Here is a 140188-nt window from a genome sequence, read left to right on the forward strand (position 1 = left end):
GCGGAGGAAACAGATCAGAGAGGGGCTAGAGAGCTGACCCTCCAGCCAACCCTCCTGTCCATCCATCTAGACAGCCAACCTTCTGTCCATTCCTCCTTCACCCCAGCCCTCCGTCTCTTCACCATGCCTACCTTTCCACCTGGTTAGACCTGGCAGCCCTGGGCAGAGGGGGAGTGCAGGGGTAGGACGCCTCCTAGAGGAGAATCAAGGCTCTTTCTGGATCCCATCTTCAGGTGGAGCAGAGGGTCACAGGGGTGACTGAGCACGTGTGCTTGGGTGTGACACACGTGCGCCTCTCGGGGAACACATGGAGCCAGAACACGAGTGGAGGAGGACTGGCGAGGCTGTCGCCTGCACGGAGTGAGCAGCCCATGCCGAGAAGACGCAGCCCCTCGGCACAGCTGAAGGTCAGCGTGGAGGCGCGGCGCTGGGTGTGTGCCGGGTCCTGCAGGTCTTTGTGAGCCGGGACCTAGCGGCGCGTGGAGCTCAGCCACCACGGAGCACAGCGCCCTCTGCCGGCCACAAAGCCCGACTGCGCAACTTGTCCATCCAAAGCCCTAGGCCTAGGTGGACCCTCTCCCGCCGGCCGGCGGGCCGGGAACTCCCTCGGACTGGATGCCTCGTCCCGCCCTGAGGGTCTGTGCCCCACAGGCCCACCTGTCAGGGAAAGGAACGCAAGTTGCTGGGCTGGGGAGAGGCCAGCCTCCCAGGCACCTGAGTCTTCGGGAGCCTGAATGGGAAAGGACTCCCTCTCTTCTGCATCCCATCTCGGATGGTGGAGTGGGGGTGGACTGAGAGTAGCTACTTCCTGGTGGCCCTCGGGGACCCAGGCCTGAGAGACTCCCCGTGTCCTCCATCCCCCACGTCTGGAGCCCAGACCCAGAAATCGCGGACGAGAAGCGCAGCAGTTGTGCATTCGGTGGACGAGGTCCCCCTCTGCTGGTCGGAGCTGGCATTTACGGCGGGACAGGGTGGAGGCCGGACCTGGCGAGGGGTGGGGAGGGGGGTGCTGCCCCTTTCCACAGGTTCTCGCACGCATCACTGGTGTTAACTGCACGCTGATGAGGCGGGCAGGGCAGGGCAAGGCGGCTGCAGCTCCCACTCACAGATACGAGGCTCAAGTGTGGAGGAGGACTGGGGACTCTGCCCCCTCGCCCCCAACCCCTGGGACTGACCCTTGCCAGCAGGGTCTGTAGACTCTCCCTCCTCTTCCCCGCCCATCTCCTACCTACTGGCCCCTCGTCTTCTGAGGCAAAGCTGCAGACTGTGGAGCAAGGTTCCCACACCAGAGAACAGCGGGAGCTCAGGGTCAAACCTCCCGGGAGAGCAGAGGCCGGACCTGGGGGCGGCCAGGGTCCCAGATGTGTACATGCTGGTTTCCCTTCACACTTGTTTATCGAGCACTCCCCTTAGTGTCTGGTCCTCTTCGCACAGGGGTTCTATTTCCATCCATCGTCTCATTTTATCCTCACAGCCACCCATGAGTACAAGTAGCCCCACTTTACAGAGGAGGTCATTAAAACTCGGAGGGTTTGTGTTACCCAAAGTTCGGCGTCAATTCTTGGACCCCAAGCAGACGCGTTAACTCTGATGCAGGGCCATGTCCTGAGCTGCTCATCTGCATCCCACCCTTTCCCACAGCGAGCAGCGGTCCTAGGAATCTCATTCCTTCATCTCATCTGATCCCCACAGCAACCTGTGAGGGAAGCAGTTTTAATCCTCATTTTATAGCCTAACAGATGGAGGCGTGGCCGGTTAAGGGGTTCCCTAAGGAGTGTCAGTGGCAAGGGGACAAGAGCCAGTGAGGGCAGAGCAGTGGGCCCCGCGAGGAAGATGGTGGTGATACTGGCTGGCAGGGGCAGGGAAGGGGAGACCAGAAAGGAGCTGGGCCAGTGCAGCGTGTGTGTGTGTGTGCGTGCGTGTGTGTGCGTGCGTGTGTGCATGTGTGTGTGCACACGTGTGTGTGTGTGTGTGTGTGTGTGGTGGGGCAGGGCTGCTGTCTCTGAGCACAGGCTCCCAACATGGCTCCTTTTTAGAACATGGAGGGGCAGAGAGGGGAGTCCAGGCTCTGCCTCCTCCCTGATGACAGACCTGGCTGGTCACCCCCTTGGCATCTCAAGGGGCTGCAGGCTGGCTCATTTCTCTCCCACCCTGCCTGGCACACCCTCCTCCAGGGGCAGGGACTTGACATAGCTGAGGTGGGAGGGGTGTGTAGGCGGGAGGTTGAGTGAAGAGGATGCCTCCTTCTCTGCTCCCACTGCCACCTCCTGACCTCTAGCTCGCTTTCTATATTTGGTCTCTCTCCCTCTCTCGTCCCCCTCTCTTGCTCTCCCCACCCCCATCTCTGACTCTAGGCCCCCCCTCAGCTTCGCTCTCTTTCCACAGAGGCCTGTGGAGCCCATGGGGAGGTGTGGGATGGTGAAGAGGAGCAGTGATGAGCCAGGGTCCCAAGGAGAGGCTTTTGGGGAGAGACGAGGCAGAACATGGGCATCAGCGGTTTATTGGGGAGCCCCCACTCCACACCCCAGCAGCCCTAGCCCATGCACCTAGAAGCAGAAATAAATAAGGCAGCATTTAGTGAGCCAGTCTCTCGCCCTCCGAAGGAGCTCTGGGGAGGGTCAGCCTCTGCCATCCTCGGGGCTGGGACCCTCTGGCTCCTGAGGAGGGGCCCGGAGGGTGGGGAGGGAGAACGCAGGCCACTCCTTACTGCCCTGCCCCTGGGGCGGCCTGTGAGCTCAGTGCTGTGTTCACAATCTCTGAGGTCTGACCTCATGGCAGCAGCCTGCCCCGTCTCAGAGAGACCCTCACCCCATCGGACCGCAGTCCCGGGGCCCCACCCCAGGAGTCCCATCATAGGTTCCTGCTCCCATTTCTAACTGCAGCCTGGGGAGCGAGTCCCTCCTCCCTAGCCCAGAGGACCCGCTGTGGGGGAAGGAAGCTTTGCTGTCATGGGGTTTTTTTTTTGGGGGGGGAGGGTTTCCCCTGCAATTCAGGGGTGAGAGGCTAGCGCCTGTCTGACGCTGGTCAGTGGGCGGTCAGCTCCATGGTCTTCTTCCGCTCCTCCCGCTGCTCTTCCCAGTCCTCCTCAGGCTCATACGTGCCCTTGACGACGGCCACACGCTCACTCAGGCTCAGGGAGTTGGGGAAGAGCAGGTAGAAGTAGAGGATGGCGGCCAGGGCAGCCCCCACGATGGGCCCCACCCAGAATACCTGAGGGAGACAAGACGGCATCAGCGGGCTGAGCCCCAGGCCTCAGAGACCCCCACTCCCCGCCTCCAGAGGACAGACTCATGGACCCTCAGAAGAGACAGACATATGGACTCCCAGACCCCCAGAAAGAAAGACTTTCTCCCGTCTCAGGGAGATGGGATCACAGATACCCACATCCTCAAAGGAGGCAGACCAGATCCCCAGAAGGCCAGGACTCCTGTCTCTAAAGAGACAGATGAGCCTTCAGAGGGAACAGACATATCGATCCTCAGAAAGACGGACAGAACTCCTCTCCCTCCCGCATGGGGACAGGGACAGACTCCGGAGGGAGACCATGAGCTCTCAGAGGAGGTTTCAGATTGTCTAGAGACAGACCCACGGGAAGGAAGACTGTCCCAACCCCTCAACAGGGACAGGTAAGTAAAACATCAGGGAAGACAGACACACAGACTCCCAGAGACACAGACAAAATCCTCAGAGATCAACCTGGAGGAGGGGATCCCCTCACTTACCTAGAGGAACAGACACACATAGTCCCCCCAACCCCTCACCCCCAACAAGGGTCTCCTTGTCCATATAAATCTACCCCTGCGGGTGATCTGGCTGCATCCTATTCCCTACGGTGTCCCCTCCTCTCTCCAGCCACTGCTCCCCAGGCCCACCCCCAAGCTCCGGGCCCACAGCACCCAGCAAGGCCAGAAGCCACAGCTGGTGTCCCAGCCCTCACTGCCAGGGATCAAGGGACGCCCAGACTCACCCAGTGTGCAGAGCTGAACCAATTCATGACCACTGCGGGGCCGAAAGAGCGGGCTGGGTTCATGGAGCAGCCGGTGAAATAGATCTGGACACAGAGAGGGAGGTGGTGAGAAGGACAAAGTGCATGTCTGCTCCCACAGAGCCCCAACTCTCCCAGGGTCACCCAGCAGTCCAGGGGCTCGGCCAGATCTCCAACTCAAGATCTCCAGTTCCTAGGCTGGTGACCTCTCCCTCACAGGTCCCTGTGCACACTCCTCTCCTCTGTCCTGAGCTTGGGCTTGGTTTCCTGCCCCCACTTCAACTCCCACTTATTCCCATCTCCCCTCAGGTCAGAGAAGGTTTGGGGGGCTCCAGTCTGGGACAGGGTACAGCAGCCCCACCCCGGGCCCAACTGCAGGGCTCACTGGTCCAGAGAGGTACTGCTCTAGGGCCCCATTATTTGCCCTGAGGGGCTCCCCACAACCCCATGCACATGGCAGCTCTGCTCACCCCCACAAGGTGGCCCAGGGTGACGGACAGGCCAATGGACAGGGCTGGGGAGCCCACAGGGCTGGTGCGGCGGGAGTCGGTAGAGGAGAAGACGCAGAGCGCCAGCTGGAAGGTCAGAATCAGCTCCACCACCATGGCCTGGCCGGGCGTCGTGTTGCTATTGAGCTGCAAGGGGAGAGTGGGTTAGGATCGCCTTCTGGCTCTATGGCCAGGGGCTTGGGGAAGTGGGTGTAGGGCCTCCAAGGACACCTACAGCCCAGTGCATGTCAAGTCAGGGAGGCCATCTGCCAGCGAGACTACATACTTCCCAGCACGCACAAAGCCTGGGGCGCAGGCCTATGGCCGAAGGGTGGCATGAGGGGAGCTTCTACTGACACAGCCCTGTCAACGGTTCTGCCCAGTCTCCAACCCCCACAAGCTGGCATTTACCCTCCCTCCTGTGGGCAGCTGCCCAGTTTGTCTACTGCACCCCCAGCCCACCTCCCGCCCCGTGCCTGAGCCACTGCCAGGGCCAACCTCAAACCCGTCCCTCCAGTGCGGCTGACTCACGGCTTGACAATGGCCGAGAAAATCCTCCTCTGTGTTTGACTAATGAACCCAGTTTGCATGGGACATGGGGGCTAAATCTGGGCCTTTGGGGAGGGGGAGGCAGCCGGGGGCCAGGCACAGGAACCCATATGCAACAGAGACCCTCACATTAGAGCAGAATTAGGGGTTCACATGCATGGTCTCTAAACGGGGTCCCTTGACACCTGCTGTGGTAGGCGACCGCCGTCCCCTGCAATGGCTGAGAAAAACGGGACCCCGAGCGGCCAGGGTCAGCAGAAGCCAAGATTGCAACCCCTCTCCCTGATGGTTCCTTGAAACCACTCCACCGAGGAACCGACAGGAGCTGGAGGGCGCAGGAGGAGGGCAGAGCTCAGGGGGAGGCAGGAGAAAAGCAGGAGTTTCCGACAAGAAAGGAGGGGCAGTAGGCACCAGGAGAGAGGCCAGCAAGGGGCAGCAAGAGGGGCCGGCAGAGGAGGAAGGTGAAAACCGGGAAGGCTGCGCAGGCACACCCCAGCCTGGGTATTCCTCTTGCTGGCCCGGGTGTGCTCTAGCCCACACGGCCCGGCATCCATTCTGGAGCTGGAGTCCGGGGCCTAGGCCGGCCCCGCTCCACCCCGGACCCGGGCACTCACCGCATTGATGGCCAGACTGCCCCGCGCGTTGAGTGGTGCCAGCCCATAGAGGATGCCCGCCCCCGCGATGGCGCCCACCAGCTGGGCCACCACGTAGAAGACAGCCCGCAGCAGGGAGATCTGGTTGCCCACGAGGAGGGCCAGCGTGATGGCAGGGTTGATGTGGCCGCCGCTCACGGGCCCCAGGGCCTGGGCCAGGGTGCCGATGGCCAGGCCGAAGGCCAGCGAGATCTGGAGGATGGAGGGCAGCGCCGACGGCCACTGAAGGGCCGAGCCGAGGCCGAAGAAGACGAAGATGAGGGTGGCCAGGAACTCGGCGAACACAGCCTTGACGAAGGCCACGGAGCACACCTCCTTCTTCATGGTGGCCGTGGGCGCCGGGCGGCGGCGGGGGGCGGCCGTCGGGGCGGCGGCGGCGCGGGGGGCGAGGGTCTGGCTCCCGGGCGCGGCGCGCTCTCCCGGGCCGTGTGCGCGGCTGGCGGCCTGGCGCGGGCGCCGCGGGGGTGCGCTATATAGAGGGCGGGCGCCCCCGGCCGGGGCGCGCGCGGGGGGGCAGGGGGCGGCTCCCGCGCTCCGCGGCCAGCAGCGCTCGCAGGGAGGGACCTTGGCGGCCGCCCCGGGCTCGCCGCCGTCCCGGGCCCCGCGAGCTCTCCCGCCGGGGCAGCGGGCGACCTGTCGGGGCCAGGTGACCCGGGCGGCGGCGCAGACCGGCCCCGCGGCGGGAGGCCCGCGCATGGCGCGCTCCGGCGGCTCCCGCGCTCAGCTCCGCGCCGTCTGGCCCGGGCCCCGCGGACACTGTGCTCGGCTCTCCCGTCCTACCGACCTCCGGCCGGCGGCCTCCGCCGGGCTGTCCCCCCGCCGCGGGCTTCCCGCTTCTCCTCCGCGGGCCCTGGGTCCAGCTCCTCCTTTGCCTCCTGCGACCCGGGCATCCTCGCCCGGCCTCGCCCCCGCGGGGTTGGAGTGATGCGATTCCCTGAGGACAGCGCCACTCCGCTCCCTGCCGCCCGTGGCGGGGGCGGCCGGCGGGTTGGGCCGTGCAGGGCCGTCCGGCCGGCCGTCGTGGGCCTCTCCCTGGCCTGGGCCGGGCGGGCCTCCGGGCTTGGAGCGGGGGCGTTTGGGGAAGAGCGGGCACCGTGCCAGTCTTCCCCACGCCCGGCCTTCCTGGACCCCAGCAGCCACAGGGCAGCCCTGGAAGGAGCCGGTGGGGCCCGGGGGGTGCCCTCTGCTCCGCAACCGTCCCAGCCCCTCCAGCGGGGCCTTCTTGGGGGGTCACTTTGTACAGGGGACGGGAGGGGATTGGTCGTTAGGATTTCAGTGGGACTTGGGGTGCTGGAGTGGGGTGTGGTGTGGGGTGCAGGGCACCGCTGACCTCCCAGCCCGGTCTTGGCCTCTCCCGCCTTCCTGTCAGAAGCCCCCACTCTAGATCCCAGCTTTTCCTTCTCCTCCACCTTCTGACCTCCCCCCTCCCCCCTCCCCCCCTCGCTGTCTGTTTGGTCTCCTTGTCCTTCACACACTCACTCCCTGCCTCTCCCCGGCTTCCCCTTCAGTCTGTTTCTCCAAACCCCGTCCATCTCTCCTTTTCAGACTTTCTGTATTTCTCTCTAGTCTCTCTCCCTCTCTCTCTCCCTCTCCTCCTTTCCATTTCTGCTCCCCCGATTCCTTTTACAGTCTTAGCCTTAGACTCTTGTTCACCTTTCTTCTGCCTCTTAATTTCCGTGACTTTCTTGGTTTCTGTCTGCCTCTACCTCATTTCTATGTTTGTCTCTCTTACACGTGGTCTTGTTCAATGCCCTCACAGTCAGGTCCTCCCACCCCTGGGCTGGGTGGCCCTTTCTTCCAGTTCCCTCCTGTCTTTGCACCTTCTCTCTGAGCTCCTAGCTGCGACCCACCATTCCTCCCACCTCTCCCTTTGCCTATCTCCGGGTTAGGCATGTGGGGAATGAGGCTGGAGCGCCCTCAGGGCTTGGAGGAGGGGCAGGGAATGACTCTCAGGATCCCAGGAGAGGGGCTGCACTGAAGACCTCCCTCCTCCAAGCCCCCACCCCTGTGTGTCCCTGGGAAGCAGTTAGCACCGAGCCTGGCGCAGAGTGAGGCTAAGTCAAGTTTCCTCACGTTGCAACTATAATTTTAAAAGCCCCCTGAAGGCTCTGTGTGGCGCTAAGGTGGCGGGCGCAGCAGAGGGAAAGAACAGGTGCTCCTCTGTCAGTCTGTCAGGCAGGGGCTACGGGGAGGGGCCGGGCGGAAAGCCAAGGGCCTAGAGGTCCGGGCTCTGGGCTCCGTGGCAGCTAAGAGGCCAAAGAAAACAGGGACCGAAGAAACCCTGCTATTGTTCCTCCTGCGTTCAGTGCTTCCTGTTGGAGCAGCTCCTCCCCCACATCTCTCCTCTTAAGGCCGGAGGGCTGTCTGTCCTTTCTGCCTTGGGTCCTGGGGCCCTGCTCCTGGCAGAGCATGGCAGCTGTGGGTAGGATTTGGGGCTCAGGGCTTGTTGTGGTCCCCGCCCAGACTGGAACAAGGACCCTGATAACCCCACAGGCTTTGAGGGCTGTTGAACTTGCCTCCAGTCTGCACCTTCCACCTTCTTTCTTATCCTCTCTCCCTGGGCACTGTCTGCATGAGCCCACAGGTGTCTTGGAGTGGAAAGGACTCAGCAGTGCTCCCCGGAGACTGGCCACCAGGGGCAGCTACTGCTTGAGGATTTGGCCCAGTCCTTTCCATGTAACCAAGGTCTCTGGCCTCCACGGTGTGATTCGGTTCTGAGCTCCGGTTCTGAGCTCCGTGTGAGGAAACCCAGGCTCAGAGGTCCAGAGTCACACCGTGACCGGAGAGGGGACCCACAGTGTCACCAGGAACGGGCCTGGTGGGGCTGAAGAAGGAGACCTGGCTGTTAAGATTGCTCCGACGGCGCAGCTGGTTATGTTTCCTAGGCCTGTGCTTGAAATCCTTCCCTGTCTCCCAACTCCCTATCAGCGTCACTCGGTCCCCAGGTGGTCACAAAGAACTATAGGAGCGCCTGTGTCCCGGACTTGTCTTTCCTCTGAGCACTTGGGCCCTGCCCTGCCAGCCCCAGAGGAGTGCCTCCCTGGGGCCTTTGTGGGCTGGGAGATGGGTCTCCCCATCCGTGGCAGGGAGAGTTAGAGGATCTCAGGGAGGGCGCCTTCTCTCCTTTCTTCACATGGGGACCGCTGTGCTCTCTGGAGGGCTGGGGGTAGACATGATAGGGTAATCGACAGGAGGTGATGCCCCTGGTGCTACACATATCCCCAGTGTTGGGAAATAGTCATTCATTCACTCCACAAAGAGTTATTGAGCATTTATTGTGTACCAGGCACTGTTCTAGACACTGGGGATATAGCCATGAGCTAGCAGACAACGTCTCTGCCTCTTGGAGCTAGTATTCTAGTGAAAAGAGACAGAGGACAAATAATGGACATAGGCAGATTATAAAATACAATAGCATCTGTTAAGTACAATGGAAAAATAGGGTATGTGCTGCGGTGGGAGTGGAGTTCCTTTGAAATTGTAAAGGGGTGTCAGTATGGGTCTTACGGAGAATGTGACAGCTGAACAAAGACTTGAAAGAGGAGAGGGAGAGAACCATGCATATGTCTGAGGGAAGAGCATTCCCGGCAGAGGGAGCTGCCAGTGTTGCTGGAGCAGAGGGAGCAAGGGGAAGCTTAAGGAGGTGAGGACAGAGGTGGTGGAGGTGGGTAGACCTGTGCACCCCCCAAAGGACTGCTGGCTTCACTTGAGAGATTAAGGAAGTCAATGAGTCAAGGACCGATGTGGTCTGACAAAGTTTGCAACACGACCCCTCTGTTGTGGTGCTGAGAAGAGACTGGAGGGGTAGGAATGGGGAAGCAGGGGGACTGATAGGGACCTGCCCAGGGAGAGATGATGGTGGCCTGGACCTGAGGTGAGGATGACTGGATTTTGGATCCCCTGTGAAGGTAGAACTGACAGGAGTCTCTGATGGAGCTCACGGGGCATGTGAGAGCAAGGAGTCAAGGATAATGAGCTTTTTGGCCTGAGCAGCTGGAAAAATGGAGTTGTTATCTGTTGAGATGAAAAGACTGAGGGAAGAGCAGGTGTTTTTTTAAAAACGTTTTTAAAATTGATTTCAGAGAGGAAGGGAGAGGGAGAGAGAGATAGAAACATCAATGATGAAAGAGAATCATTGATCAGCTGCCTCCTGCACACCCCACACTGGGGATCCAAAGACATTTATTGAGCTTACGATATGCAGGGCACTGTGCCAGACAGCCTGCAACCCGGGCATGTGCCCTGACTGGGAATCAAACCGTGACCTCCTGGTTTATACATCCGGGCATGGGAAGCGCAGGTTTGGAGAGGAGCAGGTGGTCAGTTTTGAACACGTGGAGCATTAGGTTTGTCCCAGACCCTGGAGGTTCCTGCCCTGATTTTCCAACACAGTGCTACAGCCAGAACGAGGGGACCAAAAGGGGCTGCTCTTTACTCTTTCTGCAGGCCATAAAGTCAGGTCCTCCCACCCTTCACACGTTAGGAAAGAACCTACTCATGTCTTGGTGCCCTCTCCATGGTACCACCTGTGTCACAGAGCCTTGATGCTCATCTGGCCAGGTTGCCACCAATTAGTTGAGCATTGAAATCCTTGCTGCACCATTCCTAATAGCAGCTCTGGGGAGCCCAGGACATGCCAGAGACCCCAGTCTGCCTGCTGGCGCTTTGGACTGTACTGACCATTTCTAAGTTGTGGAAGAAAGGGCACTTATTTGCAAATGAGCATTTATTGAGCTTATAATATGCAGGGCACTGTGCCAGACAACACGGATGGATGAAGATAGACAGGAGAATGCCATCTGAGCACTGGAAGGAGCCCTGCCCCTGTAGGGCGTACAGTCTAGCTGGGAGGCATTGCATATATACAGCTTAAAGGTACAAAACATCAAAGCAACACTTGCAGGTGTTTATCTGGCACAAAGTGGGGCTATGGGAATGGATGCTGCTGGGACCCAGTGGTCAGCTACCTCCTCCGCTCAGCTCAGAGCCTTCTCTGTCCCCAGCCTGGGGACCTAGCCACCCGCCTCTATGCTGCCCGCCTCTGTCTGGTCTGAGATGTGACTGACTTCCACCCTCCTCCACGCCGAGTGATCTTCAAGGGCAGAAACCATCCCGTGTTCTTCGTCGTTTTATTCCTGCCCTGCCAGAGCCCTCCCCACGGCCCTGTGTCCACCACAAGTCAGTGGGTTGGGCTGAGCTTTGGTGTCTGCCAGGGGCTTCCAAGAGCGGCCTAGGACTTGCCTCAGACCGGACCTGGTCTCCTCTGACTTCTGACTGGAAAGATCATGGGGTTTGTTTTGAATAAAAGCCTCAGTTCAAGTCTTGTCTCCACGACTTTAGACCTGTTTCTTAGCTTCAGTTCATAAAAGAGGAAGAACAGTACAGGGATGGGCCCCTTTACGAGGGGGATACAGTCTGAGAAATGCATCGTTAGGCAATTTTGTCATGTGTGCACATACAGAGTGAACGTACACAGACCTGGATGGTATAAACCCAGTAACTGTGTGTGCTGTACATTTATGCTGCTGACGGCGCAGTAGGTTAGTTTACACCAGCATTGTCACAAACATGTGATTGTTGTGCTATGATGTTACAACGCTTCGATGGCTATGACTGTCACTAGATGATAGGAATTTTCAGCTCCACTATAATCTTATGAGACCACCGTCGCATATGTGATGAGTTGTTGACCTAAATGTCATATTACGGCGCATGACAGCGTTTGCCCTGCCTGTCTCGCAGGGTTGGGATAAGGGAGTGCTTTGGAAATAAAACGCCGCGTGGTTGGGGGCCACTGTCCTTCCCTAACCTGCCTGCAGTTTTAGGAGGATTAAGTGAGATAATGCATGTCAAGCACCCGGCACAGAGCCTGGGACACAAGAGATGCCCAACAGGTGTCAGTTCCCCTCCACCCCCATCACTTTGAATTCTGCTTTGAACTCTGACCTCAGGAACCCCAATCCGGGCAATCAGGGCTAGATGTGGTGGGGATCTCACATTTAGTTCTGAGGGAGATGAAACCCAGGAAGTGAAACAGATATCGAGAGAAATTCTTGGTAACTTCTAAAGGGACAGGTTGAGGTGAGGGGGGGTGGGGATGAAGTGCCTGAGGCACAGCCAGGCTTGGCCCACCGCTCCGTGCCCTGCTGTCTTTGAACTTTCAGAGGACAGTCAGCTACCCGGCGTACTGCCTTGGAGGTCACTGTGGTCTCTGACTCGACTCGTCCCCCTGTAATGAGGTCAAGTGGCTGGTCCCCGGGGGTGTGGGAGAATCATCTCCAATGACCCAGGGCAGCCTTTTTCTGACCCCAAAGGGAGCTTTGGTCAAGGAAGACAAAGAAGACAGATACAGAGGCGGGCACAGTTACAGAAATGTTCCTGGAACTCAGTCCACCTCTGAAGGGAGGGGAGGGCAGGAAGGGGCTGGAGACTGGCGCGCAGTGGGTGCTTGGCGCAGTGTGGTCCAGATACATATAAACGCCTCGAAAGCATGAAGGCATCAGAGAGCACGCAGAAGGGGCTCAAGGTGTGATTCTTACGGTAGCTATGCAGCAGGTTGGAGAGGAAGGAGAGAATGGATGGTCTGGGTGGTGGGAAGAAAGAAAGGAGACAGCAACCAGCATGCACTCAGGTCAGGAGAGTTTCAGAGGCCGGACCAGGAAGGGGCCAGACCCAAGCCTATCTCCTTCTGCCTGCACCTTGGGGTTCTCGGGGCTCTCCTCTGCTCTGACTACCAACTAAAAGAGGTAAAAAGAGGAGGGGGGTCAGGCCCCTTCTTCATTCTAGCCCCAGGAAGCAGAAATGGTGAAATGATTTCAATAATGAGTGATAATAGTATGAGGAATCACAGTTCACACAGCATCTTTACATGCAGCATCTCACTTAATCCCAGTTCATCTCCTTTGAGAGCCAATGCACAGTCCTGGAAGTTTAGCAGCCCGGGCTCTAGACACAAACCTGCCTCTGCCTGGACAATCATTTCCCTTCCCTCCTCTCCCCACAATGCCTGTCCTGTGGTGGGGCTGGAGGGAGGGAGCACTGGGGATGAGGAGGAGGGACGGAGAGAGGAAGAGCTGCTGCTTGGGGAGGGGGCCTATGGTGGGATGGGTGGTGGAGGGGTGTTGCCTGGTGCCTGTGGTTTCATGCCTAAGTGCCTTCCTTGCTCAGCCAGCCGCAGGGTGTGCTGGGTGAGAGGGCTCACTTGCGAAATGGAGTGTCTCCTTTCAAGAAGTGTCTAGTTGCAAATTTCTCCCTCTCCCAAGACAAAAGCCAGGGGCCCACAAAGAACGTTTGTTTTCTCTGTCACAGTGGGAGGCTAATCTCTAGGTCTAGAGCCCCCTGGAGGTGGGGGCACATGCATACATGTTGGTGCATGCACACACACACACACACACACCTGCTTCCTCCCTTGGAAAGATCCTCCCTCAGGGCAGAAGGGGGTCCTTGGCCACCCAGTTTTCCTTTTTTCCAGGGGTCACTTCTGGGGGAGCCATTCTCTGGTCGATACCTCTCCGCCTCTAGCAATGGGTCCTGACAAGTCTTAGGCCCAGCGTTGAGCTCAGGGAAAGTTTCCAGGAGGGGCAGGTAGGGAATTCAGGTCCTGGCCTCTCACAGTGGCCTCCAGACCCTTCCCTTCTCCAGGAAGCACACTCTTAGAGCGCCTGGGGAGGGTCCCTGGCCCCGGGCAGGGGAAGTGGAGTTACTGCAGGAAGGGAGGAAGGGGCCAAGGGAAAGTGAGAGAGGCCGCACACACAGCCAGTGCACACGGGCACCCCCGCCGCACGCTTGCTCACACTCAGAGCATGCACAACCCTACACTTGGGGACAGGGAGGCATTCGGGGATGAACACACTTGCACACTAGCAAACCCCATTCCCAGACCCCCCAAGATGGGGCCTGCACACCCCCCCCCCCAACCCCACCCACTACTGGAGACAGAATCTTCCTCTGCCCGCTCGCCCGCCCTCCTTTCCCAGCTCGTCCCCAGCTCCCTGCAAGGGGCCAGAGAGAGTCCACTGCTCTCCAGCCTGCAGCCTCCAGACGGGGTCGGCCAGGCTCACCGCCCCCCTGCACCCCTGGGAGTCGTGCAGGCCCTGGAGGCAGCTACTCTGCCCCAGGGGCCAACGTTGGACCCGGGGCGGGCGGGTGGGCAGGCCGGGGCCGGGGCCGGGGCCGGGGCCGGGCGGCGGGCGGCGGGCGGGGCGCCTAGGCCTTGCTGCCGCGCGGGAGGCTCTGCGGCGAGTGCAGCTCCACCGACTGCCGCCGCCGCACCTCGCGCTCCTCCCAGTCGGTGTCGGGCTCCAGCCCCTTCAGCACGGCCAGGCGCTCCGACAGGCTCTTGGAGGACGGGAACAGGACGTAGTTGTAGAGGAGGGAGCCCAGGATGGCGCCGACCAGGGGTCCGATCCAGAAGACCTGCGGGCGGGAGCGGAGGGCGCTGGGCGCGGGGCGCGGGGCCCTGCTCCTCTCGCCGCGGGCGCGGACCGGGCCGCACGCGGGTATAAAGTGCGTGTCCTGTGATTGGAAACGACCAGGGGGCTGCTGGGGGCGACCTGTGAGTTGGGGTCCGGGTGCGGATTCCCCGGGTGACTTGGGCGCCGCAGTCACCCTCTCCGCGCCTCACTTTCCTTTCACGGTAACACCAAGCAGGGTTGCTGAGAAAACTAAAGGAGCTAATGTTTGCACAGCACTTAGCCAAGGCCTGGCGCGCACTAAGCACTCACAAGCGCCCAACAGGAATGTGTGTCAGCGTAACTATGACCGTTCATCAAGCCCTGGGGCACCGAGGGGCCTGTCTGCACCAGTGGCCTCACTTAATCCTCGCAAAGGCAGTGAGGCCCGAGCGCGATGGTCAGCCCTGCAGGGTGGACCCAGGGACCAGGGGGAAGGTGTGGGGTCCCCCTCTCCCGCCTGCTCCCCGCCGGGCTGAGATGGGTTTCTGGGGGAGGGGAGGGAGGGCCGGGAGGGTTCTGCCCTTACCCAGTGGTCGTCAAATTTGCCGGTGACAACAGCGGGAGCCAGGGAGCGGGCAGGATTCATGGAGCAGCCGGTGTAGTGGATCTGCAGTGGGAGGCAGGGGAGGGAGAGAAACGGGGAGGACTGGGCAGGGCGCCCTGTGCCCCTCTCCAGACCTTGAGCTCAACCTGAGGGGAGTCCACCCCGCGGGCAATGAAGTTCATGTTCTGTTTCCTGGGCTCTATTCCTTTGCGGCTGGAGTGATATCTGGCCTTAGGTATCTGGCAGTCAGACCCTCTGGGGTGTGTCTGTCCTTCCCGAGAGTCTGTGTCTGTCCCTCTGGGGTCTTTGTCTGCCATTTTGGGGGGGATTCGGTGTATCTGTCTCTAGCGTGGTCTCTGGGTGTGTTTGTTTCTTTGGGGGAGAGTCTGTGTGAGGCTGAGGCCATGACCTACCCCAAGGAGGTGGCCCAGGGCCACGGAGAAGCCGATGGACAGGGCAGGGGTGCCCAGGTTGTCTCCGCGACGCTCATCCGTAGAGGCGAAGATGCAGAGCACCAGCTGCAGGGTCAGGAAGAGCTCCACCGTGACCGCCTGGCCGCCTGTTGTGTTGTTGCTGAGCTGAGGACAGAGTGGGGGAACAGTGAGCATGCTCCCGCACTGGCTCCATCGTCCTGCCAAGACTCCAGAGCGGCCTCTGGGCTGGCTGGGAGCCAGAACACCTGGGCTCACCAGCCACTTTAGTCCAAACGACTGATGGCTTCCTCCTGGGCCCGTGGCCCAAAGGCAGAGGGGTGGACTCAAAGACGGCCGTGGTTCCCCAGTCAGAGGTAGGAAAAATGCTCCACAGCCCATTAGATTCGGGGGCTGGGATTGTGTGCCTACAATGTGAGCGGAAAAGGATGGGGAATCCAGAATTTCTGTTTCCTTTCTTTCTTTTCTTTTAAAAATGTTTTTATTGATTTAAGAGAGAGAGGGAGAGGGAGAGCGAGATAGAAACATCAATGATGAGAGAGAATCATTGATTGGCTGCCTCCAGCATGCCTCTCACCTGGGACCGAGCCCACAACCCGGGCATGTGCCATGACCGGGAATTGAACCATGACCACCTGGTTTATAGATCGATGCTCAACCACTGAGCCATATTGGTTGAGCTAAAATTTCTGTTTCTTGAAGAGCAAGAAGATAAAAGGTTTTGAATACAGCAGGAAGTTTAGGCCAGGTAACAGGAAGGCCTTCCTCTCTCCCTAGGCCATAAGATACTGATGTAACCAGAGGCCTATGGTCAAAGGGCTCCCGGGGACAGGGACTCGGGTCTGGGGATGGTCCTAGTGTGCCCCATACCCCCCACAAGTCTAGCATATGACCCTTTCCTCTAACCCTTGCCTGTTCCCTTTGACTTTGCCTGTTTCCCACCGCACTCCCGGCCTCAGTTTTGCCCTGTGGATTTGCTCCCTGCACATACCATGGGAGCTGAGGTGAGGGTGCTGGAGCCCTACATTGTGATGCCTCCATGCCCATGTGGGATGCCCGTGACCCCAGCAGACCCTGCCTTGGGCAATGAGGGAACTTGAGGCCAAGCAAAGAGGTAATTTCATAATTGGACCACACCCAGAACTGGATTTCTCTCTGGGTTTTGTCATTCTGTGCCCTACACCCTGCCCTTTGGGGCTGGGCACTGAACCAGGTAGAGCTGTGACAGCTCTCACCTCCCATGCCCCTTCTTCAGCCCTTGAAACCCGACCCCTGGATCCTAGCCATTGGGCTGTCACTGTTGGGTCTTCTAGGGCCTATTCTCAATCCCCTGTGACCCAATGTCAAAGCCTGTAATGGGAGACAGTGAAAAGCACTTTAAAGGCAGACACTTTGGAGGCCTCTGACTTACCATGGGCCCCTATTTACTTCAGCCTCAGTTTGTCCTTCTGTAAAATGGGGATAATAAAATTCAGGAGGACTGTGTGAGGACTGGAATCGACAGTGGCAGAGCCCCAGCCCCATTCCTGCTGGTAAATGGCTGCTTGAAGGGAGACGGTGTGGACGTCTCAGATGGCTCTGGGTCCATTTCCAGATACTGACACTTACTGGTTCTGTGATTGGAATCAGTTGAATGCTGAGCCTCAATTTACCACTCATGGTAGAGCGTCACAGATTTCACCTTACAACATTATACCAAGAATGAGATGATATCTGGCCTGGCACAGAGCAGGTACACATCAATGGTAACTCCCTGGTGGCCAGGCTAGCCTTTCTAGGGACCTCAGAAGACACCTGGGACAACTTTGAAGTCTTCTGGCTCCCTCTAGCCTCAGGGTAAGTCAGCCCCACTGCTGCGTCCCTCCAGCCAGGCGGGGTTCTCCTCAGTTCCCCAAGGTAGTAATAACCTTGGGGGAAACCTCCCAGACCCTTCCATTCTGAGGGCTCCGGTCAACACTGACATGATGGAGGAGCAAGACTGAGAGTCTCCCTGCCCCCTTAGCAGCCCCGTCGTCCTGCTATTAGAGGAGATTCCTCAATCACATCCTGAGACTTTCTTGGCCCTGTTCTCAGGAAGTTGCTCTTTCTGTCTAAGTGAACCTCTCCTCGCTGCCAACTAAACCAATTTTGTCCTCAATGGAAATGGTCACATTCCTCAGTCTGTCCCCTGCCAAGGCCATCCTAGCCTTTTCTCAGCCCTGAGCCCCCAGCCCCATCGCATTGTCCATTCGGAAGAAGTAAGAAGAGAGAAGCTCCCCAATTGGGTCACCTATGCCCCTCGTGTGAGAAAGGGCCACTCATGCCAAGAAGGAGGTGGCCACAGGGACTGTGCAGCACTCTTCAGAGACACCAGAGCTCTAACCTAGTGGCCCAGGGACAGATCAGGCCCCAAAATGCAGGAAACTGAGGCCCCAAAGAGGCACTTGCTGCCTGGGCTTGGGCTGGGGTCTGGGTTGGGGGGAGTCAGGGTTCTGATGAGGGGCACGGACCATTCCTCCCACTCACGCCCTCAGATGCCCAGGCCTTGCCCAGACCCACGAGAGGAGCGGGTGGGGGCATGGAGGGGGCTGCGGCATCACCCTCAGCTCCCAGCGCATCCAGGTGCCCGGCTAGCCACCATTCAGGAAGTCAGCAGTTAGCGCACGGGCTCCAGGGTCCGGAGAGACAGTGCCCCTTTGCTTCCCCTGGGTTCTGGCACGTTCTCTGGGATTGACACACTGTAAAACTTTTGGCTTGTACTTCCCTTCTCTGAGCCTCAGTTTCCTTGTTTGCAAAACAAGACTTAGGTGATGGCTCGGGCCGGAAGACCGTGAGCTTTGCAGCCTGGTCTGAAGCCTGGCTGTGGCACCGGCCCTCTCTGGGCCTCAGTTGCCATATTCTCAAGGAAGGAGGTACCCATCCCTGCTTTGCAGCGCTGCTGCGAGGCGTCAGTGCGAGGCTGTGAGGAGCCCCTCGCCTGAGGCCAGTGCATGCTGAAGGAAAGTTGGGCCCTTCTCCCCTCAGAAGACCCACGGGACTCACTCTGAGGTTCCTCCCAGCTCGGAAAGCACTTCTACTTTGGAGCCCTGTCCTCCAGAGTCCTAGCCCAGGCCTCACTGGAATGCAGGCTCTTCCTCCACGAGGGAGGGCAGAAGGTACCAGCAGCGCCGGGGTATCCTATGGCCTTCAGCTCTGGCCCTGTTGCTCCTTCCACCTGGGTCTCCTGTGGCAGCTGTGTTCCTGGTTCCAGCACCTCTGCCCCCACCCCCGCAGCCTCCGTCTCTCTCCGCACCCAGGCCCTCACCCAGACCTGTTCCCTCCATCCCATCCGCCCCTGGGGAGGAGGTGCAGCTCGGGCTACTCACGGCATTGATGGCCAGGTCCCCTCGGATGGCTTCTGGTGTGATCTCGTGCAGCAGAGCGGCTCCTGCCACGGCCCCCAGCAGCTGGGCAGCCACGTAGAAGGCCGCCCGGAGAAAGGAGACGTGGCAGCCCACCAGGCAGGCCACCGTCACCGCAGGGTTGATGTGGGCCCCGCTCACGTGGCCCAGCGCCTGCACCAGGGTGCCGATAGCCAAGCCGAAGGCCATGGCGATCTGCAGCACAGAGGGCAGGGCCTGCGGCCAGTTGAGGGCCGAGCCCAGGCCAAAGAAGACGAAGAGGAGTGTGGCCAGGAACTCTGCAAACACGGCCCTGGAGAAGGCTATGGACCGGAGTTCCCACATGCTGCCGAGCTTTTCAGAGCTGGCCCCGCTGTCTCAGGGCAGGAGGCTTGGGTCTCTCTCTCTCTCTCTCTCTCTCTCTCTCTCTCTCTCTCTCTGATTCTGGGGAGGCTGGGTCATGGGCATTTACAGGGTCCTTCCATCCAGCATTTGGACACGTGGGGCGGAGGTGGAGTTTAGATTAATACTTCTTCACCCCTATGGCTTCCCCCTGCCCCCACTCCCCACCCCTGCCCACCACATGCCTATCACCCCATCTTGGCCTTCACAGCTGACTAATGTTCCCCATTAATGAGCTCCAGATAAGGGCTGACGTCCCCTGGTTTTCCGTGTTTGTCCCCTTGGTTAACCCCGGGGCTGTTGCCCCAGGGCCTCCCCGGCCCCGTAGGCTCTGTGAATGGCGATTCTGCAGATTTGCCAAAACCCCTCTCTCTGACTCAAACTGTTGGCCAAGGCAGGGGCAATGCTTCACCCACAACTGACCAGGGGAGAGGATGTCAGTGCTACCCCTTCTAGTGACTGGGGAGTTCTTCCTGCGTCTGACCTCCAGTCATTTCTTCTTTAAGGGGATGGAAAACAACTGGTTGACCTGTGACGCGGACCTTCCGAGGCACAGAGGTTTTGTGTCTCTTCTGTGCTTGCTTTCTTGCAGCCAGTCACCCATAAGCCACTAAGTGTCACCCCCTCCCTGGAACCCCAGCCAAATAGCAGCTCCCACGGCCTAGAGCAGGGGGCGGTTCCAGTGGCAGTGGGACCCCGGCCCTGGGTGATGGAGTGAACCTGGGGTTGACAGGCAGCTGCGGGCTTCCATTCCAGCACTCCCTCGCCCCTCTTTGTGAACCCCTTCTCATCCAGCTCTGTAAAAAAGGGACAATAATGACTTTATCGGATTGAGGTTTGGATTAAATAAAATAATGTACATACGGTGCTCAAAGCAGTGCCTGGCCCACAGTAAGCCATCAATTAATACCAGCTATTATTGATAGTATTATTTGTACTCTGAGGAGAATAAGTCTCCCCAAACTCACATGTTAGGGTTCCAGAAGCTGGGACAGAATCTGGGTCCCCCCTGGAGCTCAGAGCCACACAGGGCTCTGGGGAGAACATTTCTGAGAGGCAGTGAGCTGTGCAGGCTGATGGAGGCCACAGTGCCCGATAGGCGGCTCTCCGGCCTGGGGGCCCACGCAGCCCAGCACCGGGCAATGCCACTTCCTGCCACCAGTGTTGCTCCAGCCCAGGGTTTGGACAGGGGTGGGCAAACTTTTTGACTCGAGGGCCACAATGGGTTCTTAAACTGGACCGGAGGGCCGGAACAAAAGCATGGATGGAGTGTTTGTGTGAACTAATATAAATTCAAAGTAAACATCATTACATAAAAGGGTACGGTCTTTTTTTTCAATAGTTTTATTCATTTCAAATGGGCCGGATCTGGCCCGCGGGCCGTAGTTTGCCCACGGCTGGTCTAGGAGGCATTTGGGCTGGGGTCTGACACCCCACTGTTCCCAATCCCTCAGCCCTGCTCCCTTTCCTGGGGATGAAAAGGCAGGGTCAGGCTCAGAGTGTGGTCAGGCCCTGCTCTACCTCCTGACCAGCAGGTTCCCATGCAGTGCCAGTCCCAGGAATGGAAATCTGGGCGGATGGAGACTGTAGAGCAGAGCCCCTTGTATTGTGTCACAGGGGGTCATTGAGGTCCAGGGAGGGTGAGTGGCTCATCGGAGGTGGCCCAGCAAGCTCGTGGCTGAGCTGGGGCTGGAGCCAGCCCGGAGAGCATTCTGCCACACCCCTCGCTGCCAGTCACACTCTGGGCCGCAGTTTCCTTGTTCAGAAAATGGGAGCAATGCTGCCCACCCCACAGTTGTTTTGAGGATGGAGCAAGATAATGAATGGGAAATATTTTGCAATTGAGAATGCACCATCCAAATATATAGAGGGACTAGTGAATCCCGCTAGTGAGGAGGTGGGGAAGAGGAGGAGGAGGGGAAGGAAGAAAGGAGAAAATGACCCCCCCCCCCCCCCGCCCCTCAAATCAGGAATTCTCATGGGGCTTGTCCTCTGGTGTATTTCCAGTGCCTAGAATGGTGCCTGACACACAGGTAGATGCTCAACTGTGTCCTAAATGAAGATAACCCCCCTCCACGCCTGCCTCCTGCTGGGAGAGGCTGAGATGAATCCAGGTGGGCTGAGGACTGGGGTGATCGCGAGCTCCATACTCCCCACCTCCACCTGCCCACTCTGAGTCCAGCACCCAGTAGTTTCCAATATCTCCAGGTAAAGCTCCCCCCTCCCTTGACCTGCTGGCCCCCCTCTCCTTCTCCAGGGCACAGCTCTTACTTGGCACCCTGGTCCTCTGCTCTCAGCCTTCCCTTCCCAACCTCAGGCATTCCTAATGCTCTAGGAAGAGCTTCAGAGGGAGGGACCGATTTTGACTTGGCCTCATCCGTGCCTGGGCCCAAGGCTGGGAGGCGGGGAGGGTGCCAATCATGCCCGGGCCTTTGAGCCAGGGAGGCAGAGGGTGTTCCCATCAAGCCACGGGTCAGAGCCCTGCTTCCTGGCAGGCCGCGGGGCACCCCCAAGGGGAGGGCGACGTTTTGTCTCCAGGGACCGCTATGTGGTGTATTTATGACATCCATGGTGCCATCAGTTGTATGATGCACGGCTAACTCGAAATGAGAAAAATGCTTTTTTGGAGATGGGTGGTGGTAATGCTTGCACAGCAGTGGAGCTGTACTTAATACCATCGAACTGTGCACTTAAAAATGGGGAGGATGGTACTTTGTAGCAATTAAAAATAGTTTTAGGAAGCGAATAAAGGAACATGGCCTGAAAATGCTTTTTTAAAACCAATTTTTATTTTGTGTATTTATTGGAAGAAATCTTTTTTATTTATTGATACCTCAGTTTTTAAGTCAAAAATCTCTCTTGTGCATGCATAAAAAAGGAAATTATAGGCAAAAGAAATTGGCTGAAATTCAATTGAGCCTTGAACAACAGGGTTTGAACTGCACGGGTCCACTTACATATGGATATTTTAAAAAAAAAAAATGCTGTAAATGTATTTTCTCTTCCGTATGATTTTCTTAATAACATTTTCTCTTTTCTCTAATTTGCTTTATTGTAAGACTATAGTATATAATACATATAACGTACACATATGTGTTAACTGACTTTATGTTATTAGTAGGCTATTTGTAGCTAAGTTTCAGGGGAGCAAAAACTTATATGTGGATTTAGACTGCACAGGGGGTTGGCACCCCTAATCCTCGTGTTACTCAATGGTCAACTGTCGTCCTAGATTTTCTTCGCGTTCAGAGCCCACATGCCCTAAGCCCTGCTTGGCCTCGGGTCCCCGAGTGTTTTCCTGCACAGCGTCCTCTGAGCGTCAGGAGTGCAGTCAGGCACCATTTCCACGCGATGGTCCACTGCCGTTTCCGGAATTCCTTCCCAAGCCTCGGATACTCCTTCTGTAAACTTTACCGCATGTGTTTTCCTGCTTCACATGCGACTGGCAGTCATGGTGCCCTTTTCTCAGTAATAAAACATCCCACAGCTTCATCTACTGGTGAGGCTGTTCCTGTCTTAGGTTTCTTCAAACACTTGGCTGTTGTTTTGCAGGAAAATATGGAACTGCTCTTCAGTGGTAACTATTTGCTTCACTAACAGTACATTCTTTCCGCGCTCCTGTCTTCCTGTCTTTGTGTATACACAGTAACTCGGTGTGTAACTGCGAAACCACAGTGTAGCCTCCTTGAAGACATTTAAATAGCAATTAAGTTGAACGGATGTAGGCAGGAGAGGCGGGGAACCTACCTGACCAAGTTTAAGAACGCACAGGTAGTGACAGCCACTCCCAGCAGCTCTGAGACAACATGAAAGAGACGTAAACACGAAAAACAGAGTCCACCTTAGCGTGGATGAAACGCAGCAGTTACGTTAGCATGCACTGCTCTCGGCATTCCGCGTGTATTAACTCTCTTCATCTCCGCAGCAGTCCTATGAGCTAAGCATCCCATTTCTTGGAAAGGAGGAAAATGAGGCAGAGGGGTTCAGTAACGTTCCCGAGGCCACACAGCTGTAAGTGGGGAGGCAGAATTAGAACCCGGGAAGTCTGGCTTCAGGAGGACTTTTCGATTGTGAAAGTGAATCACCATCTTCAGAAATAATCAAGATGGAAAAGAAGTGAGAAAGAGCCCTAGCTGGTTTTGCTCAGTGGTTAGAGAGTCAGCCTGCGGACCGGGGGGTCCCAGGTTTGATTCTGGTCAGGGGACATGTCCAGGGTTGCAGGCTGGATCCCCAGTGGGGGGCATGCGGGAGGTGGCTGGTTGGTGATTCTCTCTCATCATTGATGTTTCTATCTCTCTCTCCCTCTCCCTTCCTCTCTGAAATCAATAAAAATATATTTTACAAAAAAGAAGTGAGAAAGAATGCTAAAGGACTCTTTCTCTTTCCCCCTCCCTCTCTCTCTCTCTCACACACACACACTCACACACACACACGGGTTTGGGTGATGTTTGCTGGTGATTGAAGGAGGGGCTGAGCCCCTGGAAAGTGGGGGCAGAAAGAGGGTGTCTGTGGGGAGCTGTGCCGGTGAGGATGCCGCACGTGGGAGCACAGTGACGGAATTCAGGGCCCAGGCCGTCTGACTGCTGGTATAAGGTGTGTTTCCTGCTCTGAGCTGAGCTGCAAATGCCTTCCATTCTCCCCACAAGGTCAGAAAAAGTGGGTCACCCGTCGCAGCCCGGAGGCTGGACCCCTGGGGAATGAGGGGGAAGGGCCAGGGCCGTCCACAGTCGGGTGAAGTGGGACGTCGTGGAGAGAGCAGGCCCAGGCAGCCGCTGGGGGAGGGGTGGGAGGCCGGGGCCCCGCAGGAAGCCTGAGAATGTTGCGGGGTGTCGGATCCACGCAGTTCCGGGACACAGCACAAGCCCTTGGATGTCTTGCCGGGTGGCCAGATAAAATACAGGGGGCCCAGGTAATTGGAATTTCAGATAAATAATAAAATGTTTAGCATAAGTGATTCCAAGCCCTATTTGGGACATACATATACTGAAAACTTATTTGTTATTTGAAATTGAACTGGGTGCCCTGCATTTTTATTTGCTAAATCTGGCAGCCCTATTCCATGTGGAAGCAAAGGAGGAACCCAGAGGACTGAAGGCCTGGGGACATCTGGGTCTCAAACTAAATCCTCACAAGGACTTTCGGGGATGCGTTGTTTTAGCTCCATTTCACACAGGAGGAAACTGAGGCACAGAGAGGTTATAAAGGTTTCCCAAGACCACAGGGCTGGTTAGGATGAATATAAGCTATGAATACAGGTCTGTCTGCTCCAGAAATTCAGGCTCCCCCCACCCCCACCCCTAGGGACTGGCTGACTTCGTCCTCTAAACACCAGCTCAAGGACAAGCAGTTGTGACCGTGGAGGCCCAGGTGAAGGTCCAGGCTCCTGGGGGGACACAAAGACAGCTTCGTGCGGCCTCCTCCTACCCAGGGGGTGGGGCCCAGGGCTAAAGAGGATGGGAGCTCACCTAGCCTCACGCAGCTCCCGACTGCCCCCAGGTCAGCGCAGCGCTGGCCTCGGGCTTGGCGTGTCTTCCTTCCGCCCCCTTCACCTCTGGGCTCTGATATGTGCTGTTTTCTCAGCCTGGTATATGTGTCACCATCATTTTCTCATGACTAATTCTTCCTCCAACTCCAGGCCAGTGACTATCAAACCTTTTTGATCAAGACCTGCAAGAGGAAATACATCTAATATCCTAATTCACAACATTATCTGGATAGGAAGATGGAGATCAAGATATAACCAAAACTAACATGTCACAAATCGGTATTTCCTAAATGTGATGTTTTAAGTTCCTCTATTCTGTTTCACTAAAAAAGTTATTCAGGTCACAACTGTTAAATCAATTTCATGACTCACGAATGGGTTGCCGCTCACAGTTTGAAAAACACCACTTTCAATCCTGGCTGACAAACGGCCTTTTCCCCTTATTGCTCCTAGAGGACTAAGACACTAAACAATTGTTTAAAGTTGTTTTCTTACTGGAGAGGGCTTCCTGCAGCCTCCACATCGCACCCTCCCAGCAGCTCCGCCAGCGGGTGCCTTGACCTTTTGTTTCTCTCCGAGGCTGGTAATTACCTCCTCCGGGCTGTGAACAGAGGGCAGGGCCATTTCTGGGTTCGCTCACCATCGCACCTCCACCCCCGTGCCTCACATAGGGTCTGGCACATCAAGATGCTCGATAAGTGTTTGTCAAGTGAATAAATGAGCAAAACCACCAGCTCTTGTCCCCCCAAGCCTACCTGCACCCCGCCCTGCACGCTCCAGGTTGCAGCCCCATGGCCTCCTTCCTCAGGGACTGGGTTCGGGAGGAAGTTGTTTTTCGGAGCTTGGGCAGAGAGAGGGAGTGTGTGTGTGTGTGCATTGGTGGGTGAGGAGGGGTCAGGGACAAGTTTGTCTCCATTTGGAAAGGATTGGGTGTGCGTAAGGGGTGGGGGCAGGGACACCTTTCCAGTAACCCTGCCTTGTGAACAGAGCTCCCAGTTGCTTGGAGGAGTCCACGAAAGGCAAGCACCGGGGAAGCTGTGGCAAGAGCCTGTGCACAAGGGGGCGGGTTGGACAGCTGACTAATGGGACAAGCTGACACATAGCTCTGCACGGGGAGAAGCCCCGGCTGCAGGTCAATAAAGCCTCCTCACAGAGGGCAACTGGGAGCCACAGCGGAATCTAGCAGGAGAGGAGACCAGCTGGCAGGAAGAGGTTCCGGAGGGCAAACTGCTCCTCCCTTAACTGGGCGCCTTCCAGTCCCTGGCTTCCTCCCCCGTCACGCCTGGGGGAGGATGACCAGGCTGGAGGCCCCGAAGGGCGGAGGGTGACTTGGTGGCCCCCTTGGCTTCCACCCACCCTGGAAGCGGGGCTGGAGGCCGAGAGGAAAGTGTTTGCTGCCGGCCCAGGAGCGCTGGGGACTCCACCCCATAGGGACAGAGAGGAGCTGCGAACACCAGGGCCAGGCCAACCCAGGGTCACACCAGAGAAGGGGTGGCAACGAACTGGAAGGGTTGTGGGCAGCACCCTACCACCTTGCTCGCAGAGGTCACCTGAACCTGTTTGACTCCCCACTTAGAACAGTTGCAGCTGAACCGCCCCAGCTCCCCAGCCCTGCCTCCAGCATCTGTGGGCTCTAGCAACAGGGGGGCCTGCAGGACCCCTTTCAGACTCTGCGCAGGGTCCCTCTCCCCCGCCCCCCATGCCACACACTCACCTTCCCCCCACCCTGCAGCACCCCCTCTCCCCCCGCCCACCATCCCTCCCAGGCCTCTGCCCCTGTCAGCCTCAGGCTTCTTCCTGCCCGTGCTGTGTGTGAGGCACTGAGCTAGGCTCCTGATCCTTTCTCCACCAGTCATTTCAACTCAGGGGTGAAGTGGGTACAAAACAACCCCATGTTATGGAGTAGGGTAAGGAGGCTAAAGCACATGAAGCTGGCCACCTCCTCTGCCCCCTATGCCACAGCACCTTGCCTCACCTCCGTAATAGCACGGATCATGCTGTCCTGGGTGATTTGTTTAAGCTCTGAGGACAGGAACTACATTTTGGTCCCAAAACTTAACACGGGTTTGGCATGGAGTAGGTGCTCAAACAAAAGTTTATAGAATGAACTGTTTGCCCAAGGATCAACAGCTAAGAAGTGCCTAAGCCATAATTCACACCCAGATCTTTCTGGATCCCAATCGAGCCCCACAGCCTTCACCCTCCTCCAGGAAGCCTTCCTGACTTACTCAGAATCCTGGGTGTTTAGGTGTGTTCCCAACCACCACCACCCCCCATCACCTCCTTGAAAACAGGGCCTGGGACAGTGTCTCAGCCTGGCTCTGATCCCAGCAGTCCAGCCAGCTCTGCCCCCAGAACCCAGGAGGAGCATGTGAATGCCCAGGCCAGGGATGGAGGGCCCAGGAGGCGAAGGCCTCAGTCAAACCAATGGAGCCTTCCTGCCTGAGCGCCCCGCCACCTGCCTCCTGACCCCTGCTCACTCAACCGTGATTCCGCCTGGGCCGGGCCTGCCAGCTTCTCGTGAGAGCCGGCCCAGGCCTTGGCATTCTCTGGGGTGGGTCCAGGTGGGGCACCTGATCCTCTGCTCATTTTGCTGCAATTCAATATCAGCCTCCAATTTGCACGCTCTGCTGCCATCCGTCCCTCCTCCCTCCGGCCTCTGCTGGGGGAAGGGAGAACACAGTACTCGCCACAGCGCTTCGAGGACCCCTGGGAATCCTCGGGCGGACTTCACCCCAGACCTCCGTGTGGGGGGACTGCTGTGCCCACCAAGGGAGCAAGGCCTGCATGTCCAGAGGGCTGGGCAGACCTTGATGCCACCCCGTAGGCTTCCCGGCTGTGGAATCCAAAGCCACGCGGGCTCTCCAAGCTTCCGGGTGAACGGATGTAAGAGGACCTGCCCATGGCGAGTGCTCAGAAATGTGAGTCCAGGCTTCCCCAAGGGCTGAGGGCCTGTGGCTCTGGGAAATCCTTGCTTCTCTAACCGCCCCCATTCTGGCTGCCATGGCGGCCCATTCTCTCTGGTTCCACCTGCTGGATGTCTGTTTTCTTGGGATTTTTAGGGCCCTTGAAATAGTTCATTGTATTTTTCTATTCATGCGACAAATAGTTATTGAGCACCAGCTGTGTGCCAAGTACTGCTCTAGGCCTTTAGCTACATCAGGGAACAAAACTGACAGATTCCCTGGCCTGGCGGGCTGACGGTGTGGGCAGTGTATTCAGTCAGTGGGGAAGTTTATTAAATGGCCCTCCTCAGCCTGGTCTCCTCCACCTTAAATAACCTGAATGAAAAGGAACTGTAAATTTTAGAAAGTAGCGTTTACTCGCAGTTGTCATCTTTACCCCGATCTTATCACCGCAGCTTGAAGTTACGTCACACGAATGCAACAGAAAGTGTGTGCTGATCCTCAGAAGGTTAAACACAGAGCTACGCGACCCTGCAATGCTACTCCTAGGTGTGTATCCAAAGAGTTGAAATCAGATGTTCAAACAAAAGCTTGTACACACATGTTCACAGCAGCACTAGTCACAATAGACAAAAGGTGGAGACAACCCAAGTGTCCATCAACTGATGAATGGATCAACAAAATGCCGTATGTCCATACAATGGAATATGATTCAGCCTTAAAGAGGCATGAAGTGCTGATACATGCTGTAACATCGAGACACCTCGAAAGCACGCTGAGTGAAACGGCCCAGTCACAAACGGCCACAAGTTCTGTGATTTCCTTTATATGAAATGTCCAGCGTGGGCAAACCCATCGAGACAGAAAGTAGAGGAGTGGCTGCCAAGGGTTGGGGAGAGAGGAATGGGGAGTGACTGCTTCATGGGCACAGGGCTTCCTTTCGGGGTGACGAAATGTTCTGGAACGAGATAGTGGTAGTGGTTGCACAACATTGTGATTTTACTGAACGCCCCAGAGTGGATGTGCTTTGAGATGGGTGGATAGGTGAATTTTGTGTTATCTTCCTTTACAATGTTTAAAAGCGCTTGTTGTGCGGTCATATCCACGCTGGACTTCCTGTCTCATGTATTTCTCTTGCTTCCCCCAGGGCCTTTGCACATGCTGGTGGTCCTTCTACCTGGGATGCTTGTCTCTCCTCTCTTTGCTCACTTAAGACATCATTAGTGTTTGGATTTCAGCTTAACCACCACTTTCTCAGAGAGGACCAAGCCTCCCTTTTACATGCCAAGTACCATGTGCCATTCCAGTGGAGTACATGTCTTGGTTATCATTACAACATGTATATGTATATGATGACTGAATCCCCTTCTAAATTATAAGCTCCTGGAAAGAAAGGGGAGCCTGTACATTTTTTCATCCCTGATGTACCCCTAGAGCAGGGGTGGGCAAACTTTTTGACTCGAGGGCCACAATGGGTTCTTAAACTGGACCGGAGGGCCGGAACAAAAGCATGGATGGAGTGTTTGTGTGAACTAATATAAATTCAAAGTAAACATCATTACATAAAAGGGTACGGTCTTTTTTTTCAATAGTTTTATTCATTTCAAACGGGCCAGATCCGGCCCGCGGGCCAGAGTTTGCCCACGGCTGCCCTAGAGTCTACCTCAGTGCCTGACATAGGCACCCAATAAATATTTAATGCGTGCATAAATTAATAATTCCTAAGGGAATTCTAATAGATTCACTCCCTCCCCCAGCCCCATCCCACATGGTTTCCCTGTCACTGCCGCTGCTGCCATCGAGTCTTCATAGCTGCCACGACTCCTCATGATAACAGCCACTAACAGGTCCGCACGCAGCCAACAGGGGCCAGAGACGGCCCTGAGGAGGAACAGCCAAATTCCCAGGCAGTGCAGGTGGTGAGACCGAGTTGGACAGTCGGGAGACGTTCAGGTCAGTTGTTGGTATTGGGATGGGAGAAGCCGAGTGCCAAGTGGGGCAACGGCCTGAGTTGGAATTGTGAACGTGAGTCAAGTCAATGCTGCCCAGGATGGCCTTTCTAAGGAACGCTTGTTGAACACATACCTGAAAGAATAGCATGCCAAGAATGCGCAGGGTAAGTGCCTGGCACCTAAGAATCATGATGATGGATTCCGGGGATACTAAAGAGAAGCCTTGGTGAGTGGTGGGGGGTGGGATGTGGAAAATCGAGGAAGTGGGAAATGCAGAATGACTGGTGTGTAGTTGGGCCCTGCAGCCCTTTGCTGAGATGGGGTGCACTGGAGGAGGAGCAGGTTGGGGGAGGAATGCCGAGAGGAGCTCTGATGTTCTGATGTTGAGGTGCTTCTGGCTGGGTAAAAGCAGGTTCTGGGGAGTTGCAGAAGCCAGAAGCAGTGGATGGGAGGTGAGGACAGGGGGGGTTTCAATGATTATGGGAGGTTCTGGGGAAGAATGTGTTGGGAACAGGGGCATGGGGCGGGGGGAACAGATGGTGCTCCATGTCCAAGGAAGAGGGAGGAGCTGGGGTCCAGACCCCAGGCTGGTCCCAGTCAGGAGGAGAGCGAGCCGTGGTGAGAAGGAAGACAGGTGGGATATGGGTGATATGAAAATGTGAGGCGGGTGGCAGGAACCTGAGGGAATTTCCATCTTATGGCTCCTGTTTTCTTTGTGAATAAGGAGCAAGATCAGCTGCCCAGAGAGACTGGAGAGCTGGGGGCTGAGGGCACTGGAGGGGGTTTGAAAGAGCTGCAGTGAAGCACAGAGAGGGGGCCAGCCGGAGCGGGGAAGAGCCTGCTGAGGGACGAGGCCAGGGTATCCAGTGGCTGCTGCTCTCTAAGGGTGGGTGCAGCAGCCCGGGGTGGAAACCAGGGTGGCGGTGGCTCCATCAGCCCAGGGGTGCTGGGTGGGTACAAGGGGAAACTGGGTGGGGTGGCAGGCAAGGGAGGCTGTGCAGGCCAGAGGACCTGGAGGTGTGGGGAAAGGGGGCTGGAGGACTGGGTGAGTGAGAGTCTGGGACCGGCAGATGGGAACCAGGGAGTCAGAATCAGAAGCACAGAGGGATGTGTCCATTGAGTAGAATGTTTCATTTAAGCTTTAAGAAGATCAGATGTTTTAGGAAAGACAAGCTAAGGTTTGGCCATGGGAGGGAGACTAAAATGGAGATGGAAGGCCTTGGGAATTGAGAACGTTAATGAACAGAGCAGACGTGGGCCATCACCACCCCGGAGGAGAGGTGGGCTTCCAGGGCAGTGAGGAGGGAGGGAGGGGGGTTAGCAGTGATGCTGAAGAAATAGGAAAGCTTGTCAAAGGGCACTGGGAAGGCTGGGGAGGGAAAGAGGGAACAGGAAGCAGAGGGCAAGAAGCAGGGAAGAGCTGGACAGCCACACAAACTCACAGCTAAGATGGGGAAGGCTGGACAAGGTTTCCCAAACAATTCCCTCTGCGGCCTCTCAGGAGGGGTCAGCAAACTGGGGTGCGGTTCTGAGGAATCCGGTCCCATGGACACGCTCTTCATTCAGGCTTCAGTGTCTTCTGCTGGGATCCCCAGAGCAGCCGACTGATCCACAACCTGACCCCAGGGACCTCTCTCTCCAGACCTGCCTGGTCCCCAGAGTAACCACATCTCAGCGGACAACTCCTCAGACTCAGACCCCCCCCACCCCCATTTTCCCAACCCTCCCTCTCCCGCCCACAGGAGGACCCCCTGACCCCCGGTTTCTCCAGCCACCTCGTCCTACACAGGCCACGCTTGGGATTACTTGCACTCCCGTCTGCTCTCTCATGCTGCCGGGCTGTGCCAGGTGGCTTCTTCTCCCTGAGAGGGCTTCTCCACCCTCCTGGCTGGCTCCTGGCCCTGATCTACTCTTCCTTCGGGAAGCCTTCCCTCGTGGCCCAAGATTGCCCTTCCTGGGTGTCCCTAGAGCACTAGGACTGTCCTTGTCCCAGAGCTGACACAGCACGGCCATGTCCGCTCCGGCCGCCTCCTCTGCACGGCTGGTGTAGAGCTGGGTTGGGGGCCTCCAGCACCTGGCCCCGGCCCAGGCCCATTGTTGACACTCACTAAAGTGTGTTGAATGAATGGGCTGTTGATTGAATCGGGCTGGGTTGAGCTGCTGGTGGTCTAATTAGTTCAGAGGAATAGTGTCTTGTTCCTTTTCAATGACCTTTCTGGGCAGTTGTTCTGGGAGAGAAAGACAAGGTGCCGGGACTGATCAGAATTACCTGGAAGGCTTTTCATAATGCAGTTGCCCACCTCCCCGGAGGCCATATTGTCTGAGTTAGGCAAGGGTGAGGATGGGGAGGGGGTGACTCCTTCACTTTGAGAAAGCTCCCTGGGGAATGCTGACCCTCCCCAGCCCCAGCCCTCAGAAGCCACTGTTGAAGGCTGAGTTCCAGGTCATCTCTGAGGTGATAACAACCACCCCTGGAGCTCAAACATCTGAAACCAATGCACTTGACCGCCCCACTGCGCTGCCTTCACCAGGACCACCACTGCCACCCCCGCCTTCATGATCCAAACCTCCACTAGCTACCATCTCAGATGTTCACCACCATCGCCTTCCTTGCCTGGTCCCTCATCCCACAGCCACCTCAACCACACCCTCAGCACAGCTCGGTCTCAGGGAAGTCACTCCTGCTGAAGCCCACCTCCCTCTCCCACCAGTGGCCTAGCCATGTCACCAGAGGCACACTTTTGCAACCACTACCCGTGGGCAGGCTGTGCCCTGGCTGGGGTCCTTGTCCTTGAGATTCATCTTTGCCCCAGAATTCAATGTCCTTAATTATTGCCATACTGAGAAGCACGTGTGTGGGGGGTGTGTGTGGGGGGTGGGGGGGGGGTTCTGAGAGAGCCCATAACTTTCATCAGATTCTAACAGGATCTTTAAGCCTCTGGGTATGTGCCCACTTCATCCCTTGGAAAACTCTTAAAATGTCAAAATGCAATTCAGACACAACTCGCTTTAGACCCTTTCTCAGCCCCTCATTGTAGCCTTTCTCAAGTTCTATGTCTTTACCGTTTTCTGTGGTCTGTCTTCTCCACAACGTCAGCTCCCTCAGGGCAGGGATCACAACTCTTCACCCTTATTTTCTAGAGCTGTGCCAGCCATGGCCCATGCTCGTATGGGGTTTCCTGTAACCAGACCACCTGTCTCATCTATTACGCTGTCCCAGAAATCACTTCTCTTAGCAGACCAGCACTTCTTTACCACAAGGTGACACCTCAGGCCACACCTCTCAGGTTCCACTGTACCTCACTGTACAAAAGCCCAGAAGCTGACCTTGAAGACAGTGGAAGTGGGTCATCTACACTGACCATCCAACTGCCTGCCCCAGGCATGTTCACATGTCCAACCAAGGCTTCTGGATGTCTATACCGAGTTCCAGGTTCTCAGCAGACTCAAGTCATTGCACACTTCCCGCATCTCCCACTAGCTGCACCCCTCTCCCCTCCACAACTCATCATCCCAGAGAATTTCCAGTTACTTCATCCCTCTAGAATGGACGCCCGCACATGCTCACCCTGCCCAGAGTACCACGTGGAGACGGTCCCAGATGCAACGCCCCTGCCCCAGAACACCTCGTTCCATAGCGCTCTGCCTACACTCCCATGTCCATGCTTGAGTCCCCTTTGCCAAGAAGTTCTCTTTGACCAAATCCATCCCCTCCCTCCCTGCCCCCAGCAGCAAGCACAATTCCTGTCCTCAAGCAGACTTCATCCCATCCTTGGGTCATAGACAGAAATGGGGTGGGGGCTGGAAAGTAGAGAGCTCATAGGGGCGCAGAGGGAACACTGGCCTCCTCTCCCAGGATGGTGGGGATGCCTGGAGTTGCAATGACCTCAGTGCTCCAGGAATTCAAGTGCCATCAGCAGGTTCCAAGTAGCCTCACGGAGCAATAGGAGACAGCCCCGGGCCTCCAGGATTTGTCCAGCAGAGCTGGGCAGGGCTCCCCTCCCCCAGGGTAAAGGGCACAAAGTGGGGTTGGGGCTGAGGTCAGGTTGAGAGGGGAGAGGTCCATTTTCACAACTCTGCGGTCAATTCCAGGGGAGCAGGCACCCCCCAGACTCTTGGCTTACCAGAGCTGGAAAGAAAGTTAGTGATTGCCTGTCTGTCGGTGGTTATGGGCCTAGGGCTGCATGAAGGCTGTAATGAGGGTTCTCGAGCTGTGTGTTATGATTCATTGGGTGCACCAGGCTCTGAACATTTCCCTGACATGAGGCTGCAATCGATGAACTCAGCCATAAAGAGCCTCTGCTTTTCCTGGAATTCTATCAACCCAGGGTGGCACTGCTCGCTATCAGCTGCAGATCTGAGTCGGCTTCATACATCTTCTGTTAACAAGAAATGGGGAAACAAATTAATCATTACTTACATGCAGTCTGCTCGGTCGGCAACATTTTTCAAAGCATGACCTCCACGGCAGCGGTGGGGGAGGGGCGGGGGGGGGAATAGATAACAGAAGGGGTCGTAGCTGGTGAAAAGGTAGGAAACGATTAACCACTCCAACCCTGCAGAGAATGCAACTGAGGTCCAGAGAAGCAAAGCGATTTTTCAAGGCTGCACAGCAAACTGTGAACAAATGTAAAATTTGAGCACAGGTGTCTGACTCCTAGACCAGAGCACTTTCCACGAGGCCACCTGCCCTCCCCACCTTCCCGGGGACCTCAGAGACCCTCATTTTACATTTGTGGGTCCCTAATCTTCATGGGAGCCAGCCTTTTTTAATTTAAATTTTTATTTATTGATTAATTTTAGAGAAAGAGAGAGAGAGAAACATAGATTTATTGTTCCACTTATTTATGCATCCATTATGTTGATTCTTGTATGTGCCCTGACCAGAGATCGAACCTGCAACCTTGACAGATTGGGACAAGGCTCCAACCGAGCTGTCCAGCCAGGCCGAGAGCCAGTCTTTCAAACACCCTCTCGTTTTCTCTCTTGAGTCTTTGACCAACTATTTGTTCAAGGGTAAGTGCCAGGAGAGTCCGTACTACATCATTCTATTTTTATGAAGCACAAAACCAGATAAAATTGATCTATGCTGTCACAAGCCAGCACAGCAGTTACCCTTGAGGGAGGTGGTGACAGGGAGAGGGACGAGAAGAGTTCTAGGTGCTGGTCACATTCTGTCTCTCGATCAGAGTTCTGGCTGCACGGGTGTGTTTAGTTGGTGAAAATGTCTCAGGCTGTATGTTTGTAATACAGATTAATGTATGTTTGTAATACTCCAATTAAAGGATTTGGAAGGTACCTGATCTATAAATACTTATCACTGATCGATGAAAGCACATTGAGAATGTTTCTAAGAAATGTTTGAAATGTTGGACAAAGCTGCACCCCAGCCAGTGGCGTGCAGTGCTGTGGAGGTTCTCCCCGCCCCCACCACGTGGCTGGTCAGTCAAAGGACCCGTTGGGGGTAGGCGCTTCATCATGACCAGTGACCTCTGGCCAGTTCACACCCAGCCTCCTGGGATTAGTACCACGGTTTGCAGTGAATAAGGACCCTGAGGGGGTGCCCAGCCTGGTGGCAAAGGTAGCGCCTGTCCCGATGGGAAGGAAAGCAAGGAATGGCAGGCATTCAATGCCCTCTTGAGAAAAGGGCAGCTAGAACCCATGGCCTGGTGGGGCTTTGAGCTGTGGGCTGACCCAGGCAGACACAATGACATCATCTTCCAGATAGTTTCTGACTGGCCCTTGTGGGCGAAGGATGCACCTGAGTGTACGCATGTGCATTGGTGCAAGTGTGCGCCTGGGAACATGCCTTTGCTCTCGGTGGTCCATCGGCCTGGAACAGGGCACAGTGTCCCATCTGCCTGGCACACTGTGCCCTGCCCTTGTCTCTACCTGGCAACATCCTAGGTAGGCTCCCAGGCTCGGCCAAGGTCTCTTGTGGCCTGATACCTCCCCGCCTCCCAGGCAGAATTACGCCTGCCCTCCAGCTCTGGGCCCACTGTGGGACCTGCACTTGGCCCCCGGACTCAGAAGAGTGGTGTGTGTGCTGTCTCCATGCCTGGACTGAGGGCAGGAACTCAAATCCAGTTCTCTCTGTGGATTGTTTAAGGGACAAATATGTGCACGGGGCTCTGGGATTAGAGTTAATTCCTCTGAAAAACAAAAATCATTAGCAGATTAATTAAGAGCCAAGTTTAGAGTGCTAATTTAAAGACTAATAATCTTTTCCCTTAAGCAAGGTCTGATGCTTTGATAATCCCTGTCTGTCATTGTGTTGCAGTATTGATTGAAGCTGGTCTTGGCTGAGTATGCAATTCACACATAATTCCTCCAGTAACTCAGGCACATTTTTTTTGTCTTACTGACAAGCATTATAATGGCTATAATAAGCTAAGGAAACCTCAGATGAAACAACACATGACTATACTTGTCTATAGAGGTATAGCCATGAATCTCATGAATGCATTCCCTAAGATCTTTTTTTTTTTTTTTTTTGTGGATGTTTGCCCAGGTTTTGATCAGAATATGACCTATATGATTGACTTAATAGCATTCATTTATTGATTTATTCATTCAGCATAGATATCAGCCCTATCATAATACTAGACTCTATTCCAGAAGCCCTGGGAAATACTTTCAAGTAAATAAGACATGATTCCTGCCTTCAAAGAGTTTGTCTTTGAGATTGGTGATCCCAGCAACCCCAGGAGAATACAAGATGCTATAAGAGAACTACTAATAAGACTGTCAGAGGAAGGCAGATTCTGAATGGGGAGTCTGAGGAAGTTCCCTGGAGGAGGTAGCATTTGGGTGATAATGAATTGAAAATGTAGGATTTTGTTCATAGATATATATGTTTTTCCTTCTATAAAAGTAATTCATGCTTCAGAATGGCCAAAACAAATCTTTAAATAAAAGTTGGAGGATTCATACTTCCTGATTCATACTTGATGCAGTGCACTCTGTACCAAGTATCAGGACTGTGTGGTGTTGACATTGGATACATATAACAGATCAAGGGAATAGACTGACGGTCCAGAAATAAATCCATATGTTTATGGGTAATTGATTTTCAGCAAAGATGCCAAGACAATCGATGAGGAAAGAATAATCTTTTCAATAAGTGATGCTGGGACAACTAGATATCTACACGCAACAGAATGAATTTGGACCCTTAAACTAAAATTAAGTCAAAATGATCAAAGACCTAAATGTATGGGGTAAAACTATAAAACTCTCTTTGACATTGGATTAGGCAATGCCTTCTTAGATATGACATCTGAAGCACAAACGACCAAAAAAATTGGAAGTCATCAGAATTTTAAAAATTTGTGCTTCAAAGGACACCATCAAGAACATGAAAAAAGCAACCAATAGAATAAAAGACAATATTTGCAAATCATATATCTAATAAAGTGTAGCATCCAAACTACATAAAGCACATTTATAACTCAACAATAAAAAGACAACCTAATTTTAAAATTGACAAAAGCTTGGATATTTCTCTCTCTCTCTCTCACACACACACACACACACACACACACACACACACACACACACGTACATGTACAAATGGCCAATTGACACTTGAAAATGCAAATGGATGCCATTCAGGAGTGTGGCTATAATAAAAAACACAGACCATAACAAGCATTGACAAGGATGTGAAGGAGTTGAAACCCGCATACATGACAACGTAACTCTCATACGCAGCAATGTAACATTGTGCAGCCACACCACACTATAGAGAACAGTGTGGTGTTTTCTCAAAAAGTAAACATAGAATTACCAGGTGATCCAGCAATTCCACTCCTATTCTCAGCTTCTCCTAGGTCAGCTGGCCCTTGGGTAGTGTTTTAGAGCCGTGGTCGGCAAACTGCGGCTCGCAAGCCACATGCGGCTCTTTGGCCCCTTGAGTGTGGCTCTTCCACAAAATACCACGTGCGGGCGCGCCCGTACAGTGCGATTGAAACTTCGTGGCCCATGCGCAGAAGTCGGTATTTTGTGGAAGAGCCACACTCAAGGGGCCAAAGAGCCGAGCCGTGGTTTGCCGAGCCGCAGTTTGCCGACCACTGTCTTAGAGGACAGGTCAGGACCTACCTGGCTCGGGTGGGGGGCAGAGATCCTGGGTGCAGCTCGGAGGAGGAGACAGGGATAAGAACACTGAGACATCAGGGACCAAGCCTGTGTTAGCTCAGTGCGGCCTCACAATGCCCCAAGGAGCGGGCCTCGTGATTGTCTTCATTTTGCATACGAGCAACCTGAGGCTAAGGCGGGTTAAGCACCTTTGCCTGAGGTCACTTAGCCAGTAGGTGGTAGAGCCAGGGGCCTAATCCACCTTGACCCCACTTTGGGTACAGAAAGACCAGGAAGCAGGGTACTGAGGAGGCAGACCATGCTGGAACTCTCCAGGTGGCAAAGGGAGGGGGGCATTCCCGGCAGAAAGAGCAGTTTGTGCAAAGGTGGGGAGGCGTAAAAGGGTATGTCCTGTTCAGGGCGGGGACTAACTCTATGGCCAGAGTGCAGGGTGTGGAGAGAGGAGTGGCAGTGGATGGAGCGGGAAAGTGGTGCTGGGGCCAAGGTTGAAGGAGTGTGGCTTCCAGACCAAGGAGCTGGGGGTTGAGCGGCCATAGGAGGTATTAAGCAAGTGGGTGGATGACAGTGATAAACTTGGGTTTACTCGGGGCTCCCAGACGTACATTATCAGGTGGAAGCCTCATGCCGATCCTGGGAGCCAGCCCATTTTACAGATTAGCAAACAGACTCAGAGTGGTTACGAGACCTGCTCAGGGCACAGAGCAATTAACAACTGGCCCCAAACCCAGTGCTGTAGCCCCCACAGGACATTGATCCAAAACTCGGCTTTATTTCAGGTGTAATGACATAAAGAGAAGGCAGAGTCCTGCGTGAGCTCCTCACTTCTCCAGCTCTGCTCCTGCTCAGCCCCAGATCTTCCTGAAGAGCTGGAAAGGGCCCTGGAGGAAGAAAACTGCGGGGTTGCTGGCTCAGGTGCCCGAACCACGCTATGATCTTGAGCAAGGCAGCCCTTCCAGGAGCCTGGGTAAACCCCGCTAAGTGAGGGACTGCACCAGAGGAGGGTTTATATATCAGGAACCTTGGGGAGGCAGCCTCTCAAGCTTCTCAGGAGGCCCAGGGAAGGGCCTCTGATGGGGTATTTACCAAGCTCCGCAGGCAGCTCTGAAAGCACAGCTGATTAGGAACAACTAGGATCAAGGTTCCTTCCAAATCCAGCTCAACGAGTTCGTACAGCACGTGTCCACTGAGCACCCACCATGCCAGGCTCTATGCTGCAGGTTTGGGGATATCCTTGAACAAAACAAGATAAGTAAGTAACATTTCTAGGAAAGATGAAAGTAGCATCGGGCAAGGGCGATGAGGAGTGCCGGTTTGGGGAGAAATTAGAGCATTCGACAGTGTGGACAAGGGCCAGCCTTGTTGAGAAGGTGACCTGAAGGAGGCGAGGGAGTAGCTGAGTGGATATCTGGGCGACAGGCGTTCCAAGCAGTCACAGCTAGAGAAAGGCCGTGACATAGGAGTGTGCATGCCAGTGCGACTCCAGCTGAGTGGGCAAGAGGTGGGGCGGGGGATGGGAGGGGACAGCCACAGATTGCTGCCCCAGCAGCCTAGCATGTTCAGCACTGCCTAAGGACCTTGAGCCTGAACTCATCCCTGCCCTGATGCCGCCGCCACTAACTTTCATTTAGGGACCAACCATCACAGTAAAGGCCAGAGCCGAACACCAAAACTGTGTCATTTGCACGGGTGTGCGCTTTACCCCCTTCATCTAAGTGTCTTCAACCGCTCCTGCTCCTCTGCTCCACCCAGGTATGGCCCTTCCCTTCTCACTCCTTCCAGGGGCCCCAGGTCTTGGTGGCCTGGAGGAAGGGGAGCAGGGCCGCTGGCGAACAGGTGGCCAGGGAAGCAGTGGCTTAGAGTACGGCATCCAGGAAAGAGAGGCCCCCCATGAATCACTGTCCCTGGAACCCACATTACTGAGCACCCTCTCTGAGCTTCTGGCTGGGACTCCTGAGGGGAATGAGACTGTATCTGTTCTCTGGAGATCCCAGCCAGGGGTGAGGTGTGAGGGCAGAGCTGGGCACACACACACAGAGAATTCTAACCCATGTACAAGTATTGTTTGGAATCGCCCAGCAGCTGACATCGTAAGAGGGAGGAGAGGTACATAACCCCCGGGGATGCAGAGCTACCAGTAGGGGAATCTGTGCAAATCCCTTACTCTGTCCCTTCAGGCCTTGAAACGCACTGGGGTCAATGCATAGTTTTTAATGAATGCACCTCAGTCTCCTTGCATGTTAAGCAGAAGTAAGAGTAATACTGTTGACTGAGGGCTCCCCAGAGCCAGCTTCCACCCACTCGCAGCTCGCTCTCCTGTCCTCAGACACTGACGCCCCCGCCCAGCAGCACTGGCCCGTCCCCCCACGGCAGTGTCAATCGTCCCGCCAAATCATATCTTGAAAGGAGGGTTATACCTGCTAGTGGACGGGTGAAGCAAGTAGTAGGGTGAGAACCATGATGGCAGCGGAAATAGAACTCCGGAACAGCAGCTGCACTCAGGCAAGAGGTCTGCGTCTCAGCAGGCGAGGGAAAGCCGGGAGGAGGAGACCACAGCTGCAGTAGGAGTTTCTCTACCCGACTCCCCACAGGCCAGACCTGATGATGCTCCCTTTCTGAGGGCAAGGCCGAGGACAGCCGTGCGCACACTCTGGACCCAGGCCTGATCTTCCCACCGTTAGTGACTTATACAACCACCCAGGCATGTCAAACTCACAGCCCACAATGAATATTTTTGCAGTACAGTCGATATAACAGTATGTAAGAAACATTTTAATAAAAAATTCGTAACTTAAATTTTTTAAATATCCTGTTATACATAATTTTTTTTGCTTTGTTCCCTGTCTGCTGTTTGTATATTTTATTTTATTTTTAAAATTTTATTGTTTAAGGTATTACAAATAGTAGTATATATGTCTCTCTTTTTTTTTCCCGACTGACCTCCCCCCGGCCTCGCCACCCCCCAGCATTTGCCCTTGTCCCCTCACCCCCAGTGTCTTGCGTCTGTTGGTTGTGCTTATATGTGTGCATACAAGTCCTTCGGTTGATCTCTTACCATCCTCCCTCCCCAATCCTCCCCTGCCTTCCCGCTGTAGTTTGACAGTCTGTTTTATGCTTCTTTGCCTCTGTCTATTTTTGCTCATCAGTTTATAATGGTCTTTATTATCCATAAATGAGTGAGATCATGTGAGATTTATCTTTCACTGACTGGCTTATTTCACTTAGTATAATGCTCTCCAGATCCATCCATGCTGTTGCAAATGGTAAGAATTCCTTCTTATTTACAGCAGCATAGTATTCCATGGTGTAGATGTACCACAGTTTTCTAATCCACTCATCTACTGATGGGCATTTAGGCTGTTTCCAAATCTTAGCTATGGTGAATTGCACTGCTATGAACACAGGGGTTATTAATAACGAACTACGTTTGCTAATGACTGATTACTATAATCGTGTTGCATTCATTTCCCTTACACGCCTTACACACAGGCACACCATTTCTCTTCACTAATACCAGCAGCGAATACTTTAGCAGCCAATTGCCACGTCATTAGTCTTGTACTGACTTGTTTGGTGTGCACAACAGGAAATATTTGCTTTCAGAGAACAAGAAAAATAGGTTTATTTGCGTTATGCTTATTAATTTGTGCAGTTATTCAGTGTCCAGTAAGTTAACGTTCAAGAAAAAATATTGTTTATTCAAATGTTCTATTATTTTATGTTAATGATTACTCATTTATTTCAGCCCTTTGTAGTCAGCATGTCTCTATCGAAATAAACCGACGTTTCCATGAAAATTGAAGCTTTTGGTTTTTTGCGGCCCACATCAACTTAAACCGTGTTCATTTGGCCCGGGTCAGCCTTTGAGTTTGACATGCTTGCAGCACCAACAATTCTCACTAATGCACCCACTCTAGGCCAGCACTGTGAAAATAGGGTACTGGCTAAGAGAGTGGCATTTGGAGTTCGGCCAAGTGCCTGGCATGATGGCTGGTATGCAGTAGACATACTATGATTGATCATCACTAGTCTTCACAATAACCACTGGACGGCAGCGAGCTTTGGCGTTTGCTGTCCTGGGTTCAAGTCTCGGCTCCACGCTTTGTCGGTGTGTAACCTTGACAAATTGCTCAGGAACTCCATCCTTCAGTTTCCTCCTCCTCGCTAAAATGGGGATGATGACTGCAGCTCCCACCTCACTGAGCTGACATGCAGACTACATATCATTATCATGTCACTAAAGCACTTAGCACAATGCTGGGGAGATGGTAAACACTCAATAAATGTTAGCTATTGCCAACCATTTCCCTATGTTAGAGATGAGGAAATTAAAGGAGGGAGAAGTTAAGTAACTTGACCCAGGTCACTGAGCTTATAAGTGGTGGAACCAGGATTCCACCCCTGGCAGTTTGACTCCAAAGTCAAATTCTCTCAGCTTTTCCATGTGGCCCCTCATTTCCTAAATGTAAGCCAGGAGTGCACTCTTTAAAAATACCCTGAGTGTCATAGCAGTGGGCTGTGAAACCTCAAATACATTTAAATCCGCAAGTTCATGATTTTAAAAGAATCATTTATTTCTTCCAGAGATGCCAAGGAAATAGCTCATTATTATGAAATTGTAAATAAAGGGGAAAGGATCAAGCACTGATTTACTTTTTTAAAAAATATATAAAAGTTAACTCCGGTTAACCAAATAGTTGAGGGAGGAAGTTTCTCTTAGTAAAAGTATTTCAGCTATTTCTTATTTTTCCAATTATAGTTGATATTCAATATTATTTTGTACTAGAGGCCCAGTGCACGAAATTCATGCACAGGTAGGGTCCCTAGCCACTACTGGCTGCCGGCCAGGGCCTCCCTTCCCCTGGCCACCTGCCGCCATCACCGCTGGCCGGGGGCCTTCCTTCCAGTTGGCCGGCCAGCCCCACCACTTGGTCGAACTCCCAGTTGAATTCCTGGTCGAGGGGACAATTTGCATATTAGGCTTTTATTATATAGCATTAGTTTCAGGTGTATGGCATGGTGGTTGGACAATTACATAATTTATGAAGTGATCCTCCCGAAAATTCTAGTTCCCAGCTGGCGTCATACAGAGTTAGAAGTATTTCAGCTATTTCATGCAGAAAGAGATGATTGAATGTCACTATTTCGCAACCCTTAATGAAATAATGGATGCAGGGGCTTATCACTCGTAGCTGCCTTCACTGTGTGTCTCCACGGAAGCACACACCCGCCCCTGGAAGTAATCTTCTCAAACGTTGAACCTGGATCATATCGAGCCTCTGGATACAGGGACACGGCCAACCTTCAGACTGTGGGGAAGTCCACAGGACAAATGGCCTGTGTGTGTTTCTTCCAACAAATATATTGTAAAGCGTGAGGGAAGGGAAGGGGGCACCTATAGTTTAAACTTGAGAGAGAGAGACATCAATAATTTGGAATACACAGGCTTTATTTGAACCCCGTCTTAAACAAATATTTTAGAAATGGGACAACTGGAGAATTTGAACAGTTATTGGATACTTGATGATATTAATACATTATTGTTCATTTTTTAGGTACACTAGTGATAGTGTGGCTACTTTTCAAAGTCCCTTTCTCTCAGAGATACGTACTGAAATGTTTACAGATGAAATTATATAATGTCTCATATTTGCTTCAAAAGAGCCCAGGGTATAGAAGGACTTGGTGGGACAGAAGTCTATAGTCACTGAGGTGAGGTAACGAGCACATGGGAGTTCATTATATTACTTCTCTCCATTTTTGTATGTTTAAGACTTTCCATAATAAAAACCAAAAGGAGGAGCTGAGTGCCAAAAAATCATTTTGTCTTCATAACCCGTCTCCCCAGCAGTAAGTGGGGGAACTAGGCTCCTAACATTGAGTGTTGACCACGTGGCGGCCACAGTTCGCAGTCCTGGGTTTGCCTCCTGTCACTGACTCTCTGAACCATCCTATGGGCAGGGAATCTGTCTTGTGCCCATTTGGGAAGTGAGGAAACTAAGGTCTAAAGAGGTTAGTAACTTAGCCAAGATCCAGCCCCAGAGCCCCCTGCGGCTTAAGTTCTAGGAGAGGCTGCTTCTCAACACGCAGCACTAGCCACCGTCCATCTCAGCTCCTCCCGATCCGTTCTGTGTTCACAGGCCCTCCCTGCTCCTGCTGCCTCCCTGCCTTGCCCGCTGCTGGGCGAGGAGGCTTGCTGAGGGTGGGGACTGTGGGAACCTGCCAGTGGGACCCCACCTTGAGGTGTGTGAGACGGGTGCTCTTGAGAGTCACTGACCCATGAGTTGGGCAAGGGTGGGGCCCTGGGTTGAAGTGGGGGCAGAGCTGTGCCAGGCAGCAGTAGCTGAACGTTTCCTCCCTCCCAGGCTGCACCAGCTGCCGTCACCATCTTGGCCCGAGGAGGGAGACCTGCCGAACTCTCCCCAGGTGCGTGTGCCTGTGAGGACGGGGAGGCCAGAGCTAGCAGGCGGCTGCAGGAGTGGGGAGAAGAGAGGCAGGAGGCTGAAGACGATGGCCTGGGGGTGTCCCCACTGCCTGTTCCCAGTTGTCTTCCGGCTACCGGCTACGGATATACATATGAGTCTGGCCTCCCTGCTCTCCGGAGGTTATAATATAAAGGATTTAAGATTAAAATCTCCAAACATTGTGAGTGCTGTAGCCACCCAGGCAGGCCCAGACCTAACACCATCTCCCAACAGTTCTCTGCTGTCTAGATCCTCTCCCCATCCTACCCCTCACCTGATTCATGAATTCAGTTCGTATTTTCAAGCATTTACTCTATGGCAGGCACTATGGTTGGCACTGAGGACATAAAGATGAGTAGAACAAGGCCTTATTTGTCTCGGGGAGGCAGGCATGAACTAGGAGGAGTACGAGGATGAAAGAGAAGATGCCTGCTCCTCAATCCCCTGTTCCCAGGCCCCTTGTCAGATGGCCCTCCCCATCTCCAGCCTCGTCTGGATGCATCAAGATCCATCCGAGTCTCCCCCAAAATATCTGCCGGTGGCTTTCCCTCAGAAGATCAGGGAGAAGGGAAGGTTCCGTCTAGTCAGCATAGTTCAGCAGAAACACACATGTGAGACACAAATCACGTAGTCTGTAATTTGAATTGTTTTAATACTCATGAAAAAAGCAAAAAGAACAAGTAGACGTATTTTAATAAAGTATTTTATTTAAACCACTGTCCCCAAAATATTCACTTCAACATGTACTCAATACAAAAAAATTACAAATAGCATATTTTACGTTCACTTTTCCTACTACCGTGGAAATCCCATGTGTGCACCTCAGTGTGGACTACGCCCACATCAGGCGGTCAGCAGCCACATGCGGCGAGTGGCCACCACACTGGACAGAGCAGATCTGGATTATCAGCCGTGGGGCTCGGCCTGCTTGACTTCGTTTTGGAGCTGGAAACGCGACTCCATTACCCCGGGCACAGGCTCCATCGCTTTGAGAGACTTGGCCAGGAAGAAGGGCGGCTGCAACCGCATGTCCCTGCCCAGAACCCAGCCCAGGCTGTCAGGCGGAAAATGGGCTGAGGCTGGGGTGAGGGTGTGGCCCATTAATCAGTTAGAGAGCTGAGGGGCTGGGGCCCAAGGATCGCAAGGGTCCAGCTCCCCTGCGGGCTCCGAGGACCCCAATGTGGGCACAGAGAGTCCAGAGATGCCACAGCCTTTCTCTGCCCTCTCCTCCTTCCTGCTCATCCCCTTCCTCCAACGGCACCTGCCAAAATGCTACGTTCAAAATGCTTAAGCTACAAAATGAAGTGAGAAAAGAAAGTGTAACAAAGAGGCCAGAAGAAAGCGCACCTATATTTGAACCATAGGGTTTCCCCTGGATTTTAGAACTAGGAAACTATTTTCTTCTTTCTACTCTTCTTTAAAACTTGTTTTTCTTATGAACATGAATTAGTTACGTAAATGATTTGAAAAAGCAGTCTGTGTTAATATATGTTGTTAAAAACCCTGCCTGGTCCTCAAAGACCAGTTCCCCTGAGGGTACCCCAGCCTTCCTCACATCACTTTCCTCTGTTATGGTTCTGACTGCGGCCTGGCCTGAACTGCGTTTAACTGTGGGCCTGTCTTCTCTTCTCTCCAGAGCCTTGAGGGTAGGGTCTGCATCTCCACATCACCGAGGGCCTGCCACGTGCCTGCCACCCAGGGGCTCTCTGCACTCTGTGGAATGGAAGATTGAGGCAAGCTAGTGCTCAAAGGCTCCAACTAGAAAGTAGGACTATAGCAAAATAAAAAGCTTTTGCACAGAAAAGAGAACAATTAACAGAGTGGAAAGGCAACATATAGAACGGAGTAGAAATCTGCAATCCGTACATCTGATAAGAGATTACTATTCAAAAAATATATAAGGAACTCCTACAATTCAATAGCAAATAAAACCACCCAAAATGATATGATGACAAAACAGGCAAAGGACTTGAATAGGCATTTCTCCAAAAAAAGACTTACTAATGGCCAACAGGGACAGGCATACCTCAGAGAATTGCAGGTTTGATTGTAGTAAAGCAGTACCACAATAAAGCAAGTTGTAATCTTTTTGCTGGTGTAGTGTCTTGCCTTCAATTATAAAAAAAAAAAAAAAAAAAAGCAACATCTGTGAAGCTCAATAAAGCAAAGCACAATAAAACAAGGTCTTCCTATATATGAAAATATGCTCAATGTCACCAATCGCCAGGGAAATGCAAATCAAAACTACAATGAGAGCTCTGGCTGGTTTTGCTCAGTGGTTGGAGTGCTAGCCTCCCAACGGAAGGGTCAAAGGGTTGAAGGGTCGCAGGTTCAATTCCCAGTCAAGGGCACATATCTGGATTGCAGGTTGAATCCTAATGTGATCTCTCTCTCTCTCTCTCTCTCTCTCTCTCTCTCTCCCCCTCTCTCTCTCTCTCTTCTCTCCCTCTTTCTCTCCCAGCTCCTGCCCTCCCTCCCTTCCACTCTCTCTAAAAAATTAATGGGAAAAGATATCCTCGGGTGAGGATTAACAACAAAAGCCCTACAATGAGATACCACATGACATCTGTTAGTATGGCTATTTAAAAAAAAACACAACAGCCAAAACCGGTTTGGCTCAGTGGATAGAGCGTCAGCCTGCGGACTGAAGGGTCCCAGGTTCGATTTCGGTCAAGGGCATGTACCTGGGTTGCGGGGCACATCCCCAGTTGGGGGTGTGCTGGAGGCGGCTGATTGATGTTTCTCTCTCATCGATGTTTCTAACTCTCTATCTCTCTCCCTTCCTCTCTGTAAAAAAATCAATAAAATATATTTAAAAAAAAACAAATATTGATGAGGATGTGAAGAACCTGGAACCCTTGTATACTGTTGGTGGAAATGCAAAGCGGTGCGCCATTGTGGAAAACAGCATGGCAGTGACAGTTCCTCAAAAAATTAAGACTAGAACTCCCACTTCTGAGTATTTATCCAAAAGAGTTGAAACCAGGATCTCAAAGAGATACTTAGACTTCCGTGTTCATTGAAGCATTATTCACAATCGCCAAAATGTGCAAACAACCTCACTGTTCTTCAGTGGATGATTAAGGAAAGAAAATGTGGTGCACACATACAATGAAATGTTATTCGGCCTTAAAAAAGGAAACCCTGCATAGATGAGAACATGGGTGGATTTTGAGGGCTTTATGTCAACGCTGCAGGATTCTACTTTTATGAGGTAAGAACAGTCAACCTCAGAGTGTCAAATGGCGGTTGCCAGGAGCTGGGAGGAAGGGAAATGGAGAGTTGCTATTTAACAGGTATAAAGTTTCAGTTATGCAAGATGAATAAATTCTAGAGCTCTGCTGTACCACACCATGACTATAGTTAAAGAACATTGTATTGTACACTTAAAATTTAAGAGTGTAGATCTCCTGTTAAATGTTCTTACCACAAAACATTTTTTTAAAAAAGAATTCAAAGTTCTCGAGAGGCACCGACCCAGGTAAACGTGCCCTCGATTCTAGCTTCAGCCCCTGCTGTAGGGGTGCAGCCTGTGTCTCCTGTTTTCTGGGTTCCCTCCAGCCCTGCTGGGACCCCTTGGCACAGTTGGGTGGGAGCGTGGGAGCGTGGAGGGTGGAGGAGCCCATGGTGGCTGCGGGGCCATGGCGGTGGTCTCGTTTGGGAAATGGGACCCTGGGCCAGCTCATGCTCTGGCCTCTTTCCAGAAAAAGTCTCCAGATCTGTCTCATGCCCATGACTACCAACTGTTCTAGGAAAAGATCTTTTTTTAAAAAAAAAATAAATAAATAAAGCTGAGCAACCCAGCCAGTGTTCCTCAGTGGTTAAGTGTCAACCTATGAACCAGGAGGTCACAGTTCGATTCCCAGGCAGGGCACATGTCTGGGTTGCAGGCTCCATCCCCAGTGTGAGGCGTGCAGGAGGCAGCCAATCAATGATTCTCCCTCATCGTTGATGTTTCTCTCTCTCTCTCCCCCTCTCCCTTCCTCTCTGAAATCAATTAAAAGAATATATATTTTTTTAAAAAGCTGAGCAAACACTTGCACCAGGCCTGAGACGTCCCCCGGACCTCGCTGTCAAAGTGCTACAGGGAACAGGCTTCACAGCCTCGGCCACAGACACCACTGAAATATTTACGAGGCTCCTGGCTCGTGAAACAGAGCTTTCCGCTCAGGAGAAAGGAAAGGGCCGTGCACGCGTGAGGTACCTACAACATATCACACCACCCGGAGTTTTACTCTCATCATTGAAGCCTCGAGGGAAGGAGCTGACATCACCCCCACGTCACTGGTTTGAAGGCTGAGTGTCTGAGGCAGGACTGCAGGGAGGGCTCCAGCTGTGGGGGACAGTGGACAAGTCACCTAACCTCTCTAAGCCTCCGTTTCCTCATCTGTACCATGAGGATCATATGAGGACCTGCCTCCATTGTCAGGACTAAGTGAAACAATCCACGGAGCACGCTTAGCTCAGTGCCTGGCATATAAGTGCCCAATAACTGTTAGCTTCTATTATTACGGCCCAGTCACATCCCTGCTCTGCACTGTTCTGGGGTCTCTTTCCCCACCTCTCCCTCCTTGGCCAAGAACCATGCTTCCATGTTATTCCTCTGGGGATGGCTTGCCCCCTGCCAACGACCACCTGGAGACTCAATGCTTACCCAAGGAAATACATTTCTAATGGTGAAATCTTGAGCCTGGTGTGGGATTGGCCAAGGGTAGAAGGCTGGAAAGGGAGTCCCTCAAATCCTACCTCTTGGGCAATTGTCTCTTGTGTCTTGCCTGGCTCGTCCTCCAACCTCACACTGGGCCAGGGCATCCTGGGATAAGCACAGAATTGGTGCCTTGCATTTTCCTTTCTCCGTGCCTTTATTTGTACACCATTCTGGTTTCCTGAAGGGCCTCCCTTCCTGACTCTGCCATCCTGTCTCTGTTGAGTCCTACTCTTTTTCCAGATGCAGTTCAAAAGTCACCTCCCCCCAATCTTTTCTGATCTTCCAACCAAATAAGACCACTCCTTTTTTTGAACTTCCCCCAAACCACACATGATTTATTTTCATGGCTTTGTCTGAAGGGTACTGGGGGACAAAGAGCTGTATCTCTGCTACACTGGACATTCCAGAATGTTATGGGTTTTTTGTAGCCTGCAATACAAGTCGGTACTGGTTATACATTTCTGAACAATGATGAAGATGGTGTCCATTCAACACACAGTGGGTGCCTTAGACGGCTAGTTCCTCGAGGGCGTGGATGGGTGTTCTGCATTTTGCCTTGCTAGCATTGAGCACAGCGCTGGCACATAGTAAGTTCTCCATACATGGCTCTGAATGACTGTTCACAACAATAGCTCTCAGGCCTATCATGTCAGGCACTGCATGTGGGAGCTCACTGGGTGCTCACCGTCACCCTCTGAGACAGGCAGAATATTCCCCAGTAAAAAGTAAGCCCACAGGGCAGGGATTTGCATCTTTTGTGTTCACTGCTGTACATATATCAGTGCTTGAGATGTAGTAGGCTTTCACTAAATATTGGTTGAATGGGTGAATTAATGAGTTTCCATTTTACAGCCAAGGAAACTAAGCTCAGAGAGGTCTGAAGACTTGCCTAAAGTCACTCATATAGTAAGTGGCAAGGTCACCTCTTTGCACCCAGACGGACCTGATCCTAAAACCTTTGTTCTCCACCACTGAACCCTGCCAGGTGGGAGAGATGGGGCGGGGGCTGGAAGGACTGAGATATACGGTCCTCTCCTTAAGGAGCTTTCCACCTGGCGGAGAAGCAGAAGTGCACATACTCAGAGCACAGCATGTGACTGGAGCAGAACCTGTGACTGTTTCAGGAATCAGGGAGGGTAGGCCCAACACCAAGCCCAGGGGAGAGAAGTGACGTCTGAAGGGCCGGGATCCTGCGAGGCCAGCGGAGGAGGTGGGGCTGGGCATGAGGAGCCTGGATAGTGACTCTACACTCTGCTCCCCTGCCCCAGCTCCTAGCAAGAGCCCAGGAATGGTGGGCTGGAAGGGGGGAAGGGGAGGGACAGGAATGTGGTTCCACACCTTTAGCAATCCTGCAGCTGAGAAGAGGGTGTTGATGCCTGCCAAAGGCTTCTGTCCCTGTGCCTTGGAGACTGTATCTGGGCAGGCAGCACGTCATGGCATTGGCGGGGGGGGGGGGGGGGGGGGGCAGGAATGGACACCTCGAGTAGACGGGTTGTGTAACCAGGCTTTGGCTGGCCAGCACAGGACGTCTGGTTCTTTGCAGTAGGGCCTCTAGGAGGAGGGGGAGGTAGGAAAGGAGAGTCATAGGGGGCCAGGGACTGCACAGCAATGACAGGCTTGAAATTCGTGGAGGCAGCCACGCGGAGGCACAGGTTACACTCAGCATGGTGCATTGGGATGCCTGAGCTCAGCTAGGCCACTACCTCTGGCAGAAACTTGCCTGCTGTGAGCAACCTGGGCTCTAGCACCTGCCTCTGCCCCACCCCATCACTGGCCTCAAATGGGCAGGTTCTCTCTTTACCCTGGGGAGACGCAGGGGCAGGGGGTGGAATAGAGGCTGGTGCAGGCTGGGTGTACAAGTCCATGGTTGGGGTAGGGTCTAGGGAGAGGTGCCTGGATAGCTCTGCTTCCGCCCACTTAGGAACCCTGAAAACCCCCCAACTCATCCCGCACACTCCGTCTCAGTGTCACGGACACATTCTTGGGCTGACTTACTTTTCTCACCTTGGCTTGGCCCCCAAAATGTCATGTAACTTTGGAAAAGCCGCCATCTTTGGCTTTTGGCTTCGATGGCTATAAAATGAGAAGCGTTGTTCTGTCCGCACCTTCAGCTCCCTCTTCTCCCTGGCACTGGCCCCAAACAGAGCTGGCTGGCAACCAGAGCAGAACGGTGGAGCGGGATGGGCCGCCACAGGGTAGGCCTGAAAGGCAGAGAGCGGAAATGGCTGGGGCCACAACCTCCCCGCCCGCCAGCAGCAGCCCTGAGAACATTGACTTAGGTCTTTGAATCCCTCCACTCTCACCACAGGCTGGTGGAGGTGTTGAAGGCAAATCCTGGAGGAGGAAAGAACTTCCATCTGTCTCCTCCAACCCCAGGTGCTGCCTTTGGTCTACTCTCCCCACTCTTCTCTCCTTGGCCTCATTCTCCAAGGAGCCCCAACCACCCCCCACCCCCCACAATCCAGTCCAGTTCCCGGTAGCCACCCTACTCAACTCCATGAAGCCCAGGGGTGGGCTGCTGGGTGGGAAGGGAAGTGAAATTCCCCTAAAACAAAGTGCACGGGGCCCGGAGCGGTGGAAGGCCCCAGGCGTCAGGAGCCTCTCCCTGGTGGCCCACAGGACATCTCCACCTGGTGGTCCCAAAGGCACCACAAATTCAACCTGAGCCGTGAACATGGCAGCTCCTTCCTCCCTTTTATTAATGGCACCCTTCTCCCAGGGACTCAGCCTCCAAACCTCCGTCCCTGCTGACTCCTCTTCTCCCTTTGTCCCCTGTCCAGCCTCTTCCTAAGGCCCGTCAGTCCTGCCCCAAGCTGTCTGCCTCTCTCCATCTTTCCTGCCCCTGGATCGTCTGTCTTATTTTTAGACTATCAAACGCACATAAAACACTTGGTGTGTCTGGCTCTGTTCTAAGTGCTTTACTCACCACCTTCATGTTCCAGGGGAGGAAACTGAGGCACAGAGAAGTGAAGCACCTGGAGGGCCGGGATGACAGCCCAGGCAGCCTGCTCAGCGTCTGGGCCACGAGCCTCGGTCTCTTGTACCGTCGCGGAGTCTCCATGCTCGTCCCTGCACCTCGATCGTGCCCTCGCTCAATCCCTCCCATACGTTGCTCACAGGCTGGTCCTTATTCCCTTCGTGTTTAAGGAAACACCTCATTGGCAAAAATCACTACAACAGTTTGGTCTTTCTGAAGCACGTCTTTGAACACATTATTCCTGCTCAAAACACCTAGAAATTCCCCCACTGCCCCGCCTCGTGCAAACAGAATAGAGCCCATCCCTAGGCTAGGAATTCAAGGTTGTGACCCCAACAAGTTCCCCTGGGCCACCCCCCACTGTTGCCCGTGGGCACCCCTTCCTCTGGCCGTCCTGCGTCACCTGCTCCCACGCCAGCACAGCACCGGGTGAGCTCTGAAGGGACCTTCCTTCCCTCCTCAGAGAGAGGCTGCCACATCTGATTCCTCTGTGAACCACCAAAGCGTCTACCACAGTGTGTCGCACAGAGGCAGGCACAGCACATGTCTTATTTTTAGACTATTAAACGCACATGAATGAGTAACAGTGAAACTGAGCTGCTGATAAGGGTGGAAATGAATTATTTCACTAAACAACATTTGGGGAACTCCTAGGGCCAATCCTAATACTGGGCGCTATGTGAAACTCTACATACATCCTCGGTCCACTCCACAATCTCAGTCAGCACTCTCACTAGCCCCCATTTTACGAGAAAACTGATGCTCTGAGAGGGGAACTAACTTGTCCAGAGTCGTAGAGCTTTGAAGGAGAGAGGCTGGGACCGCAACCAAGCCTGCCTGACTCTGAAGCTCGCCTTGGACCCTCCTATCTTGCTGCCTCCAGCGGCCAGAGGAGTGTTAGACAAACATTCCAATATTTGGGTCATGTCCAAAGACCAGGCAATGGGGACATATCAGTGATGCCATGGTCATAGAGTCCAGTGTTGAGACACATCATAGCGCTGACAGTGTCAGAATGCCTGAGGAATATAAGGATTTTGTATAATGTTGCGCTTCAGTCATTCAAACATGTATCAAGCATCTACTACTGTTTTGACTGGTGGGTGCAGAGCAATGACAACTTCCCCCAAAACTCCTCCTCTCGGGTAGCTGATACGCTAGTCAGAGATGGGGGCGGGGGGCACCAAACAAAATATATATGTCAGAGGTGACAACTGCCATGGGGAAAAAAAATTAAGCCGGGTTAGGAAAAGGGGGCTGTCCAGTGAGCTGGTGGGGGCATGCTGGGGCCATTGCTGCTTGTACAGGATCAGGAAGCCCTTCCCAATAAGGCGCTGTCTGAGCAGAGGCTTGCCAGGCAGAGGGCACAGCAAGTGCCAAGGCCCTGAACTAAGAGCGTGCTTGGCCCAGGCAAGGAGCAGTCCAGGGGGCTGTGTGGCAGGAGCAGAATGAATGCGGAGAGAAGCAGCAGGTGAGATAGACAAACCTAGGAAGATGCTGAGGCCTCCACAAAGGCAGGCCCTGTGCAATACCACCTGTCCGGGGAGCAGTGAGAGCGAGGGTGCCCTGAGTGTGTTCCACATGCCTTACGCTCAGTACTGCTGACACAAAACCTGCCAGAGACAGGCTTCCTCAGAGGCTAATGCGGAGGCGGATAAACCCCACAGTGCCATGTGGCAGGTGTTATGTCAGGGTGAAACTAGAGAAAGAAAGAAAAAGCATTTAACCCAGACTAGGGGCCAAGGAGGCTTCCCGGAGGAGGTAGCCTTGATGTGACAAACAGGAGAAGGAAAACGCTCCAAAACAGGTGCGGAGAGGGAGGGGCGGGCCGGAACCTGGAATGGCCAGGCAGAGCTCCGGAGCAGTGCAGGGGGTGGCGGTGGAGGTGCAGGGCCAGTGTGTGGGAAGAAGGGCTCCAGGAGCGGGGCTGGGAGAAGGAGAGAGGGGGCAGGCAGGGGACAGGTGTATAGGGGCTTAGAAAGCCTCCAGAATGGAGGCTCAGGCCCCAGTGTGTGGTTATGGAGTGGGGGACAAAGGGCCAGTCGGGGTGGAATGAAGCCTTCAGTAATATACCTGCCTACCCAGGGCCCTGCTTCTCACCGGGCATGAGGTGGTCTCGCTGGTTGTTGACAGGGAAGCAGAAGGTAAGGGGCCACCCCCACTTGCACCAGGCCTTGGCTTCTCGGCCCATCCGGTGAGGTTCAGATCCAATTAGACAGCTCTCTGAGTCCTCACCCTGGGGCAGCCCAGGATGCTCTGGTAGGAGGCATAAACCTGTGTCCCCCCCATAAACGGTGCGTCTTACAGTCAATCTTGGATGACAGAGCTCCGCTGTCGTCCTCCTCTCCATCGGGGATGGTGAAGCCCAGAGGTTAAGGTCTCGCCAAAGTCGCACCGCCAGTGGGTGTCTACATTGGGACTTGAGCCCAGCTCCTGAGATTGCAAGCCCCACAGTCACACTGCGGCGGCTGCGGACAGCAGGGCCTGGTGCTGGCCAAGCCCCAAGGACAAGCCTGGGAAAGGGGATGGGGCTGGCTCTGGAAGGGGAGGGGCGTGGGCGAGGGGAGAGCGGATGGAGACGGAGTGAAGGACGCTGAGAGTGGAAGCAGAAAGGAGCAGCACGGAGGGTTGGAGAAGCTTCGAGGCAGAATTAGAGGTGTTCCCAGAAAGACTGGTAGAATGTCCCAGCAGGGGTGTAAGAAACGGAGGCTGCATCTTCCCACAGGTTCCTGTGACAGGGCAGTAAGGGGCCTCTTGCTCCCATTTCACAGGCGAGAAAACGGAGCCCAGGAGAGGTGCACACCTGGCTTGCCCAAAAGCCCATAGGAAGTTAGGGCCTGTTAGAAGCCGAGGGAGACTTTTCCCAATCTACCCTGGATGATGAAACAGAGATGATGAGAGGGGAAATGGAGATGGAGACAGAAATCAGGGCTTCATCCAAAGAGGGAGGGGAAAGGGGCAGAGGCAAGGGGAGAGCCTATCAGTGGCAGAGACGGTGGAGAAATGAGGCCCGGACGCCCGGCTCCAGTTACCCGCAGGCGGCATCACCTGCCCCGCGTCACGGAGTCCCCGCGCCTCCTCCCGCCCGCACAGACCCGTCCACTTGAGCGGCTCCGCAGCCCGCTCGCCCTGCTCCCGGGGGTGAGGGACGAGGGGAGCGGGGCCCGAGGAGGGGGCGGTGCACGCCTCCTCCCCTAGGCTCGCGAATCCGCAGAGGCCTCCTCCGCAGCCTTCCGGCCCGCCCCCGTCCCCTCCTCCCCCCGCGCCCCGGTGGTACGTTCCGGTCCGCCTGGCACGGCTGCAGTGGAGGGTGCTAGAACCCACGCGGAGGAAGGAAGAGACGCAGGCAGGCTTCGGGGACCCCTTCCCCGAGAGACGGCACCATGACCCAGGGAAAGGTACCGGCATGTCCCCCGCCTGCACCATCCTCCATCCTCGGGCTCCCGGCTCCCTGTCATCCTGAGCGAGCTCTCTGGACCACTCTCGCATCCTCCCCCGGCCCTTGTGGAAAGCCCTCTGTGGTCCTTGCTGAAGTCAGAGGACCAAAGACCCATTTCAAGGAATGGGTCGGGGCCTCTTCCTGCCCACCAGGCTCACCTCTCCTCCCCTGACCCCCTTCCACCCCTTGCTTTGACGTCCCAGAACCCTGCACAGACGCCCAGCCCCCCTGATGTCCGTGTGTGTGCGTGTGTGTGTGCGTGCGTGTGTGTGTGTGTGTGTGTGTGTGTGTGTGTGTGGAGTGCCTGTGTGCTCACCAGGGTGAGCTCTGAGGGGCAGATCCTATCCAGCATCCCCTTCTGGTCCAATCCCAACCCTGACATTAGCTCATCTTTCGCACCATCCACAAAAACACCCCCACCCAAACCCCTGTCATTATTCTACATCTGGACACATCAACTGTGGTTAGAGGGTTACTATGGCAACCCTGCATCAGGATGCTATAATTCTTGTTTTGGTTTTGGCAGGGCATGGGACTAGATGAGACCAGATGAAACGTCTTTTCGTTTTTTTCCAGTTCTAGGCTTAAAATGTAGGGGAAGGGTTTGGGCAGAGACTTGGCTGGCCCAGTAGGGTTATGTAACATCAGCAGCCTGTGGAATTATACAACCACCAGGGCCTAGGGCAAAGGGGGAGGGTCCTCGGGCCTTCTGCTTGGGGTACTAAGGATTGAGCTGAGAAAACAGATAGGGACCTCCCTCACACTCCCCTTCTTCTTTCTGAGATGAGCCTCAGAGCCAATGGCAGCCTTCCCTGGATTTTCAGACCCTCGTCTCCCTGTTTTTAAGCTCATACGGCCTCAAAATGATGTCATTGGGTGATACCACCTCCTGCCATTGGGCAGACCTCACTTGGGAATGCCGGACAACGTGTGTGTGTGTGTGTGTGTGTGTGTGTGTGTGTGTGTGTGTCTCAAGGCCCAGGAGGCTCCGGGTGATTGAGTGCCAGGGTGGGGGCTGGTGAAGGGACCAGCTTGGACAGAGCTGAAGTCGGAGGTGATCGTCCTTTCCCCAGGCATGAGCGCTGGGTCTGGGCTCAGGGGACCTCCTCCTGGGGCTGAAAGGGATTTTCCTGGGCATGACTTTCCTGGTCTGGCTGGTCATGGAGGCTGGGGCGTGGGAGGGGAGCAGGAGAGCCAGGACCCCATTCCCACAGGCCTAGGCTTGGAGGCCCTTCCCCAAGGAGGCCTGGGGGTGTTCACTGTGGGGAAAATGAAAACTCCTCCCTCTCCGGACCCTCCCCCTCCACTCCCTACCCTCACCTCCGCTGGCACTTTGCTGACCCTGCTTCCTGTTCTGGGCTAACTGTATTCCCCGGCCCCCTGCTGCTCGCCCCCAGCTTACTCACAGGCTTTCTAGCGATGGCCTAGACCCTTCCAGCTCAGTGGTCCTCAGGGCTGGGTGAGGACAGAAATCTGGTGCTTGCCTCTAACTGGCTGCCTCAGCTGGACGCACCCTGCGAAGAAGGGACTCCATGGCCTTCCTCAGTAGACCTTGAGGTTTAACACATTCTTTCTGGAGGCGGATCTAAAGTCCAGTCCTTTTTGGCTGTTCCAGTTTTCATACCTCCCCTCCACCCAACCTGCCCTTCTCTGGCAACATCATTCAGGCCCTCACAGCTCATGTCCTCTCTCCAAAGCTAAAGGTGTACATTGTGGGGCAGGGGGCACATCGGAGTTAAATGGACTTGAGGTTTCAACCTGCCATGGGCACGTTTTCCCCTGAGCCTCAGTTTCCTCATCTGTAAAATGAAAAGGGGGTTGAACTCGATGCCTTCTGAGATCCCTGTCAGCAGTGAGTCTGTGATTCTGCTCTGACTCGGGGGAAGGCTGAGATCCCAATAGGACGAGGCCAGAACAGGGCCCTCAGCCAGGGCCTCTTGCCCTCCTTCTGCCCTGCAATCCCCGTTCCTCTTCCTCTTTTCTCTCTCTGTTCCCCGGCTTTCCCACCCTCACCGTCCTTGGCTGTCTGCGGCCCAGCAGAAGCGGCCAGTCCCAGTGGATGGTGCCTGGGCTCTGCAGCCCAGTGGCCACGTGTGGCACTGTGACCTTGGGCGAGTTATTCTTCTCTCTGATCCTCCATTCCCTCGTTTTAAAACAAAGGTCAACATACAACTAGCAAGGTAGCAGGGAGATTAAACAAGAGAACCGTTAGTTCATTAATACTTTTAAGGGCTTACTATGTCCCAGAACCCTCTTTAGACCCCAGAGAAACAGTGGACCCATACAAACCCAATCCTGCCATGGGAACCGTGACCACCAACGGGGAGGGTCTCTCCTAAGCATTTTCTCCTTTCTCAGTTCTTATCCCAGCTCCAGTGTGTGCCTGGCCAGCCCTGACCTTCCTGGAGCTCAGTTCTCCCATCTATAAAATAGGGAGACACCCCTCCCCAGCTTTATTGGGGTACAAGAGGCAAATAGAAATTGTATATATTTAAGGTGTACAACTTGATGTTTAGATATACATTGTGAAATGATCACCAAAATCAAGCTGTTCAACATGTCCATCACTCCACATCATTCCTTCTATTTTTGTGGAAAGAACTTAAATCTACCCTCTCAGCAGATTTTTAAGCCCAACATACAGTCACCACGCTGTGCATTAGATCCCCGAACTTCTTCATCCTGCACAAGTGACACTTTGTACCTCTTGACCAACATCTCCTCATTTCCCCCATCTCCCTCCCTGCCACGGACAACCACTGTTCTACTCCGTGCTTCCGTGAGTTTGACATTTTAGCATCCACATATCACTGGGAGCATGCAGTTTTTGTCTTTCTGTGAGTGGCTTATTTCCCTTAGCACAGTGTCCTCCAGGTTCATCCATGTGGTCACATATGGGAGGGTGTCCTCTTTTTTAAGGCTGAGTAATACTTCGCTGCATACGTATGCAATAAAAACGGAGATTCTTGTCTTCACCCCGCCCTTCCTAGTGCAGGGGACAAAGTACCCGTAAAACCCCCAAAATGGAAGGGAAGGCTTGGTGCGGAGGGCTTGGAAGGCACCCTTTCCCTGGTAACCATCTCCGTCTGCCTCCACTCCACAGCTCTCCGTGGCTAACAAGGCCCCCGGGAACGAGGGCCAGCAGCAGGCGAACGGTGAGAAGAAGGAGGCTCCAGCTGTGCCATCGGCCCCGCCCTCCTATGAGGAGGCCACCTCTGCGGAGGGGCTGAAGGCAGGGGCCTTCCCTGCAGCCCCTGCGGCTGTGCCTCTTCACCCCAGCTGGGCCTATGTGGACCCTAGTAAGTCCCTCAGCTCCTGAAGGCTGGAGCATCAGGGGGAGAGGAGGGCTCCCATGGAAAACTGGGGTGGGAGGAAGTTGCCCAGAAATCGGTGCACTGGATGTTGTTGTAGGAGGCTCTGTGGGCAACGGTTTGGGGTTTGGAGGACTGTTCTGAGGACGGTCCAGGAGGACTCCACGGGAAGGGAGATGTACAATGTCTGCAGTCAGAGTGCTGTTGGATGGGGATGTGGGGATTTTTTCAATGCACCCTGCTAGGGCAGAGGGGACAGATGCAGGGAGGAAACCAGGGGCTGGTCTAGAGAGGCTCTCCTGGAAGAAAGGGTCACAGGAAAGCAATGAGGAGAGGACAGAGTAAGTGCAGGAAGGAGCCGTGTGATGCTGCGGCTGGCCACAGCCTTCGCTGGGGTGGCTCCCTGTGAGTGGGGTGCAGCATGTTTACTTGTTAGCGGATATGAAACCTTAGTGGGGACACATCACCAAGGAGGCGCTAGGAGTGTTGGGGGCCGGAGACCTGAGGATCCACGGCACCCATTACTCTCCTGTCTCTCTCCCTTTCCCCAGGCCCTTGGTGGGGGCATGATGTGGGCAGGTGTGTGGGTGACAGCCTCAGTGCCCCTCACTACCAGACTCACCCAGGCTAGTGCCCAGAATTATAGCTGGTGGGAGCCCCTTTGTTAAGTTGAGCAGCCTGTGCGAGCTTTGCCTCAGGGCTGGGAACATATAGCTCCCACGAGCTGAAAGGAAAGGCCCCTTCTCCAATCTTCCTTCAGCCTCCTCAGTAGCCCCTCAACCCCCTCCCCCACCCTGTCAGCTCCCCACCCCCACCCCCAGCAGAATTCTAGAAGGGGTCCCAGGGACAATGCCTCAGACAGCGTCTACTCACAAGGAGTGGTCACCATGGTCCACACCACTCGCCACAAACCCCCTCGTCCTCGACCCAAGCAGAACTATGTGCTTGTGTCCAGCGGGAAGGCCAATGAAGGTCTGGTATTTGGGGAGCCCTTCTTAAGCCTCAGATACCCACAGGACTGCCTTCTCTCTTCTTTTCTCCCCTCCATGGCCTGGCTAGTCGGGCCTTGGTGGGAGGATACAGACAGAAAGAACATGAAGAAGAAGTGAAGGATGAGAGAGTGAGGGTCTCCAGGCCCCAGGCTTGCAATAGGCCCACCTCTCTCCCCTTCCTCTTTGCCCATTTCCTGGCAGCCAGGACTGGCTGCCTTAAGGAATGTTTTCCAAGCAGTTGTCAGGCCAGGAAGGCAGGTCATTGCAGTCAACATGTGACAAACATTTACTAAGTGTGTGCCAGGCACTGTGTCTGGCACTGAGCTCATTTCTGGGGATGCGTCCATTTGCAAGACCTGCCCTCACAGAGCTCAGACAAGGAAATAGACAACTACCATACAGTGAAGCAGGCGCAGTGATAGAGGCCTGGGCACTCACCTAACCTGCCTGCTATCAGGGAAGACTTCCCGGAGGAAAGGGCATCTGTGCTGAGTCCTGAAGAACAGCATGCATTATCCTGGTAAAGAGGCCGGGAAATGAGTGTTCCAGGCTGAGGAATGGGATGTGCAGAGGCCCAGGAGCAAGAGAACGTATGGCTGAAAAAAACAGACTGAAGAAGAGGAAGAGGAAATAATGTGCAGGGAGGGCGCTGGAGGGCTCCTGGGAGGCTGTGGGGCTTTGTTAAGGAACTTGAACTTGAGTGAAAAGCAGTGGGAGCTGCCAAGGAGCTTGAAGCAAGGCAGTGCTGTGGTCATCTTTGAAAGGCCAAGACGGAGGCCATTACTGTGGCGGGAACAACATGGAGAACTGACGGAGGCAGTGGAGGGGAACACAGTGGGCACGTGAGGCCTCAGGAATGGCCCAGACGAGGGGTGCAAGGGAGAGGGTGGCGTCGTCCCCATCAGGGGACTCATTTCCCTGCCTCTTTACTAGGACAGCTCATGCCATTCGTCAGGACTCAAGGCAGATACCCTTTCCTCTCGTGATGCCAGAGCCACAGGCGATCACTTTTATCTCGTTTCATCCCCATGAGGTGGCTTCACTGACCCACTTCATAGAAGGGACTTGGGAAGGCTGGTCATTTGCTCAGGGTCAGTCAGTCTTAGAGGAGGAGCCACATGTGTGTCTGTCTGACAATGGAGCCCATGCTCTTCTGAAAGTCTGAGCTCTGGGACCAGCCTGCAAAACTTCATTCCCACCCGCACCCCACTTCTTGCCCTGTCCTGGCTTTACTTCCCCTCCAGGAATCACCCAGCCCTGGCTCCCAGCTGGATCGCCAGCGGGTTCACCCATCCAACTGGTCCCAGTTTCCAGCCCAAGGGCCTCAGAGCAAGCTGGGTTCAGGACACTTGACCCTGAGATGTGCTGGGTAGTCCTGAGATTATGTCTGTCCCTCTCTGATTCTTTGCCACAAGGAAGCCCGAGTGTCCAGGGAGGCGGTGGGGAGACACAGAGGGAAGGGGCGAATTTGTACGGCAGAGCTTCATCTCCAGAGAGCCCAGCGGGTGGAGGGAAGGGGCAGGGAGATGGCAGTTTGTTCTCAGGACTCAGAACAAGAAGGATGAGAAGCAGCTGGGGAGAGAGATCTGAAGATGGAGTGCAAGGTCTGAGAATGGGGCTGGAGAGAAAGGCTTCGGCTGGTCCAGAGAGCCAGTTTGACAAGCGGCAGCTCTGAGCAGGTGGCGGTTGGGGCCAGTGTTTATATGTATCGGAGCCCTCATGGCCCTCCCCTGCCCCCCAGGCAGCAGCTCGAGCTATGAGAGCGGTTTCCCCACCGGAGACCATGAGCTCTTCACCACCTTCAGTTGGGATGACCAGCAAGTTCGCCGAGTCTTCATCAGAAAGGTAACTGCCGCTCCCCAACTCTCCAGGACTGGGGGGCTGGGTGTGGGGCGCTCTGTGAGGCAGAGGCCACAGTCTGTCCCTCTCTCGTGGTGCCAGCTGACCGCACCTGTTGGGAAGTGCTTCCTTAGATCCCCCCCACTGGCCCTGCCAGCCCTAAACATGTCGTCTCTTCTCTCCAGATACCGAGAGGCCCCTTCGCTATGGGTGTGGGTTCTGGGCCATCTTTACTCCTTTTGCTGGGTCCTGGATCTGTGCCTGTGACCCTCAAGAAGGAGGCCGAGGGCACAGGATGTGGTCTGGAGAGGAGATTGAGTCACAGGGAATCTCGGGCCTCCCTGAGCCTCCCCGGCCTCAAACAAGGACCCCCTCTCCCCGCCCCCCCCCAGGTCTATACTATCCTGCTGATCCAGCTGCTGGTGACCGTGAGTGTGGTGGCGCTCTTTACCTTCTGGTGAGTGGGCGCTGAAAAGCAGCACCTGGCAGGGCTGGCCGTGGCCAGGCCTGGGGTGGGGGCGCCCTGACCAACCTTGTAGGGCAGTGGGCCTGCTCACACCTGGAGAGAACCTTAGAGGGTGCACACGCAGGAGCCCTCCATTGTGGGGGTGGGGGTCGGAGGGGGGGGTTAGGAGTAGGAGACCTGATGCTTACGGGCCTCTCTCGGATCCTCTAGCCCACACCCAGCACTTCTGAGTCCCAGCCTGGGACGATGGCTGGGCTTCCTGAGCCACCAGGGCTGCGTGCTTCTTTCTTTCTCTCAAGTCCTGTGAACTGGGGTGGGGGTCGGGGGCAAGTGCCGATGTTGAACCAGAAACAGAGACAGAGGGTAAATGTTTGTTCTTTTCCCTCCCTCTCTCTGCAGTGACCCCGTTAAGGACTATATCCAGGCTAACCCAGGCTGGTACTGGGCATCCTAGTGAGTATATCCCAGACACCCGGTCCCCAGGCCCCTTCCCAGAGAACCCTCAGTGGCACAGAGAGGGAAACCTCTGTTGACAGAACATAAGGCCATGGCCTCGTCCCACCCCATAAGATGTGTTTCCCACGAGTGTGTGGCCAGAAGGGCCCTTCTGAGGTGTTTAGGTCTTAGGAGAAGGGGAGGAGGTGGGCATAGGTCTGATGCCCGCACAAGGAGGGAGGGGTGGGGCTGGGGCCATGCTGGAGGGACTCAGACCTGGGCTCTGTAGAGAAGGAGGAGGAGGACACCTTTGCTCACACTAATAATAATGTTGCTCCTCTTATTAACGCTATTAATGCTTACTAATTGAATTGTTAATTATAGGGTGCCTAATAAGGGATGAGCATTGTTCTGTGTGCTTGCTGTATGGTATTGAATTCATTCCTCAAATCTACAGGGGCTGATTACCTCAGGAAACTAAGGCTCAGAGAGGTTGAGTAATTTGACCAAGGTCACACAGCTCATTCGTGGTTGAGCTGGGATTCAAACCCAAAATTCAGGTTGAGGCTTGTGCTCTTAATCCCTCTCTTGGCAGACTCCCTTCCTCTCAAGCCACTCAGCTCCTGGCTGTCCTCTTTAAGGAATGTGGCAGGTAACGTGAGCGAAGAGGTTTGACGGTGTGGGTGATTCTGACCCTCCTGCCTGGGCAATGAAGGAGTCATCCTACACAATTCTCTCACCAAAGTTTCCTTCAGCACCTGCTGTGAGCCCAGCTCTGTTCTGGGGCTGCTGGGGAAGGTAGGGGCCGCACAAGGCAGCATGTGGAAAACTGGCTGTCAGAGGAGGGGCCGAGGGGAGGCGTGAGCCTGGCACACTAAACCTCAGCCCACAGTGGGGCTGCACCTCCAAGAATGGAGACTGGAGTGGCTTCAGCAACAGCACGGCAGTGTGGCTGCGTTGACCCATTTGGTAAATTAGAAACTAGACTATCAGAGGGCCAGAGGCTGCAGGTAGAGGAACCCAGGATATCTCAGAGACAGTGGGGACTTACAGGGTAGAGGCGCCAAATGCCTGGCCAAGAAGCTTACACACGCGGGCCGTCCCAGGCCCGTTTCTGGAAAGGGATCAGGTGGGGACGTGGGCTCAGCTGAGCCTGCTGGACCAACCAAGCCAAGAAGAGTCCCAGAGTGGACCCAGAGTTTATGCAAGCCCGCCAAAGGCTGATAGGAGGGGGACTCCTTCTGGCCTCTGGGGCTCCCAGAGGAGCGGAGGGGTGAAGGGATGTTTCCGTCAAGTTGGGGGTCCCAGGGGAGGAGACATTCACACCCAGAGCCTTTCTTGGGGCACAGGAGAGAGGGCCTGACTGCAGACGGGGCAGGAGGCATGCGTCTCGGGGAACTGGGAGGCGCTGTGTGGTAAAGCTAATGAGGCCCCAGGGACTGCCACCCGGCCGGCTCATGCAGCCGGTTGGCATGGCTCCCAGCACGTCAGCACCGCCAGGCAGCCTCGGGTGTCCTGAGAACTCGGGAATGGAGTCCCCAGGCCCTTCGCCAGGCCTTCTACCGGAGGGTCTGCAGGACACTGTGCCCTGAGCAGATGGTGGCAGGGGGACAGCCCAGACCTGAGCAGGCTCAGAAGTGGAGGCAGAGCCAGCCCACTGAGAGTGGGCACGCGTGCCTGGCCTCTGGATGGTGAGCTTATCCAGGCAGGAAACAGAGAGGCTCTCTCTGGCTCAGGGGCGGGCCGGGCGGGGAGAAATAGGAAGCGGGCACGGGCCCTGTGCTTCTCAGGGGGTGTCACAGTGCCTTCGAGATCCTTGAGCATCCCACCACGTGATGTGCCCTTCTCTGCGGAACAGCAGCCTGCCCTGCCCCTCCTCACCCCCCAACACCGTTCACCTGCCCCTGCATCTGCCTCCTGGTCTGAGACCTCGGAATCTCACCTCCTGCAACATACTAAGCCCTTAACAGCAATAAGAATAAAACAGCTCTCTCTCTCTCTTTTTTAATGTGTGAGGTGCTGTGCTAAGCACTTTACAGATATTTTCATTTGATTCTTACACCAACCCTACCAAGGCAGACAGTATCATTATCCACATTTTACAGAGGAGGAAATTGAGGCTTGGAGAGAAGTTATTGCTTCTGAAGCCACATTTTTTTTATTGCAAAGCTCCTGCACTTCCCACTCTGCTGACACCCCACCCCCACCCCCCCGCTCGTGGCGCAGGACAGGGGAGGGGAGGACACTGGTGTTGGACGCTGGCCTCCACCTGAGCTGCGCTCCTCTGTCCCTACGCTCTGTAAACAGACCATGGCGCCAGGCCAGGCCCTGGGGCCCAGGCTCTGACACACAATCAGTCTTTCTCTCACTTCCATGACTCATTTTCCGCCCCCTGGGAGGGCAGCCTTCTAGCACCCCTCTCTGCCCTCCCTTACAGCTTTCCTGAGGCCCTAGGGATCTCCCTCAGTGAGCTCTGGCCTTATTGTCTGATTGCTCCCTCTGAGCCATGGCAGTGGGAATAAGTAAGAGCTGTGGGTGGGGATAGGGGAGCCAGGCAGAGGGGGAAAAGGCAGAGACCAGAGCTTGGGAGCTGACAACCATATTACAGTAATAACAGCTCCTATCCTCAAGTCCTTCCTCCTGCCCGGCCCAGTGTTAAATGCTTGATGCGCATCCTCTCATTCAATCCTCGCAGCCCAGTGAGTTGGTACCAATATTCCTGTTTCCAAAGGACGAAATGGGGGCTCTGCAGTTCACTAGTTCAAGGTCACGTGATCGTAGTGGCAGAGCTGGGATGTGAATGCGAGTATCGGGCTCCAGGGCTGCACCCTCTCCCCTTCTTCCTGACCGCTGGTCTGAAGGGCTGAGGAGCCGTGGACCAGAGCGGAAAGGAGGCTGGGCCCTGCCCTCAGGAGGCTTCCACTCTGGCCAGGGGACAGGACCCACACCCAGGATGCACGTAGACAAGGCATTACCACGTGTGTTGCTGAAGCAACTGACTGATGACTGAAGGGAGTCCCAAAGAGAGCCGACGCCGGCGTGTTTCTCAACTGGGGCAGGAGATTCAACTACCCTTCATGGAGCAGGATGTGCTCACCAAATCCAGTAGGCGTGTCTCAACCCTGCCTTCCCTGTCCTGCCGTTCACCCACAAATCCTTAAAGATCACCTGACCAGTGCCAGGCCCTGGGTTAGAAGGTAGGAATACAAAATGACTAGGTCACAGACTGGCCACCTGGGGTCAGATGAGCAGGCCCACGGGATGTGGGGGTGCGGGCTTCGGGTGAGGTATGTGCATGGCACACAGGAAGCCCCTCCATCCCAGACCTCCAGTGTCCTTGCCAGTTGGTCCTTTCCAGCAGGAGCAGAGTGTGAGGTGCAGAGGGGCGTGAGAGGGGAAAGGCGGGGGTGGAGCGTGCTGACGGGTGGGCTGGAGAGGTAGGCAGGGGTGGATGAGGCAGGGCACTGCCAGGTCTTTGGGAATTTTATTTTAAACAGGGAAGTCCCATGATCGGATCAGCCAGTAGCTTGGAGGGTAGAAGGCAGGGCTGGAGGCAGGAGGGCCAGAGGCAGAGAGGGGCCCACCAAAGGGAATGGTAGTGGGAATGGAGAGAAGGGGACAGATCTGAGAGCTGCCTGGGTAGGAGGATCAACAGGTCCAGGCATGGCAGTGAGAGTCAGCGATGATGCTGAGGCCTCTGGTTGGGAAACATGGAGGGTGCATGTCTTCTGCACCAGGGATGCGGGAGAAGAGCAGGGGAGAGAGCGCATGCGGGTCTGACCTGTGCGTTTGGCGCGTGTCTGGGTAGCCATGTCTGCCCAGTAAGCAGCTGGGTATTCAGGTCTTAGGTTGAGAAGGAAAGTCTAGATCAGAAATACAGGCCTGTGAGTCATGAGCATTTGCCTAATAAAGGAAGGCCTGTGGAGGAGCGAGCCCACCGGGAAGAGCGTGAAGGGACCCTATGCGTGGAAGGAAGGAGCCATGGTTAGAGATAGTCTGCAAGAGGCCGAGGAGCGGCCAGGGAGGTAGGAAGGGAACCAGTGTGGATCATGGTGGAACCAGGGAAACGACGAAGAGAGCAGATGCTGTGGAGAAGTCAGGGAAGAGGTAGACTGACGAGTGTCAGTTGGACTCAACAAAGTCATAGTTTTGTGGCAAAGCCAGCTGTCATCGAGTGAGGCTGGGGGTGGGTTTGGGGGCTGGGGAGTAATTGGGAGATGGAGAAGACAGTGAGTAGAAGTAACTTTTTCAAGAAGCTCGGCTGTGAGTTGGCTAAGGCGGCGGCAGCTAAAACTAGGGAAGGTGTTGATTAAAGATGGAAAACAAACAGCTGAGGAGGTTTGTGTGGGCAGAGAGGTCACTGTAGAAAGGTTTAAGTAATAGAGATGGCAGGGCAGTTGAGGGTGTGGGACCCAGAGCCCAGGCCAGAGGGATCGGCCTGGGGTGGGAGGAGGGTCAGGAGGAAGGGCACGTAGACGCAGGACGTGATGGTTGCGGGTGGCAGGCAGGGAGCTAAGGGAGCCCCACCTCATGTTAAATCTTCCTGGGACATACCAGGCCAGACCACGCACAGAGTAGGGGGCCTGAGAGGTTTGGGGCTAGGGGAGGATGGTTGGAATTGCTGCGGTGGGGGATGAGTGAGAGAACCCAGGAGGGAGATGGGAAGGGTGGCAGGAGCCTTGTTGAGAGCCTTCTGGGTGCTGGAGACCACACATTGGTGGGGGCACCCATCTAGGTAGGTGCGAGCTTGCCCTACCCTTAGGCCCTCCGCCCCCTTCTCCTACCTCCTGGACTGGCCTCCACTTCCACTGCGCTCCAGGAAATCCTTAATCCCCAATCCCTGTCTCTGGGTTGTGCCTGAGCTCCTGCCAGTCTCCCACTGGACATAGCCACCTGCTCCAGAAATCCATGCCGCACCTACCTCCTGCTTGTGCCAGGCACTGGCAGGACAGACAAGGGCCCTGCCCCTGCTGGTAGGGTAGACCAATAATTAAGTATCTAACAAGGTCATTATGGGTAGTGCCAGGGCTGGGAAGGGCCTGAAGGAGGCAGCATGGAGCTGGGACTCTGGAGTCAGAGGGCCTGGGTTCTAATCCTACCTTTGCCAGGTGGTAGCTGCATGACCTTGGACAAGTCATTTGTCCTCACTGCGCCTCAGCTGCTAAATGAAAAGCATGCTGCCCTGGCCTGCCTGGCTCAGTGGTCAGAGCATCAGCCCGTGCACCGAAGGGTCGAGGTTTCAATTCCCAGTTAAGGGCACGTACTTGGGTTGCAGGGTCAATCCTCGGCTCAGTCGGGTACATGCAGGAGGCAACCAGTCCATGTGTCTGTCTCTCTCACATCAATGTTTCTCTCTCTCTCTCCTCCCTTTCTCTTTCCCCGTTCCTTTTTCCTTCCCCTCTCTCTGAAAATCAATGGGAAAAATCCTTGCCTGAGGATTAACCAAAAAAAAGCATGCTTCATAGAGAAGATGTGAGATTACTTAATTCTCATAAAGCACATAGCACTCTGCCTGGCACATAGAAAACCGTGTATATGAGCTTTTTCTTTGAAGTAATAAGCTATTGGATTGGTTGGGTGGTGATCAGCTGTCCCATGGCACTCAAGTATTTATAGAGGCAGGCTCATTCGATCCCCCTTCCTCTCTTTTAGAATTAAACCACCATTCTGCCCATTGCAAAGTTCTAGGATGACTGTAGCCTTACCCCAGTCCCCGTCACCCTGCCTGGTGCCTTGTGGGGGTATAGAGTGGGATGAGCCAGGGACTGAATGGAGAGGCCTGGGGGGTGGGGAGGGCCGCTAACTCACCCTTCATCTGTCTCTCACAGTGTTGTATTCTTTGTGACCTACCTGACCCTGGCCTGCTGTTCTGGACCGAGGTATGCTGATGGCTTGAAGAGCAACTTGTGGGAACATGAGCAGGATCTTGGGCATTCTGACCCCAGGCCTGCCTGCCACCAGTGTGCTGTGCACCCCTAAGAAGGCCCCCTCCCTCTCTGGGCTCCTTCATGTAGGCCGGCACCTCCTTCCTTTACTTAATACCTCTGAGGTAGGAGGAGGGTGGACAGACAGACGGCGCATGGAAATGTGGCTAAAGAAAGAGCCTCCAAAAAGTGGAGATGGGGTTGGGCAGAGACCCCCCTCCCTGCGGGGGTGACCCAGCCTGCGGCTGCTGGCACCCCTCCTTGCCCCCCCCCCCCCATTCCTCTGAATTCAGTGGCTTGCTTTACAGGAGATATTTCCCCTGGAACATGATTCTTCTGACCATCTTTGTAAGTGATCTGGGGGGGGGTGGGGGAGGCGCTAAGGGCAGATGCTGAGTGGGGGTGGAGGGAGGTGGGCTTCAAGGCCGGGGTGTCTAATGTGAGATCACTGGGGGAGAGGGGTATTTTCACCCCACTTCTTTTTTTTAAATATATTTTTATTCGTTTCAGAGAGGAAGGGAGAGGGAGAGAAAGTTCAAAGCATCAATGATAAGAGAGAATCATTGATCGGCTGCCTCCTGCCATGACTGGGAACTGAACTGTGACCTCCTGGTTCATAGGTCAACACTCAACCACTGAGCCACATGGGACAGGCCCCACTTCTTCCACTCTCTTTCCAAAGGGACTTAGCCTCTCCCTCCCCTCCCACTCCATCCACTGTCTCTTTTCATTGCAATTTTGTTTTCAAGAGGTTAGCATGGGCCATCCACGGGCTCTGGATAATGACGAGTGGGAGGTCTTAGAAAGAGGGGCAGAGCAGGGCTGCCAATGAAAGAAAGGTACAGCTGGCATGAGGCCTGTTGGGATGCTATGTCGCCAGGCCCAACTCCTAGAGGCACCGTGTGTGAATGAAGTCGACTCAGAGTTGAGGGGTATGTGCAAGGGGTGGAGACCCAGGCTGGACCTGGAAGGTGTCTGGGCCCCAAAGTCTGAGTCGTGGAACGTTTCTGCTTTTCCTTCCAGACCCTGTCCATGGCCTACCTCACTGGGATGCTGTCCAGGTAAAGGGGACAGGTGGACGGAAGGGGGCCATAGGGGCCATAGGCCAGGCTTAGAGCCAGGGACTCGCCACACTGTGGGTGGAAATGCCCCCAACTCCATCCTCCGGGAGCATTTGGCAGGGGAAGGATCTTATGCAGGAAACGTTGGCCTAGAGCCCTCTCCCTGGACACTCTGCTGGACGGTGCCCCTGGGACCTGGCTAGGCTGGTGGGTGGGGATAGAGGAGACCAAGGTGACCCCCGTCAGGCTGCAGCTTAAAAGACCCAAACTGGAGATTACGGAGGTTCCCACCTACAGGCAATAGCACAACCCCTCCCACCCCCGTTCCCACCTCTCCCAGATCCTTCTAACATGTTGAGGAGGTCAGGGCCCAGGAGAAAGGCCAGGAAGCAGGGAGAAGGAAAGCCCTTGGAAAGGAGAGAAGGTGGGGGCAAGAGCTCATGGGGTCAGGTCTGCAGAAGAGAGTGGGCCTGGGCGGAAGGCCAGGGGAGACGAAGACCCGCTGAGCCCTGGCCTGTGCCCAGCAGTTACTACAACACCACCTCGGTGCTGCTGTGCCTGAGCATCACAGCCCTCGTCTGCCTCTCCGTCACCATCTTCAGCTTCCAGACCAAGGTCAGCTCCGGGGCCTGTTGGCAGGCAGATGGGGTGGGGGGCCCCAGGCTCAGTCCCCATCTGGTGAGAGATAAAGGGGATGAGTGGGGCCTGGGGAGGCCGCCTGGGAGAGGTGATGGGGAAGGAATGCTGGTTCTGCATGAGCACGAGGTGGTGGCCTGCTGGACGGGCCTCAGCCAGCAGCTGACCTCCCCCATCCTTGCAGTTTGACTTCACCTCCTGCCAGGGTGTGCTCTTCGTGCTGCTCATGACTCTCTTCTTCAGTGGACTCATCCTGGCCATCCTCCTGCCCTTTCAATATGTGAGTCTGGGGGCTCCCAGTGGGCCCCATAGGGAGGGAGGGAGCCTGCTGGCCAGAGGGTGCTGTTTCCTCCCACTCCTTCCAGACAAGGCCCAGAGCCAAAGGCTCACAGCCTGCCATCCTACCCGGCCCCTCCTGGCACCTGCCCTGGGCTTGTTGGCAGTGTAAGCAAACCAACAAGGAGGCCTTTCTCAGCAGGCCTGGGCACCTGCCTGCTCCGTGAGCCACATCCGGCTTCACCTTTCCCATCCTCCCCTCTGGGGGGAGGGGGGAAGGCTGGAGGGGAGTGTGCCACGGAGCATTTAAACCCTTGGCAGGGAAGGGCGCTCTGGAGCTCCGTAGGGCTACCAGACCCTGAGGGGTCCTGAGGAAGGGCCTCCTGGGACTCTTGGAAGATCAGCCAAGTCCAGAGGGACAGACTCTGGGCAGCCAGGCAGGTGGGGGTCAGGCAAGCATCGGTCCCCACCACATTGGAACATCCATGGGGCAGCCAAATCTCAGCTCGTGCACAGCCCCGCCTGCTCTGGGAGATCCCACTAGGACTCCCCAGGGCTCAGTGACCCATTTGGGGAACTAAAGCCTCTGCTGGTGGAAAAGAGGGCAGGTTGAGGGCATCACAGGAGGGGTGTGAGGTTCTGATCCTGGGGACCCAAGAGATGAAGCTAAATTATTGGACCCCCACTGGAGGCTCAGTCTTCTACCCACCCCTGCCCCTCTTGGTACTTGGTCAGCCCCACCCTTTTCTGCCAGGTTGGGAGCAGCATTCCTCACTCCCATTTCCCCAGCCCCCAGCGCTTTGCTCATAGGACAGCTGGATTGGTTCTGGCATTTCCTTGGCTCTTCCCAGGATCCGGTTGACGAAGGGAGGGGCCGGAGCTGGCCTGGGGCCCTCTGTGTATCTAGGATTGGGGGTACAGGGAGGGGCCCCAGAGCTTCAAAGAACCCTTTATTGACCCTGTCAGGCTGCTGGGATGCCTGTGTTTCCAGGAATCTTCTGGGGGACGGCCCCATAGGGGGCACAGCTGATGTGGTACCTCTCATAGGGTTTCCACAGGGCGCCTCTGCGACCTCAGGGGCTGAGACTGGGAAGGAGTGCTGTTCAGCCTCTGCAGGCAACCTCCTCACGCACAGCCGGCGGGAATTCCACATGGACCCCACCTCACCCCTGAGTTCAAGTCTTTGTCCCCTTCCACCCCAGCCCCTTACCAGCACAGGCAGAGCCTGGGAACTCCCCACAGAGAGACAGACGGACTCTGTGCAGGGCAGGGAGGGAGGAGCAGCCCCAGGGCAGCTCCAGGCTGGGAGAATGACAGGCCAGCGGGAAGTCACTCTGGTGCTTCCTGAGCCTGGGGCTGTGCGGAGGGAACAGGAGCAGGTCAGGTTGGGCGCTCCCTGCCGGGCCCTCCAGGATCACTGTTAGCCTGGGGTTCCCCCACCCACCCTGGACACACAGAATCGGGGATCCCTGTTGGGGACCTGGCGTTTCTTAGGAACATCTGGGGAGGGTTGGGGCAGTGAGGGAGGGTCCCACTAGGCAGGTCTGTCCCACATCCTCCATTCTCTGGACTGCGCCTCCTCCCTGCCCCTTTGCCCCACCGCCCCATCTGCCATCGCTAAGCCCACTGTTCATCCGCCCCATAGGTGCCCTGGCTCCACGCAGTGTATGCCGTGCTGGGAGCAGGCGTGTTTACATTGGTAAGTGTGGCTCCCTAGGGGCCCCGCCTTTGATCATCTCCCCAGGCCCTCCACCATCTCTGCCATTCTCATGGTCCTCCCTGAACCTGGATGAAGTATCTGGGGCAGAGCAGGGCTTGGTGCTAAGGTCAAGGAATTCTCTCTGGTCTCCAAGACAGACCAGCTCATCTGGGCAGAGGGGGAAGGAAGGTTGGAACAGCAGGACTGAAGCTTTAGACAGAGCTGGGATGAGGTGCCCCTCACTTCTGGGGAGAACGAGGGCTGCTTATGGGGGTGGGAGAGTGAAGGTCCTGGCTACATGGACTACGTTAGTTGCTCTCCTAGGGTGATCTGGGAAGGCTTCTTGGAGCAGAGGAGATTCTGAGCACCCTGTGAGACGTGCACTTAGGTGGAGCTTGTCCTTGACTGTTCCCACCAAACTGGGAGTGTCGATGACCATGATTGCGATTCTGATAACAATAACAGCTCAAGTTTATTGAGCACGTGCTCCCCTCTCCTCTGAGAGCTCTCTGGGTACACTTCATCCTCACCATAACTCTGTAAAAGAGGTTCTATTGTTATCAAATTAAGGAACCTCAAGCTCAGAGATGTTAAATAACTTGTCCAAGGTCATCCAGCATTCAAGGAAGTGGTCGGGCCAGATTGGGAACTGGATGGTCTGGTTGCAGAGCCCCAACAGCCAGGTGGGGAAGGAGTGGGTGGCTGGAAGCAGATGCCCAGGGGACAGAAGGTGGCCAGGGGCAGACATTCACCTGGAGCAATCCTGTGCGTTGGCCCTTTGCTCAGATGAGCTCCAAGGGTGACTGTGATGGGACTCCAGGATCCACCAGGGGGATAAACTCATGTTGGTGACATCTCCTGGGTGACGGTACCCAAGGTAAACTTCCACTGCCAGCAGGAGCAGTCACCAGACTGTCCTCGCCCTCATTGGAGTGTTCAGCTTAACTCAGTCTGGCCAGGGTTCTGGGCGTAGTCACAGGTCCCAGAGGCTTGTGGGTGATAGACTGGGAAAGCAGAAATGGGGGAGTTGGGGGGTCAGATATGTGAGCAGAGGTTTTGGATAGATTGGCAAAGCAGGACTGGGGGTGTGGTCAGTTCGTTCATTCATCCCCACAGGTCTTCATTGAGCACCTACTGTGTGTGATATGCTGTGTGCCCAGGATGCCGCGGTTAACAGGAAGAGCAGGGTGTGTGGCACAGGGTAGCATTCAGTAAATATCTGTGCAATGAGTAAAGGACCTCCAGGCTCAAAACTTGAGAGCTGGAAGAAACTAAAACAAGATCTAGTGAAATTCCAAGCCCCTCCTTCTACAGATGAGAAAGCTGAACCCTAAAGGAGTTAAGTGATTTGTTCCCGGGTTTCCTGGCAAGATGATGGCATATCAACAAAGTGTGGTTTTGGTCAAGACTAGGGTGACCAACTTATCCAGCTTACCCAGAACGTTCCCAGTTTAAGCACTGACATTCCCACTTCTTGGGGGGCCTCGTAAATCTTGAGCAAACCAGGATGGTTGGTCACCCTACAACACTAACTTCTCTTGGCTCCCGGACCAGCCCTCTCTCCTCCAGGCCGTACATGCTAAAGACAAGTTTAGACTAGGAGGATGGGGTGGGGAATCTGCAAGGAGGAAAGAAAGAGGGAGGGTCACACTGGGAGGAGTGAGCTGCTGGGGCCTCAGAGGGGAGCCAGGCTTTGCCAGAGACAAATGGAAGAAGAGGGGTCAGTGCAGGGCTGGGGGGGGGGGGGGGCGGCGAGCATGATGGGTAGAGTGTAGAGTGGCTTCAAGAGGATCAGGTCACAAGTGTGTCAGCTACATGGGGAAGCTGTTGGTACAAGTAGAGTTGGATGAACATTAATCCGTTAAATTCGTTTACTAATCCCTTGTGTTATTAGAATAATCAGAATAACCCAACCATCTGTTCCACCCTTTACCTTTCAACAAAGCACTTTCACACCTGTTACCTCACTGTGTTTTCACCTCCACCGGGAGAGAGGCATCGCTGATGTTATAAGACCTGGTTTCACGTCTGGAGCCCTGGGTGTTAAAGGGCTGGCACCAAGTCCCAGTGCCAGGAATAGGCAGCTTTAGGACGGGACCCAGGTGTCCTGTGCCCAGGCTGGTGCCATTTCCAGTGCCCTGTGGTCCCCCTCAAAGAAGACAACTTCAAGAAGAAGAAAAGGAGGAGGAGGAGGAGGAGGAGGAAGAGGAGGAGGAGGAGGAGGAGTTGGGGGGAGCTGGGAGGTCTCTCCAGTAACTGCTCCTCCCAGCACCCCCCCGCCCCCCCCCCCCCATCATCAGTAGTATTGCCCTCTCTACCGGATTATTCCCATCAGCCTAGAGACAGGCTCTCTCCTCCCCCGCCCCCCACACACTGCTCCCTACTCCTTGCCCTGCTTTATTTCTCTCCGTAGCGCTTCTCAACCTTTGACAGGTTCAGTATCCTTCTGATTTGTTTGTTTCTCATTTGTCTCCCTCCAGCAGAATGTAAATTCTTCCATGGCAGGGACTGGTGTCTGGTTTGTGCATCGCTGCCTCCCCACCCAGTGCTTAGCGCAGTGTCTGGCACACAGTAGGCGCCCCTTGACGTTGTGGAATGGAGGGGTGTCCGAGAGGCAGGGCTGAGGTGCTGTCGGTGGGGCAAAGGAAGGGGCTGCACAGCTGATTTAAGTGCTGCATCAGTTCAGTGAGTCACGGGAGAGGAGGAACCACAGGACTAATTAATTACCCGTTAATGTCTCCTTGGGAGACAACACACCAAAGGCCCTGATAGGGCTCATCCTTCAGGCTATGTAAACAATGATCAGGAACCTGGTGCCTGAGTCCCCAGCTCCTCGCCCTGCCCTCAGCTGTTGGTCAAAAGGAGGAGGACATACAGCAGGTCCCTGGGTTCCATGGGGTAAAGGAGAGTCGAGGCGGTAGCAGGGGTGGAAATCGCTGGACTCATTCCCTCCCTCCCTCCCCTCAGTTGCAGGTGGACAGAGGCCCTCAGAGGCCCAGCCCCACAAGAACTAAGGTCCCTGGGCCTTTCCATTAACTCCCAACTCAGAAGATCCTTGGCCTCAATCTGACCTCCGTCCAGCTTCAGTTCTGGCCTGTGCAATCTGTGGTCACCTGGCTCCAACCCATCCCCAGAACCAGTGCCCAGCACCCCTGCTCTCTCCAGCTGCCCATCCTGGCATCCCCTACCCTAGTGTGGGGCGTTCTCAGCACCACGTGGGGCCCTCCCTGCACTGCAGCTAGAAAATTAAAGCACTTAGCCCGTCCTGCCTCGCTCGCTGCCTCAGGGAAGATGCTGAGGGAAGGGTGAAGAGAAGTGTCAGAGGAGGTCCAGACCCCCTGTGAGAACCAGCCCCCACCCAGCCTGAGCCTTGGCAAAGTTAAGAGAATCAAATGGGTTTCTCTCCAGGAGATCACGGCCCCTCCCCTTGAAGGACTCTGCCATTCCTGAGGGCAGGGCCACCAGCGGCACTGGGCTGAGACTGGGGGGTTGGGGCCCAGCCTTGAGAGGCAGCCCCTCCTAGGCCTCACCCCATCAGCTTTGGTGCATTCCCAAGAGGCCTTGGGTTTTCTGCCTCACCCCACCCCATCCCCACTGGGCGCCAGACCCTAATGCCAGTAGAAGTGGGTGAGTCAGCCGAAATGTACTAACCCATCCTCCTCTCCCCTCTAGTGCCCTCTCAGGAGCTTTCTGTAGAAGCTCATGGGAAATCAGGCAGGGCAGCTGGAGGGCCGGGCTGGGCTGATGGGCAAGGTGGAGGGGCTGAGACCGGGCAGGAGGGCTAGGCTGGGGAGAGAGGACGGGTGGGGCGAGGGCCTGGCCAACAGGTTTGCAGCTGTGGAACCACGGTGCCTAATTAATTATGCCTCCATGCCCACAGAACTTGGGGCAGGTTGCTCTGCCTCAGTTAGTTCTTCTGTGGGGCCCCCCAAAAGCTATCGAGGGTCTCCCGCCACCTATGTCAGAAGCCAAGCCGGGGGCCTAAGGAAGAAACTCAACAGAGGATGTTAGAAATTAGGTGGTGGGCCTAATGAGCCGAGAGCTCTCTCTGCCTGCCCAGCCTGGCCAGTTTGAGGCCCTCGGGAAACATCCCGGTCCCCGTGCTTCAAGGAAGATGAATGAGAAGCTGTGTGGATAGGCAGGAGGCTGGGAGACAGTTAGGAGGCCCCTGCAGTGTCCTGGCGTCAGGGACAGGGGCAGGGAGAACGTGCGGGTCAGCATCAGATGCCGTGGAGCCGATGGTGCTGGGATATTACCCTTCAGCGTCTGGAAGTTGAGTAGATTCCTCCAGGGCAGGAGGAGGGTGGATTGACAGTAATTGTTCCTTTGGGGGAAAGTCCGCTCAAAGGTGCCCCCCCCCCCCCGCCCCGTCCCCCCCACGCCAGCCTCACCTCAGTTCACTTCCTGGAGTCTCACTTCTCAGGAACCAGACCCAGAGCCCCCTCTCCCAGCCCAGGGGTGGAGGACTGAGGGAGGTGGTGATTCAGAGGCTCCGTGGGGAGCACGGCAGGGGCAGGGTCGGGGCAGGGCAGGGAGGGGAGGAGCCACTGCTCTCACCTGCAGGGGGCATTCTCCAGAGGAGCCAGGAGAGGCACTATCAGAAGGGGCAGGGGAGCCTGTAGCAGGGGAGGAAGCTCCCCAGCTGGCCACTCACTTCCCACCCAAACCACTCAAGGCCTGGCTCGTCTTCTTACCACGATGATGACCTTGGGCAAGTTACCTGACCTGCCTGCCTCAGGCGCCTCATCTTTAACTTGGGGCTAATATGAACTCTCTCACAAGGCTGGGTATGATTGCATATGATGACACGCACAAAGAACACGGTAATTTCTCGTCTCCTGTGGTAGCTTGTACCCTTACTGTAAATGTTAACCTTGCCATCCGGAGCCCTGGATTTGGGAGCCAGGGTACCTGGGGTCAGATCCATTCTCTGCCACATTTTAGCTGTAAGGTCTCTGCGCTTCGTTTTTTAAAATCTATAAAATGCAGATAGTAATAGTACCCGCTCCGTAGGTCGTTGTAACTTTGAATTGATATACGCAAAGCACTTAGAACGTGCCCCGCACATCATCAGTGATCAATAAGTATTACCTGTTAGTAGTAGTCAGTTGCCTAAGGTTAGAGGCAAGATTTGAACCCAGGTCTGTGTGACTTCCCGGTCCGTGTGCTTGAACACTGTATCACACTCCTGCCCTTCCTCATGAGACCACCCTCGGGTTCTCTCACATACTTTGTACACTGCTCCCCTTTTATCCTGGGCCAGGCTTCCTGGCTCACGTGCCTGCCAGACCCTGCTCCCGCAGTGGCCCATCTGGAGATGCATGCCAGGACCCAGGGCTACGTGCAGTTGTCTGTGTCATTAAAATTTTTGACACTGAGGTCAGCGAAGACAAGAGAAGTATGTAACACTGGCCCCAGGCAACTAGTGGGCTCAGCCCCTCTCCTCCCTCACCCTGACCCACATCTCCATCTAGGGCACAAGGCTTAGGGCTCGTTGTTTCTCCCTGAAGGGTCAGTCCCCCAAGCCCAGGCTCTCTCTCTAGCCCAGAAGGGGGTGGCAGGTGGTGGCAGAGCTCGGCTGGGCCCAGCTCTCTACACCCCCCAGGAAGCCTGCAGCGCTCTTGGCCATGAGCTCTTTTTGCACATCTCTTCCCACCTCTTCTGTCCTTACACACACGTGCACACACATATGCACACAACACACACACACACACATACACGCGCGCACTCACGTGTGCCATGCCCCAAGGAGTGTCACATGGTGGAAAGCGTGGGATTTGGGGTCAGGGACTCGAGCTGTCCTCTCAGCTGTGTGAAGTGGGCACATCACTGACGCTCCCTGTGCCTCAGGCTCCTCAGCTACAGACTGCTCGATCATGCGGCACCTGCCCCAGGGGCGCATGCCAAGAGGTCACCAAGCCTTATTTTTTGTAACATTATCCTTTTTAAATTTCCTAACTACATCATATATGAATATGCTTATTCGTATATTCCACTTTTTAAAATCTTAAGTAATATAGGTAATGCAAACATTGTTTTGACCTTGTCCCTCACTGCCTCCCCCAGTGGTAACCACTGTGATCAATATCCTTCCAGGCCTTTCTCTGTGTGTTTTATAGATATTTGCTACATAGGCTCCTATGAGGTTTGTCTGTTATCATAAAAGGGGATCACCTGATACGGATTTTTCTGCAACTTGTCTGTTTCCTATAATAGCATATGTCAGAGATGTTTCTGCCTCAGAGCTGCCGCCCACAGCTCCTTCCACCCGGTCCTCACCGATGGAGCTGGGTGTTTTCAGTGTTTCGCCGTTGGAACCGATGCCGCAGCGGACGGCCTCGGGCGTGCGGCTTTGCGCACTCCTGCTGGCATTTCTGTAGGATGGACACTGTCCATGTGTTATTTTTAATGCTGATTCAAAGCATTGCAACCTCAGCGTTTTGTATTCAGGGCCTGTTTGTTGGTGGCTCTGAGCTGGCCTGTCCCTGGCATGCTCTCTCACAGCCTCACGCCTGGGAGAACAACAGACCTGAGCCTCAGCCCTGGACACAGCAGGGTCAGCCCGAGGGTGTAGCCAGGGGCCCTGGCCAGGTCCAACGCTAGCCAGTTGGGTGGACCAGGAACGCTGGCTTTGGATCCTCTGCCTCTGTGCATGCCCCCTCCCTCCCTGCAAGCCCACTCTACCCCCATCTCCATCAGAATGAGACAGGTCATCTGGCTGCGGCACTAGATCAATGACTGTCAGCAAGCCAGTCACCTGCTCTGAGACTCCTTCCCTCTTACGTAAAATAGTGACAATAACACGCACCTCCTGGGGCAAATTGGGTGAGTGAGATGAGATAAAAGAATAGTGTGTGAAAGGACTTTGCAGACATCAGCCTAATCCTCCTGCCTCTTGCCCATAGCCCACTCGCTCCCCTGGCAGGGTCTTGTCTTCACCTGGCTACCAACTCAGTACCTGCTACCCTTCTAGTGCTTGACCCCTTGTTTAGCTCTCACCTGGGATCGTAGCTGCCAGCTAAGATGTTAACTGTAACCAACATATCTGCTCTCCACCAAGATGTTAGTTATCAATGCTTACTGCCACCCAGGGGGGGTTGTTAGTAGTTAACTTTCCCCTATAATGAATGCTTGCTAATAATATAATCTCTGATGATGTCTTTTGCTCTCATTTGATTATTAGTTCTCTGAAGGCAAGTTCCCTGGAACATAGTAGATGCTCAGTAAATACTGCTGTGCATAAATGAATGAAAAGCCTTCCGTTGCTTCACAGGCATGAGGTTGCAGTGATGGGTGATGCCAGGCAGTGGGGTTGAATTTGGGGCAGGCTATCCCAACATAGATAAGCATCCGTGGCCATAGGCCAATGGCAGGGACAGAAATCATTTCACTCCTCTTTTCTCCAAGAGAAGAGCCAGCTGGCTGCTCTGAGGGGCCTCCTGGGTGAGTGCTCTTTGGAAGGGCCTCCCCCAAACCTGGTCAGGTCCCAGCTTCTAAGTTGAGAGATTTATTTTCATTAGCTCACCCAGGGGTGACCAGGCTCTGGGCATTCAACCAAGCAAGCTACTGATTGATAAGTCAGATCAGCAGTTTATTAACTTCTGCTGGCAGGCGTGATGGCTAAGCAGCTTGTAGCGTTGGAGTTGGCCCTCTCCTTGCATGTTCTCTCTGCAGAGGGAAAATGTTTTGGGGAACGCAAATCAAATTCAGGAGCACAGGATGGAGCGCGATGATTCTAAAGAATAATAATAGTTGGTGCTGTGTACACTGCATACATCTACCCTCAAAACCACACGGTGGTGGGGTCATTACTACCGTCCCGTTTTGTAGATGACGACGCTGAGGTCACGTGGGTGCCGGCTACTGCGGGATGAACCAGCACTCAAACCCAGGTGTTCCAGCTCCAGCCCGGTGCTCGCATATGCCCTTTTCTCAGTGCCACTGGGCTCAGAGAGGCCGCCATACCCTGAACAGGGCCTTCTCGGCCCTGGTGAGGCTCCCCATTTTTCTTCTGTTGAGGCCACACAGCTTCCCTAGTAACATATCTGCCTCCTCGATGAGCCGTGGGAGACGCTGGCAGCTCAGCAGCGGCGTACACATGTTCTCAGGAGAGCACCTCTCCGGCAGATAATCACAATAAAACCACATTAATAGCTACCATTCACTAAGCGCTTACCATGTTTCAGGCGCCGTGCCAGGCGCTTTGCACGCATTATCTTTCTGTCACAACAACCTCAGGAAAGTTGTTTAGCTCTCATCTGTCTTTTTCCGATGTAGACTCACAGGCTCAGAGAGAAATGCCTTGCCCGGGGCCCATCACTAGTGAGTAGCGGAACTAAGACTAGAATCCAGTCAGTCTGATTGTCAAGCCTGCATTCTTTTTTTTTCTTTTTTTTTTTAAATTTTTATTGATTTCAGAGAGGAAGGGAGAGAAAGATTGAAACATCAATGATAAGAGAGAATCATTGACTGGCTGTCTCCTACACGCCCCCAACAGGGGATGGAGCATGTGCCCTTGACCGGAATCAAGCCCAGGACCCTTCAGTCTGCAGTCTGAAGCTCTATCCACTGAGCCAAACCAGCTAGGGCTCAAGCCTGCATTCTTAACCAACCCCCACTCCACCCCTCCAAGTCCCACTTGCTGGACTTGCTCCCTGTTGGAGCCTCTGCCCCCTGTGCCCTGGGGTCATTGGCACTGAGGCGGGGTCCACTCAGGCTTCCATGGGGCTGCACCTAAAGCAGCTCCAAGGAGCCTGGGCCCTAGAGTCAGGGAGTCAGTGTCTGGGGTGAAGGAAATGGAGCTGGGCCCCAGTTTCCAGGGTAAAGTGTAAGCTGGCCCTTCCCTCCGTCTCCTTTCCTCCTGCTCCTCCCATACTGAATTTCCTCACCCATCACACCATGCCTTCTCAGTCTAGCAAACTCCTAGTCGTCCTTCAAAGCCCAGGTTAAGTGTCACCTCTCCTGGGACACCTTCCTCCTACCCAATCAGCCCTAATGATGGCATTACTGGGTTTTATTGTACTCATCTCAGCCTCACCACTAAGCCGTGAGCCCCCCGAAGGCAGGCATTTGTGCTCCCCATCGGCTGCAGCTCTCAGCACGTCGCTGGCACCCGCCCTGGCCCTATGCATATGTATCGTATAATGAATGTTTCAGAGAGTCCAAGGAATACAGGGCCATGCACAAGTGACGGAAGAGTCGGGCACAGCCCAGTTAACAAGAATGTGCATCGATTTAAAGAATTCCAATCCCATGTGGATCAGTGGTTCATAACCTTGGAGACACTGGTGGAACTTTTTGGCTTCTTTCTCCCAGAAAAGTACAGCCTGCCTGTCAGATTTCATATGGTGCTACTTGAGGGGTTCTGCTCCGTATGCAGGGGCCCCAGAGAAAAGCTGTTTGGAGGGGTCAGTGTAGACAGTGGGAAGGCCTGGTAGGGAGCAGCAGGGTGGCCAAGAGGAGCCATCTCTAAGGGAATAGCTATTCATAGTCCAGTCGGCCAAAAAGGCGCCGGGGTGCGGGGGCGGGGGGGGGGGGGGGGAGGGCTCCTATTTCCTGGCAGGAGGCACAAACCCCAGTGCGGTCTGCATGCAGCAGAGCTCAATGGTTCAGCACGGGGGCAGTGGAGGAGGCCTGCTCAGGTTCAGATCCTGGCTTTGCCATTTCCTAATTGTGTACTTAGCATCTCTGGGCTGTGGTTTTCTCTGGGGGGAATGGAACCCCTACTCAGTAGGGATATTATTAGGACTAAGCAGGCTAAGGTCTGGAAAACACCTCATAAATTTCCATTCCCTGCTCGCTATTACTTGAAGCATTCATTTGTCTTCTAAGAGCAGGGCCCTGGGGGAATGGCAAGAAGACTAGGACTCAGCTTGAAGGTCCCTCAAGGCCCCCTCCTCCAGGAAGCCTTCCCTGGCTTCCTGCCACACCCACACGGGGCCAGGTTCCTGTGATCGGCACCGGGTGCTTTGGTTTCACTCATGCTAACACCTACTTCCCACTAGACTTGAAGCTCTATGAGGCAAGGGGTCTTGTCTGTGTTGTTCTTTACTGTATGCCTGTGCCTGGCACATAGTAGGTGTTCAGTTAGTAGGTGTTAAATCAGGGACTAAGGTGTTGGGCAAGTTCCAGGTTCTGGGAGAGTTCCAGATTCTGGGCTGGAAGCTCACTGAGCAGTCAGGCAACAAGCGATAGTAACAAAATCAGGGGTGGGCCTGGGTGGGGACACTGGGCCCCCTGGTCAGTGTCACAGTGACTGAACCTTCTGACTTCTCCTCTCTCTTCCCCTTCCCTCAGTTTCTGGCATTTGACACGCAGTTGCTGATGGGTAACCGACGCCACACGCTGAGCCCCGAGGAGTATGTTTTTGGAGCCCTCAACATTTACCTAGACATCATCTACATCTTCACCTTCTTCCTCCAGATTTTTGGCACCAGCCGGGAATGAGGAGCTCCTCCCACCACCTCTCCCTTCAGAGAATGCTCCCTCGCTGGCCCTCTGACCCTCCCTGTGCTCCTGTAAGCCCAGATATAAACCAGCTGCCAGCCCGGCCTGTGGCCAGCCTGCTCACTCCCTCGCCTACCCCTCATCCTCACCCTCTGTAGCTGTATCCAGCCCTGAGGGGCCCTGCAGAACCAAGGTCACCCATGCCCTGTGCCGCCCTTCCCCCCCAGTTACATCTCCCAGACTGAGACAGTCCAGGCTGGAGGCTCCTCTGGGTTTGAGGACCCAAGGGACAAGGGAGAGGAGAGAGCAGGATTTCAGAGGGAAAGAGACCCTAGGAAGCCTGGCTGAGGGCTGCACCCCACGAAGATTCCTCCTAAAGCTGCCACGGCGTTGTGACCGTGGGGCACACTGTCCTGCGTCCTGGACACCCTCCTCTCTCTCTTTCCAGGTCAGGCTTTGTAAGGAAGGGGGTCGGGGCATGGCTGGGAGATGAGGTGAGGGTGCTCTGCGGGGTGGTGGAGGGGAGGTGGGTAGGCAGGATGGCTGTCCCAGGCTGCGCATCTTCTCTCAGCTCTGAGACTAAGGGCTTGTTCTAGGGACTGGAGCCCTGGGGCCAAGAGCACCCAGAAAGGCATAGGAAGGCAGTGCCATCTACCTCCTGGGTCATGACAGAGCAGTTGGGGTGGGAGGTGGGAGCAGGAGGCCCTGCTCCGAAGTGGACCCCAAGGGAGGTGGGCGCAGGGCAGCCAACTGGGAGGTCTGGGCTCTGCAGTCCTGCCAGGTCACCCCGACCTGCACCCACCCGGGAGGCCTGTGGGCTGGCAGGACTGAGACCTATTCCTCTCACCCTCTTCTCTGGGCCCCCAGGATGCTCCCACAGGCCTGGGGCGAGTGCTGTGCCCTAGAGGACTGGATGTTCTGAGGGAGGGAGGGTCATCCCCATCTGACCAGCCCCATCTGAGCCAGCCCCATCTGAGCCAGCCCCATCTGGAGGGAATCCGACCCTGCCCCCAGCCCTTCCACAGGGCCTTTCCACACATCCCATTTCTTAAACCCTCCCCCATATCACACCATTTGCTGGCTTACCCCTAGCCAGGCCTCCAGAGGCCTCGGTTGGTTGTGCCTATGTCCCTTTCCCTAGCTTCTCTGGCCACTCAGCACAGAGTCCCTAAGCCCCCTCACTCCTTATCTCCTCATCTCCCTAATTTGGAAATGATCCAGCCAGGGCCAGTCCCACGTGATGAAGCCTGGGCTCCTTATCAGCCTCTAGGCGGCTGAGATCTCGGGCAGGGAATGCGTCAGCCACCCAGCCCCCTGCAGGCCCTGTTGGGGAGGGGACCAGGGGGCCACGCCTGGGGGAAGCGTGCAGCCAGTGCAGCCAGCACGTGCAAGCAGCCAACCCTAGGCCAGTGGAAAGTTACTGGGTGGGGTCAGGGAGGTTCAGAGTGGATTCCTCTCCCTCTAGATACCTCTTACCCCTGTCTGAGGGGCCTGTTTGCCCATGGGGAGGATGACTACGTATGCTGTCTGTGTTCCCAACCCCTCCCTCCCCACCCTTCCTATTTTCAGCTTTCAAGAAATATTGCAGAAGTTTTATTGCACCTTGGGTATTTGAAGGAATAAGGAACCAAGAAATGATGGTGGTGTTTGTGGGTGAGATAAAGGCAATCGTGAGCATGGGTGAGATGCCTACTGTGTGTTGTCCTAAATTAATCCATTTCAGCCATCCTACACAGGTGGTTTTTCATCCGTTCCCATGGCAGAGGTGATCAAGGGGTTTGGAAATGAGCCCAGGGTAGTATAGCTAACAGACTGGGTGGGGCTGCAATGAGGTTGCATGGTGGTCAGGCCCTGGGCGTTGCTAGGGATTTGTCATCCTTGGTGCCAACCCTGGCCTTCCATCTCCCCTCCCACTGCTACTACTAGTTTTCCACTCCATGGTCTCCACCTTCTGGACACACACTCGGAGGCCGGGTTCTGGTGCTGGTTCCCAGCCTCACTGCCCCATGGCGTCAGGCGAGTGTTTCTTGCTCTCTGTGATTCACAACTGCTATCAGCAAGAAGTAGGACCATGACCAGGGTGGCACAGGGGAGGCACCAGAACACATATTTCCACTAATACCCTCATCCAGTTGCCCCTTCGTTCCTCTCCTAATCTCTTGCCCTGGTTCTGAGGGGTCAGAATTCCCCTCTTAGCCCTGCCACTCTCTGGCTAGGCCTTGGTCTTGCTTCTCAGAATCCCTTCCCCAAGCCCTTCTCTTCCCAGGACAGTTTATACAGAAGCTTATCTGAGGCTGAGCTCCAAGAGCGGGGCAGAGGGGAGGAGGGGAAGCCCGTGATGAAGGGGCAGCTGAGAGCACACTGAGCTGGCCGCAGAGAGTTCCACCTCCATCCAAGCCCTGAGGAGCCCCAGGAACACCCGGGTGGGACTTGGAAGGAGGAAGGGCAGGGGAGCAGGAATGCAGGATTAATGGAAACCTGAGAAACCTAAGATGGGCAGGTGTCACAAGCTGCCGAGGAGGAGGAGACCGGCTGGCCCCTCACATTTTTGGCAGGGGTGGGACTGGGTCCGGGAAGGGGTAGGTTGGGTTTCATAAAGCTAGAAGCAGCCAGGAATCTGACCATCTGTGATGTGAGGTCAGAGGTCTCCTGCTGAGGGGAGGACAGACCAAGAGATCCGCTCTGGAGTGTGCAGATTGGGGACTTCCACACTGATTCCCAGGTGCGTGCTTGCCTCCTCCTGTACCGCCTGGGGAAGCCCCGGGAATCTTGGCTCTTCCATCCTCTGCGCTTCCTTCCAGGGGAGTCAGGATCCGACAGACGCCCTTACCCCAAAATGCTCCGTCTCCCTCCCTGGCCACCTGAACAAGTCCCAAGGCTCTCAGCTCTCCAGCGGGGCTGGGCTGGGCTGTCACACCAGCACTTTGCTGCCCCTTGGTGGCCGCCTGAGGAAAAGCAGGGCCTGGGTCTGTGCGAGAAGCTGGGGGCCCTACGGCAGGAGTTGCGGGCAGGCTTCCATTCCTGGCTCTCCTCTGACCTCCCCAACCGCTCATCAGCCTCCAGCTTTCCCTGTAGTCCAGCCATTGTCGCACCTCCCGGACACTGCTTACCTGTCTGCTGTAAACCGCTGTGCGCCGCCCCACCCTGGAGCTTCCTCCCAGCGTCTGCGGACAGACACACATCCTCAGCTATCCTTCCCGGTCCGTCCGTGACTGAGGGGAGATAAGAATAAAAGTAATGTGACACTCACGCTGTTTCCTTCGCCTGCCTTTTGCTTGTCGCTTCGCATGGCTCAGGGAGTCTGTGTGTGAGGTTCAGCTGGTTTTGGGGTGAAAGATCCACACCAGAGCTGCTTCTCCCAGTGCATTTAAGTGTGAATCAACTCTCCTCCCCGTTTATGTGGAAAAGGGGCACTGGCCCCCCTTTGAAGAGACTCTTGGGATCCCAGAGTTGGAAGGAATCCCAGAGAGCTGGCACCTGACCTATGGCAGTTCTACTGGAAGCTCCTCCCAGTGGGGCGCCTCCCAGGGGAGCCTGCTCCATTGTGCACAGCTTCTTAGAAGATTATTATTTTGACCCAAAATTTGTTTCTCTAGAACAGGGGTGGGGAACCTTTTTTTTCTATCAAGGGCCATTGGGATGTTTATAAGATCATTTGCAGGCCATACAAAATTATCGACTTAAAAATTAGCCTGCTATAATTGGTGAAACATTTAATTAACTCGCCCCTACTGCCTTGGCAGAGCCAAACCAAATGATTTCATGGGCCTTATATGGCCCACGGGCCGGGCGTTCCCCACCCCTGCTCTAGAGGGAAAGCCTGTTGTACCTGGAACCTGGAAGGATCCTCCAGAGAAGCAGCTTAGTCACCTCTCCTGTGAAGCTTTTCTCAGTCCCTCCCCAGCTGTCCTGGCCACTCCAACCTCGGAGCCCCCTGCCCTGTGCCACTCTCGCTGGGTCTTAACTGCTACTCCTGCCTCCTTCAATGAAACTTGAGCTCCTTGAAGGCATGAACTGTCTCTTGTTTACCCTTGAATTCACAGGATTTGTGGTACAGTCTTAATAAACAAGTTTTGAATGAATGGAGGAATGAATGAATGAATGAATGAATGAATCCACTCCAACCCTTTTATTGTACCTAAAAGGGAACTAAGGGGAGGAAAATACTGTTACTTATCCAAGTTTGTACACAAGTTAGTGACTGGGAGCAGGATTAGAAGGCACATGGAGGGATGATTATGCTACCAAGTTCTTTTGAAGAACTTGTTTCCAGGGGTGGGGTGTGAGAGGGGGACACTTCACAGTGGAGCAGTGGGAGACATTATCCTCACTTTGAAGAGAGAATAAATAACACTTATTAAGCACCCACTGTGTACAAAGCACTTCCAAAGGCAGCGAGAGATAGGGGAGGGAGAAAGCACGATTGCAGGAGGGAAGGCACACACAGCAGCTCGAGACCACGTCCCCAGGAAAAGCTCTTTAAAGTCGCCCCGGCAGGGCAGCAAGTGCTGAGATGTGAAAGGGGACCCTCTGGATCAGGGCCTGAAGTGGATGAAAGGCTGAGGGGCCGGACTGGTGGACAGGACGGGATGGCAGTCCAAATTAGCTGGGGTGGGGGGGTTGGTAACGCTGGCTCCCTCGCCTCCCCTGCCTCCAGCCCTTCGGCCTCACTGTATCTGTCTTCTACCCATTTCTGTCTTCATTAGCTTCCTAGGGCTGTTGTAACAAATTACCACAGCGGGGTGAGCTATAAAAGCAAGTTACTCTCCCACAGTTGTGGAGGCAGAAAGCCTGAAACGAAGGAGTCAGTAGGGCTGGTTCCTTCGGAAGGCTCTAGGGAGAATCGTTCCCTGCCTCCCTCCTGGCTTGTGGCGGCTGCTGGCTACCCTTCGTGTTCCTTGGCTTGGGGCTGCCCTCGAACATCTGCCTCCATCTTCACACGGCCTTTTCCTCTGGGTCTCCCTGTGTTGTTGTTTTTGTTATGGTTGTTGTTGTTCTGAATACATTTTTTTATTGGCCCTAGTGGGTTTGGCTCACTGGATAGAGCATTGGCCTGTGGACTGAAGGGTCTCAGGTTCAATTCCGGTCAAGGGCACATGCCTGGGTTGCAGGCTCAATCACCAGTAGGGGGCATGCAGGAGGCAGACGATCAATATTCTCTCTCTTCAGTGATGTTTCTCTCTCTCTCTCTCTCTCTCTCTCTCTCTCTCTCTCTCTCTCCCTTCCTCTCTGAAATCAATAAAAATATTTTTAAAAATAAATAGAGGGAGAAAGAGATAGAGGGGGGAAAAATTTAATGATCAGCTGCCTCCTGCACGCCCTACTCTGGGGCCTCCTTGTGAATCAAACCGTGACCTCCTGGCTCAGAGGTCGACGCTCAACCACGGAGCCATACTGGCCGGGCTGGGTCTGTCTGTTTCGAATCTGTTTCCTTTCTTTTGTGAGGATACCCGTCATTGGATTTAAGGCCCACTGTAAATCCAGGATGATGAACTCTTCTTAAGATCCTTCATTACATCTGCAAAGACCTTATTTCCCAAAAAGTTCATATACACAGGTACCAGGGGTTAGGACTTAGACATATTGGGGGCGGGGGGGGGGGGCACTGTTCAACCCACTATGCTATCCACAATTTTGAGTGGTTACCTCTGTGTACATTTCCCTCCCCTCACCCCTAGGGGTCTTCACACCAAGAGAGAATAAATAATATTTATTATTCCATACCCATCCCCAGGCTCCCAGGGGAGGCTAGAGAAATCCCAGAGCTGAGCTGACCCAATCCAGCTCGCACATGCCATCTGCTGGATCGTGCCCTTTCCCCCACACAACACAGGTGCATAAGGAACTTTCTTCCCAGCCTACTATCCCCACCCCCTATCCAAGGGCTCTGATTTCTTTATGGGGAAAACCCAGCCAAAAGGAGTGAGCCCCACCCTGTCCTTTAATAGCTCTATGCCCCTTTGCTAGCTCCTTTTTCTCCATGCTAGGGAGGCCATGTGTAGGTGTTCTAGCCAAGAGACCCTGCTCCGGGCAGTCTTCCAGCCATGCCCACCAAGTGGCATCCATGCCAGGGAATAAGCCATTTTTGTAGTAGATTCTCAAACTTTACCTATTTCATCCCCTAGCCATTTGAATCTTCCCCGTCGGGGCGCAAAACCTCATAGAGCATGGACAAGCCATCCCTTATGTGCCCTGTCCAAATTCCTAATCCGCAGGCTCTGTGAGCATAATAAAATGGTTGTTGTTTTATGCCAGTAGGAGATGTGGAAAGGGAAGGCCTCTGGATCATTCTGTTAAACAGTATTTTGCTATGCAGCTACAGATAAGTGGAACAGAATTTGGTATCTGGCAGGGAGGCACGGCCATACAAACTTAGAGCATATGGCATTGGTTTTGGGACGAGGGGGTAGGAGATGCCTGAGAAGCCTCAGAGATACTGTCAGGGAAAGCTGGAAGGGCCTCGAAGAGACTTCAGGTGACAGTTCAAAGGAAAGTTGAGGAAAATGCAATAGGAACTTGGAGGAACAGGAATTCTTGTTACGCAGCAGGAGAAAATTTAGCAAAGCTCTTATCTACACTAATGTAAAAAGGAGCAAAAGTACCTAATGAAGTGATGGAGCTGGCTAAGAAGATTTTCAGGTAGAATGTCAACTGGCTTATTTTGGCTTGGTACCATAAGAAACAGATAGTGAGGGAAAAACTAAAGAAAAAATTCTTTTGTTTTTAGTTAGAATTTGGAGGAGATGTAAAAATCCCATGACAGTCTTTCCAGCCAGTAAAGAATTTTCAAAGTAATAAAGGCCTCAGGGAAAAAATGAAATCCAGGGTACAGTGGGCGGGGGGGGGGGGGGGGCGGAGGTTCTTCTGGTAAAGACAAAGGCAAAGGTGTGATTGTAAAGCCCTTTGTTCATACCTCAGAAAGGTCAAAGATGAATCTAAGATTTCAGACAGACAGAAGTACTCCTAATCACCTAAAAGGCAATGTTGCAGAGCCATTCTGTTAAACAAGAGGGCTTCTATAAAGATACTAGGGGCCTGGTGCACGAATTTGTGCATGGGTAGGGTCCCTAAGCCTGGCTGGCAATCAGGGCCAATCAGGGCCAGGCCATTTGGGGCCTGCCAGCCAGGGGGAGGGATGCAGGGAGGGGACCACGGGAGGTTGGCTGTGGGAGTGCACTGATCACCAGGGGGCAGCTCCTGCATTGAGCGTCTGTCCCCTGGTGGTCAGTATGCATCATAGCAACTGATCTACTGGTTGTTCCAGTCGTTCTGGTCATTCGGGTCATTTGATTGTAATGGTTGCTTAGGCTTTTATATATATACTCGGGGGGGGGGGCGGAGAGGGGTCCCTCAGCCCGGCCTGTGCCCTCTCGCAGTCTGGGACCCCTCAGGGGATGACCACCTGCTGGCTTAGGCCCACTCCCCAGGGGAGTGGGCCTATGATGGCAATCAGACATCCCTCTGGCATCCCGGCAGCCCTTGGGGGATGCCCACTTGCCAGCAGGGAGCAGGCCTAAACTGCAGTCGGACATCCTTAGCACTGCTGAGGAGGCAGGAGAGGCTCCCACCACCACTGCTGTACTGGCAGCCATCAGCCTGGCTTGTGGCTGAGCAGAGCTCCTCCCATGTGAGAGCACCCTGACCACCAGAGGGCAGTTCCTGCATTGAGCGTCTGCCCCCTGGTGGTCAGTGTGTGTCATAGTGACCAGTCATTTTCAGTCCTTCTGCTGTTAGGGTCAGTTTGCATATTACCCTTTTACTATATAGGATAGAGGCCTGGTGCACAGGTGGGGGCTGGCTGGTTTGCCCTGAAGGGTGTCCCGGATCAGGGTGGGGGTCCCACTTGGGTGCCTGGCCAGCCTGGATGAGGGGATGATGGCTGTTTGCAGCTGGTCACACCCCCTTCAGGATGGGGGGCCCCACTGGGGTACCTGGCCAGTCTGGATGAGGGGCTGAGGGCTGTTTTCAGGCTGGCAGGTGACTGAAGCTCCCACCCTCTCCTTTTTTACTTTTTTTTTATTCTGGGATTTATTTACCTTCTATGGCTGTCACTGGAACTGAGAGCCGGCTTTAGCTCTGAGGCGCGGCTCAAGCTCTGAGACCTTGGCTGCTGAAAGCAGGTATCTAGGTTTCTTTGGCTTCTATAATTGAAACACTGTTGCAGCTCCAGCTCTGAGGCCCGGCTGGCTGAAAGCAGGTTTCTGGGTTTGTTTAGCTTCTATAATTGCAACATTGTTTCTTAGAGTGCAGCTCAGAGGCCGGCAGTGGCAGGCAGGGAACCTTGGCTTCCTCCATCACTGGAGCAAGCAAGCCTCCTGTTCACTTCAGCTGCCTGGCTGCCGGCCGCCATCTTGGTTGGCAGTTAATTTGCATATCGCCCTGATTAGCCAATGGGAAGCGTGTCGGAGGTACGGTTAATTACCATGTTTCTCTATTATTAGATAGGACTAGAGGCCCGGTGCACAAAAATTTGTGGACTTGGCGGCGGGGGTGGGGGGGTTGGGTCTCTCAGCCTGGCCTGTGCCCTCTTGTAGTCTGGGACCACTTGGGGGATGACCACTTGCTGGCTTAAGCCCACTCCCCGGGGGATTGGGCCTAAGATGGCAATCAGACATCCCTCTGGCAGCCCAGGAGCCCTCGAGGGATGTCCACTTGCCAGCGGGGAGCAGGCTTAAGCTGCAGTCAGACATCCTTAGCGCTGCTGAGGAGGCGGGAGAGGCTCCCACCACTACCGCTGTACTGGCAGCCATCAGCCTGGCTTGTGGCTGAGCAGAGCTCCCCCTGTGGGAGTGCACTGATCACTAGGGGGCAGCTCCTGCATTAAGCGTCTGCCCCCTGGTGATCAGTGTGTGTCATAGTGACCAGTCATTCCCAGTTGTTCTGCTGTTAGGGTCAGTTTGCATATTACCCTTTTATTATATAGGATAGAGGCCTGGTGCATGGGTGGGGGCCGGCTGGTTTGCCCTGAAGGGTGTCCTGGATCAGGGTGGGGGTCCCGCTGGGGTGCCTGGCCAGCCTGGGTGAGGGGCTGATGGCTGTTTGCAGGCTGGTCAAGCCCCCCCCCAGTGGGAACCCTCACCCCATGGAGGTTTGGCCAGCCTGGGTGAGGGGCTGATGGCTGTTTTCAGGCTGGCCACACCCCCTTTAAGGTGTGGGGTCCCCACTCGGGTGCCTGGCCAGTCTGGGTGAGGGGCTGAGGGCCGTTTTCAGGCTGGCCAAGCCTCCCGGCGACGGAAGCTCCCAGCCTCTCCTTTTTCTCTCTTTTTTTTTATTCTGGGATTTATTTACCTTCTATAATTGAAACTTTGTAGCCTTGAGAGGAGCTCAGAGCCAGCCAGGGCGGACGGGAGGGAAGCTTGGCTTCCTCCATCACCAGGGGCCTAAGCCTCCTGCTTGCTCCAGTTCCGTGGCCACACCAGCTGAAAACAGGTATCTGGGGTTTATTTACCTTCTATAATTGAAACTTTGTTACTTTTAGTGGAGCTCAGAGCTGGTGTGGCAGACGGGAAGCTTGGCTTCCTCCATCATTGGGGCAACCAGGCCTCCTGCTTGCTCCAGTTCCATGGCTGCCGGCCGCAATCTTGGTTGGGTTAATTTACATACAGTCGCTCTGATTGGCTGGTGGTCATGGCTTAAGGTGTAGCAAAGGTATGGTCAATTTGCATGTTTGTCTTTTATTAGTGTAGATAGATTACCCCTCAGCAGCTAGCTACACTGGGAGTCCCAGATAGAGAAGTCCTTGTGTTAAAGAGATTTATATGTGTGACTTTTGTCTAATGGAGTACTCCCCAAAACATCATAGAAAAATCGCAGAGTTTTCAAGACAGTTGTATTGGTAGAAGCACCACAAGCTCAAACTAAAAGGGACAGAAACAGTGCAAAATGAAGAGGCTTTTGGACTCCTGAACTTCTATGAGTATAAGCAGGCTGAGAAAACTACTCATAGGCAAGATGGGCTAGTTCAGGGGTGGGCAAACTTTTTGACTCGAGGGCCACAATGGGTTCTTAAACTGGACCGGAGGGCCGGAACAAAAGCATGGATGGAGTGTTTGTGTGAACTAATATAAATTCAAAGTAAACATCATTACATAAAAGGGTACAGTCTTTTTATTTTTTAGTTTTATTCATTTCAAACGGGCCGGATCCAGCCCGCAGGCCATAGTTTGCCCACGGCTGGGCTAGTTCCTATGGGGAGAAAAAGATGACTCAGAGGCAAAACCAGAGAGTGGAGTTAAGAGCCACAGAGAATCATTGCCAGGAAGCAATATTGGACCAATATTGGGTCAAGGAACTGGCAACATGTGCCCAGCTGGAGTTCGAATTGCTCTAACCAGTGCTTGCTGTGGGCTCTCATTTTCTCCCTTTTGAACCAGAACCTCTATTGTAGTTGTCTAGGTGTGTGTGGGGTGGGGGAGTGGGAGTAAATAACTTGTCTGTCTACTTCTGAAGTCTTTAGATTGAGAACAGCCATGGAACTAAACCTGAAGAGCCTCAAACGCACAGACTTGGTTTAGATGTAATTCTGGACTTCAAGCCTGAGCCTGATGTTATAATGGAGCCTTGGGAAGAAGTTGAATATATTTTGCATGAGACCAGAGAATAGAAGGAAGCAGTTTAAAATAATGGCCACAAGTTCTTTGACCAATGGGACATGCTGAAAGTGCTGTTGTGTGAGTTCCAAGAGTTCTCTGGCCTAGCAATTCCAGCAGAATTCCTAGTTGACCCTGATTGGTCCTCCTTGGTTCAGCAACTCTCCACTGGACCAATCACTATGGTACTGGTGTAGGATGCATTGATTGACTACTAGACCTAGGTCATATATTCACCCTGGAGTCACATTCATTCACGAGAACAAGGGAGGTGAGGGGTATTTCTCCAAAGGAAAATCAGAATATGGTTCTCAGAAAAAGTTGAATGTTAAGCAGGCAAAAACAACACATGTCTACCACCATAAGACAGAGGCCCTGTCCTCAAGGAATTCAGCATAGTATTATGGAGATGACAGGGAAGTAACTGTAATGTGGTAAGTGCCATGCTAGTATAGTTAGATGGGACCCTTTAATACAGTTCCTCATGTTGTGGTGACCCCCAACCATAAAATTATTTTCATTGCTACTTCATAACTGTAATTTTGCTACTGTTATGAATCGTAATGTAAATATCTGATATGCAGGATGTATTTTCATTGTTACAAATTGAACATAACTAAAGCATAGTGATTAATCACAAAAACAATATGTGATTATATATGTGTTTTCTGATGGTCTTAGGCAACCCCTGTGAAAAGGTGGTTCGACCCCCAAAGGGGTCGCAACTCACAGGTTGAGAACTGCTGTACTAGATAATAGATACTTATCCTACGTAAATAACTGGACAAATACCAAAAGAATATAAGAATGTCCTTTGACATAGACATGAGTATTAAACAATAAGGGACTATTTAAGGAATATTGGTATGTTTATTCTATGAAATACTAAGTGGCCATTAAAAATGATGATATGGCTGAAACCGGTTTGGCTCAGTGGATAGAGCGTCGGCCTGCGGACTGAAAGGTCCCGGGTTCGATTCCGGTCAAGGGCATGTACCTGGGTTGCAGGCACATCACCAGTGGGAGATGTGCAAGAGGCAGCTGGTCGATGTTTCTCTCTCATCGATGTTTCTAGCTCTCTATCTCTCTCCCTTCCTCTCTGTAAAAAATCAATAAAATATATTTAAAAAAATGATGATATGGATAAATATTTAGAGTCACAATCTTGTATATTAAATTAAAATGCAAATTACAAAGCATGTAGATTATAATCACATTTTTTAATTTTGTAAATGTATTTATGGCTCTTCCTTAAGTAAAATGCCAACTAATAAATATAGAAACAATGATAGAATTAGAAATTTAAAATTTTGCTATAATCAAAGAAATTGATTCAGGCAAGAATCAATGAATGCCTAACTTATAGGTGAAAGTTTGATAAGGAACAAAATGTTTATTAGTTCCACCTTATCACCACACACATTACTTTTTTCTGTTCTTTTAAACAGTTTTATTGAAATTAATAATTCACCCATTTCAAATACACAATTCAATGTTGTTGTCTTTAGTATATTCAGGGGGCTGTACAACCACCATTGTTAATTTGTAGAAAACTTTTGCCCCTTCCCTCCATTGGCAGTCAGTTCCCAATCCTTCCTTCCCCATACCCCTTGACAATCATTAATCTACTTCCTATCTCTAGGAATTTGCCTATTCTGGACGTTTCATATAAATAGAATAATACAAATGTGTGGTTTTTTGTGACTACCTTCGTTCACTTGGCATAATGTTTTCAAGGACCACCATGGTGAAGCACGTATCAATACTTCATTCCTGTATATACCGGCTCCACCATTTGAGGATCTGTTTTCTGAAGGAGCTGCACCATTTTACATTTTCACCAGCAATGTATGAGGCTTCCAATTTCTCTACATTGTCACCAATACTTGTTACTGTCTGTCTTTTAGCCATCCTCAGTGTGAAATAGTATCACAATGTAGTTGTGATTTGAATATCACTAATGACTAATAATATTTAGTATATTTTCATATACACAGATTTTTTTCACAGGTTACTTTTTTAATATAGTTTTATTGATTTCAGAGAGACAGGGAGAGGAAGAGAGACAGAGAAACATCAATGAGAGGGAATCATAAATAGCCCTTAAGGCATAGTCCTTGCCTCTCAAGAAGCTGTTACACTGCCCCGCCCACCTGTCCCACCTTGCAGGCTGGGCCACGTGGGTCTTTTGGCGCAAGTGACACCCGGCTCCTGGCTACCCTCTTCTAGCATCATCGGGTGCAGATGCCTGTGTCCCAGTTTCGCTGCGTGACCCTGGACAAGTAATTTCACTCCCTGGGTCTCACTTTATACATTTGTAAAGGAAGGAAGTTGGACCAAAATTGATTTCCAAGATCCCAACAAACATCTCGTTTGAGAGTCCACGTTGAAACTGTTGGCTTGGGGAGGTCACCACCTCTCTGCTCGTTTCCTCGTCTGTACAAGGGACACCATTACTAACCGCCCCCAGGCTGGGCGAGGGCTCCATAGCGCAGAGCCACTGCCGGGTGTCCGCGCCGCTCAGCGGACGCCGCCCTCGGACCCGCTCGCTGGGCCATTCAGCGCAGGCGCACTGGCGCCGCGGCCGCAGGTGCCCGACTTCCGGTTCCGGCGGACCCGGAGGCCAGGTGAGGCTAATGGCGGCGTCCACGGAACAGAACCTAGGAGGCGTAGAGGAGGCCAAGGTGGAAGAGGAGCCGCGAGTTCTGGAACCCGGGGCCGCCCCGTTCGGAAATTTCCCTCATTATTCCCGCTTCCACTCTCCAGAGCAACGGCTCCGCCTCCTGCCTCCGGAGCTGCTTAGCCGGCTCTTCCCTCCGGGTCCCGAGAAGAAGCCGATTCTGGGGCTGGACGTGGGGTGTAACTCCGGGGTGAGTGACAGGGAAGGGGAGGGGTCGGCAGTCCAGCGGTTGGCTGCCTCCGTGGGGTGCTGGCCTGGGCGTGGCGTCACACTTTTCCCAAAACGCGCTTAAAGGCACAGACGCCTCGTTGATCTACTCCGTGTGCTCCTAGCTGCCCTCCCAGGCCCCCCTCCATCTGTCTTGGGAATCTCGGGGCGGAATTTTTCTCAACTATGTTCCCAATCCTCGCGTCCCCGCCTCCGCATGCGTCACCTCGAGGCCAGACTCGGGTGGGAGGGGCCACGTGTCGGGGCTTCTGGCGCCTGCCTTCTGTCCAGCGTAGGCGGCGACTTGGCTGGGGGCGGGGGCTTCCGGGGGCCTCCGTTCGGAAGCGTGGGGTTGGGATTGGTTTACCGGGAGAGATGAGCCGGCGGTGACAGAATCGTGCCTGGACTGAAGATTCGTGTGCCTTGCGCTGCAGACCGGAACCTGGAGTCAAGTTGATATTTATGTTAAAAGCACTGGGTTGCAGCGGTTCTCAACCTGTGGGTCGAGACCCCCTTGGCAGTCGAACGACCCTTTCACAGGGGTCGCCTAAGACCATCCTGCATATCAGATATTTACATGATGATTCATAACAGTAGCAACATTACAGTTATGAAGTAGCAACAAAAATAATTTTATGGTTGGGTCACAACATGAGTATCTGTATTTAAAGGGTCAGAAGGTTGAGAACCACTGGTAGAGGATCGAGAAGCTAAAATACAGCATCCTCCTGAAGGCAGGCATTGCCACGTTTTCTTACCGAAACGTACTCTTCGGTGTATAATGGTTATAGTTAAACCACATGCAAAATAGCGAAATGTCTCTCTGACACCAAATGCTTCAAAAGTTAATGCCCTCACTCCACCTCCAGGAGTGGGAACGGGTGGGGAGAATTTTATTGTGCTGCTGGTCGTCGTTAGAAGAGATTTTGGTGGAAGGTTGAAGGCTATAGAGACACAACTGATAAAGGAGAGGGGGCCGTTTGGATACAGACTTAAAGCTGGAATGAGCAAATGGGTGGCCGTGTGTCCCCTGCAAATATTTCTCCACTGTGATGATATAGGAAGTCACAGGGGGAAGCAATGGAAAAGAGACTAGGTTTAAGGCTGGAGGGTTCATGAAAGGCTTTAGTGAGCCACGGGGGATTTTAAAGTTGACAGGTGTATATGTACACATTACAGGCAAGGGCATAGTTGCAGGTAAGGGGGGCAGTAGTTCCCAAACCTGGTTGTACATTTAGGGAGCAAGTATCTACTGACCTTAAATCCTCCTTTTCCCCTAAACAGTGGCAACTGCTATAATTTCTTGGGAGTACACCCTATGTGTATACAAGTATAAATATCTCCTCTCTTTTAGAGTTACAAATAATAGACACTAATATGCACCTTGGTTTTTTTTTCTTTTTTATTGAATTTATTGGGGTAACTGGTTAATAAAATTATATAGGATTCAGATGTACAATTCTATAGTACATCACCTGTATGTTGTATTGCACCTTGTTTTTCATTTAATAATTTGAAGGTCAATCATATGTCACTTCATTCATTTCAGCAGCTTCATAATATTTTATTGTGCAGATGTGCCATAATTTATGGGGTGCTTTGTTTAAATTTTAAAACTCCTAGCCCCCACTCTAGATCTACTGAGTCAGGATCTCGGGATATTAAGCCCTTGAGTCTGTATTTTCTTTTTTAAACTTCCAGGGGGCTCTGGGACTGGGGAATCGAGGATGGAGAGAATGAAGAGATATGGTGGAGGGGGGACTGACGTGACAAAATGACTGGTCAGACATGGGGCACACCCAAGATCAGATAGGAGGAGGGAGACAGGGAAGAAGCAAATAGATGGGGAGGAGATTAAGTAGCATAAGATAGAACCTTCCTACTCAAAGTGTGTTCCTTGAACTACAGCATCAGCGTGACTTAGAAGCTTATTAGAAATAATCTCAGCCCCAACCCCAGTTTGCTAACCCAGTTTATATTTTAACAAGATCCCTAAGTGATGTGTATGCACGATGAAGAGTGAGAAGCCTGCTAGAAGAAAGAATCTAATGGAGCCTAATTTGCTGTGTGACATTGGACATGTAAAGTCACTAGCCTCTGAACCATAATTTTTAAAATACAGGTGTTTTGTGTGTGTTTTTGTGAACTATACCACACATAGAGAAAAGTGCATAAGACATAAATCTACACTTATGAATTATTATAAAGCAAACACCTTTATGACTACTTTCCAGAACAAGAATAAAATATTTTCAGTAGCCCACAAGTCCCCCAATATGTCTTTTCCTATTCATAACCCCCTCTCTCTACCCAGAGGTAAAAACTAGTCTGGCTTTTATTGTTTCTTTATAGCTTACTATTTTTGTGTCCCTAAACAGTGAAGTTTAATTTTATCCATTTTTAAACTTCAAATAAATGGGAGCTTATCGTGTATTTTATTTTATGCCTTGCTCTTTTACTCAGTATTATATATTTGTGAGAGTCATTCATATTGCTGCACTTAGCTAAATTCCTTCATTTTCAACTGCTACTTAGTATTCCATCTTAATGACTACATCACATTTATTTATCCATGTACTATTATAAGACATCTGGTTTGTTTTCAGCATGCTTTCTTCACCCACACAAAAGGCATAAATATTTCCTCACAGGATTGTTGCATAAAGCAAGTGAGGTCATGAATAGGAAAATGCCTTGAAAAAAATGTATAGAACAACACATTTGTTAGTAATAATGGTTATAGAAGTCAAAGTTAGAGAAAGGGATAGTGACTTGTTTAAGAGTAAAAAAAAAAAAAAGTGCTAAGGTGATGAAAATCAACAATCACTGAAGAAGGAGGTCAGCAATGACTTTTGGGAGTGATGCAGGCAGAAGCAGAGTAAGCCTCAGAAGAGGTGGTGAAGCATAGGACCGGTAGTGAAACTGAAACTGTAGAGTGAAGGCTAGATGAGGACTTTGGGGATCCACTTTCCTAATCACAGGTTTGAGAAGCAGGTTTTTATAAGATGGTGTTTGCTCTATTCCTCATCTTCCTGATAACACCAGTGATGCCCCTGGCACCCTCTCCTCCTCCCTGAAGTCTGAGATACCCAAAAGAAAATAAAACAAAAAGATCGGGAGTTTACCAGCATATTAAGCTGGAAAATACTGCTCTATTTTTTCCTGCATCTATTATGCTGTAACTTTCAATCATACTATCCAATCTGCGTCAGTCAGGAAAGCATACAGATGACTCATTACAGCCTCTCACCCCTGGAGGGCGCTCAGAGTATGCTCTGTGGAAAACTACAGACAACCTCCTTAGGCTACTCACACCCTCTAAAGCAGTGGTTCTCAACCTTCCTAATGCCGCAACCCTTTAATACAGTTCCTCATGTGGTGGTGACCCCCAACCATAAAATTATTTTCGTTGCTACTTCATAACTGTAATTTTGCTACTGTTATGAATCGTAATGTAAATATCTGATATGCAGCATGTATTTTCATTGTTACAAATTGAACATAATTAAAGCATAGTGATTAATCACAAAAATAATATGTAATTATATATGTGTTTTCCGATGGGCTTAGGAGACCCCTGTGAAAGGGTCGTTCGACCCCCAAAGGGGTCGCAACCCACAGGTTGAGAACGGCTGCTCTAAAACCAGGAGTAGGTGGCAGTCTCAAGAGATAAGAGGATAAAATTTTAAAAAGAGAAAGAACTCATGGACAAGTGTGGCGATTGTGGGGGGAGGAAGGGGTAGCAGAGGGTATGGAGGGATAAATGGTGATGGGGGAAATATTAAAAAGATAAGAGTTTAGATATCTGTAATACTGTCAACAATAAATAAAAAAGGTAAGTTTCTCTTCTGTTCACTGGTTGAAAGCTGCAATGACAAAGCTCTTTTGGATTCCTCTAGGATCTAAGTGTGGCTCTGTACAAACACTTCCTTTTCCTACGTGATGGGGAGACGCACTCAGATGCCTCAAGAGAACTCCGTCTCCTCTGCTGCGACATAGATCCAGTCCTGGTGGAGCGAGCTAAAAAAGAATGCCCTTTTCCTGATGCCTTGACTTTTATTACCCTGGACTTCATGAATCAAAGGAGCCGGAAAGTTCTCTTGAGCTCTTTCTTAGGCCAGTTTGGACGCTCAGTGTTTGACATTGGCTTCTGCATGTCCATAACCATGTGGATTCATCTGAACCATGGGGACCGTGGCCTATGGGAGTTTCTGGCTCACCTCTCCTCCCTCTGCCACTACCTCCTTGTGGAGCCACAGCCCTGGAAATGTTATCGGGCAGCTGCAAGGCGTCTTCGAAAGTTGGGCCTCCATGATTTTGACCACTTCCATTCCCTTGCCATCCGAGGTGATATGGCCAGTCAGATTGTGCAGATCTTGACCCAGGACCATGGCATGGAATTAGTATGCTGCTTTGGCAACACCAGCTGGGACCGAAGCCTTCTGCTCTTCAGGGCAAAACAAACCACAGAGACTCATCCAATTCCTGAATTACTGATAGAAGGAAAAGAAGGGAACAGGTTAAGATCCTGGAGATAGTAAGATGAGAGGGTGAGAAGACCAGGAAAGAGATACTGAAAGGCTTTTATTCTGAGAATTAAGTCCACTCTCCTTAACTCCTTAACATGCCGCTTCAAAACCTGGCAGAAGCTTTTAGCAAAGTGTCCAAGATGCCATTGAAAAAATCAGTGTCTGTTCCCCATTGTTCAGGATGATTCTGAAGGAGAATGCATCTGTGGAGTGGTGAGCTGGGCTGACTGGCCTAGAGAAAACGATCCTGTTTCTGGGATGTGGAAGGAGCTGCTTTTGGTGGTTATTTATAAAAACCAGGCTAGCCTTAGAATGTATCCGTTCCCTGGGCCCCTTGATTCTGATCTGGCTTCTTAATGACTTAACTCATCCTTCAGGCAAAACCTCACTATACAATTTGAAAAAAGAGTCACTGGCCTGGCTAAAAGTGAGCATAAGTAGGAAAAACATCTTATCTTCCAGAGCAGGTCTGAATCTTCAACATGACCAGGCTGCAGATACTAGGCAAGATGCATTGGCTGACATTTAAAAGATATTTAAAAGATGTAAATTATGGAGGGGGAGGGAGAAGTGAATAAACAGAAGGAGACTTGACTTTGGGTGGTGAACATACAATCCTATATAATAAAAGGCTAATATGCAAATTGTCCCCAAGGACAGGAGTTCGACCAACCAGGAGTTAGATGTGCGCTGACCACCAGGGGGCGCTGGCAGCAGGTGGCAGCGGTGTCACTGCCGGCCCCCAATGGGCCCTGACGAGAGCAGGACTGCAATGGGATGGTGGAGCAGATGAGCGGGCGGTGCCAGGCCAAGGTGGGTACAAAGGGAGGCCCTGGCCGGTGGCAGTGGCAGGCAGCTGGGGGAAGGGAGGCCCCAGCCAGCAGCTGCTAGGGATCCTATCAGTGCACAAATTTCATGCAGTGTGTGTGTGTGTGTGTGTGTGTGTGTGTGTGTGTCTGTAAATAAAAAGCCTAAGCGACTGGCCAACCAGCCAGTAGCTATAACATGCACTGACCACCAGGGGGCAGACGCTCAACACAGGAGCGGAAACCACAGGCATGGAAACATGGAACAGACTTATAAATCTCAAGGAGGAGGGAGGGCGGGAAGAGATTAACCAAAGATCTTGTATGCATACTAGAGGCCCAGTGCACGAAGGTCCCTCGGCCTGGCCTATGGGGATCAGGCCAAAACCAGCTCTCCAACATCCCCCAAGGGGTCCCAGATTGCAAGAGGGCACAGGCCAGGCTGAGGGACCCCACCGGTGCATGGCACCAGGCCTGTAGTACAATATATAGATGATGTATTATAGAATTGTACACCTGAAACCTATATAATTTTTATTAACCAATGTCACCCAATCAATCAATCAATCAATCAATCAATAAAAGATTTAAATTATGAACCCAAAATCCAACTGGTATAAATGAAATGAATGAAGTGAGGTTGTATATAATATAAAAAACAAAAGTGATGAGTACAGTTGGGAATACCCTGTGAATCTGGGGTAGATAAGAAACTGCTTTTACCCACTCTATCCAGGAAGATTTCAGCTCAAGAAGAAACCTTATCTAAGCTCAGAACAGAAAACAAGCCAGTGAATAAGTTAATTCAGAACTTTTTTGTCAGCATCCACTGCCAAAGCACACCAGTATGGAGGTGGGAATATATGCAGAGAAGCATGTGTAAAATGCAGTCTACAATTGGATGACTACACCATAAGGGCTGTGGGATAGTGCTGCTGATGTTTGTTAGGTTTTGATTTTTAAAACACCCATCAGTTGAATCCAAGGGAAAGTGGAAGATGGAAAAAGATTTGTTTGGTGAAGAGAAGATAAAAAACAGAACATACCTAGCTAAGAAGGGAGATTGCATTAATGAGCTTCAAAATTTCTAAGATATTGTTATTTGTTGAATTTAAGTTAAAGAAGAGCAGGAAACAAGAGAGTCTGAACCATCAGTTTGATGTTGGACCTATTGACTGAGAAGTTAGGTAAAAGCTCCTGCTAAGGAAGCAGAGGCCACTGCTGTCCCTACACAACAAGAGGGTGGAACTAAAACCATTTAGAAAAAACAATTTTCTATTTTCAGCTAATTGTGTTGGTTTGTGCCATTTCCAATCTCAATTAGATTCCAGTACTATTTTTCAATCTTTTTATATTGCTGCTCCTGGTCACTTTTATCCTAGTGACTTCAGACTTTTACCCTTCTACAGGCTCCTGACTCTATCCCTGCTCCATTAATCTAAGCAAATAGTTTAACCACCAACTAATGTCATTCTTGTTTGTTGTGTCAGGAAGTCTTTCCTTAACCTTAGTATTGAACTTTATCTTGCCTCCTTTTCACTTCTAAACTTACCCAGTAATTACCAAATAATCTCTGCCTAAATTCTTGATCCCAACCTGTACTACTTCTCCCGAATTATGCTTTGTAGAGGATCCCTTTGGTGTTTCCTTGGCCTTATTGACTCCTTCCTGTCCACCTGCCAACATATTCAATTCTCTCTCATCTTCAAAACCACCAATTTTTCCTGTGTCTTATATCCGCCCCAAACTTATGCAAGCTTTTCTTCCATATCATCACCACCCAAATGTGAGCAAGTTCTTTGAAACAACAGACCCCGCAGCCTCTGCTCCCTCACTTCCCGCTCATCAATAACCACCTGAATACCAAATCTGTAGCCTCTTTTCAGCCTTCCTCCTGGGCAGTGACACCAGTGAGCAGTACTGACCCCTTCTTGAACCTCTTGCTCTCCCCTGGCTTCTCCACCATACTTTCCTCCCTTTCGTCTCTTCTTTCTCTTAGTTTTTCACTACCCCTTAGGCATTTGGTTCAACTTTTTTTTTTTTTTTTAATATATTTTATTGATTTTTTACAGAGAGGAAGGGAGAGAGATAGAGAGTCAGAAACATCGATGAGAGAGAAACATTGATCAGCTGCCTCCTGCACATCTACTGGGGATGTGCCCGCAACCCAGGTACATGCCCTTGACCGGAATCGAACCTGGGACCTTTCAGTCCGCAGGCCGACGCTCTATCCACTGAGCCAAACCGGTTTCGGCATTTGGTTCAACTTTTAATTTGCACTTTTACTTGGTGAGTCCAGGATTCATCTTCAAAAACATAGTGATTCAGGTCTGGAATGGGACTGAGGAATCTTTTTGATTTGTTTTGCTTTTTGAATTTTTTTAAATTGTGGTACAATATACATATTTACCATTTTAACCATTTTAACTATTTTTAAGTGCACAATTCCATGGCATTAAATACATTCACAATGAGGAATCTCTTTTAACAAGCATCCCAGATGATTCTGATGTAAGCAGAGACCACAGTTAAGGTTCTATCCTGTCGTCTTCATATTTTTCCTGTGTGAGTTCCTCCACTCCCATTCCTTTAACACCTACCTATATGGTAATAACCTCCAAATATATTGGTAACCCCACCTCCACAGTTCCAGATGAAGGTTTTTCCTGTTATGTAGTCATACCCCCCAGATATTTCAAAGACATTGCAAATTCAACATATCCCAAATACAAACTCATTCCCCTCATTCTAAACCTAATCCTATTTCAATGGTGACATCCTCCATTGCTCAAGCTACAAAGTTCAGTTGACTCTCCTCACTTAGTACTCCCTACATTGAAATCGTCACAAAGTGCAACAAATTCTGCCAATAACATCTAAGTCCCATTTATTCCATCCATGTGGTTGACACCAACCTGGGTTTCTGTCATGTACCCTCCAATCCAGCCCCAGCCCCTGTCCTGCTGCCAGTGTTCTTTCTCTTAAAAACCTTCAGTGACCTAGTCTTGTCCTTTATCCAGTGCCTAAACTTACGCTGTTTAATACAGTAAGTGCTTGTTATTTAAGTTAATTATTGATGCTTTGGGAGATCAAGACTAAATATAAAAATCTGGAAGTCATTCATATAGAGTGATTAAGATTTAATTAGTAGTAAATTACTAAAATAAGTGGATATGATAGGAGGGGACTATGTCCTAGGGCTGAGGGCTGAAATAGGAAGAACTAAAAGAGGTCTGGTTAGAAATCAGAAAAAAAGCTAATAATAGAATACCATATGCTAGACAACATAAATTGTAATCCTTGAAATGACCCTGTGAGGTAGGTACTATTATCCCCATTTTCTAGATAGGGAACCTGAAACAAAGGTTAAGTGACTTTCCTAAGGTCACACTAGGTGTGAGGAAGAGTTGGGCTTTGAACATTGGTTATATTGTTGCAGAATCTGGGCCTTGGCTGTTAGGCCTTGAGATGTCACAGAAATCAAGATTGAGAAGAGACTCTGAAGAGCCAGGGTAAGAGAGCAAGGGCTTTGGAGTTACTGTGCTTCTTCAAGTTATGTGTTCAGACCTGGGAATGAGGCCCAGCCAGTGTGGTTCAGAGGTTGAGCATTGACCTATGAACCAGGAGGTCACGGTTCTATTCCCAGTCAGGGCACATACCCAGCTTGTGAGCTCCATCCCTAGCAGGGGGCAGGCAGGAGGCAGCTGATCAATGTTTCTGTCTCTCTCCCTCTCCCTTCCTCTCTCTAAAATCAACAAAAACATTAAAAAAAAAAAAAGAATATACACCTGGGTAATAAAGTAAATCCGAAAGTGAAAAAGAATAGCAGAAAAGCATATTTAGTCATTGAAACATCAGCCAAAAGGTTAAAATAATGCATTGCTGGGAGTGGGAAATGAAGCAAATAACGCTTCTATATTATTGGATTTTTTAAAATATATTTTTATTGATTTTAATTTTTTTAAATGTTAGATATATTTTTATTGATTTCAGAGAGGGAGAGAGAGATAGAAACATCAGTGATGAGAGAGAATCATTGATCGGCTATCTCCTGCACACCCCACACTGGGGATCGAGCCTGAAACCTGGGCATGTGCCCTGACCAGGAATCGAACTATGACCTCTTGCTTCATAGGTCAACACTCAACCACTGAGCCACACTGGCCTGGCATTATTTGATTTTTTTTAACCATATGCACACAATGCTTTTTAAAAATAACATTTAAAATAATTTTTAAAAATAAAATTAAGCAGTGTCTTTCTAAAATAACTCTTATCCCCCATTACCCCACCTACCTATCTGTCTAACTTTTACTTCACAGCATATCCAAAATTAGTGAAAGAGTTTTAAATAATTGTATTTATTCCTTATATTACATATCTTTCTCACCCCTTCAAAATCTGGTTTTGCTAGTAACTAGTGACATGTGGCTAAAGTCGATGTAATGTCTCAGTCCTGATCCAGCCTGACATCAGCAATATCAGGGAACCATTTGGTCTTTCTGTGGAAACCTCTAGGGCTCTAGTGACAGCACTCGCCCAGTTTTCTTCCTCCTCCTTTGGAGACCCCCTCTCCGATATTACTGGTCCTTGGGGTTCTGTTCCAGTCCCTCTTCTCTCCTTGCATAATTTCCTCCATTCCATGGTTTCAGTTATCACCTATGTTTTGATGACTCAAAATTCTCTTATCTGTCTGTAGTCCAGATCTATCTCCTGAGCTTCAGAATTATTTATCCAACAGCATTACTAGTATACATCGTGCTTCCCAGCCCTTTCCACATCATAGCAACCCAGCATAACTGAGACTGCTCTCTGTCAGAGGAGGCTCATGCTGCCTTCAGAGTTGAGAAGATCAATATGCAACACATCTGTAACTCTTCTTGAGGCATAACAGTTGGGAAGCTCTGACCTGTTGGGTAGACATTTCCACTTGCATGTCCCCCAGGTTTTTCAATATCAGCATCTTTGAAAGTGAGCATATCATCTCCCAAACCTGCTCTTTTTTTGGCGGTGTTTTTTCGTTTGTTTTTAAGATTTTAGCATTTACAATCAATGAACACACAAATAAGTGGAGCAGCAGATTGATGTTTCTCTCTCCCCCATCTCCCTACCTCTCCCCCTACCTCTCTCTCTCTAAAATCCTATCTAATAAAAGGGTAATATGCAAATTAACTGTCACTCCATCACAAAGATGGTGGCACCCAGTCCTCTCAGCCCCACCGGAGTCCTGGGGGGACAGCTGCTGAGAGCGGGCAGCGTGAGCAGCCTGGCGGAAGGCCTCTGGGCAGTGGGCATGGAGCAGCGGGGGGGGGGGGGGGGGCGGGGAGACACTTGCATCATTGCCCTGGCGACAAGGCAAGCATTCCACGCCTGGCTGCCGATCGGCCTCTGGACCATGGAGAGCCTCTGGGTAGTGGGTGCAAAGCGGCCAGGCCCCGCAGAGAGCTACTGGCGCACAGATTCATGCGCATGGCTACTAGTCAATCAATAAAAAAAGAGTTTATCATTTATTATAATCTTATTCCTTGATGAAACCTCCTGTGTCTTTTATTTCAGTGAATGGCCTACCATCTGCAAATTACCCAGTGTTGGCTTAGTTCTCTGTTTCCCTCCATTTCCCATCCCAAGACTTGCTGACTCTATGTTTATTATATATTTTTAGCAATTTCTATTTATTATGCTTTAAAAGAAGAAGGGGTATCAATTCAACAATAAAAACTGAGCAATATTCTGGAGGAGTCAGAAAGTCATAGAAAAGTCAAAATGATGAGTTGTAAACAGGGCACCACAAACTTAAAGAGTAAGGCTGTTTTAAGTAAGGATAGAATGAAAATATGTTTTAGCCAATTTTAATTTATGAAATAAAGTCCCTTTAACATTAGAAGGAGGTTCAAATAATTTAGAAATCAATGAAGGAATCATGAACTATGAGAATAAATGTCAAATTTTTGAGAGAAAGATACCTTTAGGAATTTTTTACAATGTTTTATTCCAGCAGGAATTAGCTTTTTTCCATCTTGATGAAGTGCCTCCAACCTCTCTCTGGGTTTCTCCTGTAACAGGAACTTTGGGTCTTTTTTCTAGTTTCCAGTTATGTTCCTCCTTTTCACCTGACGCCTCATCATAATTGACCTCTATGGTCCAAATATTTTTATCAACACACTGTTCAGAATGACTTGGGTATTCTTAAAGATTAAGGCTTTCTCTACAGCTCTCCTGTTTTCTTTCTGAGCTCTCACCAGAACCACCCTTAATGGTATATTCATGGCAATGTAGATTTATTTCTAGCACGTAGTTCAAAAATTTTCCAGCTTCTACCCATTACCCAGTTCCAAAGTCACTCCCACATTTTTAGACATTTGTCTACTTCTTGGTACCAGTTTCTGCTGTAGTCCATTCAGCCTGCTATAAATATTGTCTCTTAGGTGGCTTATAAATATTTCTCACAGATCTAGAGGCTGAGAAGGCCAAGAGCAAGACACCAGCATGGTTCCATTCTAGTGAGAGCCCTCTTCCTGGTTCACAGCGAGCATGTCCTTGCTGTGTCCTCACATGAAAGAGCTGCTTATTGCTTAAAGTCATCTTTTGTTTATCACCACTATCTCTTTCCTAATCCAGAGCATATTTTTCATTTTCCCCCTCAATTACCATGAAAACATGCTGTCTGATCTCCCTGACTTCAATCCTACTCTCTCTGTTCTCTACACTGCAACCACAGTGGTTTTTCTAAAATGGAATTCTGGTTATCCCACCCTCCTGCTTAAAACTATTCAAAGGCTCTCCTTCGCTTTCAGGATGAAGTATGATCTTCCACTGCTTACCTTTTCAATTTCTTAATTTATCATACCACATCTAGTGCATAGTACCTAGCATATAGTACAGTGATGGCGAACCTTTTGAGCTCGGCGTGTCAGCATTTTGAAAAACCCTAACTTAACTCTGGTGCCGTGTCACATATAGAAATTTTTTTATATTGGCAACCATAGTAAAACAAAGACTTACATTTTTGATATTTATTTTATATATTTAAATGCCATTTAACAAAGAAAAATCAACCAAAAAAATGAGTTCGTGTGTCACCTCTGACATGTATGTCATAGGTTCGCCATCACTGATATAGTAAATACTCAATAAGAATTTTTGATTGATGAAAATGAGGGAAAAGGTGTTCACGGACCTAAGCAGATCCATCATATCTGTAACAGGTAAGTTTCAAAGAACATACTGGCAATGCTGTCAAAACCCAAGGAACTTTAATAGTCCCATGTAGAATTAAACTTGAATAGTCCCATGTAGAATTAAATAGCAATAGCAAAGATCTATTTCTATTCAGTAAATGACCAAACGTTAACCAATACCAGCTCCTTCCTTCCTCTTATTGAGCAGGAAAGACATCAAGAACACACTTAGAACCCTAGCTGGTTTGGCTCAGTGGATAGAGCATCAGCCTGTGGACTGAAGGGTCCTACGTTCGATTCCGGTCAAGGGCGTATGCTCGGGTTATGGGCTCGATCCCCAGTAGGGGGTGGACAGGAGGTAGCCGAACAATGATTCTCTCTTATCATTGATGTTTCTATCTCCCTCTCCCTTCCTGTCTTAAATCGATAAATATATATATATTTTTTTAAAACACACACACACACGCACACACACACACACACACACACACACACACACTTAAAGTCAATCCAGCCTGGAGAATAACAGATTTTTTATTTATTTACTTTTTTATCCTCACCCAAGGATATTTTTCCATTGATTTTTTTAGAGATAGTGGGAGAGGGAAAGACAGAGAGAAACATCGATGTGAAAGAAACACATCATTGATTGCCTCCTGCACGAGCCTCAGATCAGGGCCCAGGCCGGGAAGGAGCCTGCAAGCAAGGTATGAGCCCTTGACCGGAATTGAATCCAGGACCCTTCGGTCTGAAGGCTAATGCTTTATCCATTCAGCCAAACCGGCTAGCACTACCAGATTATTTAAATGTTTGAGAGGCCTTCCCTAACTGGTTTGGCTCAGTGGATAAAGCGTCGGCCTGCAGACTAAAAGGTCCCAGGTTCGATTCAGGTCAAGGGCATGTACCTTGGTTGCGGGCACATCCCCAGTAGGAGGTGTGCAGGAGGCAGCTGATCGATGTTTCTCTCTCATCGATGTTTCTGACTCTCTATCCCTCTCCCTTCCTCTCTGTAAAAAATCAATAAAATATATTTTTAAAAATAAAAATAAATAAATGTTTGAGAGGCCAGTTACCACCTGACCATCTCAAGAATTCTAAGATGGGGTGAGTTACAGCCAGTGTAACACAGTGGCCAAATAGTTCAGTGCCAAACTGAGGAAAGAAGATGCTCCAGCACTGAATGAATGACCACATGGTATTGGAGCAGAAGATCCCAAAGTCCTGAGGTGAGCGGTGAAGGGGGTGGGCTTCTGAGATGCCATCGACCAGTCAGTCATCAGCACTGTATGCACAGACCACACCACCAAACTGATTTGTTTCCAACAGCTTGCAGCAACTAGAGGCCTACAAAGCCTAGCTTGTTTTGTAACAGACAACTCAAAGAACAATATATGGTATATAATAGTTCAAAACTGACTTTGGAACTTCTGTATATTTTTAATAATTTAAGTGAATACTACCATTGAGAATGAAAGTGTTTTCAGCCTCATCAAATACAGAAAACTATGGAGCAATGTTAGATATCATTCTTTCACCTCCTGTCAATGAGGATGAAGGTTTGTGAAGCATAGAGAATCTATGAATGCCTAAACTTTCAAGTGTGCAAGAGCCTTTCAAGTAAGGCAGGTACTTACTTGCTCTGACAAGTGTAGATGTTCTGGCTGTGTTTATTAAACAATGGTAAACATCTGAATGAAAGCAAAACATCATTTAGATGGTCTGTCTGCTTTCCAAAATTTAGTTATTTGGAAACATCCAGAAATATTTAGATATATCTGACAGACAAGGTTTATCTACCCCATGGCTTTGGAATGCAACAGATACATGCAGTTTTATGGGATATTTAAGCCTTTTGAGGAAAGAATCATGTCTAATTTTTGTTGTAAACCAAGGACTCTCCCACAGATCCCTATTCAATAAATGCTAGGTGATTGAATGAATAAGAATTAATTAATGCTTCTGGATTCCAAAGGTGCTGCTATCTATTATCAAGAAATAAGGTGAGCCCAGGTTGCTGGCTCTAACCCTGGTGAGGGGCATGCAAGAGGCAACCAATCGATGTTTCTCTTTCACATTGATTTTCTCTCTTCCTCACTCTCTTAAAAAAAAAAATCAAAAACATTTTTAAAAAAGAAAATTTTAAAAGGTGAGAGAAATGAAAATATGCTCACAAAAATATTTGAAAAAGAATATTTATAGCAGCCTTATTCATAATAGGTCCCAACTGGAAATACCCAAATATCTATCAGCTGGAGAATGAATAAACAAATTGTGTTATAATTCATACAGTAGACTATTACTCAGCAATAAAAAGGAATACACTACACAGAGATGGATCAAGAAAACATTACTATGCTAAATAATATAGTTGCAGTTCTGGCTGGTGTTGTTCAGTTGGTTGAGCATCATACCTTGCACCAAAAGGTCGCCAGTTTGATTCCCAGTCAGGGCATATACCCAGGTTGCAGGTTGGCACATACAGGAGGCAACTGATCGATGTTTCTCTAGCGTAGTGATGGCAAACCTATGACACACGTGTCAGAGGTGACACGCGAACTCATTTTTTTGGTTGATTTTTCTTTTTTTTTTTTTCTTTTTTTTAAAATATATTTTATTGATTTTTTACAGAGAGGAAGGGAGAGAGATAGAGAGTTAGAAACATCGATAAGAGAGAAACATCGATCAGCTGCCTCCTGCACATCTCCTACTGGGGATGTGCCCGCAACCCAGGTACATGCCCTTGACCGGAATCGAACCTAGGACCTTTCAGTCCGCAGGCCGACGCTCTATCCACTGAGCCAAACCAGTTTCGGCTTGATTTTTCTTTGTTAAATGGCATTTAAGTATATAAAATAAATATAAAAAATATAAGTGTTTGTTTTACTATGGTTGCAAATATCAAAAAATTTCTATATGTGACATGGCACCAGAGTTAAGTTAGGGTTTTTCAAAATGCTGACACGCCGAGCTCAAAAGGTTCACCATCACTAGAGTCTAGCTAGCACATCAATGTTTCTCCCGCTTTCTTTTTCTCTCTCCCTTTTTCCCTTTCTCTCTCTCTCTCTGAAGTCAATAAAAACGTACTTTAAAAAGTACATACTATATTATTCCACTTTTAAAAAATCCATGAACAGATAAAACTAAAGTGATAGAATTCAGGGTTTGCAGGGGTGGGTGGTGGTAGGTGCAGAGTAATCAACTATAAAGGGGCATGAGGGAACTTTCTGGAGTAATGGTTCAGTATCTTATTTGGGGAGTTACATAGGTATATATTACTGTTGAAATTCACAAAACGGAGCACCTAAGATCTATATTAGTATACTTAATTGTGTGTTAAGGATAAACCAATGAAATAATTTTAAAGCAAAGGTGAAAGAGCTGGTATAGGTAACCATCATGGCATCTTTTAGGGTCCAATAATAACTGCCCTCAGGCATTTGAAAAAGTCAAGCTACCTCTAATGCTCAAGAACCCACCATGACTTATCACGTGCTATCAAATCTATATTCTGGTCTGATCTCCATACAAAACCTCCGCCATGGACTTCTCCCACTTCCCACCCTACCAAGGTAATTGCTCACTATCTCCCACATAGATAATTTGCTCTTTCCTATCTGAGTCTCCTTTATGTCCTTACCCTGACTAAATCTTACATAAAATTTTTCTCTACCCTTCAAGTCCCATTTTATTTTGTGTGTGTGTGTGTGTGTGTGTGTATGTGTGTGTTTTAATCCTCATCCAAAGATATTTTTCCCATTGATTTTTAGAGGGAGAGACAGAAACGTTGTGAGATTGGTTGCCTCCCGCACGCACCCCGAATGCTGCCAGTGATTGAGCCTGCAACCAATGTACATGCCCTTGACCAGAATCGAACCAGGATCCCTTCAGTGCTCAGGCTGATGCTCTATCTACTGAGCCAAACTGGCTAAGGCCAAATCCCATTTTAAATTACAGAGCCTCCTTCACAGAGGAACTCTAGATTAATCCTAGTCAGTCTGAGCACCATATGTTCCCTTGACTTTTATGTTCCTTTGACTACTAACATGATGGTTTAATGCATCCCTCAACCGAAGCAATTTAAATAAAATGGACAGAGACTGTGGCTAGGGATCCCTTTTTATTTCCTTGCAGGACCCAGTTCAGAACCTGCATATTCAGGCCAGTCAGTACAATGCAGATTATGAAGATTATATGGGATCCAGATGAGGGCAGTTTATCTAAAGACCAATGAGAATGGGAGCAAAGGGAGCTCTGAGGTCAAGAGCCAAAGTGAGCTGTTTGCTTTTCCTCTTTTAAGCTCGAGGTTAGTTAGTTCAATAGGGAAGGGACTCATCCCCACTGAGATAGCAAGTGGCTGAGAACAAGGTTTTATGCTTTTTCTGCTCAGCCTTCCCTCCTAAACCAGTGAGGAAACGGGCCAGCAAAGCTCTGAGAGGAGTGGAGTCTGTTCCCGGCGTCAATTTTCCTTATTACTGGGAGGACCCCATCCCGAAGGAAGAAAAGAGAAGCGGGAGAATTTAAGGCCAAGGAGGCAGCCAAGCCTCTTCCCTTAGATTTACTCCTAACACGTATGCAGGAAGGCAAATTACAAACCCCAACGCTCACAACCACATATACACGTGCACGCCCAGCCCCACGGAAGCAGACGCGCATGTCTGTGGGTCCGCGCGCACCCACTTAGTTTTCGGTGCTATAGATGCTCCCCTATTTCACCCCAGTTCGGCCCAGCCTGGCGTCCCTTGTCCCCGCACAGAGGAGGTTCTACCAGGCCCACCCGGCCCGGCCCCGGGAAAGTGTTTCTGTACAGCGGGGGAGGGGCAGTCCTTCCCTCCCGGGCGGAAGCGGCGCGCGCCGCCGGGGCAGACTTCGCTCTTGTCCTGGGAACATCTGGAGGAGCTGGGAGGGGCGTGCACCCAGGGTGAGCGCGGATTGGCTGCGCGGGAGGAGGGAGGCGGGATCTGGGAGAGGGGCGGAGTTCCCTAGCCCCTTTAAAGCCTTGACATCAAGAGGCGGACCCAGCAACCCCCCTTCTCAGCCCCTCGCCCCCGAGCCTTGGCCATGGACCCGGCGTATCCGGCCTGCCCTGGTCCAGCTCAACACCTGATTTCGGTGAGTTCTGGCCTCCTTGTGACTTAAAGGCGGCGAGTGGTGGGGTCTGTAAGCCACGGGCTGGGGGTGACAGGCACGAAGGGTAAGGCGCTCGTGGCAGCCTGGGTTCAGCGCGGGCAGCGCGGCTTCCAGCCCGGACCTCGCTGTCTGCCTCCCCCTCCCGCCGCACTCTCCCCAGGGGTCGGGTTGGGACTCTGTCCACCCCCACCCCACCCCCTTCAGCCCCCCGCGCCATCCTCGCGCACACTCCGTGGCCCCGGAAGGGAAACTTTCGGAAGAGGGGGATGTTCCGGGGGCGGTCTCCCTTCTTCTTTGAAAGCACTGACCTTGTCCCAGCTGCGCACCCCACCCACCCGCATCCCACCGTCCGGGTGCCGCTTAGCGGTGCCCGGTGGTTGCGGCGCGGGAGGCTCTTCCCAAAGCGCAGGCGCGGAGACGAGCCGCGGGCTCCTCTTTACACTTGGCAGTTCCTGTGGCCTGGGGCGGCAGGGCGTGGAGGAGGGGGAGAGGCGGAGAGATCAGGGCCTCGGGGACCGACCCTTCGTGGCTTCGAGGGGAGGCAGATCGGAGGAGGGCAGCCCGATGGGCTGAACACTAACGAGAGGCGGAGGGAGGGAGAAGGGCTGGGCAGGGAATGGGGCCAGGGCAGCGCCTGCAGAAAAGACTCTGGGTCCTGGCTGCGGTGTCAGAAGAATGCCGAGAACGCCCGACACTCCCCTGGCCTAGCCCGACCGGGAAAGCGGTTGTCCGAACCTCAGCCCCGCTTAAGGAATCTCCTTATCCTTATCCCAGGTGGGCCCAGGATAAGGATACAGCCCTGGCAATGTCCCAAGGGCACAGGGGCACCGAACCCCCCACAGGCCTAGTTGTCCAGGTGTGTCAGCGCTATCTACCCAGCCTGTCCAGCTGCTACTTTTTGATGCTCGCCTTTCTAAGGACCCAGGGGTCTTCTTGGGCTGATGAATTCCCTCTCTGGCTATAAAGGCAATTCCTCTTATTCCTGTTCTGTCTCCCAGAGGTCTTCCTGCCTAAGCACAATTGTCTGCCAGAGGGCATGGTTGGAAACATACGCCTGGGACAGAGATAGTCCTGGGGGACCCTAAAGAGGGGTCAGTGTCTAGCCATTCTGTGGTTAGTACTTGTGGGGATAATGGATCTATCACAGTTGCCTGTTGCAGACCCTCTTGCAAGACATGCCAGCTGGCTCTGAGACCCCTTGTCTGGCAAAAAGGGCGTCACAAAATTCACGTTCATATTGGCCCCTTGTCTCCCTAAGAACAACCTGGGTTATTGTGCTTCCTACCTCAGAGGGACACAAGTATTCCTCTCTGGGGAGATGCCCACAAAGTTCAACTTTGTTTTCAAAGTCTATGGTCTGTGTCTTAGGTGGCATTAGCCCTCATGCATGAGGTGGCAAGGGCCCGCCATCATGTTTCATGGCCTGGGCTGCAGGGAACATGCTCTTCCACAATTGGCAGGTGAAAACCAATATACATGAGGACCAAGCTGTTGTCGCTGTGGACTGGGTCAGAAGTTTTGGTCCCTGCACTTAGCCTGCTGTATGACCTTGGCCAAGACAGTTTGTCTCTCTGGGCCAGTTTACCCCATCTATAAAATTCAGCAGTTGGGCTGGGAGGCTCTAACAGTCCCTTCCATTTGTGGTACTGTGTAGTTCCACTGATGAGTGATTCCGGAGGGGAGAAAGGTCCTCCGGTAGGGCGGCCCAGTTTGGAGAGGTAGGTGTTAGGTGATGTGGTCCTAAATCTCATGATTACTTGGGATTAGAACCTTGGGAGGAGAGGAGTAGACTACCTTATGCTACCTAAGAGTAGTCCTTGTCCTTCTCACCCCTGGTGCCTTGGGCTAGGAACTGCTGCTGGGGTTTGGCCCACCTACCAAGGCCTCTGGTGAGACATCCTGGCGGGCCAGCCTTTGAGCTGGGCCTCTGGGGAGGGGTTGAGAAAGGAGGAGGCCACCAAAGGCCAGCAAAGTAAGCAGATTCCCAGGAGACAGTTTGCATCTCAGTTGTTGGGACTTGTTTTAGGATCTGGGCCAGAGAGCACAGCACACTCATCTGCCCTCTTATGGGAAGAAGACAAGGAGGGCCCACTGTTGTTGCCCATTCCACTCCCTGCCCTACTCACCTCACCTCTGCACTCACACCCCCAGCTCCCAGGCAAGGGGCTAAGGACTCTCCCCTGCTGCCCGCACCCAGCCCAGCCAGCCTCCCAGGCCCTGCCATGCCAGCCCCCTTTTCCCAGCCTCCTTCCCTCTGGGTTGAAGACTTTCTCAGGAGTCAGGCTCCCCAGGTTGGGACTTGCTCTGTAGCCCAGGAGCCAAAGGCCTTCGCTTTTTCCTTGTTTGTTTTCATCCTTGCTCTCCCAGGTGCTGAGTGGGATGTCAGAGAGTTAGAGAGGCCGTGGATTGGTTGGATGCCGGCAGATTCTCCTGCCAATATTGTCCTTCCCTCTGCGAGCCCCCTTGGGCCCTGCCTCCCATGGGAGTGAAACTGCAGCAGGAGGTGTTTAGTTAGACCCCCAAGGATGCCTTTCTCACTGCTAGGAGCCCCTGGAAGGGAGAACTGAAGCTCCCAGGGAGGTCAGTTTCCCAGAAAGTGGGTGATGGCGGAGTCCCTGTCGAGTGAAGGATGCAGCTGTTGCTAGGCAGAGGCTGCTGTTCCCTCTTGGGGTGTGGCTGACGCTGGCAAGCTAGAGACCTCTTCAGAAGCAGGAAGAGAAAGGACCCTGATTTAGTAGCTGAAGGGGCCTGGGCCCCACCAGCCATGGGTCACCAGAACCACGTCTCTCAGAACAAGTGCTGCTTCCTGGCCCTCTTTCCCCTGGCTCCTCCCCCAGTTCACCACTGTCTGCGGTAACAGTCCTCACCCGAACCTGGCAGGTTCCTCCAGCCCCAGCCAAGCTGCACTAAAGGACTGATTGGATTTTCTACACTCAAAGTTTGGGATTTCTGATTGAACATGCAAATTTATGTAAAGTAACCCGAAATGTGCCACTACATCAAAGCAACATAGAATCATAGACAGGAAGGAATCCTAGAGACAGTGTTAATGCCCTCGTGTTAAAAATGGGGAAACTGAAGTCCAGAGGGAAAAGTGATTCACACAGTGATGAGTGTCAGGCAGGGCTCCTGACTCTGGTCAAGTGTTTTCCATGGTACCGTTCTGCCTTAGTTTCTCGTGCATGAGGACGCCTGGCTGAATTTAATGCAGAGAAGGTAGTTCTTGAAGATGAGATTTTAGAGAGCTGGGCCCTAGGAGGGGCAGGGTATTATCTCAGGAAACTTCCAGGGGCTCTGGTCAGCTGTCTAATATGTGGAAGTGAACAACTTTAAATCCCTCCCAGCATCACGCTTAATACTTTTCCCCAGGCTCTGCCCTGGAAGGTTAGAGGACAAGGTCATTGGTTGCTACCTGGCTTGGCCCTATGGTTTCTCCGGAGCTGAGTTGCATTTGTTCCTGGCATCGGAGCTGAGTTACATATGTTCCTAGCATCTCTCCCTAGCATCTCTCGCAGGACCAGGCACATATAGACTGTGGATAGACCTTAACAGGCAATGTCTTTATCCTTACCTTCTCATTTGAGTCCCTGCTGCTTCCCTCTGTGGCCACCCTGGGAAAAGGTCTTCGGTGTTCTATGACTCTTTGCCCACCCTTCCCTGCTCTCTTGGAGGGCACAGGCCAGCTGGGCCTCCTCTGCAGTTTTCTGCAACATGATCAGCTCAAACAGACCTTGCTATAGGAAGGATCTCTTTATTGTAAAATCAGTGCCAAAACGGAAGGGGGCTGGGGATATGGGCTTTGGTTCCCAAGAAGCGGTCTCCCCACTTCTGATGGGTTCTTGGTCTGATCCGCCTACCCAGCTTCAGGATGCGCCCCGCTCCCACTTTATGGACTGTACCTGTGGCATGCGGTCATTTGGAGGGCTAAGCCCCCACTTACCCTGTGGTTTCTGCTCAAGTTGCAGAGATGGAGGAGATGCTCCAAGCAGCTGTCAGGCTGCTTTGCAGAACTTGGGGAGAGTGGGTGGGTGTATGCACTCAAGATCAGAGGCCCTGGTTCCCAGACAGGGCTACGACCAAGCCCTGCTTCACCTGGGGAGGGGCTTGGGACACACATCTGGGGTCTTTCCTCACCTCCTCAAACCCAGATCTGGCTGACTCTGGAAGGAGTGCCCTTATCTTCAGTATCCCCTCAAAACACAACAGATATGGAGCTGGCACCTTCGTTTCTTCACTGCCCAGTGGCCTTGGCACTTGCATCCTTAGCTCTGTTTGAGGGGAAATCCTTCTCCCTGAGCCTCAGTTTCCCAGCCTGTGCTGATGGATTAATAACACATCATCATTGGGGTGTGGCACCTGCTCGATAATTACCGTTTTCCCAGCTCTGAGAGTTACAAGATGAAAGAGTCCTGAGGAGGCCAGGCTGTTATTAAGGTGAATTATCATTGCTGTTATTACTGATTTCTAAAAATCCAGCAGCCACTGAGAAGAGCCCAATCAGGCACAGCTCCCTGAACCTTATGCTGGTCCTTGAGCTCTGGGAATTCTTCAGTCCTCAGTAAGCTTTTTTTATTTTTTTTAAGTATAGCTAATTTTATTTTATTTTATTATATATTTTATTGATTTTTTTACAGAGAGGAAGGGACAGGGATAGAGTCAGAAACATCAATGAGAGAGAAACATCGATCAGCTGCCTCCTGCACACTCCCTACTGGGGATGTAGCCACAACCAAGGTTCATGCCCTTGACCGGAATCGAACCTGGGACCCTTGAGTCCACGCTCTATCCACTGAGCCAAACCGGTTAGGGCAAGTATAGCTCATTTTAAAAGAGCGACACCCCATTCTGCTGCTCATGCTGTGCCTGTGGGGCTTGGGTGTTGGGTGCTGCTTGGGGCATTGGTCAGCAGTTCTCAAATTGTCCCTCCCTGAAGACCCTCTGGATAGAGGAATAATGAGGCTTTTCCTAGACAGGATTGTGAGGGTCCCTGGAACTCCTGGGGCGTGGCTCTGGGGTTCTCAGCAACTGTAGTTCCCAGAGGCTGATTCACTTCACCCCCCCAGCTAGCTTGATGTGGGGGCTGTAATTGGCCCTTTTGTGTGAGGATCTGTTGAGACACCCTCAGAACCTGCCCGCAACAGCCCTAGGCCTGTCCAGGAGTCACTTACCCCACTCTATCCCTACCTGCCCCAAACTCTCACCTTGCCCAGCCTCCCACCTCTGCCTCTGACCTCGGCCAGACCCTATTGGCCCCCTACCCAAGAATCTACAATGAACGCTTATCCAGGCTGAAGTGGCCTGGATCAGCTTGTGAATAATTTGGTGTTACCACCCCACACCACAGTCTGGGTGTGGGAGGGCCTCTCCCCTAGCCCAAGGAGAGATTTCTGGAAAGAAAGGGAGTGGAAACACTGGCATCCCTTGGCCAGAATCCCCTACTCATTTGGCCAGATCTCCTCACCCCACCCTGTTTCAGGGGCTTGGTTCGTACTTTCTAATAGGGGAAGAGAGAGTAGATGGCCCCAGCTGGGAGGGGCTTTAGGAATCACTTGGCCACGTGGTTATTCCTTCTAACATTTTTTAAAACTTTTTTTTGGTACGCTTTTATTGATTTTAGAGGGATAGAGGAAGGCAGAGGGAGAGAGAAACGTCAATGGTTGATGAGAAAGAACCATCCATTGGCTGCCTCCTGCACGCCCCCTACTGGGGATTGAGCCTGAAACCCAGGCCTGTGCCCTGCCCAGGAACTGAACCAGCGACCCCTCTGTGCATGGGATGATGCTCAACCAACTGAGCCACACTGGCCAGGACCCTTCTTATATTTTTTAAAGTTTTATACTTTATTTTTTCACTAGATTTTTAAAAAAATGTATTTATATTGATTTCAGAGAGAAAGGGAGATGGAGAGAGATAGAAATATCAGTGATGAGAGAGAATCATTGATCGGCTGCCTCCTGCATGCCCCCTACTGGGGATTGAGCCCACAACCCAGGCATGTGTCCTTGCCTGGAATCGAACCCAGAACGCTTTCAGTCCACAGGCCGACGCTCTATCCACTGAGCCAAACCAGCTAAGGTTCACTAGATTTTTTTTTTTAACCCAGTCTAAAAATCAAATTGAAAAAAAGCCATACATTGTGGATCTTGCTCCCATCTCCACTCCCTCTCCCTCCATAATAATAAGAGAATCACTTATTAGTTTCTTACATCCCTCCAGAGTATCTTTACACAAAAACAAATACAAATATGTATCCTTTTCCCCCTTACCCAAAAGACATATCTTCTTCTGTCGCCTTACCTGTTGGCAATATCTAGGTGTGCATAGATTTTTCCTGGCACCTGTGTCAGCTTCTGACCTTTACCACTCACCCGAGGGTCTCCCCGTCGACCCCAGGCCATGAGTAGTGTTCATTCATCTTCGTATACTGAATTTGATTCAGATGCCAGGGTTAGGCCAAAACCAGCCTCTGAGGAATTCTCAAGCAGTGGTCAGCACATTCACCCAGCCAGCCCTTGACTATGTGATAGGTGCTGTGCGAGACTCCGGGGGTCCAATGGTCATCAGAAAGCCCACATTAATCAGATAATTAAACAGTCACAGAATTACCTCTGTGATAAAGGCTGCAAAGAAAGGACATATACTGTAAGAGTGAGTGATCAGACCTGGCCCATCTTAGGGGTGGGGTTGTGGAGCAGGCCTGGAGTCTGGGGCCAGGACTGTAGATGTGATACCATGGACCCAGAAAGCTGGGTTTCTCAATTTGGACTTCAGTGGCTTCTCTTCTCTCTCCTCCCTGATTCTGTGCCCCTTGAGTTTTATTGTGTCCAAGACATAAAACCCTCTTCTCCACCAGATGGTGATGATAATGCCCCCTTCCCAACCCCACTCCTGCTTTCTCTTTCCCCAGCTCTGGGACTTCAGCCTCCTAAAGCTGGAGCCTCCTTTCCACTGTAGGCTGAGGGGAAGTTGGGGGGTGTTTGCTTCTTACTTCCTCTGTAGACAGCACCTCACTTCCTGTCCCTGGCGCTAGAAGAAGGCTAAAGCTCTTGGCTTTGCTGTCCCTTCCTCTCCACAACCCCACCCCTGCTTTCCTGGGCAGCTTGTAGGCCCTGTAGGAAGAAGGCAACATCAAAGCCAATGGCTTCTCCCTAAGGCCCGGCTGAGTTCCTCACTCCCACCCCCCCCCCCACCCCCCAACCCCTCACGAGGAAACCTGTCTTTTCAGCTACAGTTCCTCTCCAGACATGATCTCATCCTTTTCTTCTATGCCCTGTAAGGAGAGAGGAGTCAGAGAGGTCACCCCATTTTACAGATAGGAAAACTGAGTCCTAGAGGGTTTCTAGGCTTCACGTGGGGTCATGTATGAGCAAGAATGAGCAAGCCAGAACTGGAACCCAGGAAGCCTGTTCCCGTTTGTGGGCACAAATAAGAGCAGAGGCAGTGGAGGCTTATGGGCGAACTAGAGCTACTTTCTCCTCCCAGAGCAGAGCTAGCAGCTGAGGAGGTCACCTCTGGGCTCTGGCCAAATGGTGCCCAAAAAGTCAACCCTGGAGCTTCCTAGACACAGGGGTGCTTAGCCAGCCACAGCCTGTTCCCTTTGAAGAAAGAGATCTCTTCCCACCCATCCCCACCTTCCCTCTGAGATTCCACAGTCTGTTCCATGCTTCTATGTCTCTGGATCTATTTTGTTCATCAGTTTATTTTGTTCATTAGATTCCACATATGAGTAAGATCATGTGATACTTGTCTTTCTCTGACTGGCTTATTTTGCTTAGCGTAGTATTCTCCCGGTCCCTCCATACTGTCTCAAAGGGTGCATAGTATTCCATGATGTAAATGTACCACAACTACTTTTTTATCCACTCTTCTCCTCATGGGCACTTAGGCTATTTTCAGATCTTAGCTATTGTAAATTGTGCTGCTATGAACATAGGGGTGCATACATTCTTTCTGATTGTTTTTTGGGGAGCCTCTTAGGATGTATTCCTTGATCACTGGGTCAAATGGCAGTTCTTATTTAATTTTTGAGAAAGCTCTCCATACTGTTTTCCATAGTGGCTGCAAGTCTGCATTCCCAGCAGCAGTGTACTAAGGTTCCCTTTTCTCCACATCCTTGCCAGCACTTGTCATTTGTTGATGGTGTGAGATGATACCTCATTGTTGTGTTATTTTTTTAAATATATTTTTATTGATTTCAGAGAGGAAGGGAGAGGAAGATAGGAACATCATTGAGGAGAGAGAATCATTGATCGGCTGCCTCCTGCATGCCCCCCACTGGGGATTGAGCCCACAACCAGGGCATGTGCCCTTACCAGGATGGAACCATGACCTCTTGGTTTGTGGGTTGACGCTCAACCACTGAGCCATGCCAGCCAGGCTAAGTTGTATGAGTTCCTTATATATTTTGGATATTAACCCTTTATCAGATGTATCATTGCCAAATATATCCTCCCATACAGGGGCCTCCCTTTTCATTTTGTTGATGTTTTCTTTTGCTGTGCAGAAACTTTTTATTTTGATGTAGTCCCATTTGTTTATTTTCTCCTTAGTTTCCTTTGCCCTAGGAGAAGTATCCGTAAACATAATGCTACGAGAGATGTCTGAGATTTTGCTGCCTATGGTTTCTTCCAGGGTTTTTATGGTTTCAAAACTTCCATTTAAGTCTTTTATTCATTTTGAGTTTATTCTTCTGTATGGTGTAAGTTGGTGGTCTAGTTTCTTTTTTTTTGCATGTATCTGTCCAATTTTCCTAGCACCACTTATTGAAGAGACTGTCTTGAATCCACTGTATGTCCTTGCCTCCTTTGTCAAATATTAATTGAGTATAATGACTAGCATTGATTTCTGGGGTCTCTGTTCTGTTCCAGTGATCTATATGCCTGTTCTTATGCCAATACCAGGCTGTTTTGATTACAGTAGCTTTGTAGTATAACTTGACATCTGGTTGTGTGATTCCTCCAACTTTGTTCTTCTTTCTCAAGATTGCTGCAACTATTTAGGGTCTTTTTTGGTTCCATATAAATTTTTGGAGTATTTGTTCTAAGTCTGTGAACTATGCCATTGGTATTTTAATAGGGATTGCATTGAATCTGTAGAGTGCTTTGGGTAGTATGGACATTTTAATGATGTTAATTCTACTTATCCATGAACACGATATATTCTTCCACTTGTTTATATCTTCCTCTATCTCTTTTTTCAATGTCCTGTAGTTTTCCAAGTACAATTCTTTTATTTCTTTGGTTAAGTTTATTCCTAAGTATCTTAATTTTTTTGTTGCAGTGGTAAATGGGATTGTTTATTTAGTTTCTCTTTCTGAGAATTCATTATTGGGGTATAAAAAAGCCATCAATTTCTGGGTGTTAATTTTGTATCCTGCTGCATTACTGAATTCCTTTAATAATTCTAGTAGTTTTTTTGGTGGAATCTAGATTTTCTATGTACCATATCATGTCATCCTATCTAATAAAGAAGGAATATGCTAATTGACTCTGAGACCATTGCAAAGATGGCGCCCACAGCCAATAAGGAGGGAATATGCTAATTGACTGTCACGCCCTCAAAGATGGCGGCACCCAGTCCCCTCAGCCACGCACCTGCCTCCAGAGTTCCCCAGTCCCCTCAATCCCCCAGGGCTGGCCCGAGGCACAGGCAAGCCTTGGATGGCGACTGCCCAGCCGCCCAAGGCTCGGGTAACCAGGGCCGGCCAAGGCTTGCGCTGCCGGCAGTGGCAGCAGCAGAGGTGTGATGGGAGTGTTGCCTTCCCCTGATCTCCACGTCACCTCCCGCCCCTGAGGTCACCCCGACTGTGAGAGGGGGAAGGCCAGACTGAAGGACCCCCCGCTCCAGTGCATGAATGTTCATGCACTGGGCCTCTAGTCTGTAAATAATGAGAGTTTACTTCCTCCTTTCCCATTTAGGTGCCTTTTATTTCTACTTCTTGTCTGATCGCTGTGGCTAGGACTTCCAGTACTATGTTGAAGAAGACTGGTGAAAGTGGACATCCCTATCTCGTTCCTGTTCTCTGGGAAAATGGTTTTAGTTTTTGGCTATTGAGTATGATATTCTCCGTAGGTTTGTCTTATATGGCTTTTATTATGTTGAGATATGCTCCCTCTAGTCCCACTTTGCTGAGAGTTTTTATCAAAAATGGGTGTTGGATTTTGTTGAATGCTTTTTCTGCATCTGTTAATATGTCATGTGATTTTTGTTAATATTTTGTTGAGGATTTTAGCATCTATGTTCATCAGGAATATTGGCCTGTAGTCCTCTTTATTTGTAGTGTCTTTATCTGGTTTTGGAACTAGGATAATGCTGGCCTCATAAAAAGAGCTTGAAAGTGTTCTTTCCTCTTGGATTTTTTGGAGTAGTTTGAGAAGGATAGGTGTTATTTCTTTGAAGGTTTGGTAAAACTCTCCTGTGAAGCTGTCTAGACCAGGGCATTTGTTTGCTGGGAGTTTTTTTATTCTATTTTATCAGTTGTTATTGGCCTATTTAGGTTTTCTGATTCTTCCTGATTCAAATTTGGGAGATTATATGTTTTTAGGAATTTGTCCATTTCCTCCACATTGTCCAGTTTGTTGGCATATAGTTGTTCATAGTATTTTATTATAATCCTTTGTATTTCTGTTGTGTCAGTTGTTACTTCACCTCTTTTGTTTCTGATTTTATTTATTTGGGTCCTCTCTCTTTGTTTCTTGATGAGTCTGGCTAACAGTTCATCAATCTTGTTTATCTTTTCAAAGAATCAACTCTTGGTTTCATTGTTTTTTTTTAAGCCTCTATGTCATTTATTTCTGCTCTAATCTTTATTATTTCCTTCCTTCTACTTACTCTGGGCTTTTCTTGTTGTTCTTTTTCTAATTCTTTAAATTGTAGGGTTAAATAGTTCATTATTAATTTTTCTTGTTTTTTGTGGTAGGCCTATAAGTGCTATGAACTTCCTTCTCAGCACTGCTTTCGCTGTGTCCCATTAAAGTCCTCTAGAACAGTGGTCGCCAACTGGTGGTCCGCGGACCACTGGTGATCCATGAGGTCCAAAAGGTTGGTGACCGCTGGTTTAAGGAAACCTTTGGAGCAGCAGTCACCAACTGGTGGTCTGCAGACCATTGGTGGTCTGTGAGGTCTGAAAAGTTGGCAACCGCTGCCCTAGAAGTTTTTTTTATATATTTAGGTGTTCCTATATTGGGTGTATATATGTTTACCAAGGTTATATCCTCTTGTTGGATCGATTCCTTTAGTATTATATAGTGACTTTTATTGTGTCTTATTATGGCCTTCATTTTGAAGTCTATTTTGTCAGATATGAGTATTGCTACTCCAGCTTTTTTTTATTATTATTATTCTATTTGCATGGAAACTATTTTTCCATCCTTTTGCTCTCATCCTGTGTGTCTTTTGTTCTGAGGTGGTTTTCTTGTAGACATCATATAATGGGGTCACTTTTTTTTGTTTTTTTTATCCATTCAGCTATCCCATGTCTTTTGATCATAGTGTTTAATAGATTTATATTTAAGGTTATTATTGATAAGTACTTATTTATTGCCATTTTAATTCTTTATGCCTATGTTTCTCTCTATATATATTTCTTCTCTTCCCTTTAGCATTTCTTACAGTGCTAGTTTGGTGGTGATTAACTCCTTTAGCCTTTTTCTCTGGGAAGCTCTTTATTTCACCATCTATTTTGAATGATAGTCTTGCTGGATATAGTAATCTTGGCTTCAGATCCTTGCTTTTTATTACCTTGAATATTTTATGCCATTCCCACCTAGCCTGTAGTGTTTCTGATGAGAAATCAGCTGATAGCCTTTTGGGAGTTCTTTTGTAGGTAACAAATCACTTTTCTCTGCTGCCTTTAAGATTCTCTCTTTATCTTTAATTTTTGGCATTTTAATTATGATATGTCTGGGCGTGGGCCTGTTTGGGTTCTTCTTGCTTGGGACTCTCTGTGCCTCCTGAACTTGTGTGACTTTTTCCTTCACCATTATTTCTTCAAGTGCATTTCTATCCCTTGCTCACTTTCATCCCCTTCTGGCATTTCTATTATGTGAATATTGTTATGTTTCATGTTGTTCCACACTCCCTTAAGCTATCCTCTTGCTTTTTGCTTTTTTGTTGTTGTTGTTGTTCTCTGCTTAAGTGATTTTTTTCTATCCTGTCTTCTAATTCACTGATCCAGTCCTCGGCTTCTCCTAATCTGTGTATTCTTTCCACTGTGTTCTTTATTAGTTCTGTGTCATTCTTCATAGTTACTATATCTTTTCTCATGCTGTTGAGCATCTTTGCCATCATTATTCTGAACTCTATGTCCGATAAATTTTTTGTCTTCATTTCATTTAGCTCTTCTTCTGGAGAATTCTCTTGTTCTTTCATTTCGGGCTTGTTTTTTTGTCTCCCCATTTTGGTAGTCTGTTTGGGTTTTTGTCTGTGTCTGTGTACTAAGTAGATCTGCCATGACTTCCCATCTCTAGTGCAGGACAATGTCAGATGCTGTTTGTGACTGGTCCTGAGTACGGTTTGGAGCTATCAGTAACCCACAGCTTGTGGCTCCCTCTGCTGGGGCTGGGTGCCTTTGGAAAGGACTAAGATGTGCACCAGGGTCTGCTTTTCCTAGCCCCGGGCCCAGGGGGAAATCGGGCAGAGACTCAAAGCCTCCATTGATCTTCCTCTGCCTTCAGTCCAATTGTTATCAGCCCTGATTAGCCCCAGGTGGGGCCAGAGGTCTTTCTGATAGGATGGGACAACTGCCTTCTCCCCAGGCAAAAGCCTGGGTAGCAAAGGTCTGTGGAGAAAGATCTCCTCCGCAGTGAGGAAATGACTCAGCACAGGAAACCGAGGTGGCTGCCCTCCAAGCACCAACCCCATAGCCCCCAACCCTGGACTCTCCTCACACAGCTCCAGTCCACTCTGTCCTGCCTCTGTTGGAGCCCAAGGTGAGTAGCTGCATATGAAATTTTGTGTGTTGGCCCTTTAAGAGGGTGCCTGCCTTTCCAGCCATTTCTGATTGGCAGACAGATGTTATGTGGGCACCTTTCTCAGCTCTGGTGCTCTGGGGAGCCCAGCTTGGGTTTAGACCCCAGCGTTCTCAGTGGGCACCCCCCACGGCTGAGCTATCCCTCTGAGACTTCAGCTGCTGTCTGTGGGAGCCGGCCATCCCTTTCACGCCTCTGCGCCTCCTACCAGTCTCTATGTGGTCTCCACTTTCCATCCTCCGTTATCAGGGTTCTCTCCAGCTAGTCTTCAGTTGATTTTTCAGGGGGGTTCTTCTGTATTTTAGTTGTAATTCTAGTTTGGTCCTGGGAGAATGTCAGTATAGCTCTACTTACTCCACTGCCATTTTGGAATCCCTCAGGGGAACATTATTTTTAAGATGAGATATATGTACTATTATGTGTTAACATGAAATGATCTTTACGATAATGTTAAATGAATAAAGTATGCTATTGTAAAAAAATAAAAATGGAAGACACCTGACAGGTGTGACAGGTGTGACAGGTGTGACAGGTGTGACAGGTGGCTGGGGAAGATCCCTTCAGGAGGGAGACACTGCAGGGCTGGGGCAGAAGGACTGTTTGCCTGGGGAGAGGGTAGCTCCTCTGCTGTACCAGGAGGCGATGCGGAGATTCTGGTGATGCTGGGAGGGTGGTGGCAAGAGATTTGAGGGGTTTCCCTCTGCTGGCTTTCATCCTTTGGAGAAACAAGAGGTGACAGGCCAGACGTTTGAGGAGAGGGTGTGAAGGAGTCGTGTCAGAATGAGAGCCTCTCTAACAGTAAGCCTTGGTAGGAGTGCCAGGCAGGACTGACCATGTGGTTGAGATTTCCTTTGGTGACTGAGAGTGAGAAATAGTGTGAGTAGAAGTCTGGGGACAGGAGTACATATCAGTTCCTGTTTCTTCCGAACCGCCGCCCCCACCCCCCCACCCCAACCTCTACAGTCTGTGGAAAGAAGCATTGACTTAGAATGCTCAAGTCAAGGAATCTTCTAGATTCCAGGGATTTGATAGAACTGCACTGTTAGCACAGCAGCCACTGGCTGCATGTGGCTATAACATGTAAAATCCAGTACTGCCCTGGCTGATGTGGCTCAGTTGGTTGGAACATTATCCCATACACCAGAAGGTGGCTGTTTCATTCCAGGTCAGGGCTTATGCTGAGGTTGTGGGTTCGATTCCTTGTTGGGGTGCGGGAGGCAGCCAATCAATGTTTCCCTCTCTCCCTTCTCTCCCCCTCTCTCTTTAAAAACCAATCAAAAAATTTTAAATCGATAAATAAAATTCAGTTCCTCATTTGGACTAGCCACATGTGATTAGGGGCTGCCATATTGTACAGCACAGAATAAATATTTTCATCATCACAAACTGGACAACACTCCTAGAAAAGTGATTCTCAAACTATTTGGCCTGAGGATCCCTCGACACCAGCGATTTTCAACCTTTTTTATCTCATGCCACACATAAACTAATAACTAAAATTCTGCAGCACACCAAAAAATATTTTTGCTGATTTAACAAAAATATTAGGTATAATTTTGACTCATTCACACCAGACGGGTGTTGTTCTGTTGGCTGTTGTCATTTTTTTATTTGACAATTTAAGGGGAAAAAGGTCAGTGCCCCTGACTAAATAATAGTCAAATATTGAATGTTTTAAAAATTCTTGCAGCACACTGGTTGAAAATTGCTGCTCTACAGTCTTAAAAATTAATGTATTTAATAAAAATAATTATATATTTTTCCAAAACAAAAAATAAATAGTAAAAAGAATGTCATTGTTCCTCATTTTTGCAAATCTGTCGTGTCTGACTTAATAGAAGGCAGCTGGATTCTCAATATCTGCTTCTGTATTCAATCTTTTGTGATATCACATATCATATGATCTCTTGAAAATGCTACTCTATAATTATAAGAGAAAGAAAGTAGAAGAGACAAGTAATGTCTTAGTAGTATTATGAAAATAGTTTTGGATCTGTGGACTCCTTGAAAGGGCTTCAGGGTCCCTGGACCACACTTTGAGAACCACTGTTCTAGAAAAACCTCCACTTGGCATGAAGGAACTTGTCCCTGCGAGACTGTGTAATTTGCCTAAAGTCACACAGCAAGTAAATTGCAGTGTTGAGACTAGACTAAATCTGCTACCTTGGTCTGAGGCTTTTTCCAGTGCCCTTGGCTGGCCTGGGCTGAGCCCCACTGGGCTTTTGGGAGTGGGGCCTAGTCTTCTTGGCTGCAGAGCCCCTGGCATGTGGCCCTATAAATAAGTCCATTGTGCCTGTGTCAGAGTCCCCTCTCCTCCCACCCCTCCACCTCCACCCCACCCCACCTCCCACCCCAGCAGCTGTGTTTTTGTTGTTGGCTTATGTTACGGACAGGGAACATGAGGGATCCCAGGGAGGAGAGATAAGCCTTTGGGCTCCTGACATGTCTGCCCTTCTGCACTGCCTCGAAGGGCAGGTGGTTGATCCCACTATCGGTTCAAAGAACCCACATCATAGTACGGAGGTTCTTGGAGTGACTGTGAAGAGGAAGTTCGAGGGGAGACTCAGGGACACATGCCTCTCAGAAGGCCAGTTGTCAGGAGCAGGGAAGGAAATTCCTATCTTCCCTCTTTCCCTGAGAAGGGAAGAGGCCAGTTGGGATTCTTAGGGTTAAAAGATGCTTTGGGTCAAGGATTAAGGTGGCCACTTTCAGGCCAGGGGTGCCCTGGGGCCTCAGTCCTTATATGCCGCCATACACCCCAAGGCAGCCCAGGGCCGATCCTGCCGGGGAAGGAGTGTTTGCTGGGTGCAGAAGTTGCTGTTTACGAGTGGACTCTTGGGTGTGACAGGGATTCCAGAAAGCAGCTGGAGAATGGGGGGAGCCGAGGGGGAAACCGTTGGTGTTACGGATGATTCTGTTATTAAAGCGAGCTTCTCCATCTCGGCCTTCCTGCAGCTGCCCAGCCCTCCCCCACCTCCCAGTCCCTGGCTTCTCTCCCTAGAGGACTCGGGGGGAACAGCTGGTGAGTGAGGGGCTCATCAGGGCCCCAAGGCCTTGGCGAAGGGCCCAGCTTAGGGAGCATGGGGCTTGCTGCCACCTCTCAGGCCCCTTCCTCCCAGGCCTAGACTTGCGTTCTGCCAGGGCACAGGGGAGGGAATGGGAGCTGCAGACCCGACTCCTTTGCTCTGGCTGCCTGAAAGGCCAGGAGAGAGCTCTTCTGAGGCCCTGGAAGCCCCTGTCCCTTCCTGGCTTTAAAGGGCCAGTGGGTTCTAGGGCCTGACTGACTGGGCTGAAGAGATAGTGGTAATGCAGATGCACTCTGCGATTGGGCTGAACCAGCCACGTCCCCAGGCCAGGAACTCCCCCCGCCCCCACGCCAAGCAGCTGTTCCCCCTTTTCTGTCCCTGGCTTCTTGAAAACTGTGCTCTCTCCCCCCAAGGACTGGCCAGAGAGGCTTTGCTCTTCCTCTCTTCTCTCCCTCCTCTCAGCACTGAGGTCACCGTCCTCTGAATCAGGCCTTTGTCGGAGGCGGGGCTGCCTGTTGGTTGGCAGTGTGGCGGGAGAAGCCCACAGTTCAAGTTAGGGCTTCCACACCCTGCAGCTTCATCCCTACGCAGCCCTGGCTGACCTCGACCCCACAACCGACATCCAGGATGTATTGACGGTAGGACCATCAGAGGAATGTTTGAAACCAGGGCCATCCTGAAAATCCCAGGCTGGGGCTTTTCCCGGGAGCCCATCAGGCTGAGCACAAGCTGTGAGTAGTTGTGGGCCTGCAGGAAGGAGGAGAGTGCTCGGCCCCTGGGGCAAGGGGCCCCCAGTGACACCCAGTAGGGACCCCACTGGGGAACTGACCTGGATTGATTTTTTTTCTCATGAGACTTAAGCCAAAAACCCAGACTCTGAAGGGCCTAATTAGGCTGATTGGGATCGGGAGGTGGTAGTATCTCTCTGGATCTTAACATTCCCCAGAGGATTGCAAAGATGCAGGAAGTTTTCCTAACACCATAGAAATCTTGAACTCAAAATCTGGTCTGACTCATATCATGTGCCCCTCCCTACCACCAAGGTCAAATGCAGGCCTCTTGCCTGTGACTCTTAACCCTGGCCAAAAGCTTCCTGCCCTGACCTTGTGGCCCTGCAGACACAGAGAAGGCCCCTTTCCCTGAGCTGGCCAGACCTCCTCGGCCGAGGGCAGCAAATATCTCCCCCAAAGTGAGGCTGAGTCATAGCCTGCCTGCAGCCACCATTTCCGGAGTCTCTCCTAGTCCCAGCCAGGGATGCAGAGACACACATGGCAGAGCTGTTGCTCTTGGGCGGCTTATCACTGGGAGGGTACCCCCTTTCACAGTGGGACTCAGGCCTCCCTGCTCTGAGACCCGCAGGCGCTCAGATTGGAGGGTGGCATGGTTGGCTCTGTGGGGTAGGCATCACCCACAGCCAGTCCTCACATTCGGGACCTCGAGTCTAACCCGGCTGCTTTTATTTGTTTGTTTATTTGTTTGTTTGTTTGTTTGTTTATTGGCTGCGTACATAGGGTACCTTATTCTCCGAGTGAAAATGCTAAGGTGGGTTGGGCTTGGGCTGATGTTCCCACAAGTACAGGACTGAATCGAGTGGGTCCTGAGAAGTTTGACTTGTCTTGATGTGGAGGAAGGAGATGAACATTACAACCGGCATGTGTACAGGGCTGTGCTGGTTCAGTCTGGAACGCGGGGGGATAAGGCAGCTCTCTAGGTGACCACTTCCTGTCGGGGATGCCTGCGTCCTTTTCACCAGCTCCACCTCTTCTGCGTCCATGGGGTGCTCAATGCTGCAGCTCCCTCATCTTCACCCTCGCTCTCTAATGGTGGGTCTGGCAAATGAAGCCCCAAGTCCTGGATCTAATCCTGGATATCCACAACTGCAGCTCCATCCCCGCTGGTGCCAGCTCCACCTCCTCTCAGCGGGATCTTGGTTCAGGAAGTAGGAGCTGATAGGCGTAGCCAGCTGGGCCTGTACCTCCTGCTCTTCCCCAGGCTCCTCACCGCTCCAATCCTGTAGGACCCCCTCATGGCTCTAGTTCCTCCATCTGATTGGGGAAAGTACGCTCAGGGCCTCTGGTGTCTCCCCCTAATATTGCTGCTGCTCATAGCAGGGACCGCTCAGATCTTGAGACCAAACCCTATTTTTATTTTTTTAGGAAAACATATTCTCCTAGACCACCTTCACCCTTACTTTGGTTTTTGTTGTGTGGCGAACACAAGACTTGGGCTTTCCGCAGTTTTAGCTTTATTTTTATTTTTTAATTGACTTCTGAGAGGAAGGGAGAGGGAGAGAGATATAGAAACATCAATGATGAGAGAGAATCATTGATCGGCTGCCTCCTGCACACCCACTACTGAGGATCGAGCCCACAACCCGGGCATGTGCCTTTTACTGGAATCGAACCCAGGACCCTTCAGTCCGCAGGCCGGCTCTCTATGCACTGAGCCAAACCAGCTAGGCCATTAGCTTTATTCCTTCTTGGCCCCTGAACATTGCCTTTCATCCCACTCCTGTCCTTCATCCTCCCAACTTTTTTTTCTCACACTCCCCAGACTTCTGCACCCACCCCAACCCACTGGGGAAATAAATGGGGAGGGGATTGAGGGAAAGCTAGTGACCCATGGTGGCAGGCCGCTCCTAGAGCAGGGGACCCTCCGACTGGAGCCAGTGGGCGTCGGCCCAGAGGTGAGTGGTGGGTGGGGTGGAATTGGCCCAGTGGTGGAGGTAACCCAAGGCCCTTTTTTGGTTTTAACCCCTATTTGTGCATGTGGGAAAGAGGATATTTCTTGAAACTTTTTTTGTTTTATTTCCAAGCCTGTCCATTTCTAAACATATCAAACATGATAATGTTATAGCAAATGAAGTTACACTAGGTACATTTTTTTTACTGTATTTTTATTAATTTCAGAGAGGAAGGGAGAGGGAGAGAGAGATAGAAACATCAATGATAAGAGAGAATCATTGATCGGCTGCTTCCTGCATACCCCCCACTAGGGACCGAGCTCACAACCCGGGCATCAAACTGTGACCTCCTGGATCATAGGTTGATGCTCAACCACTGAGCCATGCCACCAGGCAACTAGGTACATTTTTATGATGTTAAAATAACAAAGGACTGCCCTGGCCAGTGTGGCTCAGTTGGTTGAGTATCCACCTGTGCACCAAAGGGTTGCTGGCCCAGGTTACGGGTTCAGTCAACGGTCAGGGTGCATGCAGGAGGCCGCCAATCAATATTTCTCTCTCACATCGATGTTTCTCTCTCTCTCCCTTCCTCTCTCTCTAAAATCAATAAAAACATTTAAAAATAATGACAACAAAGGACTTTAGATTGTGGTAGTGTTAAAAGTAAATATTACACCATTTTTCCTTTCCTTCTAGTTTTCAGTTTATCCCATTGTCATATACACACTCTCACTCAGGAAGACGTGCTCTCCTGTTTGCTGGTGCCCCTCTTCCTAGGGTGCCAGGCAGAGAAGAGTGCAGGCTGCCTGGCTCTGGGGTGGAGAGCTGGGGGGAGAGGGTTGGAGAGGGGGAGCTCCTTGAAGGCAGGGCAGTTTGAGCAGCACTCTCAGATCTTCAGGTGCCCGTTAGTGGGCACCCCCGGCTGAGGTGACTTGGGGTCTGCCTACCTGTGAATAGACCGGAAGTGGGGGGGGTGTAACAGCAGGCTCTTTGCAGGACTTTGCACTGTGCCTGCGTCAGTATGTGATGATATGAAAAGCTTCCATTTACTGAGTTCACGCAGAACACTACGTACATGATCTCATTTCATCTTCCAGCAACCCTTTCTGCGTAGTATTCTTATCCCCGTTACATAGGTGAGGAGCCAGATCTTGCAGAGTCAGGATTCTAACCCAGGTCTGTTTAACTGCATTGTCCCGGGAGCCCTGGGACTGCAGAGCTTCCTGAATACAAGGAGCTTACAGTACAACTTGTGCACAGAGAGGCCCCCTGGGGGTGGTGAAGTCCAGGCCTGTCCAGTGCGCTTTGCGAACCAGCCATGTGACTTGGGCTGCATCTTTTGCCTCTGGAGCCTGCTTCCTCCCCAGGCTGGCTCTCCCCTTACGAGTTTGGTAGGAGAATCAAGCGAAATGATGCATGAGAAAGTGGCAACACACAGGATCCATTCAGTGTATGCAAGTGTAACTTCCTGTTCCTTGGTTCCCTCATCTCAAATACAGGTGCTGATAATAGCTGTGAAGTCCTGTGAGGTGGTGATGAGGATGACAGGAAGCACCGTGTGTGACTGGTCATGTCCACCTGGTGTCTGAGTGATTGCTGACAGAGCTGTGACCTCTGCTCTGGCTCTTCCTCTACCCAGAATGCTTCTTCCATCCCAGGATTTGATCTGGACTTCAGTCGGTCTCTGCTTAACTGTCGCCCCTCAGTGTCTTACCAGGACCCAGCATATGTTCCTTGGTTTATCGTGTATTATCCGCCTCCCCCAATAAAACGGAAGCTTCATAAAGGCAGGGCTTTCGCTGGCTTGCTCTTCCCTGTGGCCCAGCGCCTGGCACACAGCAGAAGCCAAATAAATGCTTGTGGAAGGCAGGCTGACATGCTCTCCCTGTTTCTCCACAGGCAAGGTGACCATTCTGGCTGTTAGAGTGCGTGTGCCAGCCTGGCGAGGGAGCAGAGGCAGGTGAGGGGCTCTGTGGCCTGTGCGGCCGTTGATGGGGACTGGAGGGGGAAGGCTGGGTGGGGCAGGGCCCTTGTGCCCACCGTGGAGGACGGAGGAGAGAGCGTTCAGATGCCTGGCGGACGAGTGCTGCGGTCCTCTCTCCCTTGGTCCAAAAGTGCTCAGCTCCTTTGTGGGGGCTTCGGTGGGGCCGGGAGGCAAGTCGTCAGTTGTAAACCGGAGCCTCCGCCCCTTGGCATGAGGAAGGGTTTCCCATCTACTGGAAATTTCCACAATATTTGTGGAGAAGAAGGAAATGAGCGCTTTCCTCTGGCAGAGAAATTGAAACTCAAATGGAAGATGAAGCCTAGTCAGTACCGGCAGTAACCATGGCAACAGTGTGGCGGGTGGGGCGTCACACGCACAGTTCAGGTTGGAAGCCTGGCTCGCTGTGTTCATGCAGTGGCAGGCTGGTCTCTTTGGTTGGTGCTCAGTCTGTCTCTTGCACACCAGGCATCACACCAGGAAGTGTAAGCCTGGGCAGTGACCTGAACATGCCCTCATGGAATCGAGAGTCCGGGGGAGACGGTTACAGACCTGAGTGGACTTGGATTGGAATAATCCAAGGAATGATAGGAAGGAGCGGGCCAAATGGAAAGGCGGGTAAAGAGCCGAGCCCCTGCAGAGGACCAGGGATCCTTGGAGGCAGGCCAGCCCCTCCCAGTGTCGCCAGGAGGATGCAGTGTGCCAGATGGAGGCCAGTCGCGGCGGAGAATTCAGGTTTCTCAGCTCCTGGCCAGTGCCTGTGTGACCTGTGACAGGCCGAGTGCAGTTACGGGGCTTTACAAACAATGGTTTTTGTTCTTCAGAGGGGAAGAGTGTCTTTCTCCCGTGACCAGAGAGCTTAGACTGAGTTGTTACAGTGTCCGTGGCACATCGGTCCCACTGAGCTCAACTCCGAGAATACTAACAAGTTTCCTCTTTGTCCTCCTCCCCGGCTCACCTCCCGGGCCTGGAGCAGCCTGCCTGGCCTCTCTCACTTGTTCCCAGGACCTGATGTCAGAGGCCATGGACCAGCTGGCTGGGAGTCCTGAGAACCCGAGGCCAGGAGAGGGTGGTGATGGCGGCATGGAGCCGGGTACCTGCCAGGAGCTCCTGCACCGACTGCGGGAGCTGGAGGTGGGCACAGGGCGCGGGGGGCAGCAGGGCTGCCCTGTCCTCTGAGCAGCTATTTATCATTATTCATGTGATTCCTAAATCGTGCTTTTCCCTTGGTGGGGTGTTTGGGTTTGCGGCCCTTCCCCTCAGCCCCCTTGGCCAGCTGGAGCGGAGATGAACATTCTTAGGAGAGCTCCTCTGAGAAGCCCTCTCCCTGCCCTTAGCTCTCTAGGCGAGGTGCCACTCAGGGACAGGAGGCATGCCCAGGGGCAGGCTTGTCCTAACCCCTCAGTGTCTCCCTTCTTTACCCCACTTCTCCCCCACATTCATGCTCTGAGGAAAAGGGTGGTCACAGAGGAAAAAGGGTTTAGATGTCCTGGCACTCAGGATTTGAGGGATAAGGACATGGATCCTTAAACGAAGGCCCTACATCACATTCTTAAGGTCCTGCCAGTCTCCTCTGCCCTCTCCCCAGGGAAATCAGGGTTACTCTTGGCACCTCCCACCTTAGGTCCTGGTCACTGACTGAGGTTGAGGTTACAGAAAACCAGACATCTGAGCTCTGCCTTCTAATGCCCTCAGCCCATCTCTATAGGCCTCCCCGTGGCAGAATCCATCCAGAGCCAAGAGGTGGGCAGGGGTGTAGTTAGTAGACTCCTTGCCTCCCCTTACCCAAAAGGAGTTTGCCCTGAGGGAAGAATGGTCCCATGGCCTCCTTTTTGCCCTCTTCCCGCGTCCTGCAGGCAGAGAACTCGGCACTTGCCCAGGCCAACGAAAACCAGCGGGAGACCTATGAGCGCTGTCTGGACGAGGTCTGTGGGATCTGCAGTGGGACTGATGCTGGGGAGGTTTGGGGAGCATAGCTTGTCTCCTCCAGATAAAGCCTGTTGGCTGACATCTCTGCCTCGGGGCTTTCTGTCCCCAGGTTGCCAACCATGTGGTACAGGCACTACTGAACCAAAAGGTAAGTGGCCATTGGAGACATTCTCACCCCTAAGTCCAATCTCCCTGGGAGAGGTCCTGGGTACCACAGGGGACCCCTGAGCCTTCTCAGCTAAGCCTTTGGTGGGGGCTAGAGGAGGGAGCTTGGCGGAAATGTCCTATTGGCCCAGTGATGCCCGCATCCCTCCCCCACCCCTCGCTTCCTCACTTCAGACAAGCCTGTACTGTTTTCTCTGGAGGCAGGGGTGGCATAGGTGAGGCCAGATCTCTGAGTTATGGTACCTTTGATTTGGGCTTGAATCCTTCTCTTATTCTGGCCCCAGATTGTAATGGACCTGAAAGCAGTGTTGATGTTGGGAGCATAAGGTGGCATCTAAATATTTACTGAAGCACTGTGGGTAACTTCTCGACACATGGTCCATCTGACCCCTAGATCTTCTTCTGCCTTGTATGGACCCTTCTTTAATGTGTGGTTTCTAAGAGGCGCTGGGCTGGCTCCAGGATTGGGGAAGGTACCAGTGGGAATGGGATTCACCTCCCTCCGTGGGTGGTTAACTTTAGAGAATTTACCAACCCCTGAGGATTTGATAGCCGCAGCCTCCTTCACGGAGGAGGCTGCAGGAGAAGGGCATGCCCGGGAGGAGTGCCCGCTGCTCTGATGAAGGGAGCTGTGTGCTCATCCACCCTCCCCGGTATGCTGTCCTTCTTTTCCTCCCCCTCCTCCCGGGCGGCGGCAGGACCTTCGGGAGGAGTGCATCAAGCTGAAGAAGAGAGTGTTTGACCTCGAACGACAGAACCAGATGCTGAGCTCCCTGTTTCAGCAGAAACTCCAGCTCACGACAGGCTCCCTCCCTCAGGTGGGCATAAGCCATTCTCCTTCCCTCATCACACCTGTTTCCTGCCTCCCCCAGCCCCATCATTACCACCACCCACTTTCCCCCAAAACACCTACAGAAGCAGGCTGCCCAGCGCTCCCTCCATTCTGGAGGCAGTCCATCCAGGGAAGGCCCGCCTGGCCTGATAGATGTGCGCCTTAGACGGGTGAAAACCCCCTGAGTCCCCTCAATCCGGGCTGTCCCCCACCTTGCAGGTGCTTCCCTCCCACGTGGATGGGATCCCTTCTCACTGACAGAGAGGTTCCTGCTTACCCTCCCCCTGTGTGGGGAGATGGGTGGAAGCTGAAATTGTAATTATTTCACGCTCCCAAGGGGCCCCTTTGGCCACTGCACTGCCTCTTCTTGGCCAGGGGCTGGGGTGGGACCGGGTGGAAGGCACTCAGTGCTTGGTGTCACAGAGAGGTCAGGAAAGGCACTTGGCCGGATAACTCTGTATTTGTGCACATTGCATACAGGGTGGGGCAAAAGTAGGTTTACAAAACACAGAGTTTATTCTTGTATTATTATTTATTATTGTATTATTTTTCCATACAAACAACTGTAAACCTACTTTTGTCCCATCCTGTATGCTCACCCACTGACTCAGACATGGCCGTAGACCCTGGTTGGTCCCTGCTTCTAGCCCCGACACCCGCCTTACCCGGGAGAATCAGGAGCCCACTCGGAGTGAATCCTGTGCTCGTTTGGGGTCACGCTGTCAGAAAGCCTCAAGGATGGGGTGAGACACAGGGGTAGGAGGGTCAGGAGGAGCTCCGGGTTCTGAAGTCAGCCGGCGCACCTTCACCCCACCTCTGACCTTGACAAGAAGAGAAGTACCTTCTGTGTGTGTGTTTGTCTGATACAAACCAGGCAGCTCTTGGCTCCCAGACCCTGGGCAGGATGCCCTCAGCTCCTGGGAGGCCTGGCCCTGCCTGTCTAGAACCCCTGTCACCAGGCAGGTACAAAGCTGAGCGAATCAGCCGCAGGGACTGCAGCCCCCCTGCCCTGGTCTTGCCCAGCTACAGGGTTCACCCTGGAACTCCCAGAGGCCTAACCACACTGGCCGATCGCACCCCGTCCATTCCTCCTCAGTAACTAGTGATAAAAGAGGTATAGATCATCCTTAAGTCATTTTTTTTTTTTTTTACTTAAATTAATTCTGGGATTTGAATTTGGGCTTTTTAGATGAATTTTGGGGTTTGGGGTCATAGAGTCATCTTCCCCAGAGGTAATTTATGACATAATGGAAAGACCATGAACCTCAGATAAACTCCCTAACTTAGCTAATTCTTAGCTATGTGACCTTGGACAAATTATATAATCTTACAAACCAGTTTTTCCTTCTAGGTGGGAATAAGAGCACCTATATTGCAGGTTGTCATGAGGATTAAGTAAGATAATAAATAGTGCTTGGCCCAGAGTAGATGGTCAGTGTTCGGCAGCAGCTATTTATCATTATTCATGTTATTCCTAAATTGTGCTTTTCTAGGATGAAAGCCCCATTGAGATGCTAATTAAGCTCTTGTTATGAGTAGTGCCTTTGCCAACACATATGGAACTGGACAGGGCTGTCGCCTGTGCAGAGCAAATGTAACCCCTGACGGCCGGGACTGCCGAAGCGAAGGCAGGTCTACAGGCAGCAGTAGTACAAAGCAGAGTGACAGCGCCGCCCAAGAGCCAGAGGTGGGGGAGGCTGGGCACAGAGACAGGCTGGGGAGGGCTCCCTTAATGAGGTGGCATTGGATCTGGGCCTTGATGGATTAGAGATTTAAAGAGAGTGCAACGGGGGGCGGGGGGGGGGGGGGCGCAGAGAAACGCGATTCCCTGTGGAAGGAACAGAGCAGGAAGCCTAGGCAGCGGCAAGCTGTTCAGCAGGGCTGGAACAAAGGGTGTGTGAGGAGCAGTGAGAGGCAGAGCTGGAGCCGGCGTCGGGAAGACCAGGCAGGCTGGGCTGGAATGCAGGCAGAGGAGTTCAGACTTGTCTTCAGTGAGCAGGCAGAGGAGGCTTTGAGCACAAAGATGCTTCAGGGAAAAAAAAGAAAGAAAGAAAGAAAGAAAAACATGCTTTAGGCTGCCTTGTACATCGGAGGTTGAGAAGCCACCCAAGTCAGAGAGACTGGAATGCTGAGCAGCATCCAGCAGGAGGTGTGAGGATCTGGGCTGAAGGGGCGGCTGCAGGCGGCCAGAGGGGAGGCAAAGACGCTGCCAAGACAGGATCTGAAAGCTGCAGAGAGTGAGAGACAGGGAGGACTTAAAGTTGACTGCTATCTAGTTGAAATGCCAAAGCGAAGGAAGTGACATCCTCAGGGACTGAGAGAGACGTGACCCATGATTCAGTACTACTTCTGTAATCCTCAGAGTACAAGCTTCACATGAGACTAGTTAAGGGAGACAGAAGTGATAGCTGACACCACCATCTCTTTTCTGGATCCCAGTAATAAGTCCCCTTCCCTTAGTCTCAGCCTGTGATGCTGGGCTCAAAGGTAGTGAGAACAGGAGGGGCCTCGCTGCGCGCTCTCTCTGTAGCCAGGGAGGAGGTCCTGAGGAAGAGCAAAGCGGTTCTGGACCTGCAGTGGCACCTGGGGTGGGCCTGCCACGGCCCTTGGGCCCAGGAGCCACGTCTCCCCTCCCCCAACGCCCCTGGACCACCCCACCTTTCTGCCACCTGGGCATGCCCTTCAGTCCGCCTGTGCCTTGGTCTCCCAAGGCTCCTTGACCAGGTGGTGGGGACAGTGGTGAAAGCATACCTTGGGCCAGGTGATGTCCCTGAAGGGGCAGCTCTTTCCTGCCCTGGGACGGGAAGGCCTAGTTCATGGGGAAGTAGGGACCTGGGACAGAGCACCTGTGCTAACTCTGCCTCTCCCTGCAGATCCCACTTACCCCACTCCAGCCTCCATCAGAGCCACCAGCCTCCCCCTCCCTGAGCTCCGCCGAGGGACTGGCCACCTCGCTGCCTCTGGGGCGCTGTGCTGGGCAGAGAGAGGTAGGAGGGCTGGGCACGGTGGTCAGTGGCTCCGCTGGCCATGGGCTTGTCCGTTGCCTCCGTTGCTGATTTCTAATGAGTCCCAGGGGAGGCCATGCCCCGTGCACAGGTTCCTGACCAGGCTGTGTCACCTCAGACCAAGAAAAATAGGTCCCCTTCCAACCACTGGCCTTGCAAGCAAATGTGTCAGTTCTGCAGTAGGAGCCACGGCTCCCTTGTGTGCCAGCCACTGCTGAGCACCTGGGTCCCATCTGCCTTACAAGGTTAAACATAGTGAGCACCCGTTTTACAGGTGATACTATGAAGCCTGAAGATTCAGTAACTTGCCAAAGGCCATATAACTAGTTAGTAGTAGATCTGGTTCTTGAGGCTACACAGTCTGGCTCCAGAGCCCATGGAGTTAACCACTATGTCAGACTGGACTGGGCACGAGAGGGGGCCGGGCAGAAGCCAGGATGGGCTTGCAGTAGAGTCATTCCCAATCCTCTTCTCCATGGAGATCAGGTCAGCAGGCTGCTGTCTGACCT

The 140188-nt window shown here is 52.0% G+C and overlaps 5 protein-coding genes across 7 annotated transcripts in view; 3 read left to right on the forward strand and 2 right to left on the reverse strand.

Annotated features, from left to right (window-relative positions):
• Positions 1-2478: 2478 nt before the first annotated feature.
• Positions 2479-6115, reverse strand: AQP5 (aquaporin 5). Its single transcript, XM_081084289.1, has 4 exons — positions 5637-6115; positions 4456-4620; positions 3968-4051; positions 2479-3210 (listed from the first exon to the last, which is right to left on the reverse strand). The coding sequence occupies exons 1-4, from the start codon at positions 5997-5999 to the stop codon at positions 3025-3027; spliced, it is 798 nt and encodes a 265-aa protein (XP_080940415.1). The 5' UTR covers positions 6000-6115; the 3' UTR covers positions 2479-3024.
• Positions 6116-13880: 7765 nt separating this feature from the next.
• Positions 13881-18807, reverse strand: AQP2 (aquaporin 2; the record flags this gene model as incomplete). The annotated part of the gene is made up of 4 exons (XM_081084565.1): positions 13881-14090; positions 14655-14735; positions 15086-15250; positions 18448-18807. 4 exons carry the CDS (start codon positions 18805-18807, stop codon positions 13881-13883), a joined length of 816 nt encoding a protein of 271 aa, XP_080940691.1.
• A 35673-nt stretch (positions 18808-54480) lies between these two features.
• On the forward strand, positions 54481-85223 carry FAIM2 (Fas apoptotic inhibitory molecule 2). Of its 3 annotated transcripts, none has more exons than XR_013995510.1 (13): positions 54481-54848; positions 57993-58188; positions 60934-61037; positions 61424-61488; positions 61897-61950; positions 67761-67811; positions 68165-68204; positions 68880-68917; positions 69445-69532; positions 69738-69833; positions 71475-71528; positions 81825-82422; positions 83544-85223. XR_013995510.1 is itself a non-coding variant. In XM_081082912.1 (12 exons), exons 1-12 carry the CDS (start codon positions 54834-54836, stop codon positions 81972-81974), a joined length of 951 nt encoding a protein of 316 aa, XP_080939038.1. In that variant the 5' UTR covers positions 54481-54833; the 3' UTR covers positions 81975-85223. The 3 variants fall into 3 exon arrangements, 1 of the variants encoding a protein (XP_080939038.1); XR_013995511.1 differs by having other exon boundaries at positions 54739-54848; positions 81825-82045; XM_081082912.1 differs by having other exon boundaries at positions 81825-85223.
• Positions 85224-95184: 9961 nt separating this feature from the next.
• Positions 95185-101382, forward strand: BCDIN3D (BCDIN3 domain containing RNA methyltransferase). The gene is made up of 2 exons (XM_081084567.1): positions 95185-95433; positions 99350-101382. The coding sequence occupies exons 1-2, from the start codon at positions 95200-95202 to the stop codon at positions 99986-99988; spliced, it is 873 nt and encodes a 290-aa protein (XP_080940693.1). The 5' UTR covers positions 95185-95199; the 3' UTR covers positions 99989-101382.
• A 33377-nt stretch (positions 101383-134759) lies between these two features.
• NCKAP5L (NCK associated protein 5 like) overlaps positions 134760-140188 on the forward strand; it is a gene marked incomplete at its 5' end in the record, with an annotated part of 12804 nt that continues 7375 nt past the window's right edge. The window contains 5 exons of the mRNA XM_081082650.1: positions 134760-134882; positions 135605-135673; positions 135787-135825; positions 136541-136660; positions 139548-139661. Coding sequence (XP_080938776.1) covers positions 134760-134882; positions 135605-135673; positions 135787-135825; positions 136541-136660; positions 139548-139661 — 465 coding nt within the window. The remainder of the gene's footprint in view (positions 134883-135604; positions 135674-135786; positions 135826-136540; positions 136661-139547; positions 139662-140188) is intronic.

The sequence above is a fragment of the Myotis nattereri genome (genome assembly GCF_964212035.1).
Source record: "Myotis nattereri genome assembly, chromosome: 2".
NCBI classification, from domain to species: Eukaryota; Metazoa; Chordata; class Mammalia; order Chiroptera; family Vespertilionidae; genus Myotis; species Myotis nattereri.

What these genes read in the sequence shown, in the direction of transcription:
- BCDIN3D (XM_081084567.1), top strand. Translation starts at nt 95,200, where the DNA reads ATGGCGGCGTCCACGGAACAGAACCTAGGAGGCGTAGAGGAGGCCAAG. An exon ending in ACGTGGGGTGTAACTCCGGG is followed by an intron (nt 95,434 to 99,349) that starts GTGAGTGACAGG and finishes GGATTCCTCTAG; the next exon opens with GATCTAAGTGTGGCTCTGTA.
- FAIM2 (XM_081082912.1), top strand. An exon ending in GTGGCGCTCTTTACCTTCTG is followed by an intron (nt 61,489 to 61,896) that starts GTGAGTGGGCGC and finishes CTCTCTCTGCAG; the next exon opens with TGACCCCGTTAAGGACTATA. An exon ending in TCTTCAGCTTCCAGACCAAG is followed by an intron (nt 69,533 to 69,737) that starts GTCAGCTCCGGG and finishes CCATCCTTGCAG; the next exon opens with TTTGACTTCACCTCCTGCCA.
- AQP5 (XM_081084289.1), bottom strand. Translation starts at nt 5,999, where the DNA reads ATGAAGAAGGAGGTGTGCTCCGTGGCCTTCGTCAAGGCTGTGTTCGCC. An exon ending in CCCTGGGCCACCTTGTGGGG is followed by an intron (nt 4,052 to 4,455) that starts GTGAGCAGAGCT and finishes CTCTGTGTCCAG; the next exon opens with ATCTATTTCACCGGCTGCTC. An exon ending in GGTTCAGCTCTGCACACTGG is followed by an intron (nt 3,211 to 3,967) that starts GTGAGTCTGGGC and finishes TGTCTCCCTCAG; the next exon opens with GTATTCTGGGTGGGGCCCAT.